Source organism: Miniopterus natalensis, chromosome 1 (assembly GCF_054644295.1).
Source record: "Miniopterus natalensis isolate mMinNat1 chromosome 1, mMinNat1.hap1, whole genome shotgun sequence".
NCBI lineage: Eukaryota > Metazoa > Chordata > Mammalia > Chiroptera > Miniopteridae > Miniopterus > Miniopterus natalensis.
Window position 1 is genome coordinate 3,624,508 of NC_142081.1, and position 136,403 is coordinate 3,760,910.

The 136,403-nt window shown below is 48.1% G+C and overlaps 1 protein-coding gene, 4 long non-coding RNA genes, 8 other non-coding genes and 9 pseudogenes across 18 annotated transcripts in view; 1 reads left to right on the forward strand and 21 right to left on the reverse strand.

The window, feature by feature from the left end:
- LOC107536501 (uncharacterized) overlaps positions 1–1,790 on the reverse strand; it is a 12,170-nt gene extending 10,380 nt beyond the window's left edge. For all 3 annotated transcript variants that reach the window (XR_001603151.2, XR_001603149.2, XR_001603145.2), the window contains exon 1: positions 1–1,790. This exon is cut by the window's left edge and continues 525 nt beyond it. This is a non-coding gene — a long non-coding RNA (uncharacterized LOC107536501).
- A 9,177-nt stretch (positions 1,791–10,967) lies between these two features.
- On the reverse strand, positions 10,968–39,299 carry LOC148093983 (uncharacterized). Of its 3 annotated transcripts, XR_015714670.1 has the most exons (7): positions 38,891–39,299; positions 37,080–38,121; positions 33,903–33,989; positions 32,655–32,759; positions 28,636–28,725; positions 11,839–12,595; positions 10,968–11,762 (listed from the first exon to the last, which is right to left on the reverse strand). It is a non-coding gene; the product is annotated as an uncharacterized LOC148093983 (long non-coding RNA). The 3 variants fall into 3 exon arrangements; XR_015714669.1 differs by having other exon boundaries at positions 10,968–12,595; XR_015714671.1 differs by lacking the exon at positions 32,655–32,759 and having other exon boundaries at positions 10,968–12,595.
- LOC148093984 (small nucleolar RNA SNORD113/SNORD114 family) lies at positions 35,395–35,471 on the reverse strand (annotated as a pseudogene).
- On the reverse strand, positions 39,052–39,126 carry LOC148093985 (small nucleolar RNA SNORD113/SNORD114 family; annotated as a pseudogene).
- A 673-nt stretch (positions 39,300–39,972) lies between the features above and the next one.
- On the reverse strand, positions 39,973–40,038 carry LOC148093986 (small nucleolar RNA SNORD113/SNORD114 family). Its single transcript, XR_015716470.1, has one exon. It is a non-coding gene; the product is annotated as a small nucleolar RNA SNORD113/SNORD114 family (small nucleolar RNA).
- Positions 40,039–44,604: 4,566 nt separating this feature from the next.
- Positions 44,605–51,390, reverse strand: LOC148093987 (uncharacterized). Of its 2 annotated transcripts, XR_015714673.1 has the most exons (6): positions 50,430–51,390; positions 49,490–49,564; positions 48,746–48,816; positions 47,865–47,947; positions 46,473–47,208; positions 44,605–45,922 (listed from the first exon to the last, which is right to left on the reverse strand). It is a non-coding gene; the product is annotated as an uncharacterized LOC148093987 (long non-coding RNA). The 2 variants fall into 2 exon arrangements; XR_015714672.1 differs by having other exon boundaries at positions 49,490–51,390.
- On the reverse strand, positions 44,962–45,031 carry LOC148093988 (small nucleolar RNA SNORD113/SNORD114 family). Its single transcript, XR_015716472.1, has one exon. It is a non-coding gene; the product is annotated as a small nucleolar RNA SNORD113/SNORD114 family (small nucleolar RNA).
- Positions 46,353–46,422, reverse strand: LOC148093989 (small nucleolar RNA SNORD113/SNORD114 family). The gene has a single exon (XR_015716465.1). It is a non-coding gene; the product is annotated as a small nucleolar RNA SNORD113/SNORD114 family (small nucleolar RNA).
- Positions 48,410–48,479, reverse strand: LOC148093990 (small nucleolar RNA SNORD113/SNORD114 family). Its single transcript, XR_015716463.1, has one exon. It is a non-coding gene; the product is annotated as a small nucleolar RNA SNORD113/SNORD114 family (small nucleolar RNA).
- On the reverse strand, positions 49,097–49,171 carry LOC148093991 (small nucleolar RNA SNORD113/SNORD114 family; annotated as a pseudogene).
- A 369-nt stretch (positions 51,391–51,759) lies between the features above and the next one.
- Positions 51,760–85,480, reverse strand: LOC107536496 (uncharacterized). The gene is made up of 11 exons (XR_015714674.1): positions 84,371–85,480; positions 73,854–82,831; positions 66,500–66,542; positions 65,346–65,430; positions 63,956–64,034; positions 63,276–63,339; positions 60,702–62,231; positions 56,294–58,097; positions 56,032–56,144; positions 53,253–55,908; positions 51,760–52,657 (listed from the first exon to the last, which is right to left on the reverse strand). It is a non-coding gene; the product is annotated as an uncharacterized LOC107536496 (long non-coding RNA).
- On the reverse strand, positions 53,100–53,175 carry LOC148093992 (small nucleolar RNA SNORD113/SNORD114 family; annotated as a pseudogene).
- Positions 59,362–59,433, reverse strand: LOC148093993 (small nucleolar RNA SNORD113/SNORD114 family). Its single transcript, XR_015716466.1, has one exon. It is a non-coding gene; the product is annotated as a small nucleolar RNA SNORD113/SNORD114 family (small nucleolar RNA).
- On the reverse strand, positions 62,499–62,573 carry LOC148093994 (small nucleolar RNA SNORD113/SNORD114 family; annotated as a pseudogene).
- LOC148093995 (small nucleolar RNA SNORD113/SNORD114 family) lies at positions 63,547–63,621 on the reverse strand (annotated as a pseudogene).
- Positions 64,234–64,302, reverse strand: LOC148093996 (small nucleolar RNA SNORD113/SNORD114 family). Its single transcript, XR_015716459.1, has one exon. It is a non-coding gene; the product is annotated as a small nucleolar RNA SNORD113/SNORD114 family (small nucleolar RNA).
- Positions 64,919–64,991, reverse strand: LOC148093997 (small nucleolar RNA SNORD113/SNORD114 family; annotated as a pseudogene).
- Positions 67,818–67,890, reverse strand: LOC148093998 (small nucleolar RNA SNORD113/SNORD114 family; annotated as a pseudogene).
- LOC148093999 (small nucleolar RNA SNORD113/SNORD114 family) lies at positions 69,907–69,983 on the reverse strand (annotated as a pseudogene).
- Positions 75,084–75,155, reverse strand: LOC148094000 (small nucleolar RNA SNORD113/SNORD114 family). The gene has a single exon (XR_015716471.1). It is a non-coding gene; the product is annotated as a small nucleolar RNA SNORD113/SNORD114 family (small nucleolar RNA).
- Positions 85,481–97,281: 11,801 nt separating the features above from the next.
- On the forward strand, positions 97,282–118,485 carry RTL1 (retrotransposon Gag like 1). Its single transcript, XM_087821619.1, has 3 exons — positions 97,282–97,324; positions 105,176–105,243; positions 113,141–118,485. Exon 3 carries the CDS (start codon positions 113,227–113,229, stop codon positions 118,483–118,485), a length of 5,259 nt encoding a protein of 1,752 aa, XP_087677745.1. The 5' UTR covers positions 97,282–97,324; positions 105,176–105,243; positions 113,141–113,226.
- LOC148094001 (small nucleolar RNA SNORD112) lies at positions 102,623–102,699 on the reverse strand. Its single transcript, XR_015713665.1, has one exon. It is a non-coding gene; the product is annotated as a small nucleolar RNA SNORD112 (small nucleolar RNA).
- Positions 118,486–136,403: the final 17,918 nt, after the last annotated feature.

Sequence of the window (136,403 nt, forward strand, 5' to 3'; positions counted from 1 at the left end):
GGCTTGAAACCATCATAAATAGAGCCGGTGCTCTGTGGTCCACTGTCATTCACACGTCTGACATCGAGGCCTCTCTCCTGAGCTGGATGTGAGGAAGCCTCCTGGATGTGACTGGGCACTGACAAAAGGTAGGTCCAAACATGGTTCATCTTTTAAAAAGCAAACCACCCTTCAACTCAGTGCAGACAATAGAAAGCCTGCACAGAGGGCGTGGCCTCCGGGAGGAGTCCCTGAGGGGGACCTGGGGACCAGGCTCACAGAGGACACCGCGTGCAGGCCGGGAAGCGGGACATACCTGATGGGGCTGATTACGGCGACTGTGTCCTGAAGATGCTTCTGGGTCCGGGCGCCTTCCCGGGCAGTTTGATACGCAAATAAGAGTCTCCCCTGTACATTCACCATTAATAAAGTGAACATACAAAGGGTATTCTCTTTTCAAGTACCAAAGAGCAGCTCCGGTGAGGACCACATGTGCCGTCCACAGAGGGCGTTCCTGGGGGGCCTGAGACCAAAGGGGTGGGGCCGGCGACAACCCTCCACCCTACGTGCTGTGACCCAGCCCTGGAATGGGCTGTACTCGCCAGTGTCTCTCTAAGATAGGCTTATCTCCCCACAGACAGAGTGGAGGGGAAGGAATCCTGTACGACATCCCATCAGAGCCTGCAAAACCACCCTGGGGAAAGAACGAAAGCCCCTGCCCGAAGCCACTGCCTCTAGGAAGCGCACCTGATGACACAAGGCTGCTGGGGGTTAGAAGCCACAAGAGCATGCATCATTAAAGAGAAAAAGAAAAGAGGAAACCCAACACGTCACGACCGCCCATGCATCCACAAATCGTGCAGCGGCTCGAAGACAAGAGTCCCTTCTCCCGGACTCGGCACCGTGAGCAGAAGCCGCCTGAGCGGTTAAGGGCGGTCATCTAGTGCGAGACTCACCAAGGGGAGAGGAAATGCCCACGGGCCGCTCTAATGAAACAGACGGTGGCCTCAGTCATGCCACAGTCTTTCCATCACGATTGCCAATGATGGAAAATGCCTATGGACTAGAGGGAACGGGATTCCAGGTCCCGGTGCCAAGTCCTATAAAAACATGGCGCTTTGGGCACCTGTACCCATCCCTTGACTTCGAATGGACATTAAGGCCCAGAAGTTGGCCCAGGGATGGGCTGGGTGTGGAGGGTGGTAAACCAGACGACCCAAATTTAAATTAGATGCTAACTTTGCGGTTGACCATTCGGTGGCATGCCTGGGAGGCATTGACCCTGAGGTCGCCTCCCAGGGCCTGGCATCATGTCTGGTAAGACATGGGTGCCACTAAGAAGGCCCACAAAGGAAGGTACCACCTTCTAAACAAACAGCAGGTACAAAAAGAAACCCCCTGCACCATCTCCATCATTTCTTCCGGAGAGTTCTGTGTAGGATGCATGGGATGAGATGGGAGAGAGGACCGAGCCACAGACGGCCCATGAGAGAGGCGCATGCCCGTGGTCAGCCATGCACTGGCACTGGCACACGCAAGAGCAGCACGAGCCTTGCCTCCAAGAAGCCCCCCAGGCAGGTGTCACTCTCCAGAGAGAGCTTGCCTTGTACATTCATTACAAACAATGCAAACACAGGGAGGACAGCCTCCCTTTAAGGAGCCAGTGACAGCCTTGTTGGTAAGTCACTATCATGGGACAAAGTTCACATCAGGGGGAGAAGAGTGGGTAGAGATGGAAGAAGGCATAGAAGAGATAAATGGTGATGGAAAAAATAAAATTAAAATAATAATAAATCCTTTTGACATCCCCCCCCCCCCCCCCCCAAAATTATCATCAGCTCCAGCGGTGAGCCTAAGATAAACAGGCTGGGTCACAGCTCCATTCCTTCCATGTCCCCGGGAGTGGCACCCCCACCACCCCACCCCTTCCTAAACTTGACAGGCTACCTAGGCATTCTCTAGGGTTACAGCAGAAGAGGTTGATTCCAAAAATCACATTATAAACTTGGTAGCACACAGAGAACAAAGCTCATTTCAGGTCAATGAAGCAATACAGAGTGTAGCCTCTGAACAACACGGCCCGCTGAGGGCGGACGGCCACGTGGACCATCTCGTACAGAGCTGGGCCACGGTCCCGGGAGGGCCCTGGGGACCACATTTCTTTGATGGTGACTTCACGTCCTCGGAGGTCTCCCAGCAGCATTTGATACTGAAAACGTGGATTTTCCTCTATGATTAATCGTAAGTAATGTACTCATAGAAGGAGAATCTACCTTTTAAATACCAAGGAAGGACTCTGTCCCGGAGAACGCGAACCTGTGCTTGCATGAGACATGACAGGGACACGGGGGAGACAGGCTTCCAGGTAACCGGGACCACAGACCCACGGCGCAACCTTGCCCCAGCTGGCTCCTTGGCAAGAAATGGCTCAGAAGGCCGGCGATGCTCAGGCGCAGTCCCGAAGGACCCGGCGTGCACCGTGGCCTTTCCCACCCGCCCGGGCCGAGGGGGCTGAGAGCAGGGCGTGCCCCACAGTCCCTTCCGGAAATATTTCCAAAGCAGCATTTGATACTGAAAACATGGATTTTCCTCTATGATTATCTATGAATGACGTAAACATAGAAGGAATATCCACCTTTTAAATACCAAAGAGAGAACGAGTTCCGGAAAGGACAAATCCGTACCCAGCTCCTCAAAAGTGGGAGCCAAGTCATGTTGGGTGCCATGGCCAGGCCATGACCCAGTGGGCTCCCTCAGTGACAGGGGACTTCTAAAGGTGATGGTCGGCAGACATATGGCTTGAAGGAAGCACATGTTCCGCCGTCCAACATCTTTCACTGACCCCAGAGGGGCCGGCCCTGCTCACCTCGCCCCCGGCCCTGCCTTCCGTCCAGGAAACATTCCCAGAGCAGCATTTGATACTGAAAACGTGGATTTTCCTCTATGACTAACCATCAACCACGTAATCATAAAAGGAAAATCTACCTTTTAAATACCAAGAAAGGTGAGTCCCGGGAAGCGTGAACCTAGGCACCATCCGTCCGAAATGAAAGCAACGTCACGTGGGATAGACTGTTCAGTGGCCATGGAGAGGCCGTGACCACAGACCCCAGCCTCTCCTCTAGGTGGGCAGGTGGTCTTCAGATGCGGCAGGATGGGGCACACAAGTTTTGGGGACCCGCTGTCTGTCTGCTCGCCCTTCGGGGCTGCCCCACCCAGCCCCCCTGACGTGGGTTCGCGCACGGACGTCTCTGAGAAGAGTTTGATACTGAAAAGGTGGAATTTCCTCTACGTTTAACCGTAACCAACACAAACATAGAAGGAATATCCGCCTTTTAAATACCAAAGAGGATTTGGTCCCGGCAAACACGAACCCAAGCGTAAGTCGTCGAAAATGAAGGGCCCGCGGGACAGGCACGTGGGTGTGGGCCTCCTGGGGAGATGAGGGGATGGCGCGCTAAGGAGGACCTGTCCCCTCTCCTCCGAAACAGACCTGGGATCCGCCCTCCATAACCTTCTTCTCTCTTCCCCGAGGGGGGCTTTGTGTTCAGGACTGTTTTTAGAGCAACTTTAGATACTGAAAACGTGGGTTTTCCTCCATGGTTAACCACAAACCCCGTAAACATAGAAGGAAAACCCACCTTTTCAATACCAAGCACGGCTCAGCCCTGGAAAACAGCGACCCGAACACAGTTCATAAAGAGTAAACGCAACCCGGGGGGCTGAGCCCATTTTACGCCCCAGGACATCAGAGCCCAGCCTCCTCCTGTCCAGGGGCCGGCCTGATGAAAAGGCACAGGACCTGGGGTCTGCCCTGCGGTCACCCGCCCTGCCCGGGGGAGCCCTAGGGTCTCTGCCACAGCAGGGATTTTGCCAGGAGCAATATTTCCAAAGCAGTGTATTATCTTAGAAAAGTGGATGAACTTCTAAAATTCACCATAAATACAGCAAGGACAGCGGGCATGGCCATCCAGTAATTTCCAGAAACAGCACAGAAAGACAAACACTCTACAAAAACCCTAAAGTCCGATCAATTCCACGAAGCCCTTCTCCGGCACCTGAAGACAAAGGTCACATCAAGTGTGCGCTGGACAGGTGGACGTCCTTTCACAGACCTGGGAGGGATGAAGACATCATGGAACCTTCCAAAAAGGGAGACTTAGATCCAGAGGTCCCACAGGCAGGATTTGATAAGCTGGTGTGGTAGACTGTTAGGAGTATGTTAGACAGACTGATCACCAACTGTAGCTCTTCAGACACAGCTCAATGGTAGCAAAGCACCGGTTCCCCCAGCTACCCCCACCCTCAAAACTGCAAGGCTTCCAGAAAAGTCATTTCTCAGGTGGGTTGGATGCAGAGACTTACCAACATAGGTGCTGTGAACCCTTGGTAAAGCATGCTTCCAAAAGGAAAAAGTACAGCACCAACAATCGCAGGCTCAGTCCCTGTTCTGCAAGGTTGCAACCGCCTCCAGGAAGTCCTCCTAAACATAAATTCGATAAAGATGACAAATAGGCCATCAATGAAGCATGTGTTCTATGGTTGACCCTCCATTCACAGCCCACAAAGGGACACCAACACCGATACTGCTTTTCTAAAGTTGAAATTGGTTCCTCAAAGTCTCAGACTTAAAAAGCACTGCTGGTCACAAGGGTGGGATTAGGCATTTCTCCTAAGGAGAAATGGACCCTGAGGGTAAGTGGACCATGTAACGCCCATCACCTAAAAGAGCCAGAGTCACTTCCAGCACTCTCAGCATGTTTAGGAAGCAATGCTCATTCCCCAAGTCCCCCAAACACAATTCATCATAAATAAAACAAACGCACATGGCCAGGTATCCCTCACATACCACCGGGGGCAATGCCACGCATCCCAGGCTGGCGCCTCCTCCATGAAGCCCTGTCAAGGAGAAATGAGACAGGCTGGTTAGGGGATCAGATGGTCGAAGGCATAAATAACATAAGTACCCTCTGGGGCCAGCATCATTCCTGCCCCCAGGAGGGGTTTTTATTAGCAGGGCCATGCACCAGGATGGTGAGCCATCCAGGAATAATTCCTGGTGGGGTTTTTATTTTTTTTAATCTGAAATGCAGGTGGCCAGGCAAGATCTGGGCTAGATGTAGTGACTAGTCACAAGACTCCTCTTCTGGTGTCCTAAGAGAACAGAGTCAACCCAGCTATTGTCTCTGCCAAGAAATCGGCAGAGCCACAAAGCTGATGACCTGCCGGTTCACCTCGCTGTCACCAGCCCCTCCCCTGCCTGCTTCCCCCTCCCCTGGAACGGCCTTTCCTGAGACCACATCTTGAATAAATCACTTGTCCACAAATCCTCTCCAAGTTTAAGACAAAAGCACAAATTAGTAACCACAGCATGGGTTCTGGGGGGACCACAGGAAGAGATGTTCCAGACTGGGTCCCAGGAGCTGGGTACTGCTCACGGTTAGGTTACGTGGGATGGAGGGGCACCTGAAGAGCCTGAGCATGCAAAGGCCTTTAGTCTCTCTGTTAGGCATCTGGAAATTGTAGTAACTTTCCCAAGCAAACCGGTATTGTGCCTTTAAAAGAGCTAATAAAATAAAGTTACACTGAAATCAGTTATGTATGAAAACAAAGGTGCACCCGCCACATACTCATAAAAATTCCCAGTATCATCTCTTATTTGTCATTTTGATTTTCTCAATGTTTATCTGTGTCTTAATTATTCTTTTAGCGGTTAAGCTTCGAAAACCAAGGGCCTGCATCGTGTACATTTCCGGAATGTTCTAGAAATCTGAAAACCGTGTTAAACGTGGGTTTACCATTCTTCGACGACTTTTAAAAAGAAATGGGTGTCGCAGAACCAAGTTTTTCACATTTATAGATTTGCCTTAAGAGAAACAACATTATGTGATTATTAAATAAATTCTCAACTATCAGACTAAATACTACAAGAAAACACCTGCCATCTGGTCACTCATCCGCTCCCAGGCCCTCGGAGGGGCCACGCTCACACCCCGCTTCCGACCGGCGCGTGCGGCGCGTCCTTCAGAAGGCATTTGATGAAGAAAAGAGATCAACCGTGCAATATCTGCCGTAAGCAAAGCAAATACATCACGGACAACCTCCTCTCGAACATCTCAGACCAGCGTCTGGGACCCGCTCCTCCTCCGGCGGCCGGGCGAGAGCCTGCAAAGGATTGGGGGGGGTCAGTGCGCGGAGACGAGACGCCATCGAAACGCGCTACACCTTGGGGGGCGGCGGGAGTGGGAAGTCTTGGCACCCCGCGGAAGCAGCAGGGGTCAGGAGCCATCCACCTGGGCTGTGAGCAACTGTACCTTTCATGTGTCCGGCAGAGAACCAAGGGACAACTGGTCTTCACAGGGCGCAGGTGACTCAGCCAGACCTCTGGGACAGCCGCTGCTCCCCCGAGGATGTCCTCACCTCCAGGAAGGCCTCTGATGGGGGACAGAAGCCAACCACATGCTGAGGCCAGCGTGGCCCAAGTGCGGGGGAGAGGCGCCCTCAGCATCTCTGCCCAGAAGTCGCGCTGGGCCTCACTGGTGGCAAATCACCCTCAAAGAAAATTGCACCCGTATGTCCCGCCATAAAGGAAGCCAAGAAACACAGGCACCCGGAGCCACCCCACGGTCCCTTGCCCTGCCTGTGGAGCTCCAGGAACTCCTCCTAGGAAGGCGGATGCTGAGGTCAGGGGACCACCCTCCAGGCAACCACAACTGCTACCCACACCCTCGAGACAGCGACCTACCACTTACCGCAGTGCCGAAGCCACCAAGTCCCGGCTCCAACAGCCTCTCCTTGGAGTTGGATTTGATACTGAAGAGAGGTTGGCCAAGAATGATTCGTCACAAATAAAACGAATCCACCTGGGAAAACCTCTCTCCAAGTACCACAGCACAGAAGCGTCCGCGGAGGCCTGTGGCACCTCCTCCAGGAAGGTGGCCAGAGGATGGAGCAGCGTGGAGGCCAGGAGACACGGTGCTGGCGTCCTTCCTGAGGGACACGTTCTGCAGTCATGTCCACTCGCTGTCCTGACTCGGGGCCGACACCGATGCCGAGGGCACTGAGGAGCACATCCCCTGGGGCAGGACCAGAACCTGGAAGAGTCGGCTGGGGGATTAGCCCCAGGAGCATGACCCCTGGGGGAAAACCCCTCTCCCAGGACCACAGGGACTCGGCCTTCCACCAGCGTCATTGTCCCCAGTCACTTCTACTGGGAATGCGCGGGTGACAGTCCGCCGGGTGAGCCGTCATCTTTAAAATGCACCGCTGGCACCCGTCACGCCGCACCTGGAGAGACGGGTGGGCGCTTTCCTTGCCTCCTGCATGTCTGTTGTTACTGCAGCTGCCCAGTTATATCGGGTTTTTGGCTGCTCTCATCTGAACTCCGTCACCATAGGACGTGGAAACAGGTCGACCAGCCTCCCTTGCAGCGGGGGAGCCGGCGTGTGACCGGGGTCTCGCCAACTGTGCCTGTTCTTAGAGGTGGCACAGCCTGCGGCTGGACAGAGGACGGCTGGACATCGAGTGTCCCCGAATCTGCCAACGGGCAGTGTACGAGGCCGAATCCTCCACGTACATACCAAGAGGGGCAGCAACACCAAGGCCCCTCCCCGACGGTCCATCAGGGCGGAGGCTCTTCAAGGTGAGAGTTGGCACCGGAAAAGAAGTGCACCATGTTTGTTTCGTCACGTATTAAAGCGAAAAGAACATGGGCAACTTCTTTTCAGGTACCAGCGATGAGCACGCTGGGCACCGTCTGCACTGGCTCACCTCCAGCAGCCACCTGGGGGTGAAGGGACACTGCGGTTAGGGCGTGGTGGCGAGGCCTGGACAGCCAGGGGCACCAGCCGCCCGGAGGAGGCAGACGACAAGGCGAGTCTGGGAAGCCCTTGCTGACGGGGCAGGTCCCTGAGCCAGGGGGAAGCGGGGTCCTCACCATGGATAAAACCAACCAATCCCAGCCTGCCTGAGCTTCGGGGTCCCCAGAAGTCTTCTTGGGCAGAATTCAACAATCAGGGCCAGCAGGTTCCAGAATGTGTAGTATCAGCTCCACAAAGGCGTCATTTCACAGTAAAACGCATGGTCCCGGACCCTGAAAGAAAACTGAGTCAGTGAGGTTCCTGGTGGGATACAGGAAACTGAGGCTGTGGAATTAAGGGAAAAGAGCACCGAGGCGGCACAGCTCCCTGGGGACCATCCATCGTGTGCCTCGCGTGGTCCTGACACCCGTGTCCCTCTTTCGCGGCACTCCTGGTTCCTCCCAGGCACACTTTTGTTCTCAACACCAGCAAGTTCAGTTGACCTGTAACAAATACAGCAAACCCATGACCAAGCGCCAAAGAACACCAGGAAGGAGGCGATGCCGTCTTCACCCAGGTCCCCATTACTCCCAGGAGGTCCTCCCAGGGAGACAGGCTCTCTGGGGTCAGATGGGTCAGGGGACAAGCTCTGGAGCCACCGTCCTTCAGGTCTCCCGGAGTGGGGCCCGAGGGCCCGTCCCTGGACTCAAAACACATTAGTCGTGTCTTACTTGTAATGAATGAACTAAAGCAGCAGGTCAATGCAAAGTAAACCCGCAAGAAAAAGCCTCCTTTCACCACGCACCCGCCTTAGTTAGGATACCGAGGACAGATGGACCAACAGACACACATCCCTGAAAGAACGCAGGTTCTCCAGGCGCACAGGGTTTGGTGGCATCTGTTTATATCCCAAGAAACAGAAAACCCGACTCGAAGGGGCTTAAACACTGAAGGGATGTTTGGGCTTATCCAATGGAAAATGTGGAGGCCGGGCGAGCTTCAGGCAGGGTTTGGGCCAGGGGTTCAAATGACATCCCCCAGGTCCTGATTCCTCTCTAACGCCCCAATACCCCTTCTGTGGCGCAGGCCTCCCCCCTCGGTCTGCACAGTCTGCCCACGCAAAGCCCCAGGCTCCTTCCTCGTGGCCTCTACGTGGCTGTGGGAGCCTCAGGGCTCACGGCATCAGGCCGCACGGCTGAGGGGGCAGAGGCCCTGCGGGCAGCTCCCTCTGCGGGGCGAGAGGCACGTCCCCTCCCGGCCGCCTCAGGGACCATCGCCCTGGGCGCCCCAGGCTCATGGAGTTGGGGGCCCTGCTTTGAACCAATAACAGCAGCAGATGGGGAGGGATAAAGCGGCTCCCTTAACCCTGGGCACATGTGTGTGCTTGAGTATGTGTGTGCGTGTTTTGTGTGTTTGTGTGTTTGATGTGCGTGTGCTAATGTGGTTTGTGTGTATCTAACTGTTTTGTGTGTGTGTTTCTGTGTGTTGAAGTGTTTTTGTGTGTGATTTATGTGTTTGTGTGTTTATGTGGTGTGTATGTGTGTTTCTATGTATATGTGTGTTTATGTGACGTGTGTGTGTGGGGCGGTGTCCTTCCAACCCAAGCCACGCGAGCGGAGAGGGCAGCTTTCAGGAGAGGAGCCGGGGAGCAGGGGGGCAGGGCAAGGGGTGCGGGGGGACCTGGGCCGCAGCCCGCAGGCACAGGGCGCCCCCGGGGCGGGGCGGGGCGGCGTCTTCAGGGCGGCAGTGGGCGCTGAAAGAGAAGTGCACCGCGAATGTTTCGTCACAAGTACAGCGAAAAAGACGCGCGCAACTTCTCACTAAGCACCGCAGGTCGAGCGCAGGGACGCCGCTTCTCCAGGCTGGTCACTTCGGGCGACTTCCTGAGGACAAACGGGGACACGCCCTCGGGGGGAGGGGAGACAGAAACTGCCCCGCGGGGGCCTGGCTCCAGAAGCCATCCTAGGGATGGAGCGCTACCTGGGTTACCGGGCAGGAGACGCGCGTGCCAGACGGAGCCGGTGCCCTCGGAGAACATCACACGGAGACCTTCACCGACGGCGGCGCCCACGTCCCTCCTGAGGTCCGTGCCACGGCCGGACTGCACCTGAGGCAGGAGCTGGCCCTGAAAAGCATCGGTCTGTCAGGGTCCTCACAGTCAAGTAAAGCCGGGAAACAGTCACAGCGAGATGACAGAGCACCTCTCCCCGAGAAATGACCATGGACTTGACATCGGCCCAGGGAGAGGCTGGGTTCTAAGTGGTAATGACTCCGAAGAGGCACATCGCAGCCACACGGGGAGGTCCCAGTCCCGGTCCATTCACTCACCAGCCATGCTGCAGTCCCCAACGGCCCGTCTCCCATCCCGGACCCCCGGGGCGGCGTTAACTCCTGAAAGAGAAGGCCACGGACCATTCGCCACACACATGGCGAGCTCATCCCCCAGCCTCGGTTCAGGTCCCACAGACTAGCGCTGACATCGCAACCACGGACGCTCCCTGCATCAGCACGACTGCACACGCCCGCACACGCACACGCACACCCCCCCGAGGACACACTGAGCCAGGTGAAACACTCGACTCGCACTCAGCACGTGCTTTGGGGCAGGCCTTTCCGGGGGGAGGAGGGGGACTCTGACTCCAAGGCCCCCCCTGACATTTCCTGTGGCCAGGCTGACAGTCCTTCTGGGCATGATTTGACACTGGAAGAGAAATTATTCACTGGCAATCGCTCATATGTGTTATAAAAAGGTAGGAACAGGGGGAGCTCAGCAATGGCAACCCCTCATTAAATGCTGGAGGTTTCCACTGGTCCCCACCCCCACATCTTCTCCAAAGCCGCCATGTGCACCCAACTGTCACCCCACAGATGGACCGGGTGCTGATGGATAGCCAAACGGGTGACCTACATCGTAAATGAAGTGCATGTCACCAGTCTACCATCCCCTCAGCTACCCTGGAGTGCGGGTGGCACTACTGTCCCCTCAGTGACGCTGCTGGTGTGTCTGGAAAGCCACCTGGGCAGGAGCTCACCCTGAAGACCCTCCGCCCGCCAGGCGTCGTCACTCGGCGGCAAACACAACGAGACTCCCTCGCCTCGGCGACCCGCATCCCTCCCGAACAAGGCTTCCCTTCCGAGGAGCTGCCCCAGGGAGGGCTGATCCTGAGGACCACCCACCCCCGCCTGCCCCACCCCCCAGCCCCAGGTGCACCTTCCTCGCACCCCTCAGAGCTGGCAGAGTCCCCTCCCTGAAGGCCGCATCGGCAACAGGAAGTGCCTCCAGGGTGGGATCTGATACTAAAAAAGAGGTTTCCCGTGTATGTTTCATCATAAATAAAGAGAAGACAACACGGACCACCTCTCCTTCGAGTATCAAGGATTAGCACTGGTCAAAAACGAAAGAAAACGAAACAAAAACCGAACTGCAGAATCTTCACGGGTGTTCGGTCACCCCCAAGGCGTCCCGAGGCTACACTGCACCGGGAAGACCAGATGGCATGAGTCTTTCTGGAGGTCCATCAACAACCCCTTGAAGATTAGATGCTAAAAAGAGGTTGCCCACGAAATATTTTCCAGCAATAAGAGAACATCTCATGTACAACCTCTCTCCGGGAGCTTTCCCGGTCTCCTTCAGGGAGTGCCCACAGCAACGGTTTACGTAACAAGGTGGGAGCATCGGGTGAGAGTTTGCAAATGAGTCCCCGCATTCGACGGTCCGGAGGCAGGCGATGTGGTCTGCGTGGGCTGCACCCAGCCCTGCGTGGAACTGGAGGGCTCTCATCCGACAAAGGGGTTGAAGTGGAAAGATGGCCCCTCCTCGAGAGCCTGATGCCCCCTCCCCAAATACCACGCAAGAGGCCAGGACCCAGAGTCGTGCCACCAAAAGAAATGTAGAGCCAACCACTTACCCCTGTGCGTTGCTGCTGAAGCCAGCCAGGAAGCTCTTCCTTCCCCGAAGGTTGGCACCGCCTCCTGGAAGTCCTCCTGAGAAGGATGGCAGGAGCATTAGTGTGAGACATGATGTGCAGAGCGAGGTAGGACCACATCTTGGCTCACTCACCTTGGACCTGGGCTGACAACTCCTATTGTGTCCAGGAAGTCTTCCCCGCTGGCTTTTGACTGAAGAGGGGTCGGCAGGACAGCTTTGCCACAAAAGAAATGAATACCTCAAAGGAAAGCTTGCCTCGAAGAACACAGAGAAATGCCACCCACAGGAAACAGCCTCCTCCCTGGCGTCAGCATCACCTACTAAGGGTGGGCTGGACGCAGTGGTCAGCAGACCACCGTCCTGGTAAAGCCCATGACCAGCCCATCGTCAGCTATCTGCTTAGTTCTCCTGGACCAGGGTGAAGGACCAGCCTTTCACCCCACATTGGCAAGACACCATCAAGCAGGCCTCCAGGCTTAGGAAAATAAACCAACTCCAGAATTCCTGTTAGAAACAAGCAGGTCCCACCCCAAACCAACTGTAAGGACCCCCGAGGTCTCATCGTGATCTCAGAATCATCAGTGCCTCCCAGAGCGGTCCTTATGTCCAGAACACTCTCAGGACAGGCCAGAGGAGGGGGGGGTGGCACAGGCCACCTACACTGTCTGTCCATTGCTCCAACACGGGCTGGGTGAAACGCCTCGCCCACCACTGAAGGTGGCAAAGACCAGCCATCACTCCAGAGTGGGGCCAGATACGGGACGAGGCAGGCTACGCATTAATCGATAAGGTAGACGTACCCCCAGGGAACCTACCTGCGTGTTCTGGGTACGGAGCTACCATGCGACCACCATCGTCCTCCAGGCAGGCGCCGTCTTGGGGGGTCGCCCTAAGAACGAATCAGATACCGAGTTAGTGGAATAGGTGACAAAAGTCAGAAACATGGGACAGGTTTGGTGGCGAAACATTTAACCACGTCCATAGCGCCCGCTCCCTGACACTGGGATCTGGACCAGAGGGCCTCCTGATATTGCACCAGAGGTCGCCCAGCTGTGGGCCACCCTCACGAAAGACACACAAACCCACAACGCCTGTCTCTAGATGCCACCAACGAACACTGACGCGCATCCCACGCATGCGTCCCCAGACTACATGTTCGGTCCCATCAACATGGACCGGACACTGCTATTAGCAGAACAGGTGACATTTGTCATAAATACAAGGCATAGGCTTTGCTCAGCCACTTATTTCGGTCGACTAGATGGGAGCCGACAGTGACGCGCTCGCTGAAGTCGGGATCTGGACCGAGGGCCTTCAAGGTGGGAACTGATACTGGAAAAGAGGTTAACCAGGTGGTGTTTCAGCCGCATTAAAGAAACAGAAACCCGGAAACCTCTCTCCAGGTACCACTGACAAGCACACCACCGATGCTTCCCCAGACGCGGCGTTCAGTCCCGGACGTCCCGCTCACGTGGACAGGACGCTGCGCATTTGTCGCTTGCTGCTAAGCTATCCGTTGAATGCATGCTGTCCGTCAACCACCCATCCAAGCACCCCGGTGGGGCAGACCCCAGTGGCATCCTGAACTTCCTGACGGCGCCAGGGCCAGAGGGTGGCGACACTACAGAGGTGCTGGTCACGAGAGCGATCGCATTCCTGGTTAAACCCCCAGGGGCAACCTTCCTCAGTTTCCCCAGGCTGAGGTTGGCTCCCCCAAAGGTCCTCCTCCCAAGGACTCCCCCGGATACAGAGGCGCGGGGGGGCCCAGGGACCTGTGTCGTCAATCAAGCGCTCGGACCCTGGTCTGCTGACCACACGAGTACTCCGGGGTGGTGCAGACAGCATGCCCTTCCCCTGAGGCTGGACGGCCTCCCGTCGAGGAAGCCCTCCAAGGAAAGGGGTCCTACTGCGCACAAGTCCGGGTTCGCCGTGGCTGGCACGGGTGCAGCAGACGCCTGGCCGATGCTCGTCCTTCTGAGTCCGGCGGAGCCCGTCCGGCCCTGGGTCACTGTCGCGTTGCCCAGAGGTGTCCCTTCGTCTGGAGGTCCTCCCAGGGGGAATTAGATACTGAGGGTTAGTGGACCAGGTCACAAACGGCACAAATAAAAGCGTGTGCTCTCTGGTCAACCATCTCATGTATCCAGGCACGCGCGTCACCGCCCTTTCCGTCCGCAAGCGACCCCGCCCTCGGAGCCACCAAGCCAGAGCGGTGTGCTGAGAAGAATGCCGCGACACGTGAGTTACCGCGCACAGGACAGACACCCCGCCGTGCCACACGGAGAGCAGACCTGGGGCCCCCACCCCGCCGCTGGTGTTAGCTCCGGGAAAGCTTGCGAGGCGGGATTAGATACTGCAAAGAGGTCGACCGTGTAATGTGCGCCATCATTAAAGCGAACGCGCCACGGACCACCTCTCCCCAGGTACCAAGCAGCGGCAGTCCTGACCCCAGGACAGTGGCTCTTCCTCAAAGCTGGCAGCCCCTCCTGGCAGTCCTCCGAGGCGACAGGTGATATTGAGAAGAAGCAGACCATGTGTCCTACGTCATCATTACAGCGTGTACGCCATGGTCAACCGCATCTTCGAATACCATTAGGTGACGCAGACCCTGACCCTCTCCCCTTAATTTGGTGTCACCTCCGGGAAGCCCTTGCGACGTGCGCCATATAGATCAGCCATCGGAAAGCGTGACAATGACTGTGGGCCCACGTCTGGTGCCACGACCACCTCCGCGATGCCCTGTAAGGCCGGGGCTGGGCGCCGAGTATCGGTCGGGGGACCAAAATGGCAACGTCATGACTAAAGCACATGGTCTCCTGCCGGTCGCCTGTGACGTGTGCTGGACGGTGCCTACCGCACGGGGCCTGCCCTCAGGTTGGCATGGCCTCTGGGAAGTCCCTGAAGGCTGACCGATGCTGAGAATGAGTGGACCATGGCACATACGTCACAAATGGCACGTATGCTCTACGGTCCACCGTCTCTCCACACGCCAGGGAAGGGTGCTGGAGCCAGGCCCACGTGTCTCCCACGAAGCTGGCCTTGCCTCTGGGAAGCCCTCCGAGACCGAATTTGATATTGAGAAGACGTGGACCATATTACATACGACCTAGAGACAGCGCATGTCCTATGGTCAACCATCTTTTCAGGTACCGTGGACGGGGCTGCTGTCAGAACGGCGTCTCCTTCCTCTCCCGAGCGTCCCCTTCGGGAGGCCCTCAGAGGTAGGCCCAGTATTGAGAAGAGGCCACCATGCAAAGTCTGCGACAGATGCAGCGGACGCAGCAGAGAAAAACCCCTCGGGGACCCAGAGTGGAAATGACGCCAAAACGCGCTCTGCCGGAGACTCAGTACTGCCTCCAGGAAGCCCCCCGAGGTGCACTTGCTGTTATGAAAAGAAGGCCCAAGTAACATGCGTTGTGAGTAGGACGTATGAAGCATGGTCACCTTCTCCCGAGTATCCTGGAGCGGCGCCGGTGGCTCGTCTCCAGAGGCCTCCCTGGAGACCTCCCAGGAATTCGATACTGGAGAGAAGCAGACCATGCTCCCTACGCGGTTAATAAAACACATGCAGTGCGGTCCAACCCTTTCCAGGTACCGTGAGCTGGGCGCCGACGCCGAGCCGGTGCGCGGACGCGACTCGACTCGGGCTGGCGGCATCTTCAGCCAGTTCTCCGGGGCCCGGCTGGAGGTGGGGAAGGAGGGGCCCGGGGGACGTGCGTCCTCGGCAAGCGCACCGAGCGGGGCCGGCACATCCTCAGGGAGGATCCGTGTTGAGTCCAGAGCCAGGGCGTCTTCTCCGACACGACTAGACGCGACGTGGGAAAAAGAGACGGCACGCCATCGGCAGGGCAGAGCGCGGGGCCGTGCGTCTTCGGGTACCTGGCGCGGCATCGCCTCTCGCACGCCCAGGGAGGCCTCTCCAGGGGCGCTTGGTCCTGAGGCCATCCGAGGGGGCCTGGCGGGTGACGAGGGCAGGGCGTGTAACGTCGCTCCTTTCGTGAACGTTCGCGGCCCTGAGTGGCATGTCTTCGAGCACTGCGGGCGGACGTGCCAGCGTGGGAGCGGGAGCCCTTCCTAGAGGCTGTCATTGTCCCAAGGGAGGCCTTGGAGGCTGCGTTTGACACTGAGGAGAAGACCGTGCTGCAAGCATGAACAGGTTAGGCACACATGTAACAGTCTACCATTCCGCCGAGCACCGGAGCAGGAGCCGCCGAGGCCGCGCCGCGTCTCCGACTTCGGGCTCTCTCTGCCGGGTGGTTTGGACGGCTGGGCTGGATACCAAGAAGCGGTTTACCGTCCCACATACATATTCAAAATGTATGTGGGACGGTAAACCATTTCTTCAAGTACCGCACGGTGGACGGTGGCGATGATGGCTGGAGGCTGGCTCGGGTCCAAAGCTGGCTCCGGGGACGTCTTCGAGGCTGCGCTTGACGCTGAGAAGAAGCGGGTCATGGTGGATACGAGACAAGAGTTGTGGAGTCAACCATGTCATCGAATGCCATAGAGCAGCACCGATCCCAGAAAGAAGCAAGATCTCCTCCCCAGAGGTGGCGAGACTTCCCGAGGCAGAGCTTGGTATAGGAAGAGCGAGAGAACGTCATTTCGCATCATGCAGGAAAGAAGAGCATGCCCTACAGAAACCAGCTCTTCGAGCGTCACGCAGAGGCCTCGCCGTGGGTCCGGGGCGCCTCCCTGCAGATGGCGTCGCTTCCGGGAGCCTCGAGGATGGATTTGATACTGAGGGTTAGTGGACCGTGTTACATACGTCACAGATAAAGCGTACGCTATACGGTCTACTATCTCTCCAAGTACCACACAGGGACGCCGAGGACAGAGGTGGAGGACACGTCCAGAAAGCCTTCCAGAGCTGGGGGGAATCAGAGGCAGGTCGAGCACAATACATGCATCATGCGACAAGCACACACAGGTTAGGAGTCTTGTCTCCACCGTCAGGAGTTGATGCTGACGCTGGAACTGGTGGCTTATCCCCAAAGCTGGCAACTCCTCCAGGAAGCCCTCCAAGGCTGCACGTCCCACTGAGCAGAAGTGGACTTATGGATTTCATCACTCCAGAAAGTACTGATTAAATGCCTACTATGTGCCAGGTGCCCTGGTGGATCTGAGGGAATGAGCTAGGTGGGCACCGTGGGTGGGTGGGCACGCCATGTGGCGGCTAACAGAACCGGGTGGGGAGTGGGGAGCCAAATGAGAATGATAAGACGGCCTGGGAGCCACCAAACAGAAAACCTGTCTAGTCCTACCGAGCAGTCTCAGGGCATATGAAGCCCAGGTTGGGAGCCCTGGTTTGGGGCATTAAAATTAAAAAAAAGTATACTACACACAAGGAATGACTGAGAGCCACCTCTGCCTCAAGTCAGGGGCATTTACAGGATGTTCCCTTAGGCAGGACTGGATCTGAGCAGTAGCCACCATGCGATCTTCGTACACCAAGCAGATGTCATTTTTGGTCACCTGACTCCCTAAGGTGGGGACCTGTGTCTCATCCCAATCTTGGCACTGCCTCCAGGAAACCCTCTGAGACTGAACGTGCTATCGATCAGAGGTGGGCGTGGGGACAAACACGGGACTTCAACATAAGGAGTTAGCTCTTCACTGGCACAGAGCATGATGGAGGCTGGACCGGTGGGTCCCCCCGGAGGTAGTGTCGGTTCCATGAAGCCCTCCAAAGCTGGCCAAGCTACTGGGGAGAGTGGTGGAACACGTCACAGAAATCTCGCCTCAGGCATATGCCACACGGCCAAGCCTGTCTTCAAGTGCCATGGCTGAGGCTGGAACCGGCGTCCTTGCCCCCAAGTTGTCACTGCTAGAACTCCCCCCACCCCCTCCCGCCAAAGGATGCCTTGAAGGGGCCTCGCTGCGCAATTCAGACATGGAACAAAGGCCACGGGAGTTACCATGGAGCGGTGTTGGCGCTAAACCCCGTGCTCTCTTCCCTCGCGTTGCCAACGCCTCCGGGGTGCCCTCCGAGGACGGATTGGATACTGAGAGTTAGTGGACCATGTTACATAGGTCAAAAATCATACAGCCTACGTTCCATAGTCTACCATCTCTTCAGGAACCATGGAGTGGTGCTGACCCCAGGACCAGGGCTTGTCCCTGAAGTTGCTGTCACTTCCAGAAAGCTTTCTGAGGCCTGACCTGGCATTGGGAGGCAGGCCCGTGTCAACACGAACGCCCCCCTCCCCCGCTTAACTGCGGGGAGCGGTGATGGTGGGGAAGAGGCACCTCCCCCGTGAAGCAGCGCCTCCCTAGGAAGGCCAAGCCAACCCAGAAAGATCGAGAAGAGGCAAACCATGCCGCGTGGGCCCCCTTCTGGCCGTTACATGGGCAACTACCTCTCAATCCAAGGGAGGGGCAGTGTCTGCTCTGTGGGGTGGTTTGGGAAGCTCTAAGGGCAGAGCTCTTATATGAAAGGGCCCCTCAAGTTCGGGGGAACAACTTGCCCACGCCCACCAGAGCGATCAGTCCTTGCCAGACAACCACCAGCACGGTGGACTCGAACCACAGAGCTGAGCGGGCGGTGCGCTCTTCCAGCTCCACCTCAACATCTGCGCCCCCTCCAAGAGGCCTTCTCTTGGGTCTGCCCACCCCCTGGCATAGCCCAGTTGTCCATACCACCACCCCTTATCAACGGCATGCACAGCCAAGAGATGGGTTGGTCTCCAAGGAAAGGGCAAGGGTCGGCTCCTGGGCAGCGTGGTGAGAGGGCACAGGAATCCTCCAAAGTCTCGAAGCCCAGGGCATGGCGTGTCATCCTCCAGCTACAATACAGCTGTTAAAGACCAAATTCCTTAGAACGACATTCAAGGCTTCAGCTTTCACCCCCATTCTCTCCCCTGCTCCCTGAGCCATGACACCACCTCAGCTAATTCAGGCCTTTGCACCCCCGGACCCTCCGTAGCACCCTTCACTGTCCACGTGGTCAGTCACAGAAATAAGCTCGTGTTCATTAGATACCCACAGGGTGCGGGAGCTAGAAGTCCCTGCCCTCCTGCAGCTTCTAGCTCAGCAGGAGGGCACAGAGCCCACAGTGAAGTAACTCTTGCAGAGCACTGATTTCAAAATTAAAAGAGGCCGAAGTGTTGTGAAGGAGCAGGGAGCAATTCAATAAGATCTGACCAATCAGGGGGGAGGTAATCGTTCATAAAAGATGAAGAATGAAAAGACTAAAAAATTAAAAAAAAGAATGAGGATCTTAAGCCAGGAAGAGAGGGGACAAGAGTGGACAATAGAGAATGGAAGTGGAGGACTGGGTAGAGCATGAACCAGATAGATGGCTCATGGACCAGATAGATGGAGCATGGACCAGATAGATGGAGCATGGACCAAAGCAATGGCTCATGGACCAGAGAGATGACTCAAGGTCCAGATGGATGGCTCATGGACCAGATAGATGGAGCATGGACCAGAGTAACAGCTCATGGACCTGATAGATGGATCACGAACCAGATAGACAGCTCAAGGTCCAGATAGCTGGCTCATGGACCAGATAATTGGAATAGAGTCTGAATGGAGCATGGTAACCAAAAGAGCATCCCTGTGAATGGAGAGCTCGAAACATGCCAATAATGAGGCTGTGGAGCTGGGTGGGGGGGCAGATCAATCAGACTCTTATAACGAAGGTTAAATAAAGATCACAGATTTTAGCCTCAATCCTTATTATCTGATAAAGGGCGTGAGTTCCGTGTTTTTATAAGATATTTCTTACTGATATGAAAGAGAGGGTGCTGCTGGGGGAAAAAGTAGAGGTGGGGAGTAGAGTACAGGAGTCCAGAAAATGGGCAATGGCACCCAGGACAGCGGAATGGGACAGGTGGGCATGTCTGAGAATAGTTAAGGAGAAGAGCATGAAGACTTGGGCATGTCCCAGGTGAGCGAGGAGCTGAGATCAAAAACAGTGTCCAGAACCCCGCAGGTGTCCGGCATGGAAGCCAGGAGACAGTGGCACTGGTCTCTGAGCTGAGCAGCACTGAGTGAGCAAGGAACAAGTATTGAGGAGAGGGGGCAGGAGTTGAGTTTGAAGTGCTGGTGAAAAGTCCTGTGGAGATGTGAGTCACCCAGTGACTCTAATGAAAGCTCTTTCAGCACAGAGGTGGGGTCAAAAGCCAACTACAAGTGAGATACAAAGAAGCCACCTAGAGGGTGGTAGCTTGAAAGAGGAAGTAGATTCCTGCGAATTTTCAGATTAAAGGGACTAGAGCGTGGTGGGAGCCTCGGAAGGCTCAAAGCTTGAAAGAGGAGGTGGATTCCTGCGAATTTTCAGAATAAAGGGACTAGAGCATGGTGAGAGCCTCGGAAGGCTCGAGGGCAGTCAAAGTGGCAATGAAGAACCCTGGGAGCTGTAGGATGGAGCCCAGGTTCAGGTGGCGGTGGGGAAAGAGACACAATGGGACAAAGCTAATGGTGGGAGGTTGGGGGAGTTCATTTTGATGGCTTTTATTTTCTCTGTGTCCACGACTGAAGGGGAAGTCACTCATGTCTCCCGTTGGTATCGGAATTCTTCTGGGGAGGAAGGGGTCACACCGACCTCACCAGGGTATCCCCAGTCACCAGGGCCAGGCATTCTACAGCGTAGTGAGGAGTGAAAGAAAAGCCAACTCTGAAATTGTCCTTGTCCTCCTGGATAAAGTGACATGTGTCTTCAATAGCTTGCTGGGTGTCTAGAGAGGGGGGCAGACCCAACTTCCCCATCAAGGCTCCCAGGATATGGACACCCCGCCAGGGCCGACCATCTCCTAACCTCAGATGGCTGCTGGCTGGTGGACCTGCTCGCTTCCTCAGGGCCCGGTCATGGCCCACTCCCTACCTGTCCATCTGCTCAGCCATTCTCTCAACACCGCACCAATTCACCCCTGGGCCATGCTGTCTTCTCTGGCCCAAGTTCAGGCCTTTGTGCTCTCGGTCACCCTCAGCAGCTCATCCCTGCACTGACTCCCCCACGTGTTCTCTCAGACACACAGCCGTGTGGACACATCTGCTGGTCTCCGCCCTGACTCGTGGTCCCTGCTTCCCTGCCCCCTACATGGGAGAAAGGCAGACACTCAACCCACATGTTGACAGGAGATTGCGGAACTGTACAAAGTGGTAGGGTTTCAGGCTTGCGACCTATAGTCTAGAAACAGTGAGGAGTCCAAGCTCCTGCAGAGGGGCTAGACCAGAGAAAACAAAGAGGGGCAATCTCACCTTCTGAAGGCAGGGGGCAGTGTGGGGAGGTAAGTAAAGGAGACAGTGATAAAACCCACTAAACCCACTCACGCCTTATCATTTGGAGGGTGCAAGCAGGGGGAATGAGCATAATTACACATAGGGCAAAGTCAAGAGAATACTAGTTCTTTTTTTTTTTTACCATAAAGAGATACAGACTTCGGCATAGTTTTTTGAAAAACACAACTAAAATGTCAGCCCTACCTGACTGAGAAGCTGAATCCCCAGGGTAAAATTTTATAAAAGAAAAATTCAGTCTATATAACAAAACATAGCAGTAAAGAAAGAATTAAAAAACAAGCATTAAGCACATTTTAAAGTCCAAACAAGAGAATCAAGGAAAAAATGTAAATGGGTTATACACCCCTAAAAAGGGGATTTTTCAATTCAAGTCAACACCCTCAAATACAAACTATAGGTTGTCTATTTGAGACACACTTTAAATAAATTAACTCCAAAAATGCAAACCTAAAGGATGGGCACAAAGAGGAAAGCCTCAATTTTCATGCATTTGACAGTCAGGGAACCACACGCTCATGCACTGACATCACAAAACCACGGAATTCAGACAGCAGCTGACTGCCAGCAATCAGCTCCCTACCGACGGCACCCCTGTTCTGCATACAGCAGCGGGTTGAATTTTCTGTGCTCAGTTGCTTAAATACCTCATTGCAGGGGCTTCCATAGGGCATTCTGAGGGGCACTTAAGGACCCTCATGTCCCTGGTAGAATGATGGCCACAGGTTGAGGTCACTGCCCAGCTCTAAATAGGGCAGCCATGATTCGATCTCATTCATTGGGCTTTTGGGTAATATTTGGTCTGAATAATGGACATGGCTGCATTGAAATCCCAGTATTTAATTACATTTTGCTCATATTGTTTTATAAAAATAAGTGGAAAGTGGAAAAACAAAATTGCTGATACCTGTGGTAAGAGCACAGATCTCATATATACTTAAGAAATTAAGACAAAGATGGAAATCATTAGTTGGACCCAATGTGACCAATCGTTAGCTTCAATAATTGAATTTAAGGTAGTTGGGCCCAATGTGGACAGTCGTTAGCTTCAATAATTGAATTTAAGGCAGTCAACGATGTGTTTGGAAAGAAAAAAATTAAAGAGCATACATGGAATGCTAGAGGTTGCCTGCAAATGTGCAGAGCATTGAGCTCTCGAGGAGCAGAATCCCTTGGAACATGCAAGTGTCCATTTCAACTTTCAAACAACACTCTGCCTTGAAAACCGGCTTCCAGAAACAATGACGTGAGAAAGTCAAGTTACCCAACTCAGGGACACAAATGAGAATAAAGCAGAGGTGAGTCAGCAATTTCAAGTACCCAAAAGCAAAACCATTAAGCAGGCCAGTGTAAAGCACCTCTCAGAGACAGAAAGTACAGCCGCAAGGATGTAAAAGTCACAAACATTTATATCAGGAATAAAACAGCATCCAAAAACGGGAGAAGCAGATCAAAACATTTCCAAAGCCCTCTTGGTACTAAAGACATCAAATAGGCAAAAAGTAAATGACAATTTAGAGGCAAGTCACATCTTACTTCACAGGAAATGAAAAATAAAGAAAAGATGCTTACAGTATCAATATTAGGTTACACTGTCCACAAAGCTCTAACTGATATGATAAAACAAAAAGTAGATAAATATCATAAATTACAAGAATAAGATTAAAATGATGATTATAGAATTCTTAAATCTTTAATAAGAAAATCCAAAAGAATCAACAGAAAACCTAGTAAAACTAAATGTCTTCACATCACTATCTACGCAACAAACAAGATGTATACCTTATTTTAAAGGCTCTCGGAACATTTACAAAGTTGGTTATATAAGGCACAAAGGCATCAATAAATTTCCCAGAGTAGAATTTTTATGTCCACATTCTCAATCCACAATCAAATATAACCACAATTCAATAGTAAAGTATAAGCAACAAGACACAACTCAAAGAAATTAGAAAATAATTTAAAAATAAGCTCTACTTTTGAACATTTGATTCAGATAATCATTTCTTGTAAGAAAAAGAAATGAAAAGCATAATTACAAATATTTTAAATTATTGAAAAGACTACATATTAAAACTTTTGACATGCAGCCAAAATTGCACCCGGAGGCAAATTCATACCATGAATTGTTTTCATTATTAAAGAGGAATAACATAGGAAATATATGGACAAATCCATAAAACAAGCTAAAGGACAGCAGAAGGAAGTAATCAAAAGGCAGATATTGTTGAATTTGAACACACACACACAGAAACAGTTAAATTAATAAATTATTCCAAGAACTGATTCTTTGAAAAACTTCTAAAATAGACACTTCTATTTCTAACTCATCCAATTAAAAAAGAGATAAAGTACACATACACAAAATTAAGAATAAAAAATTATATAATCACAGAAATAGATTAAAAACTTATTGTAAAAGTAATATTGATAACTCTATGCTAAGAATTTTTATATCTCAGAAAAGTAAATTATTTTCTAGGATTAATAATAAGTTATAAAAAGTTACTGAGCACATACTGTGCCAGACACAGTGCAAGTTACTTTATCTCTTTAATCCTCACAGTGGCCTTATTAGCCAAAGACTATCATTTTACCATTTAACAAACAAGGAAACGAAAAATTAGGGAGAAGACATAGTTTTCCCGAGGTCACATGGAAAATGACAGAGAAAGAATTTAAATTGAAATTGTCTGATTCCCATGTCTGCACATTTAAACACTGAGCCATATTAGAAAAAGAAATAAAAATTCTAAAGATGCAGAAAATATATAGAATCCAACAAATACAGAAGAAATAGGCTACTTCTCAAAGAATTGTCTCAGGAAAGTCATATGGGTGAATTCTTTCAAGCTTTCATGAAACAGATCATTTAAATGATGTATATATGGTACAGAATATAGAAAAAGATGGAATATTTCCTAATTCATTTCACAAAGCCAGCATAACTTTGACAGCAAAATCAACAAAAGATAAATTTGAAAAGTCCAACATGAAACAACAGCAAAGAAAATCCAGTAATCTATTAAGAGAACAATATACCACAAACAGGTAGAATTTAATCCAAAAATGTTTCAAAGTTCTGAAACAATATTAGAACTGATTGCATCAACAAGTCAACAGAGGAAAAGCAACATAAATATCTCCGTAGATATCAAGTGACCATTTCATAAAATTCTAAATTCAGTTCGGATTTTAGTCATATATGAAGTAGAAATAAATACTTTATTAGCATTATGAAAACTATATATTCATTATCATATTTAACAGTGAAAGAGAAACAAGACAAAAATTTCTATTTTCAACAATTTAATGTTTTGGAAGATCTAGCCAATGCTATAAAACAAGAAAGAGAAATGAAAGAGATAAAATACTGAAAAAGGCAAAATTTGTATTATATAGATATGAATGGTTCTTTACCTAGAAATTCCAAAACGTTCAACCAAAAACTTATAGAACAAATGAGAGAATTCAATGAGACAGCCAATAACAATAAATATATAATCTCTTCCCTACATACCAGTAACAACCAGTTAGAAAATGTAAGAAAAGGGAATAAATTCACAATAGAAGCAATACTTAATTCTTTGAAATAAGTTAATGACAAATAATCAATTTGTCAAATTTGACAAAATGTGAAAATATACATTAAACTGCAAAATACCATGCAAAGCCCAAGTATCAAAAATATCAATTCTCTTTAATTTACAATTTTATAAAATTTCACAGAAAACCTGTAACAAATTTTTTTAACTTCACAATCTCACTAAAATTCATCTGGAAGTATCAACGAGTGAGACTAATCAAGATAATCTTGAAAAAAAAGAATGAAGGAAGACTATTGCTACCAATAATAGCACACTTTTAACAATACCATATAGGAAAACAAAGCAATGCTGATATAAGAATAGGCAGATTAATAAAATAATAGAAAGCCACAATAAGAAACGAAAACTATAAAAATATCTAGCATGTGGTAAATGTGAAAATGGGACATATATTTATTTCTCACAATAATCAAATTAATGGATTGAAGATTCATATATAAAAGATGAAATAATGAAAAATACTAAAGAAAAATGAAAGTGACTATATATATAAGTTTAGGGTGAGAAAGACCTTTCTAAGTGAGAAGAAACTGTAAGAAAAATTAATGATAGATTTTTAGAACAAAATTTTTTACATTAAAATTTTCATCAACAAAATGGAATGGCCAAGTGAAAAATGGGGAGGGGAAACATTGGTAATATATAATAGAAAAAGTTACTATTCGAATTTTGAAAGGTCTTACAAAATAAAAATTAAAAAATGAGTACCCCAAAGGAGAAAAATGAGTAAATAGCTTTCAGTTCAATAGGGTGAATTGAATACAGATGTTCACCTGCCCTCGCACCCTTTGAAACGGTTAAATGATCATGGAGAGATTTTCATTTTGGGAGTAACTACAAAGGGACAAAGACAAGAAGATAATAAGAGTTTTGACTTTTCCAGAGCTGGGAATCCTAAGCTGGCTTTGAGGGAAAACAGAAATAAAGCCCAGTGTATTCCAGGAACCCACAGAAGTCTCAGGAATTGACAGCATCAGGTAACCCAATGTGGCAGGAAAATCTGGGCCTAAATGGAATAAATTGGCAAAAAGTCTGTCTAAGAAGGCACCTTCCCAAACCCTCACCCATTGCGCAGCCTTCCTAAACTCTGAGAGAAGACTAAAAATGTGTTAAATGGAGAAAGTAAAGTGTAGGTGACTAAAACAGACACATATCTAAATCATCTGTTTCCATTTATCTATAACCCCAGAGATTTGAGAAAAGCATCTAACATGAAAGTTAGAACCATACACACTTAGAAGAAGAAGAAAAAGCTTAGAGACCCTGTAAGGAGAAGAAAATTTCAAAAAACCTATTAACAATATCAGGAATATCAAAGAAGCAATTGCATCCATGAAACAAAATGTTATAAAATAATATTTAGAGTATAATAAAAAGTCTTGAACAGTAGAGATTACAGAAATGAAAATAGGTCAAAAGATGAAGACAAAAAAAATTCTCAGGATGGGAACAAAGAAATTAAGAGTTGACAATCAGAGGGAGATTATGGGCATATTAGAGAACTGGTCAAAGAGATCCAACATTCAAACAATGGAAGTTCTAGAAAAAGGAAAGAGATGGAATCGTTCAAGAAAAATTTCCATAACTAAAGGGCACACATTTTCAGATCAAATGATCTGGCAAAATGGATGAACGTAGATTCACATTAAGACACATACAAATGAAATTTAAAACACTAAAAGATAATGGGAAAATCCAACAAGTATCAGGAAGGGAGGGGGAGGATCACATCCAAGGGGTAAGGAATCACAAAGGCTTCAGACTTCTCCTCAACAACACTAGAAGTCAGAAGACAATTACGTGTGCTCTCTAAAATCTGAGGGGAGAAAAGATGACCAACTTGAATTCAATACCCAGCCAAACTATCAGTGTCAGTGGGAACTAGACATTTTCTTTTTTACATGTGGAAGGTCTCCAAAAGTTTACCTCCCATGAACACTTTCTCACTTTGCTAGAGGATGCACTCTAGCAAAACACGGGAGTAAACCAAATGAGAGGATAACAAGGGGTTAATGACATCAAGGATCCAACCAAGGAGAAAAGATAAAGGGAATCCCTGGAAGACAATAAGGAGAAAGCCCAAGGTAAGGGCAGGAAGACCAAGCTAGAACAGAACAAGCAAGAAGACTCCAGGAAAAGATTTCTTCAGACGATAAAGCATGAAAAAACAACAAAACACCAATGTGTTTGAATGTATTGAGAAGCTTAGGATAAATTTTGGAATGTTATTTAAAAACCAATCAAAGGGGAAAAAAACTAAAGAAATGAAAGAAAAAAAACAAAGAAAAAAATAAAGGCAATTATCAACTCCAGAGAATATGAAAGTTACAAAGAGGTATATAATCATATATTACATTGTTCCTTGTCAAGAGTGTTTATAGTGTTATGATAATGTAAATACTGAATATTGATAAAACCAAAACTAAACTAAACATCTTTAGAGAGAGAGGGAGAGGTGTGAATGTGTGACGCCAAGGGCATTTGTGAGAGATAAATTCACATCTTCTATGGGTAAAGAGTCAATATAATGCGTAAGCCAAAAACAAAAAGACAAAACAAAACAAAAAATCAAGAAGAAAAATAAGAATATTACTTAGCAAAACAGTTGTATCTGTCAAGAATATTCGTTAAAAGAGTTCAAAACTGTTGCAGAGTGAAAGGAACTGGGAGATTGGAGGGCTGATACTTCTGAAACAACCCTGTAGAACTATTTAACTCTTAAAATGATGCACATGCATGACTTCAACTAAAATAAACTCAATGGAAAATGAAAAAATTGAAGGACCTGAACTTGCACTTCAGGTGCAAAGAACCAATAAAGATATGGGGGAAATGCTCTCTTCAAAGGCAATAAAAGACCTGAACACGGAGAGAATGAAATATCATGTTTTGACAAACAAGCAAATGGTAAAAACCTCAATAATTCCCAGAGAAGCAGGCACTTCTTAAACTAATTCTGAGGTCAAACTGGCGATAAAAGGCTCATCCCTCCTCCACATGGTCATTTCACTTTTAAAAGGAAATGCAGGAAACAAGTCAGGCATGTGTGGAGATGAATGAACCAGGATGCTCACCCCAGCGTGCACCAGCCAACCTTTACAACTATCTAAATATCTGATGAGAGTGAACCAATTAAACCAATTATGATATAGTCATCTGCTAGGATACTAAGGAACCATATTTTAAAAAATCACAAAATAGGAAATGACTTAATGGCATGGAAAAGCATTCAGGAGATAGAATTAGATGAAAACGTTAAGATGACAGTGATGAGCCCAATTAAAAATATATATATGTGTACACGTACGCGCGTACACGTGTACACACACACACACACACACACACTTGATGGGCAAACAAAAGACTAGAGGCTGGTCTCCATGATATTGGCAGTGGTCATTTTTGAATGGTGACACCAGGTTGTTCCTTTTAGCATTTTACAAGCTTTTAAAATAGAGAGGTATTTTTTTGTATTTCCTTTTTAATGAGAAAAAAAATATTTTTAAAAATTATGTTCAAAATACTTCAGTTATTGGCTTGCGGTACTTTATGGGAAATCTCCCATGGCTCCCACTGCCTGCGCTCTCCGTTACAGCCATGAGTTCACAAAACCCAATGACCGGCAGAGTTTTGAAGGACTGGCTTGGAGCAGGAGCGTGAAGGTAACCCCAAGCCTCAACTCCAGCATCAGAAAAGACTCTGGTGCCAGGTCAGCTGCTAAGTGAACACGGCAGCACAACCTGGGTGGGACCAGAGACCAGGAGGGACAGCAGTGTGCGGTCCAGCCCCTGCTGACCTCACCTCTGGGATTGCCCTCTCCCTAGTGGGACTTCGGGCAACTTTTAGCAGCTTCTCTGCCGGCCCCATCATCCACTCAGAGAAGCACCTGCCAGGACTGGCCCAGCCTCTGCCTGCCCTGCACCAGGCGGGCGTTGCACACGCTTAGGCCCTTGGAGGCCCTTGTACAAGCTCCAACACACCTGGGATCACCTACAGTCTTCACATGACCTAGACCAGCCAGCTCTTTCTCACAGGCACATATGCTTTGTAGAGTGTCACCAGGAGACGCAGAACTCACCCAGGAAGGGAGCGCTCCACCGTCAGAGGGGTCCTCTCGGGAGGGCTTGTGCTCAGGCTACACCACCTTCCAGGACTTCATGCAGAGCACCTTTCAAGACAAGAAGGCTGTGTCATAAAACCAACTGAAAAAGTGTCTGACCCACAGGGTACAGGGACCATGTAACCATTCCTGACAGGGGCCTCTGGAAACAGCGAGGTGCAGCACCTGGGGTGGGATACTCAGAATTCCATGGGAAATGGACAGCTATGGAATCAAACATGTGAGTTCTGCATGGTGAAGACCTTGAGCGGTTTTGGTGAGATTCGTGGAGATAAAGAACATGGTGGTGGGGGTGGAGGTGGCTATGAGAATGGCAAGCAGATCAGGGCCCTCAGATTTCAACTCGTTGAGTTCCAGCTATTGTTACTATTACTATTATTGTCTTTGACCCCAGGTCTACATAGAATTCAACTGACAACAGTCCTTAGTCCATGATACCAGCCATCAATGGTCCATGAGTCTCTTGGATTTTCTGATTTTTATTCAACATGTCAAGGATTGAATGCCCATCCATAAACCCACCATAGCTCCAACCCGGAGCTGCAACACTAACTGTAACTTACCCTCCTGCACTGAGTGGTCCTGCAGCTCCCTGCCAGCCCTGGCAACCACAGCTAAGACCCACCTTGGCCACACCCCTGATCCTGAATTCACCATTTCCTCAAAACAGTCCCAACCATGCCTGGGAGCTCAGTTCAGCCAGGTATGAGAAATGGGCTAGTCTGAAGGACGGACAGACAGCCGAGGCCCCACTTCAGGCTCTCCCCGAGATCATGAAAGCAGGAGTCTGGTGGCCCAGCCAGAAGCAAGGCCTTGAGTTCTGCAGCCCACGTGCCCTGTGTGTGTATTTTGAAACCTGCCGTTTGGGGTGACTGTCAAATGCAGGAAGGGAGTTTTCCAGATGCTTTCCTACAGGGCTGTTAGGAAAGGGCATCAAATGGGTAAACTGTGCCAGGAAGGTTTGGTCCATCCATTCATGCTGATGAGCAAACCATAGGCATGTGCTTCAAGGTTCTCAAGACCAAGGTCACAGAGGCTCTAACACTGAGAACTGGCCCCCAGGGCTCTCTAACGTGTGTCGTACCCCATGGGTTGCCACAGCTATGCTCCTGCAGCTCCAGCTTCAGCCACTGCCGTGTGTGACAGGTTCCCTTGGCCAGAAGAGCCTGGGGAAGACACTGGTCAAGGAGGCAGGGATGCCCGGGCCAGGCTGTGGCCCTTAAAGGACCAGGGGCACAGTGCTGCCTTCCCAAGACCTCAGTTTCCTTGTCTCCACACTAAAGCCTTGATGTCACCCACCTCCAGATGAAACAGGGAAACATGGTGGCAATGGGCATAATGCAATGTGACCATCTTCCTCCTCAGTGTCAGGACTCTCAATATCTGGGACAAGCCCTGGTTCCACCTAGTGCTCAGACACTTGTCCCATCAATTTCAGGACCAACTCACACTCCTCTGGCTCCAGGAGGGTCAAGGCCTGAGCCAAAGGCTCAGAGCTCATGAGGGCGACAGACCAAGCTCATTCAAGTTTCACTGGAGAAGCGACCCAAACCGTGGAATTCTCCCCGTGAACGGTCCGCGGCTCAGTGACAGCACAGCGGAGGTTTGTTTTCAATCTTCCCTCCCTTCCCTGCACTGAGAGGAGGCCCAGCGACCCTGCAAACCAGGCTCAGGCCAGGCTCTGGGCAGTGGCCATGGGTTTCAAATTCTGAAACTGGCCTTTTGCAAAACGTTCTGTTTCAAGCCCTGGTCCCGCTGCCCACATCCTGTCCAACCTTCCCGGGGGAGCGAGGTCTATTTAAGGGAGGAATGAAGTCCTCGGTTCAGTGCCGTGTGCTGCAAACACGCTCCAACCCAGGCAATTTCAGGGCTTAAGGTTACATGTTTCTTAATGAGTCGCAGGCAGAGGCAAAGCAGAGCTGGTGGATTGGGAGGACACGTCTCGGTAGAGAAGGGCTGTTCCCAGCATCAGGGACCCTGCTCTGGACCAGGGGTGCCCGCGGGCGGCTCACCCTCAGTCCTCTGTGCGTTCATTCCCTGCCGTCCAACCAGCATTCTGAGGGATCCATCAGCCACTACACATAGGTTATGGACGCGGGGGATCCAAGGCCCCCAAGACTGAGTACCCACAATCAGGGAGCTCCAAGTCTGATGGGGAAGGTAAATACCATATAGGTCATGACCAAGCAACAGGAGAGGTTTCTGAATGGAGGTCAAGCTCATGACTGTGTATGGGTTCTGAGACTGGGGGGGACTCCTAGGCTCAGGGCTGCTAGGGGATGAGCCTGTGCAAAGGCCCAGAGGCACAGGCTCACTCAAACTTGGGGAAGCAGCGGCTGGTGGCGCACGAGGCCGGGGAACATGGTGGGAGGTGTGGCTCGAGGCCAAACCATGAAGATACTTCAGAGGGAAACCAAGGAGTTTGGACTTCATCTTAGAGCTTCTGGAACTCACAAGAGGGTTTAAAGGATAATGGGCTTCATCCTCACGCATTCTAGAAATATCACAACACCTACCCGGAGAGCAGGCTGGAGGAGGGGCAGGGGGAGCAAATGGAAGGCAGGTGGCAACCCAACAAGAGACTCAAGGGGGAGAGAGGGAGGGAGGGGGAGACAGGGAAACAGGGAGAGTGGGAGGGAAGAGAGGGGGAGACGGAGAGGGAGGGTCTGCTGTCTTCAAGGTCTGGGGGAGGCTGTCCTATTGACAGTGGCATTCTGGTATAACTTAGCTAAACTCACTGTTCTTCTGGGGCAGGTGAATTTGGGTAACACATCCATTTGGGGGCTTTTTAAAAAATGCAACTGAATTCATCAATGATAGCTCGCGGGGAAATTTCTGAGGCATTTATGTCCTCCAGGTTCCGTGCTATGTACAGGACATGCACCATGTGAGGGCCCCGTAACGAGCTCTTGTCAGACAAGCTTAACTCTCAACCACCCCGCAGGTGGGCGTCAGCTCCCCCATCTAACGGATTAAGCTTAAGCTGGGCCAGGGGGGCTTCTCATCAAACCCAAAGCCCCACAGCTGGAACCAGGCGTCATGAAAACAAGGCTGAGTTATTTTCGATCTCCTATTTTGGCAGAGGCAAGGGCGGCTTTCGGGAAGACCCAGGGCTCCCATCCCACCATGCCAAGCCAACGTTGCCCAAGGATGGGCCACTGTCCAGGGCAGTGAGGACTGCCAGTATCCTGTCTCACTGCCTGGCACTGGGTGCAGAAAGCCGGACTCCAGGGGGATTCTGGACTCGTGTGGGAGATGCCACCGACCATCTGACACGCAGCACGCTTCCTCATGGAACAGTTCCCAGGCTTTCTGAGAAGGGCCATCCTGTTTCCACAAGAACACAGGCATTTTTATCTCCCTCTTTCATTTAATAATTTACTGGCACCTCCTAGGTTCAGGGCTGGGCAGGCACTGGGGATACAGTGAAAAATCTGACCCAGTTCCTGGCTCTCTGGGCACATCAGTTTAGTGATGACATGAAAACAAATGGCCACGACACAGCAGGACTGGAGATCTAGACGGGGTAGTGACAATGTGCTGCGAGGCTGGGGTGGGGCTAGGGAGTAGTCAGGGCAGGAGGCCCAGGGCCAGGTCACAGACTCACCCCGCCCTTTGCTGTGTAACGCGAGTGCTCACACCCATTCCAGGGCAGTTAATTCACTCTCAGTTACACGCTCATTGGCTCTTTAACAAACTCAGGGCTTCGTTCATTCTTTATGTCGATCATCATTGATTCAACTACTCCATCAACGACTGTTTACTGCACCGGCTCTGCGTGCAAAGGGGGGGGGAGGGGGGGGCTCCTGACTTCACGGAGCTCAGACCCTCATGAGCTCTTCACTGGCTCTGGGGTCATCTCTTCCATAAAGTGTCGGGGACTTAAGGTTAAGCCGAGGGCCCACCTCCTGTGCTTCTGGGAAATCCATCTACTTGCCCTATTATAATGGGTTGTACATATATAAATAGGTCCCCACCTGGTCCCCAAAGAGGTCCTTGACAGCTGGAATTACGTGGGGTTCAGATAGGAATGCCTTCACCAACACAGAGCCTTCCAGGGATTCCAGTCAATACTTGCTGAACTGAAATGAATACCTTAGTGTCAGTTATTTTAGCTCTCTCAGCTAAAAATTTTAAATAAGGGGTATAAGGGCCTTCTGCCATCATTTCCAAATAAACCATGTCACTAAGATTTATGCCCGAGAGGGGCGTTAGGGTGACCTGCCTGAGATGGGAGCGCGGGGGGGAGGGGGGGGAATCCATGTAAGATGCAAAACTAGCCAAATTATTTCACTACAACACGCAGAGTAGTGCCACGTGCTGTACACTACTACACAAAGATATACAAAGATAAGTGTTTTGTGTCATAAATGTCAGGGGTGCAGATCTATAACTATCATAATCCTTGTTTCAAAACACGTTTTTATCACTGGGCCATGATCTAAGTATAATTTAGTTATTCATAGATTGATTTACCAAATAACAGCTCAACGACCATGAACCCACCGAAACACCAGAACAAAACAATGAAGGGTTTTAACAACAATGAGGTGTCTCTATCTTCATTATACGCAGAGGGAACAGTACATTTTTTGATTAGGTGGATCTCAGGGAAGCAAAATTGGGTCGATCACGTCTTTCTTGGTCAAATTTTATCATTGGAATACTCTTGGCCATTTGCATTTTCTTTATAGGAGATTTTTTTCCACCTTGTTTATTATGTTGGTCAATTACTTGTTTTCAAAAGTTAAGTCAACAGCAAGGAATCTACCTCCAAACGCGTGGAAACAATTTGATTAGTATTTAAATCTCTCTATGGACTCCTTACACAGAATGGTACAACAGTCGACCCAAGTTAAACAGACCATTGTTTGGTAAACTGCATCACTGACCATGAGAGGGCCTTGTAATTTAACTAGTATATTCACTTCTTATTTATTTAATAAAAGGAAAACACACCAACCCAAGAACAAGCACTTTGACTAAGACCAGAGTGTGTCTCTAGTCTTCTTAATCTAAGAGGTAATAGTTATCTTTCTAAGGGGCCTTGGCTTTACAAAGCGAATTAAAGATGACCCTTGTCAAGACAAATTGTTATCATTGGTCCATGCGTGGCCTTCTCCCATTTGATTTTTAGATTGCACGAAACCATTGTTCTTTTAAAATAATATAGTCATACTCCCTAAACAAAATGACCGAACCAAAAATAAAACTTTATTACTTACACTGATCTATGATCTCCTTGGCCACATAGGTAAGAGTCAAGATCTTCATCATTAAATAATGACTGAAGCAGCCAAGGCGAGGCCATTCTGGGATACAAAACAGATATAAAAAATGAAATACACTCACTATTGATTCGTCCTTTGCACTGAGTAACAGTAACGCATAAATGGTCGCTACTCATTACCAGGGCGATAACAGACTATGAAACTTCAAGGTGGAATTTAGTGGCCACAACTGCTCTTGTCATATAACAAAATTTATCACTGACCCTCTTTAATTTAAATATCACTTAACCTTCAATCTTATAAAAATTTTATATATAGTAATAAAATAAACCACCAGTAGATCAAAGAGATCCCGGAATATGAACATGGACAATTGAAGTATCTGTCTCTATGTGACACATTCTGAGATGAGATTTAGCTGACATTCGTTCATGACACAGGCTGTATTTGGTCCAGGGGTAGCTGGGCTTTTATTCAATTACTCCTGTTTGTTGAAAAACCCTCCATGTACAGTTCCCTTATAATATAATTATCCATGAAACATAAAAGCCCAAGATTGGGTAAACTGAATATTCCTACCACTGTCTATAGGATCACAACCAAAGGAGCAATAGACTAGGTTTCAGACCTTGGGCATCAGGACACAGGCTATGCCTCATCCTCAACAGACACCAACGGTCGTTACCAATGGTCACATGCATGAATCTTGATCCTCACTTATTCTTTGCCTATTGATTTACTCATTAATTTACTGCTGAATAAGATGTATACATGGATCAGAAAACCCAGAATAAGAGCCCTGATACCCCAATGTTCACAAAATCATTTCAAACAGACACTGGATGTTTCCTGGGTTGGCCTCAGTGTTTCAAACAAGGCGGCCTCAACATAATCATTCATATTAACCCCGCATTCGTTATGGGCTAGGGTTAATCTTCTTTGATTATACCGTCTACTTCTTTAATAACACACGGACCAATCTTAAAGCCCCCAAACCAAGACAAGAACTGCAAGTACCGTCCACAGTGGACATCATGCTCCTAAGACGACCCGTGAGTGGGAGGCCACGGCAGAATGTTAAACTCTCACAGGAGTGCCCTTTCAGTTACTCAGTCATTTAACATTTATTGATTTATGGTAATGTTTGCTTACTTTTCTCTTAAAACAAATGTTGAATTTGCAGTTGATCCAGAACAAGACACTGATCAATAGCTCTGTGACCCTTGGCCAATGAGGTAACAGCCTCGGTCCCCTTAGTATCAATTCTAAATTATATTAATAGTATTTCTTTCTTACCACATATTTTGATAACTGTAATATGCCTCATTCTCTTCATCTTTAATCATCTGATATTTGTATTGATTCTTTTATAATAACATAATGATAATCCATGAACCACCAAATTGGAAAGACAAGATTTTTAAATATCTCTAACACCTATCTTAGGATTTTCCCCAACACGGGGACAGACTGGATTTCTACTGTGCTGGACCTCAGGGTTCCAGACACAGAGCAACCACCAACCATGACTCACAGGCCACCAGTGGTCACCTCCCTGATCCAGAGGTGGCCTTCATTTTTTAAATTCATGTCTACATGAATTTTATTCATGAATCAGGTCACCAATAATAATAAAATATACACCTAAACGCACAAACCGTGAGAATAAGATATATGCACTAAACTTGTTGTAGAATCATTATTCGTGGCCACAACTCTCTTTCATTTCTTGACTTCCATGCTGCATTTATGGATTAATCAAAGCCATGCTCCCTAGGATCCCTGTATTTATGACCGAGCCAGAGCTGACTTTCAGGAATTAATTTCACACTTTTAAAATGATGTAGTGAATACTTTTAAAAAACACTGACACCAAGACAAGAACTGTGACTAATACATGTCTCCATGCTCATAACGCACAGATGGAGTAACTAGAGAAATCGTGACACTTAAATCAGCTCGAGTGTGCCCGCTGTGGAGCACAGGGCAGAACAAAGGTTTTCAAAAGTGAGAGGCACCGTGTGCAAAGGTCTGTGCACCCAACCTGTTGCCATTTACTCAGTCATTTGGGTAACGAGTTACTAGAGATAACGTTTATTTCATCTTCTCCGGAGTAAACATCAGTCTTGGAGCACCGAGTGCTATTTACCGGTGTCTATAGTATCGTCAGGCAAGGGGAACACATCCTTTTACTATCACTTCCTAAATATTATCAGGGTATGCGACATACTTAATAGCATTTCCTGCCTGATCCCATAATTCTATAATTAGACATTGCTTTACTCCATTTAAATTAATTTATTTACATACTTAGTTATGAATTCTTTTACTTATCCGATAATAATTATAAAACAAAAGTGCAAAGACACAAAGATCAAAGTTTTTTTTAAAAAAAGGCCTTTGTGTATTCCTCACATCTGTCAACAAGATCCCTTTGAACAAAACAGCGAGGGATTTTTTAAAAACTGAGATCCTATCTTCTATGGGCCTTGCTTCCTGCATTTCATTTATTCAGTCATTTAGACACTTATGAAATTTTCATCGTGTAAATATTTTTCTCTTTACAAAAGGACAACAGACGACACTGGGGTGGTTCCCGGAGGGAAGAGGGGAGGGGAGGAGAGGGTGGGGGGTCAGCTGTACGGTGACACACATGCCATCGCTGGTCATCGCCAATCCAATACTGTTCCTCTGTTCCCTCGCTGATTTCTACAGTTTAATGATTAGTAATTATTTTACTACTAATAACTTTTAAATGCTGTCATTCTCAAAATGCAAGAGGAGTTTTGATGTCTCTAATCTATTCGTAGGACTCCCCTCCTCTCATCCCTTGTCCTAAGCGTTTCTTGTGCACGTGACTAAACAGGGTGTCAACTATAACCCACAGTTGCCGCTGAGTTAGAACTGCATTCCGAAATATATTTTGCACTTTTGAATGAGTAATCTTAAAACAACACTGAAACCAAGACAACAGCGGGAACCGTTCCGCACCTTGCCCGCTGGCCGCCGCAAATGAGGCCAAGGGCATGGGGACAGTGCAGGGGACAGTGTGGCCAGTGCCCCGGGCCCTGCCGCCCCACTCTGCTCACTATTCAGGTCCTCGCTACTTTTTATCTCAAAAAAAGTAAAAACAAATGACCACCCCAGACAGCGGCTGGGACCATTGCTCACCTTGGGCTCTGCGCAGACATGAGGGGCATGGCCACCTCCGGGACGCAGACGGCAGGACCCGAACCCGGCCCAGTGTCCATTCGGAAGGGAGAAGACCAGACAAAAACAGGACAAAAACAGTGAGACTTTCTCTCCATTGATGCATGTTCCCACCATTCATTCGCATACTTATTGAGGCATTTATTATTTTAAGGCAATAGTTATTTATTTTCCCCTCAAGAAATCAAATGTCAAAGTTGTAACTAATTCAGTTCGTAACTGACTATTATTTACCACTGTCTGTCATTGTTACTCAAAGACATATACGCTGGGTCGTGATATTCTCCATTCCATTTTCTATTATCACATTTCTTTATTATGTATTTTTTAATTGAATAGTGGTTCACCTTATTGTTATAGTGGTTCCCACTATAGATTTATGTATCTTGCTGTTTCCAATAATATTTTTAAATATTCACATACACAGAGACCAAGAACATGATTTTTTATACACCTAACCTCTCGTTATAGGATCATTTCAAACGGGGGAAAGGACTGGGTTTCTTTGGAGTTGGACATTGGAACTCCAGGGAGAATTCATGATGCAAGACCCACGCGCCCCACCCGCCACCGTCATCTCCCAGGCCGGAGCCTCACGATCTTCAGCCACGTCTACCTGCTTTTATTGATTAATGCATCAACTCACTAAGGATAATAAAATTAATGCCCAGGGGGTCACAAAACCCTGAAGCAAGATTCCTAAGCACCTCTAACAGGTGACTATAAAATGACTGTCCACAAACAACACGTATCTTTCATTAACGACCTCAAGATTTCCTACAAGGGTTAATTAACATAATACTTCGTATTAGCACCGATATTCTTTTTAGCATGTTTGGCAATCACGGATCATATTTCAGACTCTTTAAAAATGCAGCAAAAACCTTTTAAAAAACTTCAAAACCAAGACAAGGACTTTGTGACTCACATTGGTCTCCGTGCTCTTAACGCATCGCCGCAGCCACAGAGCCGCCGCCGTAATCGCATCAGCCGCGCCGCGAGGCTAAGGGGCACAGGGGAGAGCAGAGAATGCAGAAAGGTGAGATACTATGTCAGGGATCCTGGAATTTCACCCCCCTTTTAGTCAGCCCTTTAGTCATTCAGCAATGAATGGAGGTAATTTAATATTTTATTTTCTCTTAAGTAATCGAGTATGGATCTTGCCCCTGAATATTGACTGTTAAGTATCGATAACTACATCATTCTTAGTCAAAGCATAACACTTTCATACATAATCTCCTAAGAGATATTTGTTTTATATACGTTGTGTGTTTTTTACCTAACCACATATTTTATTATTGGACAAAATTTCATCACAAGAGAATTATTTTCACATCAATATATCGCTTTCTTTAAATATCCAATATTTTTGTGTTTTATATCACTTCAGTTGCATGCTTCCATGTCTCTGGATCGATTTGTAGTGTCAGTTTATTTAGTTCCTTAGATTCTACATATGAGTGAGATCATGTGAGACTTGTCTTTCTCTGTCTGGCTTATTTCATTCAGCATAATAACCTCCAGGTCTCTCCATACTGTCCCAAAGGGTAAGGGAATCTTATTTTTCACTGCTGTATAGTATTCCATTGTGTAGATATACCAAGGCTTTTTTATCCACTCTACTACTTGGGCTGTTTCCAGATCTTAACTATTATAAATAACACTGCTATGAACATAGGGATGCACATATATTTAATTACATTGAATATTTTTAATAATACAATGAGTAAGCTAAAACAAGGCACTCAAGCTAAAATATCATTATTACTCACATGGGTCTCATGCTCCTACAACACAGACGCAACGGGAGCGCTCAGGACACTGAAGGGGCTGGAATCCGCTCAGGAGCGTCCGTTCTGAGGAGTAGAGAGCACAGCACAGGACGTACAGTCAGACGCGCTTTGTGAGAAGGGCCAGGCCCGCGTCTCCTGCGCTGGACCTCAGCGTTTCAGGCACGTAGTATTCACCATCCGTGACTCATACGCCGGCAGGAATCATCATTGATCCAGTACAACCCCTGGTCTTCCTTCACTTCTACCTTGTCTATTGATTAATTCATTAATGCACTAATTATAATTTAAAGGCCGTACTCTTCAAAAAACCCCAACAAGGCCTCGATAATCTTAGAATGCAACTGAAATCATTCTCACAACAAAATATCTCCGTCACTAATTATTCTCAGTTTTTATATGCATTGACCAAAATAACACTTTATATTAACACTGTAATTATTCACGGAAAATTCCAGAAAAGACAAGAACTTCATTGTCACTCACGCTGGTCTCCAGGCTCCTGAAACAAGGTGCAATCGTAGGGCGCACGGTCAAGGGAGAACTCGGAGAACGGGCCGAATCTGTCCACCCTGAGGGGTAACAGGCAGAGCAGGTGACAAAGAAGTGAGACCTTCTCCCCACGGACTGTGGCTTCTCACCTCTGATTTCGCCAGGCAGGGGGCAAGTCGCTACGTGGGTATCAATACCTCTTCCTCCTAAGACAACGAACAGCGTTGATCTAGCCACTGACCCGGGATCTGAATACTGTCTGTGACACACACTGTCCATGTCACCCTTCGCCATACAGGCTACAGTCACATGCCATTTCCTTCTCGTTACACTTCAGGGTTTTCATCCCACATCAGCAGGGTGTCTCCCATAATCTCATACTCTTAAAATTGGACAAGACTTCACAACATTCATTTTTACTCATATATTTGCTTATAGAGTCTCTCATCCAATTATAATAAATAAAATGGAAATGTAGGAACATGGAGGTCAAAAAGAACATCTGCATATATTCCTGACATGTGTCTTTAGGGTCCCTTCAAACAACTGGAGTGGACAGGATTCCTTTTGCGATGGACCTCAGGGTTACAGACACGTAGCTATGTGACTAAAGGCCACCAGCAGTCATCACTGATCCCGTTTTCCCGCTTTTTAATTGTTTATTGATTAGATCATTAATCCACTAATAACATCTAAACACTACGACTCATTGAAAGCCAAGGTGAGTTTTTATGCCCCTAACCTGCACACATGTGAACGCTCACCCTGGTGGAGCTCCTGGGTGAATTACCCGCCTTTCCGTACGTGCATTGGTCAAAATCAGGGTTCACAGAGCCCGAACTGATCACCGACATGCATTCCTTCTTTAATTATATTTTATATTTTTAATACTGTAGTGAACTGCCTTTAAAAAAGCCCACAATTAACCAAGAAAAATAAAACTTTGGCAATTACTCACATTAATCTCCTCCTCTTGTTACCTAGAGGCGACCAGAGAGCTGGTGACCAGGGACGAGGCAGGAGCAGCCCGGCTGCGCCAGGGTAGAAGGACAGGGCGGGGCACGCGATGACACTGAGAGGCCAGGGGACGCTGAGCCTTGCTGACCTCATTTCATAGACTCAGGAGGTGGACCTTTCTTCTGTTATATTAAAGTATCTCTATTCATTCTAACATGAGACTGACCCAGAACAATACAATAAAGTCATACTAATTCATGTCTCGGATTCTTAACCAAAGAGGAAATACCCCACTACATTTGTTACTTAATAAATGTCTTTTCAATTTTATTAATAATTTTGAAACTTAATGATTCAGAAACCCAAGGTCCTTATTATGTATCTAGAATAATCTTCACATAATATATCTCCTTCATTAATAACCCCAAATTTCATTTGCACATTAATCAATATACTATTTCATATTAATTCAATATTGACCAATGGACTACCGGTGGACTTCATTGATTCTATATGGCACTTTTTAAGACATATACTCAAAACACTGAAAAACAATCACTGAAACCCAGACAGGACCTTTGACTATGACTCACGTCGGTCTCCGTGCCGCCGGTAGGGGGATGGTGTCCATCCTGTGGGGCAGAGAGCAGAGCAGCCGACAAAGCAGAGACTTCCCCCGTCACCCCTCGCTTACCTCGAGGCAGTTTTACTGGAAAATATTCATCTCAATGTATTTTATGGAAAAAAACCACTGTGAGCTTTCCACTGCCCCAGAATATAAACATTACCATCTGCCCCGCCTATGTCACCTGTAGCCAAACAAGGGGCACAGTCAGGCACCATTGATTTCTCCTAGGACGGCATTATTTTCAAGTTATATGAATAGAATTTATTGCCTCCCCGCATGTGTTTTCAATTGGACACCACAACTACCATTTATTTCTATATATTTCTTAATTAATAAATCAAATTCAATTATAATAACAAATGAAAATGCACACAGAGGAAGACCCCAGAGTTCACACATTATTTAGCATCCGAGACTCAGACTCTGGCCGGAAGGACACTTTGTCTTTGTTTCTACATGGCTTATGGATTAATTCATTAATTCTCGAATTTAAAATGTAAAACTCTATGAGTCCCAAAAGCTCAGTGAGACCTTAACATCCCGAACATGCACCAAGCACCATTCCTACGCCACTATCTGTCATGATCCGCAGTTTTCTCTGCGTTTGAATCGATAGAGTGCTTCCGATCAATCCCGTAATTGTTACTAGGATGCGGCTCCCCCGCTTTGATTGTATTAAAAACTTTTTATTAATACAGTGACTCCCTTACAAACACCAGCAGAACCGGGATGCGAACGATCATGGTTCCTCACGCGGGCCAGCTCCCGGCTCAGGCCGAGGGGGGTCAGTCCCGCAGCGAGGCCAGTGCGTCGGTCCTGGGACGCCCGAAGCAGAGCGCGGGGAGGAGCGGAGCCCCCGCGCCGTGGGCCTCGCTGCGCCGCGCTCGGGGGCAGGCCCGCGGTTCCCGCGGGGCACGACTCGCCCCCTATTTCAAATTGAACTTGAGGGTTTTCATAACATATCAATAGCATTTCTTGCCTAATCACATATTTTTATAATTGGGCGAGGCTTGGCTACACCGACCTTTACTTATTTGTAAATTTATAGATTCTCGCGATTATCCAACTAGAATAATAGAATGAAAATGTATGAAGACTCGGGTCAAAACCAAGATCCTCGTACACTCCTGACATCTGTCTATATTCCCTCAAATCAACAGGAAGGGCCTAAATGTCCTTCTGCTGGACCTCAGAGATCAACACAGTCATCGCACCGGGTCGGACGCCACCCGCGCTCCTCATCGATCTCGTATCGCTTTTTCCTCGGTCACTTCTATAGGTTCATTGATTAAATCATTAATTTACTACTAATAATTTCTAAACACTGATACATAAAAACCCTAGAGGAACCTTTAAATCCCTATTCGATCCAGATTATTCTAACATCAATGTATCACTTTCGTTAATTATCCTCAGTTTTTCACTGGACTAATCAATGTAATGTTTCATAAATCCCATGCTAATCACGTAGATGCAGTTGCCTTAATTAATCCTCTTTCAGGACTATCTAATAATTATTTTTTTAAAAAACATGGAAACCAAGAGAAGAATTTTTCCTGTTACTCACATGAACCTTCGTCATCTTCTACAGAGGCAACTGTCCAGCTCAGGGCCATGGAAGGGGCTTGAATCAGCTCGAGGGTGGCCGTTCTCAGGAGGAAAGAGTGGAAAGTGATAAAAGAGAGAGAGGCAATCATCACTGAGGCTTGCTTTCCATAGTTCATAAATTTAGTATTGATATTTCTGTAAATATATATCTATCTTACAAAAGGAAAACATCAATCTTCAAGACCAAGAATAAAATGGGCTCTCCTTATCAGAGGATTTATGGACTCAGTTAAAGAGGTGAGGCTTGTACCCATTTATCTCTTACGAGGCATCGCCCCACACTCTGAAGATCAAGTAACGCTTCACCCTCTTATTTTAAATTATTATATATATTTGTTGAATGGTCCCATCATTATGTGATAACAAATCTACTTCTATGAAATTCACGCAAGAATGTGACCATAGTCTATTGTAGACATCTCTTGGTGGAAGCGATTAATAGATTTATGGCCGCGTTGGGCCTCAGTTTCAGTCCGACAGTATTCCTCACCCAAGACTTGTACTTGACCAGTCACCCTCACTGGTGCAGGTTAGGTCCTCCTTATAGTCATTAATGTTTACATGATTTATTAACTTATCAAAAAACTAAGAATAACCAAATAAATGCATAAAGGTCACAAAAAGTGAAAGAAAATCCTAAAATATCACTAACATTTGTCTATAGAATTACTTCCTACTGCCTATAAATCTTCCCTTCATTAACTTCAAAGTTTTCTAAAAAGATTAATTAACATACTGCTTCACAGGGCACGGTTATAATTTGTTTATTTTATATCACATCTTTAATAATTCAGTGAAAATCTTTTTAAACAAAAACACAATGCCAAGAAAAGAAGTTTGACTCTTACTCACGTTGGGGCCCATGGTCCTGGTACACAGGGGCGGCCGTGGGGCTCCTGACCACAGAATGCGCAGAAATCGCCCCGCTGTGACCACTCGGAAAGCACGGGGCGGAGCACATAACAGAGAAAAGGCTGAGACATCATGACATCGGTCATCGCGTTTCCCTTTCACTGAGGCAGCCACTTATGTCTCCAACGTATTAGAACAACGTGTATTGTAATTTCTCATGAGTAAATGAACAATATTGATCTGACCCCCGAAAAACATGGACATTTACTACTATGTATGAACATCTGAATCATCCTTGCTCAAAGAATAACGACCTTGAACCACTGAGCCCCTTAATCAAAAACAAGATGCTCATATACTCGGGACACCTGTGTATGGGAGCCCTCAGACGATGGGAATGGGCTACATTTCTCTCGTGTGGGGCCCACAGTTCAACATACAGGCATCGCGCAGGTCTCACTGGCCGCCCGCGGTCACCACACAACCAATACTGCCCCAGCTTTTTTCATTCAGGTCTACATTGTTTATTGACTAATTCATAACTCATTCATAATAATTTTAAAACCCTAATTATTCCCCCCCAAAAAAAACCAAAAAGAGTCATGGTATCCCTAACCTGTAAATAGGATCTAACATATCTTTTAAAAAGTACGCTGTTTTGCATTTATACATTGATCACTATGTTTCATAAAATCCAATATTTCTCACTGAGCTACAATTGGCCTTTATAATCCTATATAAAACATCTGAATGCTGCACTGAATATTCTGGAAAAAATAATCACAACAATCAAGACAGGAACCATGGCCATTACTCACATGGCTCCGTGTGCTCCTCACACAGGCACGTGGTCGTACAGCTCAGCGGCGCAGATCAACCACCGCCAGCTCACCTGCACCACAGCGAGAGGCACAGAGCACAGTCAATGACTGATAAATAAGTAAGCAAACCCTGTAGACCCCACCCCACTGATTCTTCCTCTCCACATTTCATATACTCAGTCATTCAAGGAGATTTGACTGTGGGTGGTGGGCAAATAATGCAACATACAGATGATTTACCATAGAACTGAACACTTGAAATCGATATAATTTTAAAAACCAATGGCAACCCAAAACATTTAACAAAAATTTCTTAAGTAAAAAATTATACATATAAGGTAGATATTTCTTTTAACAAAACAAAAACCTCAAACTTAAGACTGATGCAGAAAAATGAAATTAAAATTTAATTATTCATATCTAAATGATTGCTGGCCAAGTAGGTAACACCCTTGACCCATTTATTTCTTAATGGGCCTCAGTGTTTGTAATTTTTATTATGATTTCTTGCCTCTCTACATGTGCTCATAGTTGACAACACTTCAAATTTTCTACTAATCTGTTATTTATATATTGCCAATGGTCCTATCATTGACCCAGCTATAATAATAAATCTAAGTAAAAACCTGGTCTTGGTGCACTCCTAATACTTGTTCAGAAGACCAAATGCACAAAGCGAATAGATCATGCATTGAGTGGCACCTCAGAATTCCAGGTACTATTCAATGTCCATAACTCATCTGCCACATCATTATAGTTGGTCCATAGAAGTGAACATTTACTTAATTAATTTCTATATCTGGGTTGACTAAATTGTTAATTCACTGATAATAATAAAATAAATACATGATAAAAACTGAAGAACCAACCACTCTGAATATCCCCAACTATTGTCTGCAGAGTAACTGCCAACAGAGATTCAATCTTTCTAACTAATCAAACAGTTACATTTTATTAATTAATCAACATAAAGTTTTATAGCATATTTATCATGGGGCAATAAATAACTTCTTGATTATATTTATTAACTTTTTGCTATTGAACATATTACAGATGTCCCCCATTTTCTCTCCTTTGACCCCTCCACCCAGCTCCTGACCCACCCTGGGACTTCACTATTGTCCGTGTCCATAGGCCTATACATATATGCATGTAAGTTCTCTGGTTAACCTCTTCCCACACTCTCATCACCCTTCCCTCTGAGATCTGTAAGTCTGTTCCATGCTTCCATGTCTCTGGACCTATTTTCTTTTTCAGTTTATTTTGTTCATTAGATTCCACATATAAGTAAGATCATGTGATATTTGTCTTTCTCTTACTGGTTTATTTTGCTTAGCGTAATAATCTCTAGCTCCACCCATGCTGTCTCAAAGGGTTATCGATCCTTCTTTTTTACAGCTGCATAGTATTCCATTGTGTAGATATACCACAGTTTTTTATCCACTCATCTAGTAATGAGCGCTTGGGCTGTTTCCAAATCATAGCTGTTGTAAAGGATGCTGCTATTACTAAATTTTAATAATTCTATGAATGATACCCTTAAATTACCCCAAAACAGAGACAAAGTATCAGATTAATACTCACCTTGGTCTCTCGCCTAACGTGGAGGCAACAGAGCAAACGTGGCCAGGACAGGGCTGCAAACAGCTGGAGCACCTGTTCTCAAGAGTGCCAGGCAGAGAGGGTGACAAAGAGGTTCAGACTTCCTTCCACAGACCCTGACATTAAATCTATCATGGATTCAGTCGTTTAGGATTCATTATTTGGAGTATATTTATGTAATTGTCTTTGAGGAAAACTACTCAGAACTTCGCACGGACCGAGAACATTAACATTGTCTATAATTAACCGAGTCTACTGCACCCTTAGCCAAAGAGCGGCCAGTCATGTGCCATTTGTTTCGCTTTGGATTTCACTGTTTTCAATTATATTAATAGAATTTATTGCGTCCCCACATATGTTTTAAATTGGACAATACAACTACTACTCATTGCTATTTTTTATATATTTCCTTGTTGATAAATCATTAGTCCAATTATAATTAAGAATAAAAATGTATACAGAGAAAGACCCCATTTCTTCTGGGTTGGACCTCAGAGTTCATATATTATTCATCATCCAAGACTCATACTCTGGCAGTTACCATCATTGATCCAGAAAAGAGCACCCCACTGAAAGCAAGAAAACAGCTTCAACTAGAACTCACATTAGTCCTTGAGCTCCGACCCCCGACGGCGCCGCAGGGCTGCGACCGGGAAAGGCTACGAGGCGCCTGGAGTGTGGCCGCTCTGCAGAGGAGAGAGAAGGGCCGGTGGGAGGAAACCTGCCGACAATGCTTGCTTTCTGCGTTTCCTTTAGTCAGTATTTAGGCACCTATCAATTTTATTGTATAATTTTTATCTGAACAAAGGAAAGTTGGTAAGAGAGTAAATCCTAAAAGCTCTCTTCACCAAAAAAAATGTTCTGTAACTATATCTGGTAACTGATCTTAACCAGACTTACTTGTGGTGATTACTACGCAAACTGTACATGTATTGAATGGTGTACACCTGAAACTAATAAAATGTTAGATGTCAACTGTATCTCAATGAAAAATAAACTTAAAAGTATTACCTAATAAAAACAAGAACAAGATCCTTGAATATTTCTAACATCAGTTTACGAAATCATTTTCCAAATACATGATAGCTCTGTATTTAATAGTCCTCAATCCTACACATTATCAATGAATCAACATAACGGCTTCATATCATATCTATTGTTGGGCAGGCTTGATATTTTGATTATTTAATATTTTTAATAATAGAGTCAATGCCTTTAAACAAATGACCCTTGCATTCCAAGATGACCGCTTCGACACTTACCCACCTGGTCTCTCCAGGCACAGGGGCGGCAGGGCAATCCCGGCAAGGTGGCAGCTGAGCTCGGCCGGAGCGCACCTTCTCGAGAGTGCCAAGCAGACAGGTGACAAATGCATGGAGGTAATCTCCGCATTGGTCCATATATTAAACCATTCATTTGCAAAATCATTTAAGCATTTATCATTTTGATGAATATTTCATTATTTTTCTCCTAATAAACGAAACATCTAAGTTGTGACTGGCTCAGTCAGTCACTGACCGTTCCATCTCGTGGCCTAATTCTGACCCAAAGACATATACACATAACTGGGTTATTGTCTCTTTCACTGTATAGTATCCTACTCTTTATAATATATTTTAACAAAGAATAGCACTTCACTCTATTCATATGTATTCACTATGTTTATTTATCTTGCTACTTCCCATAGGGTTTATAAATATTCATGTACACAAAGACCCAGAACATGATCCTTTATACACCTAACCTCTCTCTATAGGATCCTGAATATCTTTAAAGTTAGTCTATAGAATTACTTCTCACTAACAAATATATATGTTTGTTTAACTGACCTCAATACTTCCTATACAGATAAACTAACATAATGCTTCATATGAACCAAATTTTACTATTTTAAAAATTTCGTGACCATTGATTGTATTTCCCACTATTTAAAAATGCAGTGAAAGCCACTTTAAAAAAACAGAAAACCAAGAAAAGGAATTTGACTGTCACTCACGTTGGCCGCCTTGCTTTTATCACATAGATGCCACCAAAGGGCTTATGGACAGGGAAGGTGGTTCCATCAGCTCAAAAGCCGTCCTTCTATGGAGTGCAAGACAGAGCAAGGGATAGAAAAGATTGAGATGATGCACACGGTCCTTGCATTGCGCCTCTCGTTTAGTCAATTAGGATAATGTATATTTTATTTTCTACAAGTAAACAAAATAAAATCTAGCCACTGAGAGAGAACACTATTACGTATCAATATCTATATCACCCTTCATCAATTAAACGCTTTGAATCCCATATTCCCTTACACATGTCAGTGTTTCAAATGCACATAAATACTATTCCTTGCCTCACCACATATTTTTATAATTGGACAATATTTAAGCACCTTCAACTTTATTTATTTATAGGTTTATTGATCTTATTGATCCAATTATAAAAATAGAAGGAAAATGCATGAACATGAACGAAAAAAAATAAAAACCTCATATGTTCCTGACGTCTGTCTACAGAATCGCCTCAGACAGGACAATGGGCCAAAATGCATTTCCGTTGGACCTCAGAGTTGGACACGTATTCACCGTGCAGGACTCATACGCCACCAGTAGTCATCATTGATCCAAAAGTGCCCCTGTGTTTTCATTCATTTCTAGACTGCCTAGACTAATTAATTCACTAATAATAAATTTAAAACCTTGCCATCCCTAATCCATTAATAGAATCATTCTCAAATCAGTGTCTTTTTTTAAAATTATGTGTGATTCATCTATGCATTAATCAATATAATGTTTCATAAAAGTCAGCATTTATCATTGAGCTGCAGTTGGCCTTCTATGGTTCTGTACGAAACTTTTGAAAATCAGAATGACAGGTTTGACCAGTACTCACATTGGTCTGTGCGCCTCTCACAAGTAAGCAGTCAGAGCTCCCACCACCAGGAAATGCTTCATGTGTTCATTCTGAGAAGCATAAAGCACATTTGATGGTAAAAAACAAATAAGCACAATTTTTATTCCCACTGAATCTTTATTTCCACATTTTATTTCTCAGATAATTAAGGAATTTAACTAAATGAAAGATCTCACTGAGCACAATACTGTCTAGATCCACCCATGAGGCTGCAAAAGGAAAGATTTCGCTTTTTCATGGCTGAGTAATATTCCTCTGTATATATGTATCACATTTTAATCTTCACATCTAATGATGGGTTCTTGGGTTGTTTCCCATGTTTTGTCCATTGTAAATAATGCCTCAGGGAACATAGGGCATTCATCAGCTGTGACTCAGATGCCACCAGGAGTCATCATTGATCTAATATTGTACCTCTTTTCTTCATTGTTATCTAATTTATTGATCAATTCATCAGTAATTATAATTTTAAAAAATGGTTATCCACAGAAATGCACACAGAATCTAGATATCCCTAATGTAGACTTAGAATCATTTTCATGTCAATATCTCTCATTATTCTCAATTTTTACTATGTACATTAACCAATGTAATGCTTCATATTAATCCCATATTTCTCAGTGGGCTATAAGTTTGAATTTCATTGATTATATTGCACAGTTTTCAAAATTATAGTGAAAACAGTTGAAATATGAAGCTAAGACAAGAACTCTTATTACTCACATGGCCTACATGCTTCTAACATGAATGCAACTGGAGAGCTTGCGACCATGGGAGAATCTTTAGGGTGCATCCACTCTATGGAGTACAAAGCGGAGCAGAAGATAAAAAATTGCAAACTTTATCTTTACTGATGCTTCTTTTCTGCATTTTATTTATTCTTTTAGACATTAATGCTTCATAATGTAATATATTTTCTCTTAACTAAAGAAATTCTTAAACTTGAGACTGACCCAGAGCAATAGTACTGAGTCTTACTCATCAATGTCTACATGGTTCTTTGAAAAAAAGGCCAATGCTTCATCCATTGATTACACAATAATTTTTAATGTAACTCAACATATATTTCTTGCCTCAGGACATACGTTCCTAGATGGACAATGTTTCACTCTCTTCTCTTTAGCTGTTAATTACATTCTTAATGCTTTGATTACTGATTTGTTAATAACAATAAATCTAAATCCGAGTACTCAAAATAAGAACATGATCTTTGTATACTCCCAGCATCAACCTAGGGGGTCGTTTACAACAGAAGAGAAACCGAAATTCTGTTTCTTCTGTATTCAAGACACAGGCACTAGTACTCAACGTAGTAACTCATAGGTGACAAGTCATCACTAGTGGCCCATTTTTGGGTCTCCTTTTCTTTACTTATTCCTGTAGTTGTAATGATTAAATCACGAATTCATTGACAATAAAATAAATACATGACCCATAAAATCACAAGAAAAAGACCCCTGACTCACTTTGGAGCCACACAGATTATATGTTTCACTAATTGACGTCAGTGTTGCACATTGACAATTAATCAACATAATATTTCATATTATATTCCTCACTGATCCACATTAACTTTTTAATTATATACATTACTTTATAATAATACCGTGAATGCTTTTTCTTTTATAAAAGAAAATCACCCAAACCCAAGTAAGATCCTTGCCTATTACTGAGCTCAGTCTCTGCTGCCCGACAGGTAACATGACCTCCGTCCCAGCAGATGCAGGGATCAGCCGGATGCATTCATTCTGAAAAGTACAAGCGCACAGCACAATACGAGGCATTAACTTTATAATGTAATGCAAATATATTCATTAAAATTTAAAGATTATCCCTACAGGCATATGACGAGAATGAATATATATCACATTAGGGAACAAAACAGTTCAATTAGGAGACAAACGAAACTCATCCAAAGTAAATCAAAAAGGAAGGGTAACAAACAGAAAAAGCCAATGAAGAGAAAGCAGGAAAGTTAAGTTAGAAAAACAGAAATACTGCATCAAATATGCCGGTCATCACGAAAATGGAAAACAACAGATTATCCAGATAGGACATAAATAATCAGAATATATATTTAAAATTCAACTACAGGATATTAAAAACAAAAAAAGATTGAGACATTTGCTCCATTGTGCCATATGGTCCAGGGTTCAGTTACAGACTCATCTGAGCCTTTATTAATTTGGGGGTTATTTATTTATTTCGATCTTGGTACAATAAACGTCCAGCTAGCGCCGGACTGAGCCACAGTGACTGCCTGTGGGTGTGGCCCCGGCACCAGCGCACCGCGCCCTCATGTCCATATTCATTTTCATTATTACATGCTTCATTCATGAACGAAGACTCGCCCTGCTCGTCTTTATTCACTTAGACATTCGTCTATTTGTTCTGCCATTAAATCTTTAATAATTATATTTTTGAAATGCATGAACTCACAGCCCGAGAACAAGACCCTTCTGTGTTGCTGACGTGTGTCCACGGCCCGTCACCAAGGGGGACGCAGAGCGCCGGGGCCCGTTCGGCTCCCACGCCCCGCGGCCCGCGGTCGCCGTGGGTCCGGGGCGACCTCCCTTCTCTGTTACCATCTACAGTTGTTCATTGCTTAATTCGTTAAAAAGAAATACACATAAATCCCCCCAAAAAAGATTGTTGACTCTTTCTAAGACCCCCCGTGCGATCACTTCCACGGACACCAGCTCCCTCTCCTACCCGAGCGCGGGGTTCCCTGTGCCGGTCCCTCTGATGTTTAACAGGGACATGCCTCATTCTCTTTGATCATATGCGCACTTTTTACCACAGTGAAAATCTTTAAAAAACAAACAAACCAGTTAAACCAAAAAGAACGCGGGGTGTTGCTCACAGTGGCCCCAGTGCCCTGGCACAGGTGCTGTCCCGGGGCTCTGCCCAGGGGAGAGGCGGGCGAACCCACCCTGGGGGGTTCAAGGCACAAGGGACCCCAAGAAAGGGTCACAATATCCTCTCCACGACTTCCGCCGTGGGCCAGTCAGGCGCTGAGATCTTTAGTAATTTGTGATCGTGTTTGTTTTACTGTCTCTTGAGAGACTGAACAGTATCAATAGGGCCACTGGGGAAATATGAACACTGCTTGTCGCTCATGGCTGTCTGTCATTTTTAGCATAAACAAGCGGCATCCTTGTACCGTTTATTTTCACCCGTCTCCAGAGTTCGGAATATATATGAATAGCATTTCCCCCCAGACCACATGTTTTTGTAATTGGAAAACGCTTTACACCATCATCTCTGTTTCTTTGCTATCTGTTTATTGGTACAGTCACTGACTCAATTATCTTTGTAGAATACAAATGAATGTAAACAAAGTGCAAGCACAGGGCCCTGGACGTCCCGGGGTCGGCACAGGACCATTTTGGCCACAGGAAATGAACCCGTTTCTGTGCGGCCTCAGAGGTGCAGACACTGGTGCTCACTGCACAGGGCTTACATGCCATCGGCTGGCACCAGCACAGGAAAGGCTCTTTTTCCATATCATCATCTATAGTTTTAATTGGTTAAATTCACTGATACAAAAATATACATACGGGAAGAAAAATATCCCAAGTAAAATCCTTAAAAATCCTTAATACCCATCTGTTCAATCACTTCTGCTGAGGCCAGACTCTCTCATTAACTGAACTGTTCCATGTGAATTCGTCACACATTGTTTCATATAAGTAATACTTAACATTGACATATTTGGGCTTCTTTGCTTATATTTAATACTTTTTAATAGTACAAAAAATTATTTTCAACACTCAATCCAAGGCAAGAACACTGAGCATTCCTCACCTTCTTTCCATGTTCCTGACACACGGGTACAACCGGGAGCGCGTGGCCACGGAAGGTGCTGAAATCAGCTCAGATGCGTCCATTCTGAGGGTACAGAGCAGAACCGATGATAAAAGATTGAATGACCCATGAATGATCGTGGATCTGGAGTATATTTCTTTCCATTTCTCTTAAGGAATTGCCTTGGAACTCGTCTCCAGCCCAGAAAATGAACACGGCCTGGCACTTATTGACGACTATTCCATCGCGAGCCCAAGAGAGGTCGCGCTCGCGGACCACTTATTTCTCTTTGGACTTCACTGATTTCAAATGTATTAAGAATACTCCTTGCCTCACAATGTATTTTTATAATTGGACAATACTCCAATCATCTTGATATATTTGTTTATTGATTATTCCATTTCTCCAATTATAATAATACAATAAAATGCATAAATAAACAGAGACCAAAACCACAATCCTCGCTTGGTGCTGATTTCTGTCTACGGCATCTCCCCAAACGAGGCGAAGGCCCGGCTGCTCTGCGCTGGACCTCAGAGTTTCAGACACATGATAATCTATCATCCTCGACTCAAACGCCACCAGTTCTCATCACCGGTCCAGGGCTGGCACTCATCATAGAGCGACGACTCTGAAGGACATCACCCCAACCAACACCGGAACTCTGGTGACCACTCACCTTGGTGCCCACGCTCCTGACGCACAGAGGCCACCGGGCAGGCATGGCGACCCGGGAAGGCGCAGCCATCGGCTCGAGTGCGTCCATTCTGAGTGCAGAGCAGAGCAGTGGAGAAAAAAATTAAGTCATCTAAACCGGTCCTTCCTATCCACTTTTCGTTTACTCAGGTGTGTAGATATTTATTAATTTTTAATTATATATATATATTTAAGTATTTTTGCTTAAGAAATGTAAGACTGATCCAGAACTCAAATTTAAAACTGATCCAGAAAAATAAAATTCACTTAATGATCCACATCTATGTGGTCCTTAGCCAAAGAAATAACACCCTTTATCAATTTATTTCTAAATGGGCATCAGCATTTTCAATATTTATTAATAATATATAATATGCATCATTTCTTCCTGTATTTATATATTATCTTTCCTTAATGATTCTATCATTGATTCATTGATAATAAAAAATCTAAGTCTACAAATTCAAAATAAGAACATGACCTTTGCATATTTCTGATGTCTGTCTATAGCATCACTTCCAAGAGGGATCGGACTAATTACCTGCTGTGCTGTGTCGCAGGGTTTCAGACCCTTACTCCCATCATCCTTGACGCATCTGCCACCAGGCATCCTCACTGGCCCACCACTGGGACCTTTGTGGTTCATTCAAGTCTATATTTGTATCGACTGAACCTTCACATATTTGATAAGTACCCGATTCACACAGAAAAGAGCCCAAGAGCGAGATCCTTGGCTATGCCTACGATCTGTGTCAGCTATCACTTCCCCCATAGACTGGATCTCAATGCTTCAGTATCGATTAACCAACATGTTTAATATTGTATTTATTAATGGACAATAATTAACTTTTTGATTAATTTAATAATTTTAAAAATTTTGTTTTATTGTTGAATGGATTACAGATGTCCCCCATTTCCGCCCCCCTCCCCTCCTCAAACCCCACCTTCTCAGTTCTTCCCCTGCCTGTTGTCTGTGGCCATACCCAAGACGCGACAAGATCTCTGAACATTCCTTACTCACGTTAGTCTCTTTCTTGACACAGAGATAATGACAACCTTGATCACAGCATCTGTTCTGAAAAGTACGAAGCAGAGAAGGTGATAAAAAGATTGAGACATTGTCTCCATTGATCCACTGTTTCCACCATTCACATGCACAGTCATTTGGGTACTTATTTAAATTAATAATATAATATATACTTATAATTCTCTTTATCAACCAAATGTCAAAATTGTAACTATTGCTTATCACGATCTAGATAGAGTCTATATCATACTTAGTAAAGATATGATATACTGGGTTCATTCAATATACATTCCAACTTATATTAATATATATTTTATTTATTATATAGTTTAATAATAAACATTCCTTCACACTCTAAATCTTGACCCACTGGTTTATTTATTTATTCTGCTATTGATATTTTTATAATAATATTTTTAAAAATCCATGGTCACAAGTCAAAGAAAAAGATCCTTGTCTTAGCCACTGTCCATGACTCACGCCCCACCAGCTGTCCATCATTGGCCCAGGACTTTCCCTCTCTTCCCTCATTCATGTCTACATTTCTTGATCTATTAACTTTTCAATTGACAAATAATAACAAAATTAATTGACATGATCACAATAACCCAAGAACAAGGCTCCTAAGCCTCCGTAACAACTGTCTACAGAATAATTTCCCCGCAACTCTGCCTCTAATTACTCCAGGTCAGTGCTGCACTAATCCCTTCAGGAACACGTTCCCCATGAACCCCACGGGCGGGCCACGGTGAACTTCGTTCACTGCGCTTTTCTGAAGAATAGTTAATGTTCTTAAACTAGTCACACGCCACACGCACCCAGACAAGAGCGTGGCGACTACTCACGTTGGTCCCTGCGCACCGCACAGTTCTTGGCCACGGCAGACATAGGAGGGCAGGTCAGTGCACTCGCTCTGGGAAGAAGCAACACAGATAATAAAGAGTTGAGACATTCTTGCCATAAAGACACACATTTTTGTTCCATTTTCTCAGTCACTTAGGTACTTTGGAGTGTGATTATTTCCTTTTCTCTAAACTAGATTAACCACTCGAACTTAGGACTGACCCAGAGCAAGAACACGGGCCACTATATATCACCAACTTTCTCATTCTTTCCCCAGAATGTAAGCCCTTGGTCCATTCATTGCCAAATGAACTCCAGTGGTTTCAAGTTAATAATAATTCTTGCCTCCCCACATATTTCTATCGTTTGATATGCCTCAATGTTTTCATCTTTCTACACTGATTTTTAATAGTCTTTCCTTTATTCACTTATGATAATAAAATTAATATCCATGAAGCACCAAAGGCTAAGATCTGAGCCTTAAACATGCCTAAAATCTTCCCAGAGTCTCATTCCCACAAATAAACACTTAAGTCCCATGTTGTACTTGGACCTCAGAAGTCGTCAATGCTTTGATCATAAAATACATTTCAGCATGCATTCCACTCGCATCATTGGTCCACGGCCGGCCTTTTTCATTAACTTGAATATCCTTTTATGTACGGAATGAACTAAAACACTGACCAGCACACTTTCATCTCCTAGGTGCTCCTTCCTCCTCAAGAAAATAGGGTCCATGTCCATCAATTAAGGAATTCGAGGGAAAAACCTGAAATGGAAATTTAAAGAGCTATAAAAATGAGTGCCACGGTCTCGAGCTGTTTTAAAAACCATCCGAAACATACGAAATGAAATCCATCCTATACTTGGCTTCCCCGTGATTAGTACCAGCCTGTCCTGGTTTCACTGCATGGGCCATGCAGCCGCTGGCTCACTGGAAACCGATTCCTAAGCTGGAGGCGGCCGGGGGATTCGGGTGCTTCAGTCATGAGTGGTGCACCCATTCTTGGGGTATAAAGACAATGTTGAAGGAATGAGGCATTTCCTCCCCTGAACTAGCTTTTCTGCTTTCATTTACTTAGACTTTTAGATATTTATTAATTAACATATGCCACTTTATTATTTCTTATTAAAACAAGCAAGCCAGAACTCACCTGCGAACCAGAGGAAGGGCATGAGCTCTCATTACCGACATCGGACTATATCCAAACGCTGTTTCCCACCAGGCAGCACCCACAGAACCTGGGAACATATTAGAAACGCACATTCATGGGCCCCACGCAGTCCTACCGACTCAGACATGCGGGGGCCCACGGTCTGGACTTTATCCGGCCCCCAGGGGATGCTCATGCCCCAGCCTGAGGACCACTGCCCGGGATTTCTCAAGCCAAAGAGGCAACCCCCTGGCACGGCTGCTTCCCAACGCCCTGCGGGGTTTCAGAGCCGCGGCGAGGGAACCTGTCTCGCGGCGTCGATTCTGAATGAAGCCCGCTTTCCGCTCTGTGTCCCCGCCCGTCGATCGGCCACCTCTCCAGCCTCCTGATTCTCCCGTTCGTCCCCTAAGTCACGCCATAAACCCCGCAGTCCACTGAAACCCCATCCTGAGAGTCTTGAAAATCACTAAACTCTAGCTCAGGGCTTATCCCCAGACGCGCAATAGGCCGAGTCCTGTTTGGAAATGAACTTCAGCGACACAGAGACAAACCCGGCGGCAGACAGGCCGGGAGCGCGCCCGGGCGCACTGGGCTCGGCTGCTCTTTCAGGCCGCGAGGGGACGAGCGTGCCACCGCCACCCACCCCGCTCCCAAAGCCTGGCGGCATCCTGGGACTGACTCACTCACGGAGCTTAGATCTGTCCCTCCGAGGAACGGATCGAGGCGGTGACACAGGGCGAAGGCAAAAGCCTGAAGCTTTAAAGGAACTGCACTGAAGCGGACGCCCTCGCAAGCCCCCCACGTGGCGCATCCGCATCGAAGGTCCGTATGTTAGGGAGGCGCACAGCCACTTATTAATAGCTTAGTTAACTTCCTTTCATTCATTATTTAATTGGTGAAAAACTGGGCAAACTATTAATTTCTCTTAAACAAAATAAAAACTGTTGAACTTCCCGGAACCCCAGCAGAGAAAGCGTATTAGGTGGTTCTAATTCCTCTTACTCGAACTGGTAAGAGCCAACTTTTTTTCTTAAGACGGACATAAGAGGAACAGAACCGACGAGTGATGTTTCAGCACATACCCGTCGCTGGTCGGGTGCTCTGCTGCCTTGATCTTATTAAAATACTAACCATTTATTAATTAATGACAATAAAATCAGCCTGTGCACAAACGCAAGACAGTAACACTGACCGGCAGGAGCCGTCAGTTGCTCACCCGCACGGGAGTCGGGGGACTGTCTACGTTCTTCCAACACTATCGAGGGAAACCGACAAATATAGTTATAAATCTGTAAGGTGCACAAGGTGGTGATTTGATTGACAAAGTGGAAGGACTAGCCACAGACCACACTGCGGCCAACGGGGTCAATAATAACTGTCATATGACACATGCTTGTCACTGCTGTCTGCTCGGTCCTCTTGAATGTAGTTAGTTGATAAAATTATACAATTATATTACCATTTAACTTTTTAACAACCTCCTATAAAGACACAGCACTGAACATGAAATGGACAATTACGTACGTCTCTCCCTGGGTCCCTCAAGCTAAGGTTTAAGAGCCTGTCTTATTTTGAAAGGATTTCAGTTCACTGGAAATGGACTGGTGACAACGTCTGTCTCACGGCATTGGCCCTCGCCCTTCCACATTTGGCCCTGCTTTTCCTTCATTGACTCAGACGTTTGTGTGGTTACCGTCGTGTGAACTTTTGAGAAGCAAGCAAATGTCTCACGTGGACCCGGGAGCGGTAGGTAAGCGCCACGGCGCTGGTGGGGTCTCCGTCTCTCGGTCTTCTTTCAAGGTCACTTTGTGAAGAGATAAAACATTTGTTCACTCAGAATAAATATTTATAGAATAAATGAACTTTTTCCAAGTAGATTTAACATCCCTAGACATACAATATAAAATCATTTTCTAAAGCGCAAACAGTCTAGACCTGTCTTGCTAACCAAGCCAGAGTTGAATATGTGGATGAACCTTCACTTAACCTTTTTATCATTAATCCGTGATTGGCACGGGCTAATCTCTACCATCTGTCCCCAGAATTATTTCCCCCAGCAACCCAACCCTTCACTAAACCCCCTCGATGTTTTGTGTGCGAGGGAACAATCAAAATGCTGCATATTCACGACACGCTGGGGCCACGGCTGACATGCACTGATTGTATTTCACACGTTTTAGTAATACGGTTAATGCCGTTAAGCCGCCCAAGCTAAGACGGGAACAGGGCTGTTAGTCCCCTGGCACCAAGGCTCTAAGACAGAAGTCGCCGTGGAGCCCGTGGCCAAGGGAGGGTCCTAAAACCAGCTCTAGTGAGACCTTCTGAGGAGTGTGGGCCACAGCAGGTGATTAAAAAAGTTGAGACCCTAACCGGCCGGCATGGGTCAGGGGTTCAGCATCGACCTAGGATCCAGGAGATAGGGGTGCGATTCCCGGTCAGGGCACTTCCCAGGGTTTCAGGCTAAATCCCCAGTTGGGGGCGCGCAGGAGGCAGCCGATCGATCAATGACTCTCTCATCATTGAAGTTTCTATCTCTCCCTCTCCCTCTCCATTCCTCTATCTGAAATCAATAAAGACATATTAAAAAAGAAAAGAAAAAAAAAGAAAGGCTGAGACCTAATACCAACTGATCCTTGCATTTACCTTTAATTAGTCATTCAGAAAACTAGAGATGTGGGAAAGTATTTAAATTCTCCAAAGTGAACAAGTAACGGCAACCTTGCCGCTGACACGGACACAGACTATGAACACGGCCTGTCACACGAAACGCAGCCCACAACATCTTGAGCTGGGGAGCTAACACCCGTGGGCCATTTATCTCCTGGTGGTGGGAGTGTGTTCCCTACACAGGAATAGTATTTCTTGCCTCCCGACTTATTTTTACATTTGGACAACGCCTCGTGACCTTCATCTCTACTTATTTATATGTTTTTTATAAATCATTTCTCTGATCCAATTGAAAACAGAGAGATGCATGAGCATAAATCAAAGGCAAGACCCTTGTCTAGTCCTGACGTCTGTCTAGAGGGTCCCTTCGAGCGGGGCAACGGCCCAGACCTCGAGTGTGTTGGGACCTCAGAGCCCAGGACACGCGTTCGGCGTATGTAACTCACACACCACCAGGAGTCATCGTTGATCCACGATGTCGCTGTCCCTCCTTTTACTCAGTCCATTCTACACTGTCTACGGAGTGAGTCACTAATTAATTAATATAATTTTAAGTCCTATTATTCATGAAAACACAAGAAAAGCCTCGCTATCCCTAATCTGTATAGAATCATGCCCACATAAATGGCTTTCCTCATCTTATTCTTCATATATATATATATAATATTCATTATAATCAATGTTATATCAATCAGTAAAATGAATCCCACATTTGCCACTGGGCTAGAGTTGGCCTTATTTGATAATATTGCACACTTTTGAACGACACAATGAATTCCCTTTAAAAATAAACAAACAATGGAACTGAGAAAAGAACTTTGTTACTTACACGGGTCTCATGCTCCTAAAAGATAGAGGCCACCAGGGAACTCACGGCCAGGGAAGGTGCAGACATCACTGGAGCGCAGAGCGCAGAGCTCGGCAGGTGACACGGAAACGGAGACCGAATCTCCACTCACTTACTTACACGTTTAGGGATTTATTGATTAATGACTGTATTTATTTGTTCTTCTCTTAATAAACTGAACATTGGAGTGGTAACTATTATTTATCATTATATATATATATATCATTCTTAGCCAAAGGTGTAATACGCTTGATCCCTTCAATACTGACTTCAATGTACATTACAATTACTTTTCTTCACTGTACATTTGAACACTGAACAATACCTCACCCTCTTCACACCTATTTAGGCATTTATTCCTTTATAAGAATATTTTGTAAAATTGATGAACACAAAACCGAGAGCAAGAGCCGTGCGTGTCCTGACACCCGTCTGTACGATCACTTCCGACAGGGACGAGGGACTGGCTTTCTCTGCGTCGGGCCTCAGTGTCCGGACACTTTTGTTAGTATTCAGCGTACACGAGTGACTCCTACGCCACCAGCCGTCACCCATACAGGCTGGGACTGGGGTTCTTCATTCTCGGCTATCTGTTTACCGATCAAGTGATCAATTCACTAATAATAATAATAGTGATTCATAAATACTCAAGGACAAGGTCCTTAATCTCTAGCCTCTATCTAGAGAACCCTTGGCCTCAGTGAATATGCCTCTTTCATTAACGAGCTTCACGGATGCAAATACCTATTAATGGACATAAATTCCCATGTCAGTTCCTTGTTTACGCTGGGGGTTTGACTAGCTTTCGATGGACAGATTTAAAGCGACTTCTTAAGGTTACAGTGACATGTCTATAAACAACCCAAACCAAGAAAGGATGTGACTGCCACTCACGTGAACCTGTCCCGAGGGACGGCCAGCCGAGCTCCTGATGCCCACCAAGGCCTGGTCAGTTGTGTCCGAGCTGAGGAACACAAAGCAGAGGTGACAACGGGGCTGAGGGACGGTCTACGGGCCCTCGGTCCCCAGTCACTCGGGCGCACAGCGCGCGCTCCTCCCTGACCCGCACCACGTGGACCTGGACCCAGCCCAAGCGCAGGAACCTGGGCCTCTGCTCACCGAGGCATCGTCCTGGCCAAAGACGGGGGACACCTGAGCCATTCCCGCTCCTTAACGAAACGCGCAGTCCTCAGCAAGTGTTACTAACTCTCATTGTGTTCCCCTTTATCGTCATTTATTTATACTTGTATTAATTCTTTTTCGAGCCATTTATTAGAATGGATTCGAAATTCACGAAAACGAACCGAGAAAACGGTCCTTTTTCCTCCCCCATATCTGCCCATAGGGTCACTTCGGACGAGGCCGCGGGCTCCTGCGCCTCCCTGGGCGCCGGCGATGGGGACGCATCGTACCCACCAGGGCGACCGGCCTCCACCGCTGCCATCGGCGGTCCCTGGGGGCCTCTCCCTCCTATTTCTCACCTACGTTAGTCCTCGGTCTGCTACTAATAACTGAACACACATCTGGGAGTCACAGAAATGCAAGGATCGCTGTCACACTTCCTTAGGACCAAGGCCTCACTGATTACCCCTCTTCTCAGTCATCAGCCCCATGGCTGCAAAGACAGACCACGGACGGTCCGTTTTCCTCTACTTCATACCTGCTAGGGTGATACAGTGACACCCTAAACAAAGCGCCCCAACCGAGACAAGGCCGCGGCCTGTGACTCACACTCGCGCTCCCCAGAGGCGCTGGAACCCCCTCGGGCGATTTCCTTCTGAGAAGGGCAAAGGAAAGGAGCGGTAAGGGGACTGAGACGGGACCGCTCCTCCCGGGTAGGCGACCGTCTGGCATGTAGTCATGTGGGCTGTGCCTCCCCCCGCACACTGTCTCATTAGGTAATTCCTTAAGTCACTTCTGCTAATTTTAAAAAACCCATGGTCCACACAAAAATAAAGAATAGTAATCTTGCATATTCTCCATCTATCCATAGAATCGTTTATCACATTGAAATATTACCCCTAATCTATCATAAACAGATTAATAAATACACTGCATGACAGTAACCCCCTATTTATCATTGGCCATGGCTGGGCTTTTGAATTACGGTCACTCTTCTAACGGGACAGTAAATATCCTTTAATTAAAGCCTGTCCGATAAAGATGAGAACTTTATGACTCACGTAGGTCTTCATGCACCTGAGACACAGGGATGGTGACCAGAAAAGACTCCCCGATGACAAGAGCGTGTCATCCTGAGGAGGAAAAGGCAGAGCTGGGGACTGAGAAAGACAAGGGAGCCCGATCGGGACGGATCGTCCTTTCCACGTTTCACTTGTTAAGTCATTTACGTTTCCAGTAATTTTCATAAGGTAGATCGTTTTGTCTCTTAACAAAAGGAACCACCTCAAATTTGAAGCTGACCTGGAAAATAAAATGGATTCTTACTTATCAGAGTCTATATGATTCTTGGCCAAACTGGATCCATTTGGCTCTTGGATCCATTTATTTCTCTCTTTTTTATTAAATTTAAGGGGTTACTCTACTATATTTCTTTAAAAGTTCTATCACTGATCCAATAATAATACATATAAATTGATGAGTCCACGGTAAGAAAGTGATCTTTGTATATTTCTAATATCTGTCCACAAGACTACTTCTAAAAAGAGGGATCTGACTAATTATGTTTTGTTGGACCTTATAGTTCCAGACACGTATTCTCCTGCATCGGTGACTCCTATGCCATCAGCTGTTGCCAATGGTTCAGGTTTGGGTCTCCTTTCCTTCATTATTCTCTACATTTGTATACACTAAATCATTAATTCATTAAGAATAATTAAATGAACACATTATTCATAAAATCCAAGGACAAAAACCACTGAGTAACTCTCACATTTGTCTATAGAATTATTTCCCACATGGACTGATTCTTTCCCATTAATCAACTTCAATGTTGCCCATTATAGATTAATAACATAATGTTTCATATCACATTGATCATTGGGCCATCGTTACATTTTAATTACACTTTAATGCGTTTTAATAATTCAATGATTACGTTTAAACAAATGACGCAATCCAAGAGGACAACTTAATGAACTTCATTATTTTCAATAAATGTTCATCTTTCATATCATTCTTATCTGCACACGTTCGTTAATTAATGTATTGATTCACTAGTATTAAATTTTAAAACGGTATGATTCATAAAAATAAACAAGACTAAGAGGAACAAACATCCTGCATCTCCATATAGGATTATTTGCCACACTGACGATCGATCTCTTCTATTAGTTATCACCAGTGTTTCACAGATGGATTAATAAAGATAATGCTTCAGGCCAATCTCATATTTATCATTCACGATAGCCGGCGGGCGTCCTGGATTATATTTCACATTCTTAATGATACAATGAATATTCGAGAAAAAAATTCTCAAACATAAACTTTTTTCAATCGATTACTCACATTGGCCTCTCCTCGATACGCCAGGCGGCAACCGCAGAGCCCGTGGACGCGGAGGAAGCCCGCTCTGAGGGGTGCAGAACAGAGCGGATGAAAACATTGAGACCTTCTCTACATTGGTCCTTCGCCCCCTTATTTCATTTACTATCTCTGTTTGCTGGTTCTATCATTGATCCATTGATATTGATAGTAATATACTAGAAATCCACGAATCCAAAATTAGAAGAACCATAGGATCATTTGCAAGGTGAACCAGACTAGATGCCATTTGGGTTTGGACCTCAGACTTCCAGACACATAGCAATCATCGTGGGTGATTCATACGCCATCGGTCATCATCATCGGTCCAGCTTCGGGCCCCTCCCTCTTCGTGCCCACCTACAGTTGTTTGTATGTTAATTCATCAATCTACTAATAATTAAACTCAAAACTACAAGTTACAAAAGCTCGAGAACAAGAGCCTTAGAAAAATTCTCATTTTTCTTTAGAATCCTTGGCAAGTTAAACTTTACAAATCATCTTCATTATTTCAAAGATAGATGATTCAACATAATATTCATTTATTTCCAACGTAATCATTGAACACAGTTGGATTGTGTTATATTGAATACTTTTAAAAGTACATACAGAAGATATCCTAAATAAAACACACAAGTCAGACGAGAACACTGACTATTACTCACGTTGGCTTCCAGGCGCCTACAGAGACATCGCTGGCCAGGGCGTAACGCTGAACTCAGCGAGGGGGTGTCCACCTAATGCCTAGAAAGCAGAGGAGAGAACATGCTTGAGGTACTGTCTCTGTTGGTCCTTGCACCTACATGTCATTATTCGGTGATTAAGTTATGGATTAATTTGGGGGAATATATATTTATTTTTAAGAAAAAGAAACAACCTTAAATTTTCCACTAACCCCAATATTAGGCATTAATTATATTGTCTATAATTTGGTAGAGGTTCGCTGGACCTCAGAGTTCCAGAGCATTCATCATCAAAGACTCATACGCCACCAGTAGTCATCATTGGTCCGGCTTGGCCTTTTTTTAACCCAGATTCATTTACATTTGTTTATTATATGATCTTAATAGAATAAATAACTATGAAGTACAACAAAACCTAGAGCATGAACCTTGACTAGTCCTACATCTGTCTATAGAATTATTTACTCCATCAATATATCTCTTTCATTAATCACCCTCAAAGTTTTATATAGGGTATTAATCAATACAATGTCACGTATCAATCCATATTTATCCATGGACCACGGTTGGCATTCTTTGGTTACAGTTCACAGCTTAAGAGTATATACACCCATGAAACACATTTGTTTCTACGCACCAAACACACAGGCAGCCAGACATCTTACAGCCGAACCACAGAGGGAGATGAAAAGGTGACACTTTATCTGCACTAACTTTGGCTTCTGCATTTAATTTCCTCAGCCACTTAAATATTTACCCCTTTCCAAAACTTAGAATACTTCACGCATTCCTATTTGTTGGCTTACATGCGTTTATTAGTTCCTTTGCTAATCGGTCTATGCTCAGAGTCAGCATCGATGAACACAGAACATGATCTCTGTACATTACTGACATCTGCACTGTGCTCATTCCCAGCACAGGGAACGGACCGGATCTCTCATCGCGTTGGACCTCAGAGTTCCCGATGCACAGTATTCATCATCCAGGACGCACGCCACCAGTGGTCATCACTGGTCCAGAATTGGCCCCCTACATCTCCATTGGTCTCTAACTTTCTTTATTGATTGATTCATCATTTCACTAATAATTGAATAAGTAACTGAATCACAGAAACTTAAGAGCAAGACCTTTAAGTATCCTTAACAGCCAGGTGATCATCTGTCAGCTTGATTATATCTTTTATTACTCATTCTTAATTTTGCAAATATTGATTAATCAACACAACGCTCATACGTCCTATGTTAATATGACATAATGACAATGTCATATGTATCGTTGGACCATGCTTGGCCTTCTTGGAGTCTTTTAACAATAGAGTGAATATCCTTAAAAAAACGACCCAGAACAGGACAAGGATTCTGACTATACTCACATGGGTCTCCATGCCCCGAACACACACGGGCAACCAGAGAGCTCCTGACCATGAACGATGCTTAAGTCAGCAGGGAGCAATCATTCTGCGAGTATAAAGCAGAACAAATGACAAAAAGATTAAAATATTCTCTGCATGTATCCTGAATTCCAACTATCATTTTATTAGCCATTTAAGTCTGTATTAAATTGTGATATTTTTTTCTTTAGAGACCAACAACATTGAGAAAGACACAGACCAAAACAAGAACACAGGCTGTTATTCGTAGTGTATATTTAACATTCCTTGCATTTTTAATATGTATTCATAGCATTTCTGACCTCACCATACATTTGCATAACTGGACGTTTCCAGCTCTTTATTTATTCCTAGAATTGTATTAATTATTTCCATTTGTAACAAAACAAATTCCATGAAGACAAAAACTAGTAAATAAATCCTTGAATATTCCTAACATCTGTTCATAAGATTATTTCCAACAGAATCTATAGACTGCAGTTCTTATTGTGTGAAACCTCAGAGCAACAGGCACATAGTATTCAGTCTCCATGACGCATCCGCCACCCGGCACCGCCACTGGTCCAGACTGACTCTCATTGTCTTCAATCACGTCTACCTGTTTTTACTGATTAATTCACCCACTCACTAGTAATAATAAAATAAATGCCTAGGTCATAAAAACCTGCAACGGGATCCTTGAACATCTCTAATATTTCTCTACAGAATTCCTTCCCACTGGCGATATAGATACATCTATATCAAACCTATATCGTCAGTGGGAAGTTATTCTGTAGAGAGCATATAGCTCTTTCATTAGTTGACCGCAATGCTTGCTATAAAAATTAATCTAATACACTAACCCCATTTTGCTATTTAAATGTGACTAAACTGTGTCTTTGTCAAGGGAGGTTTAAATCAACTTTGACTCAGAATTAAAATTGAATAACACATTTCACTTTACTTAATTCAATAATTATCTATTAAAATGAATAAATGGTCTGGCTTTTGCCTCCTTCATTAACCACAGATGTGCTCGACTGGCCCACAAATAGCCTTCACTCATTTTATTTGTATATGTAGAGATTTACTCCCTAAGAGTTAAATGCCCGTGACAAACCACCAAGTCAGAAGCAATTCCTTCGACTGTTACTTACTTAAGTTTCTACAGTCCTTTAACTGAATCATTGTGTGTCCGTTCTGTAGAGTGCAAAGCAAACATAGAAATAGGTAGTATTAGATGATTGATAGATAGATGATACATAGATACATGATTCATAGATCAGCCTAGATTTGGATCTTTTAAATTGATCCAAGTCAGTAATATTTGATTAAGAATAAACTTTAGAGCTTGTTACATATTAAAATTCTGAATGGCTTATTGATTGATTCAAGTATTAAATTTAATTGATATAATGAACACCTTTGAAACCAACACCAGACCAAAAATGAGAAGTCTAGCTATTAAACGTATTAGTTTATATGCCCTCGCCAGGTAAGAGCTATTTTTTTTTTCTAAATGAATCTTGCCTGGAATGAATTAGGTTCATTTAAATTGCAGATTCTTAGCAATTGTTTATGGTTGTCCCATGATTGTGTGTGTATGTATGTATGCATGTATGTATGTATATAGTCATACATGGAGTCATTTGCCTTCCATCTTTTAAAGAAATCACCCCAATGAGTCAGAAAGAGCAACTGGATCTGAATAAATATATTCTCAATCGCAAAAGTGTAAGAACCAGGTCTGTTTTCTTTACCTGGAGAGAAATTGTATAGAAATGTATTAATGACTCTCCCAGGTTTCCTAACATAAACTCCTCATTGGTCCTTTCAAAAAATTGATTAAAATTTTAACGTAATCTTTTATACATTAATAATATCATTAACATTTGTGACTCCACACAACAAGAAAACATTAATGTTTGTCCATATGTTCATTAGGCACCAAGGAAAAAATGAGGTAACCTTTTCTGATCTCTTTAAATTAAAAAATAGCAAAGATCATTGAATTCATCATAACTGGTCATGTGACACATTCAGGATTGGTCTGTGTGTAAATCTGCTCTCAATTATGCAGTGATTTAACCAATAATTAATTTAACTTGATGTTTGCCTTTCCCTATAAAACAAGAAATCAACCACCCAACCCAGAAAAACAACATGGGCCCTTACATCCATTTATCTAAATGCTCTTTACCCAAAGGGGTCAGCTTTAATCACTTTATTCATTTTACTGGAACTCGTGGCTTCGGAAATTTATTAACAATGATTTTTATATTATATATATTACATTACTGACGCTCATATTTGAGCCGGGAATAACCCATTTTCCCTATACTCATATGTTTCTAAATTTATTCATCCATTGATTTAGTGAAAACACAAAGCTCAGAGACAACAAACACCTGCAAATCCAAAACCCCCAGCATAAGCGCCTGGGCCGCTCAGATCTCAGAGAGGACTGTCGTGGGAAAGGACCTCAGAGTCACAGGGTTTAATCAAAATCCTCGACTTCAGACACCCCAGGGCACTCATCATTGATCCAGCGAAGCAACCTTTATCTCCATTTCTGCCTTTGCTTATTGACCCGTTCACCGATCCCCTAACAGTCCTGAAATCAATATTCATCACTTTTATAAAAGCCAACACTGAGATCCTTGACTGGGACCAGCGTCTGTCTATCGGCTCCGTCCCCATAAACTTGAGCTTTTCTCAACAGGCCAGGTCTCCCTTCGGCCGCCAGTGGGGTGCAGGGAGCAGCCAATGCGCTCGCTTCTCCCGGAACCCTTCCCACCGCTGCCCCCACCTGCCCCGCCTCGGCGCGGGCCGCCCGGGGGCTCGGGGGCCAGTGAATGTGCTGTCACTCGGCCCTCCAGGCGGCCCCCACAGCCACGGTAGCTACGGACTTCAAACGCGGCTGGTGCAACTGAGGGACGGCATTGAACGTCCATTAGAATTTCATGATCTTCAGTGCAAACGCCACGCGCGGCTGAGGGCGACCGCGTGGGGAAGCGCAGCCCTCGAGCACGAGCGACCGACCGCAGCGGCCAGGAGCGGTGTTTGCTGACCCGCATCACCCTTTCCCACGGACAGGACTGAATGCCGCGTGCAGGTTCCGTCACGAGGAGGCAGATTGTCAAAAGAACGAAATGCGTGAATTTAGACTTTTCAATAATAGCCAGCTGTCCACCACTAGATTAATCATAAACATTGGTTTGTGTAACAGTTTCCTCATCAATCCTACAACCACACAACTTTCATCGATGGATTTAACTTTTTTTCGTGTGAAATAAAGACCTTTGATCAACCACCCAACGTAAGAACTGCAGCTAGGTTTAGTATCTGTCTATAGCCCCTACCAAACAGCGGAAAGGACATCTCTTTTCAACGGGGACAGGTTTTACAACATGAGATCATTTCACGAAACAATCTGACCCGTCACGCTATGCTCTCTTTCACGTATGTGTTGGTTCATTTATTCAGTGTTTTAATAACCGAAAGGATAATTTAACTATCTGCGCTGTTTTCCTAAAGAAAACGCAGAATGCTTTTGCCAGCCAGTGTCCCCTCCATCCCTGCGTCTGAGCGCGGGGGCCCTGAGGAGCTTTCCGCGGGGATGCGACGCTCCCGAGCGGGCCCAGCGCGCGGCCACGGCCACGGAGGCCCAGAATGGGGCTGTTGTCGAAATTGAATTTTTTAGTGACTTTGAATTGAAATGTTACTAGATGCATTGAGAGAGTGGGGCTTGGGTTTTTTTAACTTAAGCGACTCCATGAGGTTGGCTCAGGAGGAATCGCGCCCCTGCCTACACCACATGTCTTCTCAGTGCCCCGCTTTATAAATAAGGGGCGGAGATATGAAATTGTTCTTTCAGACGCTTATATTAATAACACCAATATTATGGTAGCACCAAAAGAGAGTGGACAAGAGCAATGAGTGAAGCTAAATATATCCACTGGCTTATTATGAACAAAATGCATTTACATTTTTCTTTTTAAATAAAAATCAACAAACACAAGGAGATTAGTAATCCCAATAATAATGTTTTGCAGTGTTCACAATCAGACCTTTTCCACGTTTCAGTAACTATCTAATCATTTGCATTTTATTGTTATTGATTATATGAAATGATTATATATTAAAATAATTTTATACTAATTCATTTATCAAAATTTGTTATTGATATTGAATTTGTTATATTAAGGATTAATTATTATGCAATTATGTAAGTTTTGTCCCATTTTAAAATAAGACATAGAATCACAAACTCGTCTCCAACCCGGAAAACAACACTGATGTTCTCGTTTGTCTTTCTGCACCCAAAGTGGGAGCAGCCGCAAGTCTGCTTAATTTGAACTCAAAATTTCAGAAATGTTTTAACAATGACCCTTGGCTCACTGCTCCTTTCATAATTAAACAAGGTGTCATCCTCCTGTTTATTTATACTTTATTCATGTGTTGATTTACTTTAAATAATCTAATCCATATTCATGGGCAAGCGATCAGGAACACACGCTTGAACTTCGCTACCGTCCTCTGGAAGCACATTTCCCAGGATGCGGTGGACCTCAGAGTGACAGGCTGGGTAGAATCAAAATATTTAATTCAGATGCCCCACGCACACTCATCATCGATCCAGGCTCGGTATTCTGTGCGTTCAGTTAATACATAGCTCTTGACCTGTTCAGCGGGTTATTAATAACAAAACAATCGGTGAATTAAGAAATTAAGACCCAGCTCCTTCGGGAGCACGCCTGTGAACCTGCGCCTCCCACGGCGCTCGGGGGCACCCGGCTCGGGCCACGCACCCAGCGCCCACTTCCCTGCACCGTATCAATGCCGTGCTTGGGCCTCTTTCGTTCAACTGCCATATTTTCAATACAGTGCAGTGAAGTAGCATTTCATAGAAAACTAAGACGAATGTTCCATTTTCTTATGTTTTCCCCTCAAGAGGTTCAGGGTCTATAACAACATCAGCGGAGCAGCATTTTACTCCACTGAGGCACAAACATCAAGTGGAACATTAAGATGTTCTGAGAAGGCCTGGAGTGCCCTTCACACCTGTGTCCTAATGGATTCATCCTAATTCTGAATCCATAACACACCCTCACCATCGACCAAGGCCCGGCCGGCCCTGCACCGTTCGAGTAAGTGGCCATTTAGTCTGCAGAGCATCGCAGAGCATGGCCACGCCCCGGGTAGGAACATGGGCTTGATTGCTACTTACATTGATCTCTCTTTACCCAAAGAGGGAAAAAGCAAGATCGTCAGCACGGGTAATAATTAAATCTGGTAGAGTGTGTTCATTCTGAGGAGTAAAAGACAAATTTTAAAAAGAATCAGTCCACGTTGAGCTATTTGAAAGGATCGATCATCAAAAGCCTCCCAACCTATTCTCAACATCTGGAAAGAGAGAGCACTACCTCATATTTATGAACACGTGTAATTTTGTATTTTAAGTAACATAATGAACACCAGTGAATCTAGCTACAAACAGAAAATAACAGCAATTATTAGGACTATCTGTCTGGACTTGCTGCCCACATAGGTAAGAGCCAAAATCATCTTTTGTGTTGACCTTTCAGCAGAATCGAACACATGGGGGATTCCATTCATCGCACAATCTCACCAAAGGCCCAAGGTTAACCCTACTTAATATATTTATTCAGCCACTTGCTTGATTTCACTACTCTGGGGTAGGAAGACCATCTCTTCGTTTTTCTAAAAGAATTCTAGAAAGTATAAGCGACCGTCAAAACAGAACCAAAACGCTATTATTTGCCATTGTCTACATGCACCATTGGAAAGGCTTAGGAACTCTGTCTTCCTATAAGGATCAGTGTGTAGAACAGGGTGAATCGCTATGTTTACACCCAACTGCATGCTTCCCATGGATGTATTGTTGGCTGATTGAAATATAAACATATGCATTTGTTCATCTATAATTATACTTCAATGTATGAGAGCCCACCCACACTGCATAAGTACCTTGAATAATATTTACATATGTCCTTATGTCATTAGCCAAAAGAACGGCACACTGGTTCCTTTCACGTAGGTTTGCTTACACAAAATTGCATTAAAAGATAGCATTCATCATTACTGTGTTTGTATAAAACCGCCTCACCATTGCTCCATGCTCCCCCCATCAATTACAGAGTTTATTCAATCAACTATTTATGTAAATGTATTTCCCTTTCCTTAATAAAATGACCGACTGGCAATCTGCCTCAATACAGAACCAAAACATTGACTCTTAGCAGATGACCATATGCTCCTTACTCAGGTGGTAAGGGCCTTGGCTATTAATTTATTGGGAATGAGAATCTCAAAATTGTCTTAATAATTTCCCGTGTTTCATTAAATGCCTTAAAAGTAGTGTACACGTGTCTCGTTTACTTTTCATTCGTTGATATATCTCTTTATTTGCGGATTAATTTTATTATAATGATGCAGTTCACACCTCAAACCACAAAGCCCAAGAAAAAGGTTCTGTGGGCTCGTTAGGGGCGAAGGGGGGTCTTGCTGCGGGGCCTCGGCGGTTCAGAGGGTTAATCGAAACACCTGCCTCAGGGGCCCCGTGACAGTCATCGCTGCTCCAGGCAGGGAACTTTTAAAAACTCACTACTTTTCTGAATCACAAATAATGGTACAATTAGGAAATTCTACAAACCAGACCCTTGGCTTTTAGGCTCTGTCGCACGCAGCTAATAAAGTCCGTGTCTGGGTCATGGCGCGGGGGGCCAGCAACGCCGCGTGCCACTCAGCGTCTTCCTGTGTGGCCCTCTGTCCCTGAACCTGCCCACGTGGCAAAGACGGTTCAATGCAAGTCACGTGCCCCCAAAGAGTTACCCGCCCGCTTCACGCATGTGAGAACGCGGGAGACAACCCCGGTTGCATTAAACTGCTCCTCGAGGGGATCCAGTAACTTCCACCGTCTTGACAATGACCTCAGCTGCACTGATTTCGATTAAACATCACTTTTGGTTTATAACCCATTCCCTTCACTGGCCTGCGCTGGGAGTGTTGTATTTATTTCATGTAGGCAGCTTAGAATGATTACTTTAAATTTCTGAAGTTAACGCCCATGAGCAAACATTCCAAATGCAATGTAAACCAAGGGACTCATATATATTCGTCTTTACGCTCCCTGCTCACGACGACAATCTGGCTGTCCTCCAGCCACCCTGGAGAGGAAACAGCAGAATTAGACTCGATTTCGATTTTTTTAAGGGTTTAACAACACACTTTGGGTAACAAACATACTTTGGCTCAAAAATGCAATTTTTAAAAATTAATCTGTTATTAAATTCTTACTTTAAATAATATAATAAACACTATCATGTCCGCCGCATACACAAATATGAAGATCTATAATGAATCCGAATCTCCGCCCATATGAACATCCATCAATTGGGTGGCTACTTAATGGGCTACTGACTGACGCAAGCCCCGCCCCTTCCCTAATATGAGACGAAATTACAGCAAAGAGCAGAAAGGCCGAGCGCTGCCTGTCGGCCACAGGCGCCGACTGCTCGCGCGAGGGGCCCCACGCCGACCCCAACCCGAGCGCTGCGGGGCTCTCCCCGCCTCGGCCGCTCACAGACATGTCTGCGCCGCCTCACGCATCGACTCTCCCGAAACAACAAATCCATGGCCATGAATCACAAAAGCCCGGAACAAGTTTATTGAATTTCCCTAACTTCTCCCATTAGGTCATTCCTGCAGGGACTATTGACTGGCTCTGCTTCCCTAATGGCCCCGAGTCGCACGGGCCTCAATCAAAGGGGTGTGTTGCCCCCGATCCTGCACCAATGCCCATCATTGATCCCGCACGGCTCTCGGTGGCCTCGCGCATTTATGCCTTTTGGAACACATGCATCCATTCACAGATGCATGAATAATAATTATATAATCAATGAACTCTAATGACACAGAACCGCGAACGAAAACCTTAAACGCAACCAAGATCTGTTCCTTGGCCTTGTCACAGAGCAAACAGACCGAGCAGTGCCCAGCGCGAGCCTGCCTTGCACGCGGGGTCAGTCGGCCCCGTCATCAGCGCAGCCCCTTACTTAGGCCTGTGCCCACCGCGCTGGACCGGGCCGTTTATTAAAGGTGGTGTGAGCAGGAGCCACAGACCTGGCATCTCAGCCCACACAGGACAAACCCGACATCTGTCATCTTCAAGGATGCTCTACCCTGGGAGACTTAACAACTGAGATGGTGATCAATGAAGGAGCACATTAGGCAAATGTGGCAAGAATTGCAGTGAGAAGCTAAACTGCTCTGAAAATATGCGCGATGCCCTCTCCATGACTCTCCTGACGGTCCTCAGTGGGGCTGAGTCGAATGAATCATGTTTCAGTTCACGTGACATTGGAATCATGGGCTCATGACTGACATCCCTTAATTCCATATTATTATTTAGCTATCCACTTTACTGAAATAATTTTGTGGGCGCCCATGAATAACCCCTATCTATGCTTAGAATTGATGTTTACTTACTCCAGTCTTTACGCTCTTTAGTCCCAGAAGTGACAGCCAGGGTCCTCACCAGGAGAGAACGTTCATTCCATAAAGGAAAAAATTAGCCTATATTTAAAAATGAAGACAGAGTTAGCCTTTTTCAATTAAAATTTGTCAGAAAGGCTAGATTAATCATAAACCCTACCTCACATGACAAAGTCATCATTTTCCCAGCAATAGCAATCTTTTGTTTACTTACTTAAATTATACTAATAAATAATATGAACACCATTGTTCAATACAAAATAAAAACTGTAACAATTAAAGACCTCTGACTTTACTTGCTACCTACATAGGGAGAGCCAAAATATCTTTCTATCTGTACAGAATGAGACATGTTGAATTTGATCATGGTAAAATTTCATCAATCCTAACTATGTGTATTTATCGGTTCATTCACTGGTTTATTTTATGATTCAGGAAATAATACCATGTTCTCATTTTTCTAAAGACCCAAAGTGGTTCAACACCATTTTACTGTAACTTGTAAAGTTCTAGGTCCACCTTTCAAGAAATCGCAGAGCCTAGAACTTTTCCTAGAATGTGTGTTGTTGGAAACCAGGATGAATCCATCGCTATCCTCACGTCAACACATGTTCATAATTGGTCTGTGGTTTGCTGACTGTTTAAAAGTAGATTAAGATATAAAATTATACCTCCTCTCTCTTATACGAAGACATTGGTATCTGTGATCTTATTTACTAGATAAAAACATGGAACACTGTTGTCAAGAATAATGGACTTCCTTCTGTTTTCATGTCTTAATAATCAGTAAAAAGGTTAATTGTGAGTTTTGTCATATAAAACATTCTTATCATTGGTCTCTGCACTTGGCTTTCAACTACATGGCTATTGAACCAATTATTTATATGAGTAAATGTGTTTCCATTTCTTTAAATAAAACAATCAGTCAGCAACCCACCACCAATACAGAACAAAAACTCTGACTGTTCATGTACAAATAATGATGAATATTCTCCTTTTGGAGGAAAAGGACCCTTTGCCATTCAATCTTTGGAAGTCGAGTCTCTGCCAACTATTAATAATAATCCACGTTTCATTAAACTTCTTAATAGGTGACTGTCCTGTCTTATTCTATTCATTCATTAATACATTTTATTTAGTTTGGGGTCAATTTTATATGAAAAATGACAATCCATCCCCAGGAATCACAAAAGCCCAAGCACAAGGTAGCACGGAGTCATTCCGGTGGACCTCAGAGTTGCTTACGGGTTTAATCAAAACTCCTTCAGATACCCCATGGCAATCATCATCGGTCCGGCACGCCGGTTCCTTCAGGCTCTCGGTCAGTGAGATTCACTGGCCCGTGAACAATACGTTCGTGAAATGCCGCGGTTAGTGGTTCCTCTGCCATAAAGCAGATAGACGAGCCTCTGCTTACAGTGGACCTCAGAGAACACGTGTCGTCAATTTACATAATTTACATCCAAGCTTCACACAAAGCCACATGTCCCCCCCCGCCCTCCTGTGGCTTCCCTTCATTTAGTGAGGCCACGTCTGAAAGATGGGCCCGTGGGAAGTGGTGAAACCACCCTCTTAAATCCTGTCTCAAACGCCGAACCTGCCGTCGGCTACGGGCCGCCACACGCGTGGCTCTCAGCCAGGACGACACAATATGCAAACATCAAATGTAATATTCAATTGGTCTGAAAAATGAATGAAATGATGGTGGTTTTTAATTTCCTCAGTTGTCCCAAATTAGATTAAATGTAATTTTTATTTCACGACATATTCCCATCACTGGTCCACAGTTAGGTTTTTGATTTCTATTATAGTGATTGATTCTTTTGCGGAACCACTAAGCGCTTGTGAACAAAACATTCCAACCAAGGGGGCATCTTTGAGTCTTACTTACTAGGGCTTTAATCCACAGAGCTAACTGCCAACATTTTATTTCTCAGAAAACGAAAAAGCTGCTGTCCTGTAGCAGTTCTGTGGATGACAAAGTAGAATTAACCTACATTTTAGTTTATGTGAATAAAGGGGAACTGGATAGTAATAAACTTTGGTACTTTTTCATTAATCCAGTGTTTCCCCTTTGTTTTTAAATAATGTAATTGCCACTGCTGAATCTACATTAGAATAAGAACAATATCTACCAAAAAATCTTTACAGTTTAAGTTTTAACAGAATAAAGGATAATAGCAATGGATGTTACTTTTGCAAAATTGGTCACATTTAAATCCTTATTTTACATTCTCAATGCCTCATGCTTGATTTTATTTTATACATTCATTTATTCATTCACTTATTCACTTATTTAACTACTTACGGGAGATTTAGCCATGTGCTCATTACATTTAAGAAGTCAAATGGCTACACAGGCAGTAATCCAGGACAGAAATACTGTTCCATGCAATGAGCCACATGTCTCTTACCAAAAATGGGAGCACGCCAGGAATTTTTCTTTATATAAACATCAGCAGTGAAAACCCAAATTAATCATTATCATTGTTTCCTTAATCATGGTACTCACTGATCTGTGCTTTGTCTTATTTTAAATAATTGTGATAGGACTTCATTCATTCATTCATTATAACACAACTTCAACATCTACGAATGCAAAGAGACTAGATATAAATCCTGAATGATACTAACATGTGTCTATCTACTTGTTAGTCACAGAAGTAACTGAGTCAGTTTGGGGATTGTTATTAAAACTTGGTGAACACAATCTGATCAATTACAACACTTCCCATACGACACATTGTCAACATTTTTCCATAACTGCTTCTCATTCAATGACAAATATACTCAGACAAATATCCATTTATATAAATGTTTCACTGTTTCTTTTAAAAAATGGATGCAGCACAAGCAGTGAATGGAGGAAAATTTATAGCACTGAATGCATATATTAGAAAAAAAACAGCTAAGTGTCAATTGGCAGATGAGTGCATAAATTGCAGTCAGTGTACATGCAGTGGAATATCTATCATTCAGCCTTAAAAAAACCACACTGTCATTTGCAACAACATGGGTGAACCTGGAGGACATTTCACTAAGTGAAATAAGCCAGACACAGAAAGATAAATGCTGCATGATCTCTCTTATATGTGGAATCTAAAAAAAGTTGACTTCATTGAAGCAGACAGTACAATAGTGATTATCATGAATGGGAGTTGGAGAAAATAGGAAGATGTTTGTCAGGGATACAAAGTTGCTGTTATATAGAATGAATAAGTTCAGAGATCTAATGTACAGCATGATGACTATAGTTAATAATATACTGTGTACTGGAAATTGGCTAAGGGAGAAGATTGCTGGTGCTCCTATCACAAAAACAAACAAGAAAAAATGTAACTATCCTAGGAGCGTGCCAGTGGCAAAGAAACAAAAACGTAGATCAATGGAACTGAATAGAGAGCCCAGAAATAAACCCACACCTTTATGGTCAATTAATATTTGACAAGGGAGGCAAGAATATACAAAGGGGTGAAGATAGCCTGTTCAATAAATAGTGTTGGGAAAATTGTACAGATATATGCAAAAAATAAAGCTAATCACCTTGCAATAAGGCAAAAAAAAGATAAGAGATGTGCTATTAGTGAAGAAATAAATAAAACTGTCTCTTAACAGATGACATGGTCACCTGTGTAGAAAATATATATATAAAATCAATCACTTTCCTACATACCATCCATGAACAAGCGGAACTGGAAATTAAAAACACAATACTATTTACATTAGCAAAACAATCATGAAATCCTTACATATAAATTAAACAAAATATATACAAGATTTATATGAGGAAAACGAGAAAATTCTGATGAAAGGAATCAAAAAAGAATTAAATAAATGGAAAAATGTTCCATGTTCATGGACAGGAGGACTCAATATTGTCAAGATGTCTGTTTTTTCTAACTAGATCTGTAGATTCAATGCAATACTAATGAAATTTCCAGCAACTTATCTTGTGGATGTAGACAAACTGATCTTATTTTAAAGTTTACGTGAATAGGCAATAGAAGAGAATAGCCAAGACAATGTGGAAGAAGAAGGTTAACAGACTGGCGGAGCCTGACTTCAATACTCACTATAAGCTACAGTAATCAAGACAGTGTGGTACTGGCAAAAGGACAGACATACAGATCTATGCAACAGAACAGAGAGCCAAGAAAATAGAGAGCCAACTGATCTTTGATAAAAGAGCAAAAGTGATACAATGAAGCAGCGAAAGCAATCTTTTCAACAAGTGGTGCTAGAACAGCTGGGTATATAAATGGGGGGGGATCTAAATACAGACCTTGTACTCTTCACAAAAATGAACTCGTAATGGATCATCAGTATTTGGATTGATATATTTAAAGAGTCCGTATCTTCAAAGGCATGTTTAAGAACTACTACAAATCAATGTGTTTAGGGAACTCGGTGAAAAAGGTGAAGGGATTAAGGAAAGAAAAAACCCTCATAGACACAGTATGGTGACTACCAGAGGGAAAGGGGAAGGGAGGTAAAAGAAAGTAAAGGGGAGATAAATGGTGATGGAAGGAGACTTCACTTGGTGGTGAACATACAATACAATATACAGATAATGCACTGCACAATTGTACGCCTGAAACCTATATAATCTTATTAACCAATGTCACCCTAAGAAATTCAATAAATATCAATTTTTAAAACCTTTTAAAAAATGGATCATAGACCAAAATGCAAAATTTAGAACAATAAAAGTCCTATAACAGAATAAAATCTAGATGACCTTGAGTTTCGGAATGACGTTTTTAAAAAAAAACATCAAAGGCACAATACATTAAAAAAAATAATTGATAAACTGGACTTAATTTTCTTGTCTACAAAACAAAGTGTCAAGAGAACAAAATACAAGTCACAGAATGGGGGCAAAAATATTTGCAAAAGATACATCTGATAAATGGCTATTATTCAAATCAGATAAAATCCACAATAAAAAAACAAACAACCCGATTAAAAAATGAGCCGAAGACCTTAACAGACACATCGCCCTCCTTAATGTAGATATTTTATGCTTTCATTCATGCATTAGTTTACTTGGAAAAGTATAATCTATGCTCAAGAACTTTAATAGACCCAAAACAGGATCTGACGCTTCCTAACGTCTGCTATAAGCTCATTTCCCACAGAGATAATAGGGTAATTTTCCTTCCCTAATGGATCTCACAGCTACCGGGCGTAATCAACATTCTTAATTCAGACACTCAAGGACGCTCGTCTGTGGTTTAGGCTTGGCACTGTTTGTCTTCATTCATTTCCCCGTTTATTTATTGACTCATTCATTGATTCACTAAAAATAACAAAATGGACGCATAAAAATCCCCCAAATCCCAGTAAGAACCTTGAAATTGCTGAGATCAATGAAGAATCTCTATGGCAGACAATGCATACTTAAATTCCTGTTCCTTAGAAACCCTGTGGTCGCTGCTGATCCACGCTCAGTCCTTGTTTAATTTGTCCACATTTTAAATACGGTACAACAATGACCATGGACACACCATCTTACTCCAGAACAAGACCCCCGACACTAACTGTCACCTTCTTACATGCTCCCTTTAAAGAGTCAATAGCCTGGATCACATGTGAAGATTTAAATTTGCTGAGGTCAAAACCAAAATGAAATAGTAATCGCCCCTGAGAGTGATGGACGGGCCCTCCATCTAATTTTCCTAACAGGCTCCCTTCTGCTGAGTTGCTATAATCTAACTTCCTTTTAGTTCATAATATGTAACTACCCTCTGCTAATCAATGGTGCTTTCTATTTTCTTTAAATATGTACCCATTAAGTTTTTTGAAATACTGAAACTCATAAACGAACCCCCAAAATCAAGACCATGAACTTCGAACTTTGACTATTCCTCAAATCTGATTCAACACTTTGTACCAACAGACATGACAGCCAAGATGTTCATCAATGGGGAATAATTAAGTCAGGAATGATGTATCCCTTGTGCGGCATAAAAGCGAATTTTAAAGAACTTAACAATATAAAGTTACATTTTTCAAGGGATATTAGTAAGGCTGCACGAGATTAATAGTAAACCTTGATGCAAGCTACGTTTTAACCAATGGCCCAAGAATGGCCTGACATATTATTTATTGACTTTCTCTAATGCCCAGCACGAGAATAGGAAATGACTGCAACAAGTATCCTTCCCTGCACTCTAATAACGGCATCACTTGTGCAGTGCTGGATAAAGTTAAATACTTTTTAGATGGCATAATTTCACCAATAGGCCAGGCTAGACCCTACTTGATGTATTTATTTATTGATTTATATAGTTTTATTTATTCATTTCTTGTTGTTCTCATGATTAATTTAAACATCAATTTATTTTCTCCAGAGAAAGCACACGATCAACCCATCAACAGCCGTAACTGCAAGTCACAGCGATCCTGAGAAAGACGAATGAAGGCAGAGGTAACACGCTACCCGATAGCAAACTACACTACAAGGCTACGGTACTCAAAGCAGCAGGGCACGGGCATGGAAACAGACTCACAGGTCAACGGAACAGGCGAGAAAGCCTAGGTGGTCAATATGTGAGAGAGGGGCAAGAGCATACAGTGGGGGAAGGACAGCCGACTCAGAAAGTGGTGCGGGGAAAATGGATGGAAACAGGCCGAAAAATGCAACTAGATGGCGTTCGCACACCGCACACGGAAGCACTGTTCAACGCACCGCCCCGCGCAGCAGGCACAGACGGAACGAGCATCGCCATCCATCTACACTCGCTCCCGAGCCGGGGTTCCCAGACTCCTAAATCTTCTCTGAGGATGGGGTTCACAGATGGCGTAGGGTGCGCCAAAAAGCATTCGCCCAAGATGTACACCAATTAATACGTTTACTGGCTCCCTAATGTTTCTCTCATTTAATTACTCCAAGGATAATTTCATCATTTATTCCTTTTTTTAAACAAAAAAGAGTAAAACCCACCAGGAATCCAGAATTGAAATACCATTTCATGCAACTGCTGACGAGCATTTTGCCCAAAGGGAGGTAAGTCTCCTTTCTTTTCATTCATCTAAAATGAATCAATCCCTATGTTCATTTCATGGCACCTACTACTCACTGACTCACGCTCTACCTTCTTTAGTTTTATCTATTTTTAAAATTAAATTCATTGGGGTGACATTGGTTCAAAAGATAATATCAGTTCCAAGTGTACATTTCTACGACACATCATCTGTACGTTGCATTGTGTGCCTGCCACGCAAAGTGAAATCTTCTTCCATCACCATGTATTTGACCCATTACCCTTCCTATCCCCCACCCCCTTTCCCTCTCAAAACCACCATAGTGGTGTCTGTGTTCATGAGATTTGTTTGTTTCCATTCTTGTTTGTTCATTTGTTTGTTTCACTTTTATACCCCACATATGAATGAAATCAATATGGCCCTTAAAGTTTGCTTAGCATGATATTCTCAAGATCCATCCGTGTTGTCACAACTGGCAATATTTCGTCTTTTTTTATGGCTGAGTAGTATTCCACTGTATATATGTACCATGTCTTCTTTATCCATTCATTTATTGAAGGATATTTCTTTTAAATAACTGACCCAAATATGAACTCATTCATTCATTCATTCCCTTTTAACAATACATTCAAAATAAATGCAAGCTAAGACACTGGACAACAATATTGACTAATTCTAATATCTGTACATATGTTCATTGTCCACAGAGGCAACCTGGTGAATCCATTTTTCTTTCATTACAGTCAGTAAACAGAAATGGTATGATCATACCTACTACTATATTAACATTAGTCTACGCTTAGTCTTCCTTCAACGAGGCATGTATTTAAACAATTATTTTTCATGGAAATGATCTGTTCCTTTTTTAAATAAAACAAATGACCAGCAACCCACCACCAATCCAAAACAACACAGACTCTTATGGAATAGGGCAGATCCTTTAGGGAAAACAGTAAGAGAGACTTGGTCTACTAAGGATAGAAACTCCTTTGGGAAACAACAGAATTAATAATAATAACCTGTTTCATGGCAGGCCTGTGTCATTGGCCATCACGGTCCATCTCACGCACGCCGAGAACCAAAGCTCAAGGACCGGAGACTCCTAACTTTCACGGTGAGCCCCTCTCCCTCAGAGAAAATAACTAGATGTCTTTTCTCTAATGGACCTCAAAGTTACAGAGGTCCATCAAAACTCTGAGTTCATGTCTCAGAAACCTCACCCTTGGTCTACACTGGGCATCTTGTTCCATTCTTTAGGCAATATCTACTCCTTTATTTACTGATTCAGAAGTAGTGATACAATCAAACCTCATGAATCAGAAAGCCCAAGTACAACATCCTTAACTCATTAAAAACTGTCCAAATGCCCACACCCCACAGTGCGGATAGATGAGGGCTCTCTGCCGTGCGTGTGTGCATGTGTGCGCGCGCGCTTTTTGCACACATAAATCAATCAACAACCTTGCTGCGCATCGGTTCCATTGGTCCCTTTCTTGGCTCTCTGTCTTTAAAGATGATGTAATGAAGACCCAGGTTGCATCGTAAGCCTACTTCTAACTGGACCACTGCCGAGTCTGCCCACCTTCCTCGTGTCCCCCGCAGGGACTTGGCCTAAATTTTCATCAACAGAGAAGCGCTTCAATGGCCTGCGAGGCGAAAACAAAGCACCGCGGGGGCGGCCCTGACCGGAGGAAACACCTCTGGGCTTTCTCACTGGGTGTTAGTTGTACTGAATCAGATTAACCAGGGATCCCAATGGGGGTCTAGGCTGCTGTTCTTTGGTTTTACTCATTAACATTTTCATTTATTACTTTGAGAAATTCAAGCGACGCGCAGAAACCAACCGGCCAACCCAGGAGCATGAGCTCTTGTTACTGTACTTACTTGGGTGTCTTCTCTCCTTACCCAGTTTGCAGAAGCCAAGAGCGTGAGCCTGGGAGGGTGATGAAATCATCTGTGGTGTGTTCACGTGGGAACACTATGAACTTGCAAAAGAAAGAAACAGCCTAGAGTTAGATATTTTTAATGGAAGTTAGTCTTGCAGTATCAGATTAATTATAAATTTGGTTCATTTCCTAAACTCACCATTACCCAAGATTTATACACCTTATTTTATTGACTTCTTTCATTCTTATTTTTAACTAATTTGATGAACCCGAGGATGAGCCTCATTTCACATGACATGCCCCACACTGCCCACCACTTGCCCTCCCTTAGGTAACCGTTGGAGACATAATCATATTACTCATTAACTTATAATAGTGTATAATTGCTTTCACTTGAAAACCAAAAATACTAACAACTGCCTGCAGGCTCACTACCCACAGAAATCACTGACTATCTCGCTTTTCATGTGCTTTGGTTTTTAAATAAGTTAGTGAACACAATGGGCTTAATCCTGACTGGTGTCATATGTCACATTCTCAACCCTGGCCCCTGCTTGCTTCTTTCCAGCAAGCTTTATAATCATCTGTCTTTGTAAACATTTCTTTCTTATTAATAACACCAACCACCGGCCACCCCCGCGGGCCTGGATGGCAACAGGGACACTAACGTCCAAAGGGGACAACAGGTCTTACTATTGGATGGGAACTCGCTGTAAACAAACATATCACTAATAATTCTTGTTTCATGGCACTCCCTCATAAATGGCCCATGTGAACCTCTTAGGCTTCTTGCATTAACTCACTTATATCAACACAACCCCCACCCAGGGACTACAAAGGCCCAAGAGCCAGATCCCTCAATGGCTGGGACTTCTGCTCTGAGCTCTGTCCCCTCAGAGGCCTCTTTCTCAAGGACCTCAGAGTTTAGGGTTTCAGCGACACTCTTGGTCTCACGGTTCACACATCCTTGATCCAAGCTCAACGGTTTCCTTCATCTATTTATTTTTACTTTTTTTACTTAGACTATTTATATATTATTTATTATTTCATTCACGGATTCACTGATAAAATGTTGATTCCAGAGTCACAAAAACCCAAAAATAAAAAATATCTGAATACTGCAGAGAGCTATTTACAGGTTTATTTCCCACAGAGGTAATAAATGAGCCTCTTTTTAACTGGACCTCCGTGTTGCAAACAGGCATAGTCAGTAATCTTGCTTCATGCCCATCCCAAGGGTTTTACCAACTCTCTACGTGCTCAACATTCATTTAATTTCTTCATATTTTAAAAGTATGAACCTGGCATCTTACCCCACAATTAGAACACTGATAATATTTCTAGCTTCCTAGGTGGTCCTTTCTCAATGATTTAACAACCTAGAACTTTATCAACAAGGTAATATTTTTCAATGTAGCACAAAATGAAGTGGAATATTATGCAACCCTGAAAATGAATGTAAAACCCTCTAACTCTGCTTTTAATGTGCCTCAGCTGTCCTAAAATGGATTAACCTTGGTCGGTGGTTCATTTCCACCCCCACGCATCCCATGCATGACATCCTGACTCCATTCCTCTGAAATAACCCATGGACCACATGAAAAACACCTGCAGACCAAGAACATGAACATTACTTACATGAGTCCCTTGGCCCCTTTTCCACAGAAGTGACAACCAAGGTGCCAACTGAGTAAATCGGTGAGCATAATGAATCTGTGGAGTAAAAGGCAGTTTTTAGAAAACCCAAGTAGAGGAGATGTTTTTAAAGAAAACTTAGCCCACCTCTCCGTACCAGATTTGTCACAGACCTTGGTTTTCATCACATCCCATGAGCCCAAGAATGGTCCTCTTTTCATTTAACTCAATTAGTAATATATATACAACATGACAATGGCTGAATCTACATCCCAGCTGAAGAACTGTGCCTATCCCAAATTCTGTCTTAAACCTGCACATGCAGGTTCCACAGGTAAGAGCCTGGTTTATCTTGGATATGGGCACTCCCTCATAAGAATTAGGTAAATATACATCTTTGTTTCTTGACATATTTCCATCAGTGATCCATGCCTGACCCTACTTTAGGAAGTTATTCATTTCTTTGTTTATTTTTTTTTATTTACTCATGAAATGACTTGCTCCTATTTTCACTTTTTAAAAAACAAATGCAAAATGATCTAAAACAGTTTCACAGGCAAGTGTCTCTATGCTCTTTACCCAAAGTGGGCAGAGCCCAATACCCTTTAGGTACATGGACATCAGACAGAAGAATGAGATTAATGAACTTTTTTAATGACATAGTATCCTCATTGTTTGCCCTCTTTTGAAACAATCTCTTGTTTCATTCACTTAGAATAATATGATCAATCTTCATAAGCCTACGTATCCTGGGAGAGAGTCCTAAATAACACGAACACCGGTCCACAGAAAAACAACTACAGGTGTTTTCAAAAACCACACCGATTGCGAACTGATTTAATCATAAAGCTCCCTTCACATTGGGCCATCCCTTGGTCATCTTTAATTGGGTAGCTCTCTAATTGACTGTAGATTTTGTTTCCCTTTTCTTAATAAAATTCACCACCACCAACCCAGAAACAGCTCCCGCTCTTACGTACATCTCCCAGGTTTCTGATCAACCTGGTAAAAGCCCCGACTCTTCGCTGATGGAAAACCAGCTCCTGGGGAAGCATCTGAGGACCGTGTGCATCTCAGACACTCTCCCCGCTGGCCACTGCCTAGCCCGCGTTTCTCTTTCTTCCCTGTGTCCCCTTATCTGCCCATGGACTGACCCACTACGCAAAGTACCCGTCCCAGGCTCCCCACGGCCAAGGGCAGGCGGCCTGAGCTCCTGACCTCAGCTCCAGGCTCCTGCCCCATCAGGCGGGAAATGACGTTTTGAATAATGAACCTCAGAGTCACGGGGTCTCCCCAGGGCTCCACACTGGCCTAGGCTTCGGGCGATTTTCTCTTACTCGTTTATACATTTGTTTATTGATTCACTCATTGATTGAGTAAAAATTGCTTAATATCAGTGAATCACCCTAAATCAAGAACTAACATCTGCCATCTGCTTAATTTCTCCCCGAACCAATCAACAGGATCTCTTCCTGCTGTGGGCCTCACTGATGCCCACATGGGGTCAATCAATAGTCTTCTTTTTTTTTTTTCTTTCCAGGTCCAGGGTCAGGGTCAGGGTTGAGGTAGGGGTGAGGGTTAGGGTCAGGGGTCAATCAATATTCTTTAGGCAAACCCACACTCATCGCGGCCGTGCTGGGCCCGCCTTCTTTAGTCTTTCTTTAATGTATTAAAACTTTAAACATGTAACCAAAAATTCCCAGAATGCCTCATCTGACACCATTAACAATGTTCCATCTTTCTTTGTGTTCCCTCAGTAGGTTAGGAACCTAAATCTTGAGCAGCGGCGGGATGTATAAATCAGCGGTGGGGAAAAACCAAAGGAAACGTTAAGCAGCTGTAAAGGAGCCAGCGAGGAGGCCCTGCCCTGGTCTAATGGCCCTCGCTCGGTCACAGTTGGGCTAATCGCACGTTCACACATTTCACCAGTGCTCTTTCGTGACTCCTTCATGTATTTAGCTATTTGCTTATTTACTATTTAATTAGATTAGACATGGGTTAATTAAATCCTATAGTTTTTAGAAGACAATTAACAAGAGTAAATCCACCAACGGCCCAAACTAAAACAATATAACATGAATTTACCTGCGAACCTTCAACTATAGATTGGAGCCTAGACTTTATATCCTTTATATGGACACCAAATAAACCGGTCAAAAACTCTGATTAAAACTAACCTCTCTCAACTTGTTCACTCCTTACAGAGATAACCAACTAGATCTTTGTTGTTATTGAACTCAATGAATAAACAGGGTTAATAATTCTTACCACCTGACAGACTCAACATGGGTCCCCCGCAATTTTCTTACTCATGTAAATGCCTTCCCGTTTTAGAAATTAATGCCTGCACTTTTTTTTAATGGACTCGATGCTTCAAAAACATATTAGTAATAATTTTGCTTGATGACACACACTCATCAATGGTCCGCCCTCGCAGAAAGTTCTACTGGACTGCGCCCCTTTTTACCCTGTGCTCTGTGGTAATAGCCTAGCACTTACTCTAATGAAGCCGAATGGGGTTAATCACCATTTTTGATCACTAGACCAAGCTGCTACTTTTCGGTTTTATTTGATCATTTCTAAAAGATAAGTCCAGTCTCTCACTCCACAAGTCCAACATTACCTGGCATCTCCCTCTGCGCTCCTCGCTCAGAAAGTGAACAGCCTGGGTCTTTATCCCTGGACAAACGTCTACATAAACGATGCACGTCAAGGGAATGAAAGGGGCGAGGTTCCTGCTTGGAAGTCAAGAGCACAGAACTAAATTAACGATAATCCTTTAATCCCGGGGTCATTCTCCTCGCCAGTCTATGTTTTGGCCTTTCTTGTATTGTAGACATTCATGTAATTATTTATTTTTGGTATCAAAATCAATGTCCAAAACATAATCATGCAAAAACAAGAACAGTGACCTTCTCCTTACCCAACACAATTTTTAAATAGACCTTGGACAAACAGGACTAGAATAATCTTAAATCTGGGATAACAAGACATTGCCACCATTGCCCTCTCTCGTTTGGTTCATTGATTTGCTCACTCATTCATTCATTTACTTACTTATGGAAATTTCCAGCCAAAGATTTAACAACATCGACTATTACTTATATTTTCCTTACATACTTTATTCACCCAGTAAGAGTCAAAACCCTCATAAATATTGTCTGGTTAAATAAACTACCGTGTGTCCATTTTGAGCGGCAGGAAGCAACGCCTTAGGAAACGAACACCCTGGATCATTTTTAATGCTTCTTTTTTGGTCAGAACCATTGTCCTCATTGGTCTACACTCAGCGCTTTTAAATTTATGTATCCCTTGTAAAAAAAATCATAAAAATACCAATGAATCTCATCCAACAAAAAGAAAATTACCAATATCTGTCAACTGTAATTGAAAAAAATGATAATATAATAAAAAATTATCAGTACCTTATGTCTCTCTATGTGCCCCTTTCGCACTGATTTGACAGCCTAAAGGTCATCAATAGGAAAGTGTTTATTTAAAACTTAGTGTATAAATTAATGGTATGATGCTATTAAAATCAATCAAATAGGGTAGATATTTTTGTATCAATGTCCTTCCAATTTACAGAATTGTGCAATCATAAATCTTAGGCCATGATACATTGTCCATGCTTAACTTTCTTTGATTTATGTATGTATTTATTTTTTTAATTTATTTTTGATTATAGTTGACATACAATATTATGTTGCAGGTGTACAACATATATTAATTTTTAATAAGTCAATAAACATACATGAATCCACCATTCAACCCAGGAAAACATAACATTTATGTTTACATTAACATATGTTACATATATGTATAATATAGTTATCCATATACACATAAAGTTAATATAATTATGTATACAAGGTGCCCCAAAAAATGTATACACACTTTAACAGCTGATAGCTCCATTCTGAAAATGAAGTATATTTTAAAAAACACTGCCTTTATAATTATTCAAAGTGCATGTAAATTTGGGGGAAACCCTGTATATATATAATTATTTCTTTCATTTGCTCTTTTCTCACACAGAGAACAGCACAGTTTTATTATGATTATTTTGAGTGACAGTTACGCCCAATGGGATCCATCACCCTTGGTTCGTGACAGTCTCACCAGCGGAGACAAGTCTCGCGCTTGGCCATCTTTGGTTTCACTCTGCCCGATCAGGTTCACCAACGCACACACGCCCATCACCCGGCCCCCCACCCTGAAACACTCACCATCTCTCCTGTTGGTTGGCTCCTGGCTCGTTTCTCAGAGGTCACAGCCAAGATTCGCACTGCTAGACCCACTCCGGGGCCTCCGTTCTGTGGAATGCAAGGCAGATAATTTAGGATCAAACCACCTCGGTGTTTGTAATGGCCATCAGGGGAGAAGCACAGGATTAATTAGTCTTGGTCTCGCCACTGGACCGAGCATAGCCCTCATCGTACATATTTTCTCATCTATTAATTTCATTGTTACAATAAACATGCACAAATTCACCACCCAAATCAAAAACAAAAATGGCAAGGATTACAAGCATCTGTCTTGATGTTTCTTACAATGGACCCGCCCAGGTCTTCTCCCATGGACTCAGCCTTGCAGAGTTGGGGTAATAATCTCTGAGTCCACATGCAGTCTCATTACTGTTTCCTACTTGTTTTTTGAATTGATTTTGCTTATTTCTTAAATACAACACACACATGAGCTCAGGACGAGCCCAGAACAAAAATATTGATTAATATAAATTATATACAAGGTGCCCCAAAAAAGTATTGGTTCTCTACTAATGCTTCCTGTCCACGGAGGCAAGAGTTTTCTTTTGCTCTGTTTGAAATAGCCCTCAACTGTACCTAAGCGGAATATTCTTAATCCATAATTCATAATACATAGTCTTTGGGGGTCCCCTTTCGTTTGGTCATCTGTTTTCTTCCTGATCTAATTCATTTTTAACTACACAGTAAATACGCTTGAAGCCACCATTCAGCCCAACACCCATGACCGTTCTACATACCTGTGGATATGCTTCCTCCCCAGTCCCAACAGCCTGGAACGTGTTGAGTTTGGGGGCTTGAGGTGACCCAGATCATTCGTAATCCTTGTTCAAAGGCCATTCTCCCCGCTGGCCCATGCCCGGCCTCTTTGCTTCGATTCATGCATGGATTCATTATTAACTATTCAGGGGCACCCCCAAGCCCTCCCATACCTCTCCACAGAGTCCCTCCCCACCGCCAAGATTTCCCTGGCACAGAAACCTCAGTGTGCCTAGACCTTGTTGTTTGCAAATGTCAGCTTACCAGACCTGGATTAATCACTGTCTTTTGTCCAGAATGAACTCTCACAATCGCTCTATTCGAGGCCTTGATTACATGGTTTGTTTGTAATAATAAAATTAACAACCACAAACCGCTCCAGTCTTGCTCTATGCCCCGCGGTTGTGGAGAATTGATCACAACCCTTGGTCCCTGACCTGGTCCCCTCATCGTTCACGGCTCGCTCCCACATTTCATTACTTGTGAAAGAAGGCACAGTACCCAGCCTCACGCCCACCTCCGTTCCTGGCCGCACCAAGACCCTTCCTGCCCCTACCTCAACTAATGACTCCCAGTCTCCTGTGTCCCCGCCCCGTCTCCTACAGATATAAAACTTTATCGCTTGTATGTATATTCTTTAAGAAGTTTCTATGGGCCAGTGGTTTGCTGGGCCTCTGTCAAGGTGGATAATTAAATATATGCTTGACTTGAGAGGTATCCACCGGGCGCTGGTACAAGGACTCGAACCTACACCCTTGGGTGCTGTCCCTATGCTCACAGGCACATGGTCAGAACACGTGTGCACACTACACCACCTGCCCCCAAACCCAGTCTCAAACCCTGACCGGGTGGGTGGCATCGGGATCTGTACTACAGTCGAAGCCCTGGGCCACCACCCCCAGGAAAACTAGCCAAGTCAGCCAGCTAAAGCCCCTCCCAGTCCCGCCTCTGAGCCCCTCGCCCAAATCTTTGTTCCCTCTGCAGCGGCGCCCGAGCCGTGGTGCTAGACAGACAGACAGACCAGGTTCCACCCCAGCAGGCACTCATGAGCTGTGTAACTGCAGAGACGTGACCTGGCCTCTCTGTCTTGTGCCCCGACTTGTGCTGAGGACGGCGACACCCCCGTGGCTCCAAGGTGAGGGTGAATCGCACTATGGACAGTCGCTCAAGCGGCTCCCACCCAGCCCGGACCCTGCCCTGCCCCTGCCCTGGCGCCCACCCAACCCGATTCCACACGGAATGACGGCCGTGCTCCTGCTCAGCCCAGCCGAGGGTTTCAGGGACAGACGGGCCTCAAGGAGGACACGGCTGGGATCTGTTCTACTTTGGACGTGGCATCAAAGCTCAACAAGTGTCCTGGGAAGTAGCAGTCCAAGTATAGTCCAGGTAAAGGATTCACTTTCCAAAATGGGGCGTCTATACTGTGGGATTCTTTTGTTTGTCTTTATTGGTATTTACAGGGAGGGAGGGAGGGAGAGGGAGAGAGAGAGAGAGGGAAACATCGATGTGAGAGAGAAACATCGATTGGTTTGCCTCCCGCACACGCCCCGACCAGGGATCGCCACTCCAGCCGAGCCACGCGGCCGCGGCTCGCGCCAGGAGGTCCTTGGTGTCCAGCAGCGTCCCAGAGCCAGAGGCCTCTACTCTGACCCTCCTGACACTACTCTGCCGGCTCCCGAGACAGGAAAGGTAAAGTCGATCCATAAACCTTAGCCCAGGCACATGAGGCACGTGTGTCCAGCGTGACACAGTCACGACCCCGTCCACTGCGGGACGCTCCTGGGGAGTCATGGAAAGACCCCCGCCGGGACCCAGGCCCCGCACCTGCCTCCCGCTCGGCCGTCATCCCCCTGCGGGCCCACCCCGGCCGCGCCTCAGGTGGCGTCCCCCCAGCGCCCCCTCCCGCCCAGGTGCTGTGCGGATGGAGAGCACGGAGCTGGGGCGCGGGCCCCCCGGCAGCGGAGGGTCCTAATGCGGCGGCTGGCGGCCCCGGCACGGCGCGCCCCGCGTGCCTCGGCATACATTACCCGGCTTGATCTGGGCGCAGCGGGCCTGCAGATTAGACAGAATAATCGTAATTAGCTGATATTTATTGGATGCACACTCTCCACCAGGCACCATGCTGCCTGCTTCGCAAACTTGACAGTCCTCTGGGGTGGGTCCAATTTAACAGCATCTCCCGCCGCCCCCCCGCCCCCCGCCCCCCGCCCACCGCCAGAAAGAATGTTGTGAGCATGCGTTTGGTGCCAGACCCCGGTCTAGATGCCCAGGATTCAGCAGAGAACGCAACAGACAAAATCCTAAAAAGTAAGTACAACAGGTGGGATGGGAGACAGTGAGGACGCCAGTTGACTCTTGACTCACAGGTTGAACTGGGCTAGTCCCCCCGTATGCAGAGTTTCTTCAGTGCATACTGTAAAGGCATTATCGCCTCCTTACGATTTTCTCAATAACAGTTCCTTTTCTCCAGCTTACTTTATTGTAATAATACAATATAATAGATATGTAATATAAAAATATGCGTTAATCGGCTGTTTATCTTATCTGTACGGCCCCTGGCCAGCAATAGGCTCTTAGTAGTTAAGTTTTGGGGCAACCCAAAGTTACGTACAGATTTGTGACTGTGCGAGGGGGTCAGCACCCCTAACCCCTGTGTTGTCCAAGGGTCAACTGTACGCAGAAAAACAGAACATGAAAGGGGTGATAGAAACAAGGGGAACGTTTCACTAAACACAGACATAATTGGCCCCATTTTACACATGAGAAAACTGAGCTTCAGAGAAGTTAAGTGACTTGCAAGTGGTCACCCAGCCGGGAAGATGCTGAAACACATGGCAAAGCGGGGAGGTCTGCCTGCAGAGCGCGTCCCACCCACTCAGCCTAGCGCCTCCTGTTTGTAGCCCTCGCTGAGATACCCCGCGCGTGGGGACACGTGGGTGGGCGAGTGGGGGGCCCGCCCGCCCGCCTCCCTCTCCGAAGGCAGAGCGAACACCCGAGTACCTGTGCAGCCATCTGTAAAACGCGGGTAACGCTTCCTACCGTCAGAGACATTAAATGCCACCTCCTCGGGAATAATTATAACAATTAGAATGTCAACTGTAATGAAATATTTGAGTGCTCGCCATATGGAAGACATCGTCTTAAACACTTTAAATGCCTGACTCATTTCATCGTCAAGCGCCCATTAATAAGGTACAGCGGGTATCCCCTTATTACGACTGAGGAAACTGAGGCACAGCTGTGAACCACTCCGCCTGAACACACAAACCTGGGGGGGGGGGTGACAGCACTCAGACAATCAGCCGATTGTTAGAGATGTACGTGCTGGGCTGACGGCAGGTCTGCGGGGCGCCCGGTTTCCCCGAGCCCTCTGTCTCACCCCTTCTCCCCCGCCTCGCGCCCCGGGAGGCTCCAGAATCATCTGCACACCTGGCTCCCTCAGCATCCAGTCGTAACATGAGCTGTGAGAACTTTAGTGGACTTGATTAACTGTTCTGCAGGGTGTCAGGGGCATGTGTGACCCTTGTGTGTGTGCTTGTTACAAACAGGACAGACTAGAAAAAGTGTTACTTGAGAAATAAATTTAGAGCCCAGGGGATAAGATGTCCGGCTCCCTGATGGACTAGGAGGGCGAGTCCCGCTTAGGGGGACCCCCAGGAGTATAGACCTTTTCAGGCACATTCATAAAAGCTAAGAAATAGGGAGAGGATATGTGTTGGACAGAAAAACAAGCGAGGGTTCAAAAACTAATTCCCTATTGGCTCCCTCTATGATTTGGGGCAAGTCACTTATCCTTCCTAATCCTCAGTTTTCTTTCATCTTAATGCAGGACGCTCATTGCTATCAGGGAGGGTGGCTGTGATGATTTAGATGAGATACAATTACGTCAAGTGACTAGAAAAGGCCCGAGCGTGTGGAGAGGGTCAGGGCGTCCTCATCCATCCAGGAGAGCCGGCGGAGGGGGGGCTCCCTGCTGTCTCCAGGCGCACTGTGACAGCAGCTAGGACGAGCGCTGACGCTGAGCAGCTTCAGCAGCACAGCTGGGACTTGGTCCCTGCGGACCGGCAGCCCACCTGTTGTCCCTGCGCCACCTGAGCAGACAGTGCACTCGGAGGCAGACGGAGGCAGGAGCTGCACCAGCAAGCTCAACTCAGAGACGACCTGTTTCACCGAACCAGTAAGTCTTTGATCTTGGTGAGAACCTGACTCTCCCTCTCCTCCATCCATCCATCCATCCATCCATCCATCCATCCATCCATCCATCCATCCATCCATCTGCCTCGCACCCCTCCTTCCTCCTCTCCGTTACGGCGGGAATTCAGGCAGCCCCGGGATGGAATCCTGCGTCCCGCTCCCTCGCTGGCCTTGGGCAAGTCACTAACATCTCCAAGTCCCCCTCTGTAAATGAAGGGAAGTGAGGGGTGGCCGGCTGAGGGTTAAAAGGGACAGTGGACATACCAATGCCCGGCCTGAGCAAATGACCATTAAGTGCTCCTTCCCTCGGCTCCTGCCATCGGGCCACGACGGAGGCAGGGAAACAGCTAAGGCATCCTGCGTGGCAGAGGGAAAAGCACTTTTTAGAAATTATCCGCGCCGTTTAAGCCATGTGCGGCCCCTGAAGCACCCGAGGCTGGCTGGTGGCCACGGCACTTTGGGGCAGTGGTCCCTCTTGGACTCCCAACGAAGAGTGCCATCTAGTGGATTGGCAACAGGTGGGGTCCCTGGTGGGTCCCGGTGGCAGCAGGGCTGTCGGCGGTGGGGCGGCCGAGCTGTGAGCCAGCCCGGAGGTCCCAGCCCCGGGACGGGTTGGGATGAATTAACCGCTTAGGGGTGGACGGCCCCGTGGCCGACAGCCAGCTCTGTTTTGCCTACACCACCAACCTCCCCTTCGGAGGTTTCCAGGGGGGAAAAATAATTCTAGCAGCCCCTGCCTGCTGAGGGTCTGGTATGTATTAGACACAGGGCTGGGGGGCTCGAGCGCGTTATCGCTAATGCGCTCGATGACCCCAGGACAGACCCCGAACCTGTGCCAATTTCCATGCGAAATGAAACTTGCTGAGGCTGGGTACTCACTAGGGTGAGGGTAGATGCTCAGACACCTGGATCTGCAGCTGCACTTGCTCCTGTGAGCCCAGTGCCCCCCGAGAGTGCAGGACAGACTCTGAACACTGGTTTGGACAAACCGGCTGTAAAAGAAATTTATGAGTCGATCGAGGATATTTGAAAGCTGAATAAATGTTGGACTGACATTAAGGAAATGCTGTTAATTTTTTAACTGTGAGAATGGCATGTGGTTATGTTTTTAGAGCAGAGAAGATATCATTTTCAGAGATACACACTGAAAAGTGCTCAGAGACAGCGACGGGAACTGGCTTCGAAACAGTCGGGGTGGGGTGGGCGGCAAGACTGTGGGAGGGTCAGATGGAACAGGGCGGTGACCCCGACCGCAGCTGGGGGACTGCGATGGGAAACTGCAACTTGGGATGAAAATGCAAACTGTTTCTCTACTGTTTAAAATGTCTCCGAAGTAAAGGGTTTGAAAATCAACAAGTAAAAGTAGGTGCAGGGCATGAAGGCAGTCAGAGAGGGGCCAGGGGTCTCGGCTGAATCTCAAGGTGGGAAAGAGGAGCTGATGCACAGGGGACAAATGTCCCAGGGTGCAGAGGGGACAAGAGGGGGTCCAGGACCTGGGGAGCAAACCATTCCAAGCCGGGTGGGCTCCTTCAGGCCGTCCTCCTTACTCAGACCCTCCCAGCCCCTGTGAACCCTCAGGCCCTCCCTGTCCACCTCCCCAGACAACCTTTCTCCATCCCAGGGCCTCGTGCACCCCCAGGTCTCTCTACCTCTCTCAGACCCTCCCCAGGTACCCCACAAAACTTCCAGCGACGCTCCCCCAGGGCCTCTTGCCCCCTCCCTGGCACGTGAACCTTCTCACCGGCTCTAAAAGGGCCTGAGAGGCCCTCCCTCCCCAGGACAGAGCGGGCCACCGGGCGAGTCCTTCCCTGAAACCAGCACAGCTGGGCTGGGGAGGATTCGGCGGCGGCATAACTTTCAAAAGCTTTTTCTTTTTTTTTTTTCTTTTTTTGCTTTTTTGTGGGGAAAAGAGTTGGGGTTTTTGCCCTAAAATGATGGGCCAAGCTGCCCTGGTGTCCTCAGGCCCTCTCTCCCCAGGCCCTCCCTGGCCCGTCGGTGCACCTCCCCAGGACAACTTTCTCCATCCCAGGGCCTCCTGCACCCCCAGGTCTCTCCACCTCTGAGCCTCCCTCTCTCCTACCAGTCAAATCACAGCAAAATGTCTCACACTGGACCCCGGGGCCACGGCAGTCTCCCCCGATCCCCGGGACCACCACGCTCTCCACCTCCCCCTCTCTCTGGCCCTTCCGCAGCTGCTGAACCCTCTGCACCCTCGGTTTCCTGGACTCCTCCCTCCACCACCCCTCATTTCCCACTTTGGAGAACCGGCCCGGACAGCTCCTCGGACCCTCCCGCAGCCTGCTGCATTGCAGCGCAGCCCTGCAGGGAGGGGCGCAGCCCGAGGCCACCCCTCCAGCGGCCCCAGCCCAGGGCAGGTTGGCCCCCCTCAAGCTTCTGACGCAGTTAAAAGCGTCAGCATAAAAGTAAAAACAAAACGCCAGTCCCTACTGACTGTCTCCCCCCTCCTCAATTTCCGGGCTTAAAATGTGTCCCAGGCAGCCCCCTTGTGGCACTTGGGGGCGCCACAGACTCTCGGCTGGCGTCGGGAGAGTTCAGACCGTCTGCTTCTACTGCATCGTGAGTTGGCACAAATCTTAAACGACCCAGGACTGCCTGAGGCAGCAGCCCCTCCCCTCCCTCCTCTGCCCGCAGCCCCCCTTCTTCCCCGCTCCTGCTCCCCTCCCTCCCGCAGCACCGAAGCCCTCCTGTTGAACACTGCTGTTCTGACAGGCAGACAGGTGTCTGCAGACCGTAGCAGTGGTGGGGGGCTGGAGAGAACGTTGGGAGCACAGGGGCTCTGCTTGCAATGATGTAGTTTCCATCTCTCTCCCTCTCAGGTAGGGAAACTGAGGTGCAGAGGCTCAGGGTGGCTGTCTGCGTCAGAGAAGGGGCTGGGGCACCTCTCTCCATGACTGGATTCTAGTGGGGGGCACTTCCCTGCGGTGAGGGGCTGCCCTGCAGATGGTCCCCCCTTGCCTGAGTCAGCCAGCCAGCCCTCCGCCCCTCCCCTTCACCAGGCAGCTCTAGGGGGGCCTCCCCGGATGTGCTCTGTCCTCTCTCACTCACTGTCCACACAAACAAGCTGCAACTCCCCCCGCCCCCGCCCATCTCCATCTGCAGTCTGCTTAGAGGTGGGCAGGGCCCTCCCCACGTCAGGTTAATAATGCCATTTTCATAAGCCTCTGCCCATAGGTGCTACCACCTAATTCTGAATCTGCCCTTCAAACGGATTGGGCCACAGAGGAGCTGGGATCTCAAGCACCGCTGGGAGGTGCTTATAACTAATCAATCCATCCCTGCCCACCCACGTCCCCCCAGCACTCAGCACAGCCTTGCTGAGCTGTCTTCAGCTGCAGGGTGTGGTGGGAGCCTCAGACCGAGTAGGGTTCCATCCCAGCTTGGCCTCACACCGGCTGAGAGACAGTGAGTACGGGACCTCACCTTTCCCTGCCTCAGTTTCCTCATCAACCCGGTGGGGATTCTGAGGCCAGTGCTCAAGAGTTTCTGCCGGGGAGAGTCCTACGCAGCCAGCCCAGCTCAGAGCTTGGCCCCTACATCGGCTCCATAAATCTCAACTGCCATCACCCCCCCCCCCCCTTGATCACTTGATTTACAGTGACTCACTCCCTGCCTCTTTCCCCCACCAGACTGTGCTTCGAGGACAGGAAGCCAGCCGGCATCCAGCCAGCCTTCGTGTCCAGCTTCCCACTCTCTCCCACTCGGGTCTGGGCCCGGGAAGGTAGGTGCACCGTGGTGGCTTGGGGGAAAGTGCATGGATGGGTGACTGTATCCCAAAGCCAGGCTTCTCTTTCCCAGACACCTCCTGTCTACCCTGCTCCTTCTAGGAAGCTAGGAAACTGCAAGAAAGCTGTTTCTTTCTGCCTTGCCCCCCGGTGCCTCGGGCTGCTACATACAATGCAAGTTCTTGCTTTATTAAGGACAGATGTGGGATTGCGTGTCATTTTTACCGTTTATTGCATCTACTGTGAGCTCACAGGCCAAGGGCTGCCTCAGGCTGCCTGGGGTTGACTTTGTGAGCTTGGTTAAGCCGGCAGAGGGGTCTCTACCCGGCCAGGGACCCCTCTGCACTGGGAGCGAGGTCTGGGGAAGGCCAGAGAGGTTTCTCTCGGGCTACAGTGCTCAGAGCGTGCGTGAGTGCGTGTGCCTCCCTCCCTGGGTCCCGCGTCTGTTCCACTAGCTGTCAGGAAGTGTAAAATGTGAGCCAGGCGACCCTTTATCTCCTTTAGTCTCACTACAAGCCGGCGGGGAGCCCCTCTCATCTCCTTTCCCGAGGAAAAACCAAGGCTCAATAAGGTGAAGGGAATTGTCGCGGTCCCAGCTAGAGATCGGGAGTCAAGCGGGGGTCCGCCTGGCTCAGGAGGCCCTCAGCCCCGCAGCGGCCGCCTGCTGGTGCCGCGGCTGCGGCCGCCACAGCCGCGCACTGACCAGGGCCGCCCCGCGGCTCCTGCGGAAAAGGCAGGGTTTGCAGAGAGCGCCTTCTCCCTGGCAACTAGCAGAGGGGCCATAAAAAACTGAGAGGGCTCCGAAGCCGCTTAACAGAGCTCGAGAGCCGCTGGCCCCGGAGGGGAGAGCCGCGCCCTCCCCTGGGCTCCCTGCAGAACAGCAGGGCAAAGGGCTCCGTCCCGGCTCCCAAGCTGCAGGCGCGGAGGCGCGCGGGACAGGTGTAGACGGCCCGTGATCGGGACCGGGACAGGGACAGGGACAGGGACCGGGACCCCAAAGCTGACCCTTGATGGGGGGCTCGCTCCACCGCGCGGGAAGAAGAGGACGGGCAGGGAGCTGGCTGCCTGCAAAGCGCTGAGGGCAGAGGGGGCGAGGGGGCTGCGGGAGCCACGGAGGCAGAGGTGGGAAGCGGGACTGCTCGGCAGAGCGGCTCGGTGTGCGAGCCCCGCGCGGGCTGCTCCGGGAGCAAGGGAGCTCCCTGTTACGGGAGGCATCCGAGCAGGGAGAGGCAGGCCGGTACTTGGCCGGGAGGCTGCAGCGCGGCTCCCTGCCCGGGCTGGCAGCCCGCACGTCTAGGCCTCTGCGCGGCTCCTCCGGAGCTAAGTCCCCGCGCGCGCGGGGCGGCTGCCGAGGAGGCGGCTGGGGTCAGAGCAAGGATGCGCACTTTCCCCTGCACCTTGCCCTGAGCTGAAGGGCAAAGGCGCTGCCGCTGGCTGGTGGAGCGAGAGGGAGAGGAGCGGAGAATGGGGGTGAGTGCTCGGGGCCAGCGGGGGGCGCGGGGGGCTGTCCTGCAGCCAACTCCCCATCTCAAGGGCCAGGCTACCTAGAGAGGCCAAGCGCCCGCCCTGGCTCCCAGGCTCAGAAAGGCTGGCCTGGGTCCTCTCAGGGGCAACAGGCTGGTGCAGAGGGTGGGGGGCAGCCTTCCCGGGGGAGCAGGTAGTAGGAGGGGGGATCCACTGAGCTGAGGGGCTGGCCGGTCATGGGAAAAGCAGGGCCCCTTCCTCAAGCATGGGCCACAGCCACCAATTCGGCCGGCTGCTGGACCGTGACTTGGATGCTCTGGGGACTCCTGAAAGCCCCTCACCCAGGACACGGCCGAGGGGCCTGCATGGTGATGAATGAGTCCAACCCTGGAGTCTGGGGCTGGCTCTCCAGGTCCATTCATGGGGACTCAGTTCCCAGGAACTCCGGGTGGATGGGGCCTTTATCAGGGGACCCCCGCTAGACGCGGCTCTGTTCTGAGGTTTCTAAAGGAGTTTTCTTGTCTTTGTTCCCAGTGCAGGCACTCGGCGTGCGTGCGTGCGTGTGTGTGTGTGTGTGTGTGTGTAACAGGCTGGCAGAGGGGCCAATCCCAGTTCCTTGTCCCTGAAATGACCAGGCTGCCTGCCCCAGCTCACCCTCGGGGGCAGAGATGCACCTCTGAGGGGTAGAGAGATGTGGGGAGGTTGGGGACACCAGGGACGCAGGGACATAGCACCTTGACACTGCTGTCTAATGGTCCCAATCCTGACAAGCCGACCTGCCAGGGCCCCTTCAGTCCGTCAGCTCCGGGGCCCCACAGCTGCTCGGAGCCGCCGAGGGGAGGCAGCATGGTGTTGCAGGTGGAGAGCGCAGAGCCAGAGCGCAGGCTGGCCCCCCGCAGGCAGGCCGACCGGCGCCGAGGCCGGCGTGGGTGCTCCCCAGGCCGTTTCTTTCTGAGTCCTGTTTGTTGTTTCTCGTCTCATTGCTGTTGTTTTTTAATCTAGTAAATAACTGACATTTTGAAAATGTTGGTAACGTGGTATTTACACGTGTGTTACAGCCACTGCGGCATTACATGGGGGGGGGGCGGGTGGAAAAAGTCACTCACGTAAGAAATTATGCAAAGAAAGGTTTCTGGTTGGGGTAGCTGGTGGCTCAGAAGAGCACTGAGAATATCCTGGGTGTGGATGTGAAGTCGCCTACCTGGGTCCCTCGCCAGCCAGAGAGGCCCCAGGGCAGTAAAACCTTTAGCCCCCTGATGGGCAGGCTGGCTGGGGGGGCAGCTGCTCCAGACACAGGCTCCCTCACCCCAGCGGCTCCCTCACCCCAGCTGGAGAAGCGAGGATAGCGTAGGGGCGGGGGGCTGGGGCTCCCGAGGCAGGGGCAGCTCCACAAATAGCCGCCGAGAAACAACCCCGGAGTGAGACGTGCCCTCGCTCGGAGTAAACAAACTTGGGAGAGAGGGGCCTTTGTACCCGGCTGCGGCCAAGGAAGTTCACTTTTGTGTAAAAGGCAACACAACAGGGGAGTCACGCTCCCACCAGGGCGGGCTGTGCCGGGCACAAAAGCCTCCTTTAGGCTGGGCCCGGCCCAGGAGCACTTTCTGTGAAATTCTGGAGAAGCCAGGTTTAAGCCAGAGGTTCTTCCAGGAATTATGAACCTCTGGAGACTGGAACCACTGTTCCTCCCGAGCCACCCCTGCCAAAGTCTATAAACTACAAGCCTGAAAAACCTGCCTGAAGAGCAGCCTGACATTTTATATATATTTATAAAAAGTAAAAAATAAACGATCGGCACACTTTTCAGGAGAACCCAATTAGAGCTGAGGGGGGCGGCCCCCTCCCGTGCCCCCGGGGTGCTGGGGAGAGGCCACATTTCCCTGGGGCGGGGGTCTGTGCTGGGGCTGGGGGCTCAGGGGCTTTTATCCCACTTGCTCACATTGTCTCTGGGCCTTTTTGTCTCCTCGGAGGGGCTCTGAAAGGAGCTGCCTGTCTCGGGGGGAGGTTAAGCTCTTGTCTCAGGAGGGGATGGGACGGACAAGGCTGCTGTTGATTTTTGCTGAGGATGGCGAGCTGGTTACTGTGCGGGGTGATTTATTTGTGCCGTTTCCTCTTGGAGCCCCTGGGAGGTTAGGGCTGCTGTTTTTAATATCAGGAAACTGAGGCACAGAACATCTCGAGGACTTAAAAAGACGCGCAGTTCTACGTCTAGTCCGTAGCTGCGTCTGCGTACGAGATGGCCGGTCTCTCGGGGTGCCTCATATTAACCCCCAACCCCGGGGGTAGAAAAGGAACCAAAACCTTGAACCTTGAACGTCGGGTGCCTTTTGTTCCGCCCGAGGGCAGGTGAATCCTGTACCCCAAGGGTGATGTTGACTTGGCATCCTAGCCTTGTACCCCAAAGCCTGTGTTCCTTCTGGGACATTCCAGTGCAGCTAAGGTCCAAGCGCCTCTCCCCAGAGCTGCTACATCACCCCAGCTGGTAGCCCTGTTGTCACAAGCTAGGACTTTCCTCTTTCTCATATTCTGGGACCAGCCCCATTTCCCCCCGGCGAGCAGCAGACCCCAAAAGACGCGACCACCATTTTCAGGCTGTAATTATGCCCCCAAAACATGTCACTGGCTCTCACAACCGTGAAATGCTGCTCCCCCCGACCTGTGGACCCCAGACTCTGGGTTCTGGGGTACAGCACACAGGGCGGGCGGCGGGCATGGGAGGAACGCGGCGTGTGCACCGGAACGGCAGGACAGGGCAGTGCGGGGCAGGGGGGGTGCCAGCCTGGCCCCCAGGCGTGTGTTTGCAGGTCGACGGTATTGTGAGCACTCACCCGTGCCGCGGAGCACACGGCTCCGACCTCTGACACTGCCATCGGCCGGGGAAGAATAGGAGGCGGTTTTCATTTCGGGGACGTCAGATCCAGGCAAGACAGGAGCTGGGGGCCTTGGACACGGACAAAGGAGAGGGGCTCATTAGCATGTGGCCAGTTTGCTGAATTCTAGAAAAATGCAAAACACTGTCTGGGACTAGGAAGACGTGTCCATGAGGAGTCACAACCCTGGGGACCCAGCTTTGCTGGACTTCTGAACGTGGCGTTGGGGGCGCGTGTGTATTTGGTCTGGAAGGCCGAGGGGAAAGGCACACGGGGCAGGTAGCAGGTCTTGGCTGCAGTGCGCCCAGCAGCGGGGCGGGGAGGGGCCGAGGCCGGGGGCCTCCAGCCAGCCTCTGAGGGTCTTACGTGCCCGGATAAGGCTCCTGGACCACGTCCCAGAAGCTCCAGGAAGTCAGATGGAGGATTTAAAGCAAGATCGTGACAAGGTCAAAACGGCATTTTAGAAAAAGCTCGCTCAGTGAAAATAAACTTTGCAGAATGTTGAAGGCGGCTCCCTACCTCCGAGAACTCGGGGTGAAGGACCCGTGTTTACAGATGGAGCCACCGCAGCGCGCACTGCGGGGTCATTAGCAGCAGCGCAAACACGGCGGCTGAGCAGAGCGCGCTAATTAAAGGCCGGCGCGGGACCGCCCGCCCGTCCCGCTGTGTCTGCAGCACTGCACCGTAGGCACCCACGCTGTTTACTTTCTCGTGCGATGTAAACAAGCACCCAGGAACCTGTCGGCCACCCCGACAGGACCTTGAGCAAAGCTTCTAATGAGCGAGCGCACACACACACGAACACACGAACACACAAATGCACACATGTACACACACATGCACACCCCGGCACGCACACGGCTGGGGTTTTTGACAGCAGAGGTTCTGATCGGCAGTGGTGCCTACATCCCACGGAATATTAAACGGCTCTTAAAAAGAAACAGCCGAGACCTATTGTCTTCTAATGGACCTGAGTGTGTTGTGCAGAACTGGATTGATCATGATCTTTTGTTCACAAACACTTTCTCACCGTGGGTCCAGGCATGTCCCTGTTTTATGCTAATGTGAGCATTCATACGCTCATCTGTGATAACGCCATGAACACTCGGGAGCCCACTCCCCAAATCCAGACGTCAGCAATTACTCACACCTGCCTCTAACCCCCATCCCGCGGGGCGAGGGCAGGGGGCTTTCGTGGCAGCGGGGGCCGCTAAATACACTGCGGTGTGCGTAGCCGACAGGTGCCACCGTGCTGTTATAAGGAGTGGCATCGATCTTTATGATCTCAAGCCGATTCCCTAGTGAAGAAAAACTCGCTTTGCAGAAAGGAATCGTACACTATGATATAGTTAATGGAAAATAAAGAAAAGCGTGCACTTCAGAGGTCTATTTGTATCCATAGGCAAATGCAGAGAGAAATATCTGCAACATTAACCCTGAAGACCGCATCTGCAGTTAGCACACGTAGGGGTGGGGGGAGCTGCGAGGGAGGGAGGGGCTGAAGCTGGCTTGGGCTTTTAATAGCCGTGTTTGATTTTTAGTGATGAGTGTATTAATTATCAATGCATTTCTCACATAATTAAAATACACATTTTTTGTGAGTGGGAGTATTTTTTTAGCAAATACAAAAGGAAGGACATTTTGACTGATGGAATAGGAGTGGACACATCCCCAACAAGATGTGCAGACACAGGGGGGTTATTTTATCTCAAAGACCATTCTTTTTTTTAAATTTTATATGTTTGAAAGCTGGAGCCGGGGGGCCTCCAAGTGGCGTTTCAGTGAGGAGGCCAGCAGGTGTGTACCTGCCGGCCCCCAACCCCTCAGGCCGCCCAGCAGGTGTCTGCAGCATGTTCATTGAGGAATACCTTTTCCTTTTCCTTATTCTGGGCAAGGCTGCTCCAGGTGACTACTCTGAAGTCTCTGTGATAGTTTTTCAGGTACAGAGCATATTTATGATAAATTTAAATAAAATACAGTACCCAGATTGAAGTTAGCTGCACCGTGAGGACGATCACTCCTCCTATGTAAACCCAGGCAATGTCAATCAAGTTAGGGAGCTGACGCAGGGGAAGGCCCCAGGGACCCAGGGCTGACCCTCCTTGGCCCTTTTAAGGGACAGTTACGGGAAAGAGCCACCTGAAATAGCCATTTTTTACATGTTGAGCACCTACTGAGTGCTAAGCATTTTACGTTATTTCATTTAAAGCATCAAGGCAATGCTTGAAGAAGGCTGTCTCCTCCTACAGGGGAAGGAGGGTCACTTAGAGCTACCGGTCCCAAGTCACCCACCTCCTCCCAGGGGGTCATGCCCCCTGCCCCTGAGCCCCCAATCATAGACGTCCCAGTGGTCAGCACCCTTTTGTATCACAGTGAGAGATTTTAACACCTCCCTTGATTACATATGATAGACAGACTAGTGGAACTGCCTGATTCTGGATTTTTAATTATATTGCTGAATTAAGGCTGTAGAACTCCCACCCCTCAAGGACCCTCCCTCCCCAGAAAGGCTGTCATTGTACAGAGCAGGCGCACCTACTTGGTCTGCTGCGAGGTCAGCTTGGGAGGGCCACACACCTCTGCGGGCAGGTGTGCCATCCTAGGAGCTCAGGCATGGCCGGACCCTGGCCTCAGGAACCCAACGACTCACTGCCCTCCAGGGGGCAGCGAGCCCCAGCTGTGGAACCAAGGGCTCGAGTTAGTTCCATTCTGAGGGTTGACACATTTACAAATTATTCAAATATATAAATCAAGGGGAAAAAGATCATTTTCAGACCTTAGATTCCATCTTGGGCCAGGCATCTGCTCCCTTCCTGGGAGAAAGCAGCCACCTCTCCTCTGGCCACCTGGGAGGGAAGAGAAACTGCTCGTGGTCCCGCCAGCGTGCAGCCCACCTGTCCCAGCTGCCACCACCTCAGGCCCCACTGCTACCAGCAGCCCTACTGTGTGCTGAGGGAGTGTGGACAAAACACTATTGGGACCTCCTGGATGTGGGTGGGGCTCCCAGGTGAGGGCAGGGCCACCAGCCTGGAAGATGCTACTTACAAGGCAGTTTCACTCAGGGTGGCACAAGAGGCTGGGCCCGACTCACATCAACTCTAAACAAAGTACATTTGCTGAAAGCAAAATGGGGGTCCAGCAAGAATGGGGGCTGGACATGAATGCCAGTGTGGCCCTCGGTGGGGTGGGCATGCGGCCTGGGTAGGTGCCAGTTAGACACTGAGTGGCTTGAGGTGTGTCCTGGGCTTCAGATTTCTCTCTAGAAAATGGGGAAAACAAAACTAACACCTTCACATTGGTTATAAAAATCAAGAGAATTAAACCGTGCCTGGCATGTGCTAAGTATTCAAGCGATACCAGAGAAGGACCCAGATGCAGCCATGTGGCGAAAGGGGGTTTGTGATGTAGTCACATGAGGAAAGCTCGGGTACTGGGATGCTCTTGTGGAAAATGTGTGCTTGTCCCAGAGCTTGGGCATGTGTATTAAAGAGATTGATTTATCCAATAACTTTTCAGAAAGAAGCGCGGTTCCAGTCCACGGGACGGGAGCCAATCCACTGACTGACTGACTACTTGCATCAAAGGTAAGGTTTGGGCGGGGTCCATGCTGACCTCACCGTGGGGCTTGGGGGCTGGGGGGACCTGGGCACATGATGAGGTGGGCCAGTGATCGGGAAGAAAGGTGAAAAGGTGCTTCTGGTACTTAATACCTCTGTTCAAATACCTGAGCAGCTATAATTAGCAGGTCCTGGGCCAGCTGTCCCATCCCTCACCGACAACCAGATCAGCCCAACTGAGTTGGGAGTGACCATGGGCTTTTTGGGGAGACACTGAGGCCCCCACTCCTTTGGTCTGGCCTCCCATTGGGCCACAAGGCTGACTGTGTGGACCATGGAAAGAAATGAGCCTCTCTGGCCCTGAGGGTCCCTCGAGGTCCCCCTGTGGCCACTGCCTACCCCACACGGTGGGTCTGATCCTCTCCTCTCCATCCACACCTGGCTTTGCACACTGCCCCTGCCTCTTCACTCCTGAACTGGGCCTCAAAGCCCCTCAATTTAATTCTGGGAAACGGGGAACCCACCACCTCATAAGGAGAACAGTCAGGGACAGAGGCTGAGCAGCCAGGGTCCTGCCTGACCCTGAGCAGATGCCCAAGAAACATCAGTTGTAACGAAAAGAATCTAATTACCTGTCTTGATGACACATGCCTCCTGCAACTACAGACCCCGAGCCTCCCCAGCCTCATCAACAGCCATTCATCTCCTGGGGTGTTCAATACCCTGAGTGCCAGCGCCGCCTCCAAGGCGCAGCTCCTGGGCAAGTTGCTTCGCCCCGGACTCTGGTTCACTCATTGTGAAGACAGGGCATGTTCCCCTCATGGGGCGAGTGACATAATTAAGTCGACACCAGGTGTGAAAATGCTGACTGCACCCCGAACACCACAGTTACAGCGATGTGCGGACAGTGTAACATAGGAGCCCTAAGGAAGAAACAGGCCCTTACTGTTCCCATCTCCCCTGGGAAGACGTGCTCCTTCCATTTGTAAAAGGGGACCCTGAGGCTGCCTTCTGCTCCCGCTCAGGTCCTCCTGCCACGGGTGCCACGCTCCTGGCCCATCCACACAGCAACTGACCATTTGAGACACAACCAGATCCCACTGAGACTCCAGCCTGGCTGTCAAATGTGAACAAACACTAGAAACCACTAGCCTGGGCTCCCAACAGTGCCTTAGATGTAGGGACCTCAAATTAAGTGCAATAGAAGGACCCCCAATTTGTAAGAGCAGCTGATAGGGTAGAAGCAAGGTGGGGAATCCCAGAGTTCTACCTACTCTTCCAAAACCCTCCCTTCACCAAAACTCCCCAGGGTTACCCCTCGAACACCTCTCAGGACCCCAGAGTGACAGGAACAAAGTGAAGAGACCACTACCCAACCCTCCTTGCAGGTCTGGGGAAACTGAGGGCCCAGGAGGGGAGGGGGTCCCAGTGGGCAGCTGGATAGCTCCTTCCCCTGCTCTCTTGCCTTGAAAGGAAAGAGCAGCGTCCAGAGCAGCTGATTGGCCCGGCCGATTTGGGCAGCTCAGGACACTCTGGTCTGTGACCCCCTCTCCCAGCCCCTCCCTCGGACGGCACTCTCCCCCACCCAGGGTTATTCTGGGCAGAGTGATCCAGCTGCCCCCTGGAACTGCCAGTCAAGGGGTGGGGGAGGGGCAGGGACTTGGTTGCAGGAACATTGCCAGGTTAGGGCCCTACTGGCCTTCACCTCGATGGCCGGGGGGAGGGGAGGAGCTTCAGGGGCCCTCTCCAAGAGGACCCCCACCCAGCCCGGTTTGGGATTTAAAGAGAAGGCCTGGGGCAACCCCAGCTCTGCCATAACTCCCTGCCTGTCCTGAGTCACGGTGACCCCCTTCCAAAGACTCAGTTTCCCCAGGGCCCGACTTTCACACCCCAGGGAGGAGAGGGGAGACGGGCTGCTTTGGGTCAAGGGGAGGAGGCTCTGTCACCTACCACACCCAGTGGTCTCTAGCCCCAAGCCAGGCAGTTAAGTGGACAAGGCAGGGGCCTGGGAGGGAGGGACCCCTCAGGGAGCTTTGCCAGGTCAGCAGCCCCTGTAGGGCCCACAGTCTACTCCTCATGGGCCCCCAGGGAGCCACCACTCTCCCTGTCCACTCCGGACTAGGGAGCTGAATGAGGAGTGACCACAGCCCTGGTCCTCCCCAGGGAAACCAGCAAGGACCCCCAGGCCTTAGCCTGCCAAGGACATAGCTTGACCTTTAGGTCAACAAATCAATTAACAATTGGTGGCCCTTCCAGTGCCCCTATGTGGAGAGCAACTAAATGGAGGTGATTCATTTTGGGGTCACTTAGCCCTTAAGCCCTAGTGACTGTGCCCCCCCCAAACCCAGATGGCTCTGAGTATGTCCTAGAAGCTGGCAGGGTCTTCATGTGATGTTGACCCTGACACCCATCCGGGCAGCCTAGAGGCTGGGGTCCCAGGTGATAGGTGGAGTCAAAGAGGCCAGGAAAGAGGAGCATGGAAGAGAGAGCCCCAAAGCCCCCATCTCCTTCCACTCACATGCTCACCACCCCTACCTTCCTGCTCAGCAACTGGGCCTCCCACCCCCTCCGGTTCTCACCTCTCCCCTAACTCTCCGCCCTCTGCCCCTAGCCCAGGCTCCACGCTGCTCCTAATATCCTCCCATCTCCTCTTCCAGGCTCTATTTTTAAAATCAGATTTCCTTTACTGTACAAGGGAGCTGACAGGGAGAGGTATTCGCTGAGGGATGGGCCCCCCGCCCCCCCCACACCCGAGCCTTCATAGACACACGTAGGCAGCCCCGACCCAATGGGCCACTTGCTCGGAGGCAAGCGGGGAGCTGACCTGACCGAGAAGGCTCTGAGCACGGCAGGTGGTGAGGCCGGGGTGTCTGTTTGTGGGTGTCGTGGGGAGAGGGTCTCACTCAAAGACCCCACACTGAGTGCTCTCAATCCTGATTGGGAGGAGGGTGTGAAGTGAGAATTTCCAAATCAGTGGGTATTTCTTAAGGAAATTGTCCTGAGAATTGAGACCTCAACTTGGATCAAGCTACATTCGTAGGACTGAGCCCAGAAAAGAGGCAGGGGCAGCCATGGGCATGGAGTGACAGGGGAGGGGCGGAGGCGCCTCCACATTCTGAAATGATGGCCCAACAAACCCCAAAGTCCTCACAAAGGGGCTGGGCAGCTAAGCCCAGGGAACCTTCAGAGAAAGGGGCGGAGGGACCTCCCAGCCTTGCCCCCAGGACCCCGCGCTCACCTCCGCCAGGGCATGTAACTGTGAGGGCGTGGTCCCCACCTCCTTGCTGGTGGCAGATGTCTGGCAGGGTGAGGTCACCTCTACTTCTTTACCCCAGGATCCAGTACCTGTCCGGGAGGGGGAGGGAAAGAATTAGGACGTGCGGCTGTATGAATTAATGAATTACAATGCAGAGTATCCGTTTAAAAACATCAAAAGGCCTGGGGACAGTAAAATCGAGATGTGTTTGGGGATAAAAAGTCAGGCTTTCGGGGGGGCGGGGGAAGTAGGAGGAGGAATGGGGCGGGGCGTTGAAGCTAGAAACTGGACATGATGAAAAATTTTGGTTTTGTGCAAAGGAATTTGGGTTTTATATCCTAAGTAATGAAGAGCAACGTAAAGGTTTTTCAGTTTAGCAAATACTTGGTGCCATTTCCATTCCACACTCAGGCCTCTGGGTCTTGTGTTGTGGACGTGAAATATGGGCGGTTTTAAACCGAGACCACCGCCAGTAAATCTGGGTGCCACACTGAGGTGTCGGGGTATCTTGTCAGTGATGGAAAAGCGTGACAAGATTTCAAGACGGGCTTCTACGAATAGATTTGAGGGTTTCGGGGAAGAAATCTGGACTTTATTTTGAGGAGTGACAGGATCAAACTTTTAAATCATACTAAAGAGTTTGGGTTCCTGCCAAAGGGTTTTAAGAAATGTGATGGTGAGGATTTGTGCCTGTGGGAGATAAGTCTGCAGATAAACATGATAAAATGTACTTTAAGGCTAATGGCTCTGGGCTCTATATCACAGGCAATCAGGAAAGGAACATTTGGACTTTATGGGTGGAGGGGATGCTGATGTCTGACTTTGGGGAGCACGCCAAGGAGGTTTGATTGATGTTGGCACCAAAGTTGAGAGACTACAACCAGGGGACTCCCATGATCAGCATCGGGAATATGCAAAAATATTTGGAATTTATTTCGAGGCGCTGACAGGATTCAATTTTTGCACACGCCTAGGAATTTGATTTTAGCCAATAAAGTTCCAAGGGAGGGACATCATGAGATTTTTTTTGTATCTGATAAACAGTATGCAGGGAAATTACAAAATAAAATTCACAATTTATGCTAAGAACTTAGACTCTTGATTCCATAATTCCACCACTGAGAGAGTGTTAAGAGTTTAAGGCAGAGCTACAGGATCAAATTTTATACACTGTGCTAGGAAGTGTGAATTTTATTTTAAGGGGATGACAAGATCGCATTTTTATATCATGCTAATAAGTTTGGACTTAAGCCAATAAAGGCTTTAAAAGAATGCCGGGGTGAGATTTAGGGTTTTTTTATAGACCAGTCTGAAGATAAATTACATGGTAAAAACACTGCATTTTATGTTAAGTAGTTGGGACTTTATGTTACAAGGCAATGAGGAAACCTTGAAAAGTTTCAAATTGAGTTACATGATCCAACTTATGCATTTCGGCAGAGCTACAAAAGTGGATTTTTATGGTAAAGATAATGCGATCAGATTTTTATAACAGGCCAAGGAGATGAGATTTTATGTGAGAGCTGAAGGCATCTGAGCATTTCATTTTAGGGAGGGATATGATCTCATTTTTGAACCCTCAATGCAGAAGCGCTGGGGTTTTCGCCAAAAGAGTTGTAAGGAGTGACTGATGAGAGTTTTGTCTCCAGGGGAATTAGCTGGCAAAACACATTTTATGCTAAGGTATCTGGATTTGATGAGCCAGATAATCAAGAGCATGGACAGCCCAGAGGAGGCACCCTTTGGCCCAAGTGCATTGCGCCTGCGAGGGAGTCTGGATTTCAGCCACTGAGAGGTCTTAAAGAGGGAGGGCGTGCAGAGTAATTAGAAAATAAAGTCTGTTTTATGCCGAGGAGTTTAGATCTTGTGTCTAAGGTGACTGAGATATCAGAGGGTTTTATGCAGAAAGTTACAGAACCAAATTCAGGTGTCTTGCAAGGGCCTGAGACCTTTTATTTGGAGGAATTACATGGGCAAATTTTTGTATCATGCTTGGAAGTTTGGAATTAGGTCAATAAAGGGTAGCCAGGTAAGGTTTTGGGTTCCATGTCCATCAATTTGGAAATAAATGACAAGGTAAAGAAAAAATTTATTTTATGGCAATTGGAACTTCATATTATAAGCAATGAAAAGAAACTTTTGTTAAGTTTTAAAAAGAGAAGTTAGGAGGAAACTTTTATGCATCCTGCTAAAAGTTTGAACTTTGACATTAAAAGGAGTTATTAAGATCGCATTTTTATAATATGCCAAGGATACTAGATTTTAAGTTGAAGACAGGAACATTGAAGGACTTAATCAGTTACATCATCAAATTTGTAAATAATTAATAATTGTAGACTTTATAGTAAAGAAGGGGTATGTGATCTAGTTTTTAAATCATCTTGTTAAGGAGTTTAAATTTTAGTCAATAGAGTTTTAAGGTCTTTAAGAGGCATTTTAAATTTTAATCAATTAAAATTTTTAAATTTCTAATATTAGCCAATGAAGGATTTTACAAGGCACACTGAGATTTTAAATTTTAACCAATTTAAATTTGTAATATTAGCCAATGAAGGGTTTTAAAAGACATACTAAAATTTTAAATTTTACCGTTTTTTTTATTTTAAATATATCAGTCAGTGAACAGTTTTTAAGAGTTTTTAGTGAGATACTGATATTTATATTGTAAATTTGAGATTTTAACTAATTTAAATTTTTAAATTTAAAATTTTAGCCAATAAAGGGTTTTATGGGTTTTAAGGGACATAATGAGATTTTTATTCCTAACAGAAAATTAAGTGAATTAGTCAATAAATTTTGTATTTCAATTAGAACTTTATACCAGAGACTTAGAATTTTACAATAAAAACACATAGCTTATAGGACTTTTTATGAAGAGAAAATAAGTTAATTTATGCAAGGTGTTCTATGCATGTTGCTATGGTAGAGATGCTGAGGGGGATGGGGATGCTGAGGTCATAGAGATGCTGAGGAGGATGGAGATGCTAAGAGGGATGGAGATGCTGATGGGGATGCTGAGGGGGATGGGGATGATGAAAAGGATTTTATCACATTTGTTCTTTATGCTAAAAAATATACATAATCTCTACCTTGAGAAATGGCATGATCAGAATTTTCTATTATTCTAAGGCCTTGAAATTGTAGCCAGAAAATTATTTTGGTGAGTTATGTGTCAGGAATTTTTATGCTAAAAGACTTGGACTTAATATAGTAGACAGTAAATAAACAGCAAAAGGTTTTAATCAGAGGACCTGCGGGATCAAGCTTAACTGTCATGCTAACAGCAACATACTTAATTTTGAGAAACAGCAGATCAGAATTTTATATCTTGTTGGACAGTTCGGACTTTAGCCAATGAGGAGTTTACAGAAGGGAATGAATATTTGTTTGTAATGGATCGGCCCAGTGGTTAAGGAGAAAACCGAGAAATAACAAAAGGTGTTACACATACAAAAAGCATAACCGTAGAGCTAATCTATGGAATGACCAGAACTCAGCTTGCTGCACCCCAGCAGAGAAGAAATGCGCAAAACCCCACCCCAACATCCCTTTAAATTCAGTCTTGGCCCACTCAAAACCACCCATGACTAGATTTTCAAATACCCACTCCAAGACAATCAGACGTCAAAGATACCTCCCACCTCTACCCCTCAACTCAATGTCCCAACTCGGCTGGATACGCCCTGCTTTGGGGGAGAACCAACCAGCAACAGAGAGTAACAGGGTGAGCCCCGCCTGATAGGATCGGAGGAGGGGAGTCAGTATGTTTGCACGTGTGGAACTGAGGCCAAATTTTTAAAGTTCCCAGACCCCACAGACCAAGAGGGCGATCCTGGGGAGGTAGAGACTTTAGGAGGGGTGGGGAGATGACTGGCAGGTTTCCTCAACGGCTCAGAGCTGGGGAGAACACGGCAGCAAGTGGATGAAAGGGAGGAAGGGAAAGTAGCAAAAAAATCCCAGCTGGGATCGCGTGGCCACGCGCAAGTCTCTGGCACATCCCCGGTGTTTTACAAACATTTACGGGGAAAGTAAAACCCGGAGTCCAGAGCTCTACATCCAGCCCCCGCAATTTCTACTTTGCATCTAAGGGAGGAAATAAAGCTATTTCGGGCAGTTGACCCAGCTGACGGAACAGTGGCCAAGTGCCCATTTTTCTCCACTCCCCCGAACTTGTGAAACAGCAGGCATCCCCGCTAGACATTCCCGCCTCGCACCGAGGCCAAGCTTGCTCGCGGCGCCTCGCCTGCCAACTCTGAGATGTGAGCTCAGTGACTTTCGAGTGACCACAGAAGGGAAGGAGCACTGACCAGGCACCTGTGCCAGGGTGAAATGAGGCGGCCAGTGCATCCTGCCAGGTGCCTGCCTGCCACGGCGCTCTGGGCCCATCGCCCCACCAAATTTATGGGCTGTGAATTTCTCAAGGCCTTGGGGAAGTAGGTGGGCCCGCCAGGCGGAGGAAGCCGGGGAGAGTGTAGGCAGGAAGGTGAGAGTAGGCAAGAAGGACCTACTCTCTCCCTGTGGGCACCACGAGTGGGACGCAGAGGCTCCCCCCGTTTCTCTCTGTTCGGATGTGTAGGGCATCTGATTTGTCCTGAGGATCCTGACCCTGACCTCCTGAGACCCTAAACCACTCCCTTTCCTGTCCACCCTCTCCCCCCGCCCCAGCAGGTTCTGGTCGCTGTGGTCCCCAGTCGCTGACTGGACACATCGCCACCTTACCAGTCTTCAGAGACCACTCCTTTCCATCCGACGAAATGATAGAACCCTCTGAAGACTCATTTGAGACGATGATGGAGCGTAAGAATCCATCATCAAAACAAATGGAGTCCTCCGAGGGCTCATCCAACACCACCGCGGAGAGAGAAGACGGAGCGCAGGCGGGGGCCGGGCCCGCCCCGGGCCCAGCCCAGCCAACGGAGGAGATGCCCACTGTCCTCCTCCAAGACATGGAGGAGCCATCCAGTGTTCCAGATAGAAAAATAAAGGATTCACCCAATGACCTACTCCAAGACCTGGAGGAGGCATGCGTCGCTGCAGAGGGGGATCCGACCGGCGAGGAACCTGGTGAGATGGGAGAAGCATCCGTCAACGCGTGGGGGGACCCAGACGAGGACGACGACACTGACCTGAGCGACTGGGGAGACGACGATCTTGAAGAGCCGCCCGCGGCCTCCAGCTCGGAGTTCGGGGCCACGTTCGAGTCCCTGGTCTCTGCGTACTTCCAGATGCAGGACCTCAGAGAGCAACAGAGAGTGGCAGAGGAGATCCTGGTGAGGGGGCTGAACGAGGGCCGCCTGCCTCGCCCGGAGCCCTTCTCCGGCGACCGCAGGCAGTTCCACGAGTTCATCGTGCTCTGCCAGCTGATCCTACAGAGCTACCCCAGGAAGTTCTTCAGCGACCGCCGGCGGGTGAGGTACGTCACCAAGTACCTCTCGGGCACCGCCCTCGAGTGGGCCCGAGGCCTAGCGCAGGAAGGCAGCCCCCTGCTCAGCGACTTCCCGGCCTTCCTAGAGGCCATGTCGCAGGTGTTCGAGTACAAGCAGTCACTGCGGGCGGCGGAAGACGCCATGTTCGACATCAGGCAGGGCGACCGCCCCGCCATCGACTACATCAATGAGTTCCGGGCCCTGGTACCCACCTTGGGCTGGCCAGACGGAGTCCTGCAGGCCCACCTGTGCCTGGGGCTCAAGGAAGAGATCAGGCACTATCTGTTCCGTGTCCCGCAGCCGGACTCGCTGGACAGTCTGATCGTCCTCGTCCTGCAGATAGAAGAGAAGCTGGCGGAGAGAAGGGCCGTGCTCAGGCTGCCCCCAGAGTCCCGCCCGCGGAACATGACCTGGATCGACTCACCGGCCCCGGAGAAGTGGGCGGTCGACAGCTGGCTGAGCTATGAAGTGCAGCCTATCGATCGCAGGCACCTCTTCCTGCTGCTCCTGGTGAGGGTGAACCCTTACCACAGCGTCGCCGTCCAGGCGCTGGTGGACTCGGGCGCAAGCTCCAACTTCATGGATGAGAGGTTTGCCCAAGAGCACTACGTCGAGTTGTACGAGAAGCCCTACCCGCAGCGCATCCACATCATGGACGGCTCCCTGATCGGCAACGAGCCCGTGTGGCTGCACACCGAGCCCCTGGTGTGCATGCACCAGAACCACCAGGAGACCATCCAATTCGACATCGTCCCGTCACCCAACGTCGCCGTGGTCCTGGGCATCGACTGGCTCCGTATCCACGCCCCCCAGGTCGACTGGGTCAAAGGCCGCTGCACTTTCCACTCTCCCTACTGCCTGAAGAACTGCTTCCGCCCACCCCCGCCATGCATCGCGCTCGAGAAACACGCCGTAAGCCTGCTGCCCGGTCTGTCGCCCCAGTATTCCGACCTTGCCGACGTGTTCAACCCGAAGGAAGCAGATGAGGAGACTTCCGACCAGCCAAGCTCAGACGGATCCGATGATCTTTCTGAATCAGAGCCCTCTGAGCTTCAGCAGGCTGGAGACAGTGATCAGAGCAGCGAGACCGACGACGAGAGTCCCTCTTCGGATCCTCAGGAACCTGTGGATGCTGAGGCGCAAAAAACAGCCAGGCGGGGGAATGAAGACCAGGCCCTGGAGGACATGCTGACCAAAACGGTGGACTGCATACAGAGCATTCCCGTCCTGTTCAACCCGTTACACGGAGCTAAGTGGTTCACACGGCTGGAGCTGCGTGGGACCACCATGGACGAAGACATGAAAATACTGGAAACGGAAGAGGTATGGAAAGCGGCGTTTGGGATGGAGCTTCAAGCGATGGAGAGCTACCAGCCCTTTCAGATCTGCGCAGACCCTCTCATCCCCCAGAAGGTGCTGCTCTACATCCTGAGGGACATGCTGGGCAAATTCGTGCTCTCCTACGGGCACGACGTGGTCATCTACTCAATGAGCCAGGAGGAGCACCTCCTACACGTCCGCCAAGTCCTGGTCCGCTTCCGACACCACTACGTCTACTGCTCGCTGGACAGGAGCGAGTTCCACCGGCACAACGCCGAGGTCCTGGCGTTCATCCTGACGCCCAAAGGGGTGAGGCTGAGCAAGAACATCTCCAATACCATCCGGGGGTACCCGATCCCCGGCTCTAAGAAGTCCCTGCGCCACCTGATCCAGTTCATGTTCCCCTACCGCCACTTCGTGGAGCGCTTCGCCGTCACGGCGGAGCCCCTGGTGCGGCAGCTGCTGAGCAGCGCCCCCTTCCACTGGGGGGACGAAGAGCAGGAGGCCTTCGAGAGCCTGAAGCGGGCGTTCCGCAAGGCGCCCCTGCTCCACCACCCGAAGCCCCAGAACCCCTTCTACTTGGACACCGGCATCACCAGGACCGCTCTGTACGCCTCCCTCATCCAGATCGACGAGCACAACGGCAAGAGGGTCTACTGCGCTTTCTACTCCCGATACCTCGCCCCCGACGAAGTGGACCTGCCCCCGCTGGAGAGGAGGGGTCTTGTGATACGGGCCGCCCTGAAGGTGTGGAGGTGCTACCTGGAGAACACCGAGGAGCCCATCATGATCCTTCTTAATACCGAGGATCTAGCCTCTCTGAATAATGACAGGCTCACCGTAATCCTCCCGGGGCAGTGGGTCGGCTTCTTCTCCCGCTTCCACTGGGACATCATGGAGCGGCCCGAGCAGGACAGCGGCTGGGTCCTGCCGCCGCGCCACTCCCACCGCAGGCCTTTCCAGGCCCGCAGTGCCGCCTGGCCCTGGAGGCCCATCGCCACCGGAGGAGGGGAGGGCGGAGAGGCGCCTCCCCAGACCCAATCTCAAGAGTTCCTGACTCAGATGCCACTGGACCAAGTCCTCCTCGTGCACTTCAGCGTGGCCCAGATCAAGGCCGTCGTCCTGAACTTCTTCAGCGGCCTGCTCTTCTGGAAGGACAACCTGGCCCTGGCGGCCCTGCTGGTGATTCTGAAGGAGAAGCAGCGCCCCCCGCAGCTGCCCGCGCCTACCCTGGACGTGGCACGCCTGCCGGTCCAGCGCTCCCCGCGCCTCATCCTGGACCAGTCCCTGCTCACAAACCCTGGCATTGCCGCGACCATCAGCCGGCTGCTGACCCAGATGCCCCCTGACGTGGACACTGACGCTGTACGGGCCGATCAGAGGGCCCTGCTGCCTCGGGGCCCCCGGGTCCTACACCTGCCACCTGAGTTCTGGATGATGCTGGATGAGCGCTTTGGCATCAGAGTCGCCCCCGGACAACCCCAACCCATCCGGCTCGGGAGACACTCCCTGGAGCTGCACGTCGTCGGTGGTGATGTCGTCTTGCGAGAAGCCCTGCAAGACGACCTGCAACGTTACCGTCAGTGGGGCCTGCATGACGGCCTGCAAGACACCTCGCAGGACGCGCAGGCGGACGACGACGCTCAGGGGGATGACCAGGTGCAAGGGGACCAGGTGCAGGAGGAGGATGGGCAGGAGGAGGATGCTCAAGGGGACCAGGTGCAGGAGGAGGATGCTCAAGGGGACCAGGTGCAGGAGGATGATGCTCAAGGGGACCAGGTGCAGGAGGATGATGCTCAAGGGGATGAGGTGCAGGAGGATGATGCTCAAGGGGACCAGGTGCAGGAGGATGATGGGCAAGAAGATGATGGGCAAGGGGACCAGGTGCAGGAGGATGATGGGCAAGAAGATGATGGGCAAGAGGACCAGGTGCAGGAGGATGATGGGCAAGAAGATGATGCTCAAGGGGACCAGGTGGAGGAGGATGATGGGCAAGAGGATGATGGGCAAGGGGACCAGGTGCAGGAGGATGATGGGCAAGAAGGTGATGGGCAAGGGGACCAGGTGCAGGAGGATGATGGGCAAGAAGATGATTCTCAAGGGGACCAGGTGCAGGAGGATGATGGGCAAGAGGCTGATGCTCAAGGAGACCAGGTGCAGGAGGATGATGGGCAAGAAGATGATGCTCAAGGAGACCAGGTGCAGGAGGATGATGGGCAAGAAGATGATGCTCAAGGAGACCAGGTGCAGGAGGATGATGGGCAAGAAGATGATGCTCAAGGAGACCAGGTGCAGGAGGATGATGGGCAAGAAGATGATGGGCAAGGAGACCAGGTGCAGGAGGATGATGGGCAAGAAGATGATGCTCAAGGAGACCAGGTGCAGGAGGATGATGGGCAAGAAGATGATGCTCAAGGAGACCAGGTGCAGGAGGATGATGGGCAAGAAGATGATGCTCAAGGAGACCAGGTGCACGAGGATGATGGGCAAGAAGATAATGCTCAAGGGGACCAGGTGCAGGAGGATGATGGGCAAGAGGATGATGGTCAAGGGGACCAGGTGCAGGAGGATGATGGGCAAGAAGATGATGCTCAAGGAGATCAGGTGCAGGAGGATGATGGACAAGAAGATGATGCTCAAGGAGACCAGGTGCAGGAGGATGATGGGCAAGAAGATGATGGGCAAGGAGACCAGGTGCAGGATGATAATGGGCAAGAAGATGATGGGCAAGGGGACCAGGTGCAGGAGGATGATGGGCAAGAAGATGATGCTCAAGGGGACCAGGTGGAGGAGGATGATGGGCAAGAGGATGATGGGCAAGGGGACCAGGTGCAGGAGGATGATGGGCAAGAAGATGATGGGCAAGGGGACCAGGTGCAGGAGGATGATGGGCAAGAAGATGATGGGCAAGGGGACCAGGTACAGGAGGATGATGGGCAAGGGGACCAGGTGCAGGAGGACGATGGGCAAGGGGACCAGGTGCAAGGGGCCGGGGCCCTCGACCCCTACCCTGCCCTCCCAGAGCCCCCGCAGGCCTCTGGAGGAATCCTCGGCTTCCTGCACAGCCACGTGTATGGTCCCCAAGATCAGCCCAGCCTGGCTCAACCAGACCCAGCAGCCAGGAGCCTGGCCCACTTCCTGGCCATGATCTGTGCAGAGGACCCAGTCCCACTGCGGGGCAGACAGCCCAGGGGACGAGCAAGGCTGGAGGAGCTCCCCGAGGATGACGAAGACCCCGAGGATGACGAGGACCCCGACGAGCAATGAAAACACCTCTGCACCAGCAGCGAGACCCCCGCTCCTCTGCCCGACACCCCACAGGACCTCCGCTCAGCCTCCCCGTGCCTCAGACTGCTTTGCTTGCCCCCAGCGCTCTTCTTGCCACTGCCAACCCAAGGGAAACCCACTCAAGAAGGGCAATGACCTCTTCAACTCATCCACCAGCAACATCATCAGTGCCAACCAATGGACTAACCAGTCACCAGACCCAGAGCCACCTCAGGGCTACACACATTCCGTCTTAATTCTCCAGGTCCCAGGCCCACCACTGGGAGTGAGATCGTGACAGGAGAAAGCAGTGATGAGCGGAAATGACCCCATGACCCCAGGCCAGGCAAGGAATTGGGCATAGCAGACAGACAAAGCCAAGCAAGCAGATGCCAGAGACCCACCCCGCTGCCGTGGCACGTGGCCATCTTGTGCCATCCTGGGACACTGACCTCGGGTGCTCCACTGACTTCTTCTACCTCCAGCACCGGTGCTCCTGCTCCCTTGGACCCGACCGCCACCCCCACTTCTCCACGTCATGCCGTGGTGCCTCCCCCTTCCGCCCCCACCACCCCCTGCCAAGCCAGCCACCCCCACAGTCTGGTCCGGCCCCCTCGACACTGGCTGCCTGACCCTGACTCTGCCTTCTTACCTGGGTGGTATGCTCCACGGAACGTCCCATCGACCCAGTACTTACCAGGCTCGCACCCTCGAGAGTTCCCATGACTCCACGGGACTCTGAGAGCTCCCCACCCCCCTCCCAGCACTGACAGCACAGGGGGGCTCCAAAACGGACTGAGGACTTGCGAGACCCCCAGTGGACTATGCTGATTCGCTTAGAGTGTTCTTGCCAGAACCCTGCTTTCTGCCACAGGGAGGAGACCCTTCCCCACACCCTCCCCCCTATCCTTTCGCTATGCCCCCCAAAATAAAGCAGAATAAAAGATTATCTGACTTTGTGGTTTGTTCTGAAGGTGGGGGGGATGGACAGGATGGAGGAGGGAGAGAAGGGGGGATATGGTAGGCTCTCCCCTGAAACAGGCCCCACCTGACACCTGGCACACAATCCAGGGAGGGGGGGACATTGGGAGCTGCCTCTTCTTGAGGGTCCAGAGTAGGGACTCCAGAAATCCAAGAACTACCTCTGGCCTGGGCCTTCTTCCACATGAGAAATGAGGCAGGGAAGGTTGTGCTCTGCCCCCTAACTCAGGGTCTGAGAACCAAGGAGCTGCAGCTTCAAGCTCCTCCCCCACCACCCCACCACCCCCACCACCCCCACCACCCCCACCACCCCCACCCAGTGGAGGGGGCCAAGCACCTCCAAGGCTCCACAAGTGGCAGAATGGCTCTTCTGACGCTGCTGGGCCCTGAGAAGGGGGAGGGGTCCCAAGGGAGTGAGACTGGGGAGTGGCACTGGCTCCCTCAGGACTCACTCCTGCCATCATCCTGCACATGCTCAACCAGGGCCCCCTGCCTGGCGGTGGGGTCCACCCACCCAGCAGCACCATAGGACCTCAAAGGGCAGCCCTGCCCCACCCCCCACAGGGACCACTCTTGGTGTGACTCAGCACTGGGCCAAGGCTTTATCTGATGGCAAAGGAATCTGCCCCTGATGGCAGCCCCATGAGGTCACCAAGCAGACCTCAGGTTCAAAGGTTAGAGGCTCTGCAGGGGCCTGATTTCCCATCCCCCAGGGAGCCTGCCCCTCCCCACTCATCCTAAGGAAACCTGCATATTCCACTGATCTCAGACTCCTGAGCCCTCCCTGGCCCCTGGGGGAGACTGGCCTCCACCTACCCACCCACTCATCTACCCCTGATGGCAGCACCTAGAGATCATGGTCAGGATCTCCAGGTTCAGAGCCAGGGGCTCAGCTCTACCTCTGGGCCTGGCCCCACCCCATCCAGTCCCAGGCTGACTGGCTACAAACCCCTCTCCCAGCCTCAGTTTCCTCAACCATAGCTGGGACCTGTCAGGGCTGCTGTGACGATGGAAAGGGTCACAAAGGAAGTGCTGGGCACAGCTGACACTGGGGTTCCTGTCCCCCACCACCACCCCTGTGGGGACCCTCTAGTGCTCCTTCATTCAGGATAAACTTGGGGAAACCAAGGCCCAACAAGGGCAGAGACCTGATGGTGGCCACGGAGGAGTTGGGAACACACCCAGGATTGGGGACCTTGCTGGTGGCCTCTGCCCTCTCACCCTGGGCCATTCCACCCTACCACACCCACCCTGCACAACCTATGGGCATAGAGCCCAGGATCCACCCACACAAACATCTGACTTCAGTGTGGCTCAAGGAGTCAAAGGGCACAGCATCTGTTTATCTTCCCACTGACAGCAGCCCCAAGAGGCCATGGGCAGGTCCCAAGGATCAAGGTTAGGGGCTGAGCTGCAACAACCCCAGCGTTATCCTTAGTGGACAAACACTGACTTCCTGGGGGACCCTGGCTAATGGTTGTCCAGCCTTCAGGCCTGTTTTCCCATCGTCAAATGGGGGATGTGGCAGGAGGGAAGGGGAGTTTCAGGGACAACAAGACACCCTCTACAAGGGCCCTTGGTTCCTAAAACCCCATCTGTTCCCAGGGGACACTCTTCTGGGGCTCCCAAATCCCTAAGATTGAACTCTCTTGACTCAGAGCTTGTGGTCATGGTGGGGAAGCCACTAGCAGCACTGGTCCCCTGTTCAGGAGACTCTTGTGGGTACCAGAGACTAGACCCCCAAGGCAAATCTACATGCCTACTTGGTAGGGGCTTCCCTGGGCAACCAGGGGATGGATGGATGACCCCTTGTGCCCCTGCAACCCAGGCCAGTGCTGGTGGAGGGTCAACAGATGACTTCTTAGTTAATGCCAAAAGGGGAATTTGTCACCAAAGAATCAGCCCTGTCCCTCAGTGGGGAATCCAAACACCCACCATGGTGCACACATTTTCCACAGTGACCAACACACACGTGCACACACACAGGTAGATCGGTGGCACTGCCAGCACAATCGTGGCCACTGCTCCTATACCACCTGACAGTGATGTCCTGGCCTCACTGGGTCTCCACGCCAAACCTACCAGGGGGGCTGCATCCCCACTTAGAGAGGAGAGCGGCAGCCCTCGGCTGAGGACGGCTAGAGAGGCAAGAACTTTGGGGATGAGGTCCCCACCTCATAGAAACAGTTAAGAACACACAGAGTACAAACCTTTTTTTTCTCCTGAAACAAAAAAGAAAGAATTAGTATTAAATGACATGCTGGATTTTGACATGGCCCCCACAAAAGAAGTAAAAACTCAAGACAGCATCTGGCTACTCTGGACCCCGGGCACGCAGCACACACACATGGCCGCGCCAAGCCACACCAGGCCATGCCTGAATGTACCGTGTCCTACCTCCCCCATCCCCCAGATTTATGGCATCCACCATGCCCTGACACTATACAAGGGACAAGAGGGACTCTAAGTCCCACCTCTTTCCCACCTTCAGCCCACCCCCTCAAGGGTGTCCTGAGCACTCCCCCCCCCCCCCCCCCCCCCGGGCCTAGGCCTAAGTCTGGAACACGCACCAGCCACACCCCCAGGGAGCTGATGCTACTCACCACTCAGATCCGCACTTGCCCATCCCTCCTTCAGGTAGATGGAGGTGCAATTAGGGGCTCCAGACATAGGTCCCCGTGTGAGTGGTATGGCCAGAGCTCTGGGAGCTTGAAGCCCCTCCCCAGCCCACAGTGGCAGCCCTGGCCATCTCCCACCCCCACCGCCGCCACTAGGACCCTGCTGCTGGCTGATGGGCACCACCAAGAGAGGATTGTGCACCCCAACAGCAGCCCTCATCCTGGCCCTATAGGGTCTTCAGAACAAACAAAGGATGTTTCTGAAATGCCCTCAGTCTATGACATGGCACAGCCACCCAGGCATAACCCAGCCCTCCAAAGGTCAGTTTAGTTCCACAGCCTTAGAAAAGAGAGGACTGTGGGGCGGGGCCACCTTGGGGCCAGAACTACTTGCCCAGTAGAGGTAGGAAGAGAGGAGGCAAGGTCTTCAGACTATTTTCCATCAAGTAGGTCCCCAAGTGAGGCCCTGGGCACCAAGGAAGCTGGTGGAACGTGCAGACTCGCCAGCCCCACCCTTCAGACCGGGACACCTGGCGCTAAGGGTCTGGAGAACCACCATACCATGGGTCACACACTGTCCACTCCTCGAGCTCTTATTTATATCAAAGGACATCCCTGAGTGGGATAAAGTCCTGTCCTGGGCCGACAGCATTCCATGAGGGGACTTCCATTCCCCTTGACACACACATCTTGTTCCAACCCACTCACCCAACAAATGCACACATCACACACTCCCATGGGCCATGAGGAGGCCCTGCCTTTGCACAAGCTGTTCCCTCCTCAGGAAGGACTTCCTGATGCAACCACCACCTCCTGATGCCGTGAAGAACCAAAGGTGCAAAGATGAGAAGGCCACGGGACATGGGGGGAGGGGGGGAGGCTGGGAGGGAGGGGGGAGGCAGGAAAGGGGGAGGGATCTGTAGCCCCCTGTCCTACTCTAAGGGCCCCTCCCCACCCGCCTCCCCCACATGTGCCTGGGCTGGCTGCATGGCTGGTTAGCAGGTTAAGGTTGCCACTAGCACAGGGGCCGAGCACAGGTCACCTCCCACCATGTACTGGAGTTAGTAAGAGACACAAAAGACAGAGACCATGGCCCAGGGAGACACTGGCCTAACACCCTTGGGCACCCAGCCTGGACAGGGTTGAAAAAGAGCAAAATCAGGGCGCCTGTTAACAGTTTCCAGCTGAGGGAGGGGAACCCAGAGCTAGGAGTCCTGGGGAAGCTGGGAATGTCTCCGGATTGGGGTCCAGGAGAGAGGAAGCAGCCGCCTGTGAGGGCCCTCAGCCTCCTGGTCATGAAAGAGTCCTGGGTAGAGGCTAAGGCCCCTCAAGGAGACCCTCCTCCTGTGGCAGCGAACGGTCAGCCTGCTGCGCCTGAGCCCTGCCCCCTGGTCCTGGGAGGAATGGACACGGTCCCTCAACACTTGCCCCAATGTCCTGGGAGCTGGGTCCCCTCAGAGGGCTCCCTATGGAAGGACAGCACAGCCCGGTCAGTGGGAGAAGCCCCCAGACAGGCCCCGATCCGTGCGTGGCCTGTCTGCTCTTGGCCGCCAAGTCAGAGGGCGGCCCTGGGCACGGCCCTGGGGAGTGTCCCACTGGGGGCTAGCTCTGCCCTGCACTGGGGGGTCTCAGAGGTGGCCCAGCCCCAGGCGCCCCTCGGGGACCGCGGGAGCTGCAGGAGGGGAGAGCATGCGGGAAGCGGCTACCGCAGCGCAGGCGGGAGGACGTGTCCCGTGCAGCCAGGGGCGCAGAGGAGGGTCCGGGGCTGCGCTGGCGGAAGGGGATGCAGAAAGGCATCATCTAGGCGCTGGGTACCTGGGCATCAACTCCTGGATGAAGCCGTTCTCACCCCCCACTTACTGACTGGGGCCGCGACCCTCCTCCAGGAAGCACAGTGCGAGCGCCAGGGCAGGCGGGACACCTGCGCCAGCTGTTAGAGCAGCCACAGCGAGGGACAGCCAGCCCAGGCAGCGCTGCCGCCACTGGGACGGTGGCGTGGTGGCGAGGCCCGCCCCACCCTCCTTGCCCTGCCACTGTGTCCTCCGAGGCCTGGACCGCCTTTAGCTGGGCTCCCAGAGACGCCAGGGGACTGCGGAGAGGGGGGCGCGGCGGGGGAGCGGGTGCCCGGTGCGGGCGCGGGGGCTGTGGGGACCGCGGGGTCTGGCCCACCGCGTCTGTGTGAAATGGGGCTCCGCCCGCACTGCTGGGAGCCTACGGGAGTGAGCGCCCAACAGGAGCTTTAGCTTCCCCCAGACACAAAGCGGGTGACGGGATGACTAGGGCTGGGGGAGGGGCGGGGAGCACGGGGCCACAGCTAAAGGCTGTGAGGCTTCTTCTAGGGGTGACGGAAACGTCCTAAACTCAGAGGTGTGCATGGTCACACGTACCTGTGAACACACTAGGAACCACTGAATTGTGCACTTTAGGGGTGGATTATATGTATGTACAGATCCCAATGAAATGTTGTCTAAAGAAAAACTAAAAACCCAAGAAAAAGAGCTTCCCTTGCTCCTGTACATCCTCTCGCCCGCACGTCCACCTTGCACGCTGCAGGCCTCGCAGCGAACTCAGCCACCAACGCCACATCCACACAGCCCGGCGCGTGGTCGGAGGTCAGTAACTGTCAAAGGCCTGAGGAGAGATGATGGGGGGGGTGCAGATGACGGGGGGCTCCATGTGACAGATGGGTGGGGAGGGGCTCCGTGTGAACATGAAAGGGGAAGGGACTCTGTGACACAAAGGTTGGGGGAGAGACTCAGCCTGACACATGAATAGAGGAAAGAGTATGTGACACATGATTAAGGGAAGGGTTCCAGTGTGACACATTAGTGTGACAGGGGCTCAATGTGACACACAAGTAGGAAAGGGCTCAGTGTGACACATGGGTTTTACAGGAGTCAGTGTGACACATGAGTAGTGGAGGGCTCAGTGTGACACATGAGAGAAAGAGGGGCTCAGAGTGACACATTGGATGTTACAGGAAATGGGTGTAACAGTGTGACAGGGTCTCGATGTGACACAGGAGTAGGAGAGGAGCTTAGTGTGCCACAGAGGAGCTCAGTGTGACACATTAGTGTGACAGGGGCTCCATGTGACATATGAGCAAGAAAGAGGCTCAGTGTGACAAATGGGCGTTATAGGAGCTCTGTGTGACACATACGTAGGGGAGATCCTCAGTGTGACATATATAAAAAAATAGTGGCTCAGTGTGACCCATTAATGTGACAGGGGCTCAGTGTGACACATGAGTAAAAGAGGGACTCAGTGTGACACATGGGTGTTACAGGAAAGCAGTGTGACACATTAGTGTGACGGGCTCAGTTTGATACAAGAGTTGGGGAGGGGCTTAGGGTGAAACAAAAGCAGGATACCGGCTCAGTGTAATGCCTTAGTGTGATGGGCTCAGTGTATAACAGATGTGCGACATCGGCATTCTGTGACACATGGGTGTGATGGAGCTCAGTGTGACACGTGACAGGAGGAGGGGCTAGTGTGACACAGTAATGTATCAGGGCTCAGTGTGACACATGAGTAACAGGTTCTCGGACTGACAGCTAAGAGAGGGGCTCAATGTGACACAAAAGTGGGAGAGAAGCATTGTGTAACACGTGGGTGTGATGGAGCTCAGTGTGACACACAAGGAGGCTCAGTGTATTATGAGTGGAGGAGGGGCTCAGTGTGACACATGAGTAGAATAGAAGCTACATGTGACATGAGTATAGGGGGGACTCAGTGTGACATTGGAGTGGAGGAGGGGTGCTCAGTGTGACACATAAGAAGAATAGAAGATACATGTGACATATGAGTATAGGGGGCGCTCAGTGTGACATGAGTAGAGGAGGATCTCACTGTGACACTGGAGTGGAGGAGGGGCTCAGGGTGCCCCATGAAGATAGGAGGGGCTACAGTTGACATAAGTGGAGGAGGAACTCAGTGTGACATAGGAGGGAGAGGAGCTCAGTGTGACATATGATTGCAAGAGGCACTCAGTGTGACACATGAGTAGAGGAGGAGCTCAGTGTGACACATGACTAGAGGAGGAGCTTAGTGTGAACTATGAGTGGAGGAGGGACTCATGTTGACATATGAATGGAGAAGCTCAGTGTGACACATGACTAGAGGAGGAGCTCAGGATTAACTAAGTGGAGGAGAGACTCATGTTGCCATGAGTGGAGATCAGTGTGACACATGAGTACAGAAGTAGCTCAGTGTGACACATGAGTGGAGGAGGGACTCAGTGTAATACATGAGTAGAGGAGCTCAGTGTGACATATGAGTAGAGGAGGAGCTCAGTATAACACATGAATAGGGGAGAAGCTCAGTGCGACATATGACTAGAGGAGCTAGGTATGAACTATGAGTGGAGGAAGCACTCATGTGACTTACAAATGGACATATGAGTACAGGGGGAGTTAAGTGTGACATCTGAGTGGGGGTGAGGGACAGTATTACATATGAGGAGGGGAGGGGCTCAATGTGACACATGAGTAGAGAAGTAGCTCATTATGACATATGAGTAGAGGAGGGACTCAGTTTAACACATTGGTAGAGGAGGAGCTCAGTGTGACATATGATTAGACGAGGAGCTCAATGTGAAATGAGTGGAGGAGGGACTCATGTGACATCAGAGAGGAGGAGGAGCTCAGTTTAACACATAACTACAAAGGGGCTAAGTGTGACACAAGAGTGGGGGTAAGTATTACATATGAGTAGAGGAGGGGCTCAATGTAGTGCATGAAGAGAGGAGGGCTCAGCGTGACATCAGAGTAGAAGATAGGCTCAGTGTGACACATGAGTAGAGAAGTAGGTCAGTATCACATGAGTAGAGGAGGGAATCAGTGTGACACAGGAGTGGAAGAGGGGCTCAGTATGACATATGCATAGAGGAGGAATTCAATGTGACATATGAGTGGAGAAGGAGCTCAATGTGACGTAAAAGTGGAGGAGAGGCTTAGGGCGACACACGATGATAGGAGGGGCTCAGTGTGACATAAGAGTAGAGGAGGAGCTCAGTGTGACACATGACTAGAGAAGAGGAGCTCAGTATGAAACATGATTTGAGGAGAGACTCATGTGACATCAGAGAAGATGTAGCAGTTCAGTGTGACATGAGTACAGGAGGGGCTAAGTGTGACAGGAGTGGGACTGGGGCTTAAGTATTATATATGACTAGGGGATGGTCTCAATGTGATACAATAATAGAGGAGGGGCTTAGTGTGACACATGAGTAGAGAAGTAGCTCAATGTGACATGAGTAGAGGAGGGACACAGTGTAACAAATGACTAGAGGAGGAACCCAATGTAACATGAGTGACATATGAGTGGAGGAGGGGCTCAATGTGAAATAAAAGTGGAGTAGGAGCTCAGTGTGACACTTGATTAGAGGAGGGGCTCAATGTGACATGAGTGGAGGAGTATCTCAATGTGACACATGACTAGAAGAGTAGCTAAGTGTGACACATGAGTGAGGGTGGGAGTAGGTATTACATATGACCTCTGGAGCAGCTCAATGTGATATGTGAGTAGGGAGAGACTCAGTGTAACACATGGAGGAGCTCAGTGTGACATATGAGTGGAAAAGAGGCTGATTGTCACCTAAAAGTGGAGGAGGAACTCAATGTGACATATGAATAGGAGGGACTCAGTGCAACACATGAGTAGAGGAATTCAGTGTGGCATATGAGTGGAGGAAGGACTTAGTGTAACACATGAGAGAGGAGGAGCTCAGTGGGACATATGAGTAGAGGAGGGACATAGTGTAACACATGAGTAGAGGAGGAGCTCAGTGTGACATATGAGTAGAAGAGGGACTTGGTGTAACACATGAGAGAGGAGGAGCTCAGTGTGACATATGAGTAGAGGAGCGACTTGGTGTAACACATGAGTAGAGAGGAGGAGCACAGTGACATATGAATGGAGGAGAAACTTAGTGTAACACATGAGTAGAGAGGAGGAGCTCAGTGTGACATATGAGTGAAGGAGGGACTTAGTGTAACACATGAGAGAGGAGGAGCTCAGTGTGACATATGAGTGGAGGAGGGACTTAGTGTAACACATGAGTAGAGAAGGGGCTCAGTGTGACATGTGAGTGGAGGAGGGACTTAGTGTAACACATGAGTAGAGGAGGACCTCAGTGTGACATATGAGTGGAGGAGGGACTTAGTGTAACACATGAGTAGAGCAGGAGCTCAGTGTGTCATGATACAGAAGGAACTTAGTGTAACACATGAGTAGAGGAGCTCAGTGTGACATATGAGAGGAGGAGGGACTTAGTGTAACACATGAGAGAGGAGGAGCTCAGTGTGCCATATGAGTGGAGGAGGGACTTAGTGTAACACATGAGAGAGGAGGAACTCAGTGTGACAGATGAGTAGAGGAGGGACTTGGTGTAACACATGAGTAGAGAGGAGGAGCTCAGTGTGACATGAGTGGAGGAGGGACTTAGTATAACACATGAGTAGAGGAGGAGCTCAGTGTGACATGAGTGGAGGAAGGACTTAGTGTAACACATGAGTAGAGGAGGAGCTCAGTGTGACATATGAATGGAGGAGGGACTTGGTGTAACACATGAGAGGAGGAGCTCAGTGTGACATATGAGTAGAGGAGGGACTTGGTGTAACACATGAGTAGAGAGGAGGAGCACAGTGTGACATATGAGTGGAGGAGAGACTTAGTGTAACACATGAGTAGAGAGGAGGAGCTCAGTGTGACATGAGTGGAGGAGCGACTTGGTGTAACACATGAGTAGAGGAGGAGCTCAGTTTGACATGAGTGGAGGAGGGACTTAGTGTAACACATGAGTAGAGGAGGAGCTCAGTGTGACATATGAGTAGAGGAGCGACTTAGTGTTACACATGAGTAGAGGAGCTCAGTGTGACATGAATGGAGGAGGGAATTAGTGTTACACGTGAGTAGAGGAGGAGCTCAGTGTGCTACAGGAGTGGAGGAGGGGCTTAGTGACTCGTGAAGACAGGAAGAGCTCTGTGTCATAGGAGAGGTGGAGCTCAGTGTGATATATGAGTGGGGGAGGAGTTCAGTGGGACACATGAATACAGGAGGAGAAGTTCAGTGACTCCTTGTTAATTTTGAGTGGAGGAGGGGTCAGTGTGACATATGAGTTAGGCGGGGCCTGAAACATCCCAGAGCTGCAGTCTCTACCACAGTAAGTGATGCCCATGCTGGGGTGAAGGTGGACACCAAGGGTGCCACCACAACCCTACAGATCTCTAGGCATTCTGCACACACCAAAGGAATTCTGATTCATAAAGTAAATGGAAATGGGCAGGTGAACAATCCTAAAAGTTACAGAAGTTCATCTAAAAAAGGTAGAATTCCAAATTAGCAATCCTGAAACATCTGAAAACCACCAATTTCCCTAAAACTGAGTCTACACCAATTATAAAACGGGACCTTTAAGACATCTGAGCCACCATCATACCCCACAAGCTCATGACCCCTAGCCCGAGAACATCCGCAGGGTCTTCCTGGACAGGGTCTCAGATTCTGGACTCTCCAGGACCTAGAAACTTACAAAACAGATATTTGACAGCCAACTCTTGGGGAAGCAAAGACATTAAAATCAATAGATAAAACACCATCATGACCGCCATCACTTTAGAGAACAATAGTACATTGTAACAGCGCAAAGTAGCAAGGACATCACTCAGATTTTTACAATGGAATAAATTTTGCTTTACAAAGAATTCCCAGCCTAGCCCGCCATTTTCTGATTTTACCCAAGAAGCATGACCAGTCCCATCACGGACTAGCCCGCCCATCACCACTCCCAGTAAGTGCCCCTCCTCCAGCCACAGTCCTGTTCTTGAACTCTGCCTTGAACAACTCCAGGGCTGTGCAATGAGACGTAATCGTCCACCTCCCCCCACAGCACCCCCTAGCATTCATTTATTCATTCATTTCAACTTTGGTGGAAAGAATACAATATTTAGTCTTGAACCCTCCATCTGAGTCTCTACACGTGACATTCAGGAAACCCATCTGAGCATCAGTTTTACCATCTAAACAAGGGAAAGCTGTGGCCAACAAAGGATCTGAATGATTACCAACAAAGTGGACAGCCAGGAGGCTGGCCCTGACCGTGGGACCCAGAATGAGAGCTCCTGGAGGGGCAGGGACTGTGCCAGGGACCTGGGAGGGGAGCCTGGGCTCCTGGCACCATTTCTGAGATGTCAGCCACCAGCAGGGAAGAAAGGAGGCGTACATAACTTCTCCTTTCAGTCCCCACTCAGCAGGACCTTCTCAGAGTCCCGCCCCCTGACCCCGCCCCCCACCCCCTGCCCCTACAAAGAGTCAGATTCACCCTTCTCTGCACCACTTCCCCAGCCACCCCGGCCCAGGTTCTCTGCCATCCGCCGACTCTTGTCCGTCTCCCCGAGGCGTGCACTTTCAAGGGCAATGTCCGATTACTCGATGCCTGGCACAGGGCCTGGCACACAGTAGACCTTCACCGAATGTGCAAACGAATGAATGAAAGCCTACCATGTACAAGGCCCTGGAGGCCAGATGAGCCCGAAGCGAGGATGATGGAGGTGAAGCAGGTGATGGATGGGTGATGGCCAGGTCCACAGTGATGGAGATGAGATGCTGCGCCCATGATGACAGAGGCCAGGTGGAGGGGAGGGGAGCCCGAGATGACCCACCCACGCACGGGGAAGCATGAACCAGGCCCTGGGACCTGGTAGTTGCAGATGACAGTAAGCAGAGCTGGGTGATGGGAGCCATGAGGATGGAGCTCATGGTGACAGACATGCGTGAGATGGACCCCCCAAAAGACTAGAGTGGGAGGAGGAGGAACCCAGGACCCACAGGCTGGGCCTGGCAACCTCAGAAGGTCAAGGTGGAACATATAAAGGCTCTTGAAGGTGACAGAGCCCAATCCGGCGTCCCACTCAACCCCCGGCGCCACCCTCTTGCATTATGAGAATAACCATTACATGCAAAGTTTGGAGAACATTGAACAAGCCGAGAACCTTGCCAGTGAGAACAGTGCACACCCTAAGATCAGGGGTCAGCAAACATTTTTGTTTGCATACCCCATAAAAGAATTTTGAAAAGCCACCTATCTCCCTCTCCCCCAGCCCATTTTTTAATTAGCAACAAAATTTTCATGCAAAGCTTAAAGAGTTGGTTACCGATGGTAACCTCCTACATATCACATAACATATATGTGACATGAATGGGTTATTTGTCCACCTCAGAGCTGCAAATGAGGCTCATTCAATTTGTCCACTCCCAACGCACTGGCAAGCCAATCGGACAGACAGACTTTCACCAATGTCTGATGTCATTTCGGGCACTTTTCGATCGAAGTCAACGTGTGCCTGCGCATCGGCGAGGACAAACACTGCCCTCCGGATTCTGAATCTCATGTAGAAGAGTCGCCTGGGTGATAAAGGGGAGGGCACCGTGGGACACGGTGGAACTGACCTGGGTGAAGCACCGGTCCGCGTGCACAGGTGTCCTCCAGCTCCGAGGCTCCGTGAGGGGCGTGGCGCAGCGGCCAGCGTCTGGTCCTGAGGTGCCCAGCCAGCACCGCCGGGTGGCACACACCACGAGCAGCAGCTGGGGCGGCCGGGGAGTCTACGGAGGCTGGGCATAAGGCCCAGCCAAACCGTGCTCAACCCATCCTTGTCCCCCCATCCATGAGGAGTCTCAATGTCTACTGTGAGGTGCCCAGAAGCTGGGGTCTAAAGGCTGGTGAGAGGGGGGCTGGTCAGACTCCAAGCAAGGGAGCAGGAGTTGGGGGCTTGGGCGGGGAGAGGCTCCACTCCAGGACACAGGAGGGAGAAGTTGACTGCTGAAGGAGTGTTGGCAGATCATGCCCCCAACCTGTGGCAGCATCGCCAAGGAGTGGCAAAGGGGGCAGTGAAGGGGAGGGGACTGGGGGCTGAAGCTGCCACTCTTCTGCTCACTGTGGCAGAACTAGACACATAGATGGGCTACTGGACAATGTTCTGAGGGGCAGTGGCAGGGTGACTGAGGGCAGGGGGTCTCGGGGAGAGGTGGATGTGAAATCCACGCTAGGGTGTCTGGGGTTAGGGAGAGACCCACACTGTCTCTCACTTCCATTCACTCAAACACCTGTCTCCTTCACACAAGCACGCACACACAAGAACAGACCCACACATGCATGTACGCTCACACATGCACATATGCACGCACACATACACACAGGAACACACACACACAAGCAGACCCACACATGCATGCACACTCATACATGCACTCACACACGCACTCACACACCCAAGCACACCCAGACAAGCACAAGCACACATCCACCCCCAGGCCAGGGTCCCCTGCACACTGAGCCCTCCCTGGGCCGGGACAACACCCAAGCTTAACCTGGGGAAGTCACCCAGCACCACCACTGGGTGCCTCCCTGGTGGAAGAGGGCAGACTAATCTAATCCCTGGACCAGGGGTCCCAGGCTGCAGCATGCTGCCAGGTGATGGGCACAGGCTGCATGGGGGTTAGGCTAAGGCTTGGCCCTTGGGGTCATAGTCAGTTCTAAATAGTGGGAGGTGAGTTCCAGCCTGGGCAATAATCCTAAAGGCCAGGTCTGGGGTGTGCCAGGGGGCTTTCCACCTAGCCTCGTGGTCTTCTGATTCATGGGCACCAATGCCAGGCCATGGCGTCACAGGAAATGCCCCTCTTGGCCCCAGAAGGGTGAACCCCAGACCTCAGGGACATGTGAGGACACCCAGAACAGCCTCTGCCCCTCTCCACCCCAGGGTCCCACCTCTGACCTGGGGGGACAGGCACATTTCCACTCACTCCTTCCAACTCCAGCCAACACCAAGCAAACAGATAAAGTGCTTTGTAAAGTGCAGGTATATAGGTAATATCCACATCACCCCACCAACCCCCACCCTTCTTCTTCCCCACCCCCGCCCCACCCCCACCCAGGCCCCACCCTACCCCCCACCCCAGGGTGCCCTGCCCTTAGAAGCCCCTCAGTTGCTGCTGAATACTGCTACGGGCCTTGCACTGAGGCCACAGCAGCAGTGGAATTTGGTCTTCCCCACTATGGAATGAGCCTAACCAATGTCTCCCTGGGGTGAGAAGGTGCCCCCCCCATGCAGACTAACCCAGTAACATCTGGCTAGAATTTGGTCTCACCCTCTGTCCTGATCCCCACTGTGGGACCCATTCATCCCCTCAACCCACCTCCACCCATGGGTGGGCCCAGCCTCCACAGAGGGACTGGCTTCCCAGGAGGCCCTGCTTGACAGCTGGGTGTTAGGGTCTGGGGGAGAGTCCAGTGTCCCCTGAGAAGCACAGGGAGGGCAGTATTGAGAGCACTGCCTCCCGAGCGGCTTCTGTGAGGGGAGCTTGAGAGAAAGCTTTGCACAGGCGCCTGCCCCCGCCCTGGCCCAGCCCCAGCTCCGTGATGGCAGCCACAGGCGAGCAGGAGGGGGAATTACAATCACCCGGGGAAAACGCAGCCAGGGATCTCCATCCCCGCTTCCCCTAAAGGCTGAGCGGGGAGTCTCAGTGAAATCTGGGGCCAGCTCGGTCCCTCCAGGAAGGGGGACGTCTAGGATCTACTCTCCCTCAGTAACCACCGGATTCCCTGCCACTGATCCATTTGGCCAAGTGGCCGCTACTCACAAAGGCTGAGTGGTGACTCCCATCAGAGAACATCCTTCCAACGAGCAGGAGGAAAACGAGTGGTGGGGAAACTGAGGCCCTGAGGGGGCAAGTCGAAGACAAATTGTGGCTGGGCCTGGTTCCCGGGACTCCCAGACAACGTTCCTCGCAGCATCCTCGGGCCTTCTGGTCTGGTCTTCTGGCATGGAACTGGGTACCAGCACAGTCACTCTGCCGAAGGGGCACATCTGGACCCACGCCTTCCTATTTCTTCATTCTCGATGGGTGACTGAAGGTGATGCACTCAGGCTTCCAGGCTCTTTCTGAGTCTCAGTAAAATTGAGGGCAGCCTGGGATAGGTATAGTCCCATGGCCTCCAGAGAGAGGTGCGATCTTAATGAACATCAGGAACCAATCTTTCTCTCAGCCTCAATGTCTTCATCTGTAAAATGGGGGAGCTGGCTGGGAGACCACCATGGGCCCTACGCTGAGACCACAACAGCACCATTTGGAATGTGGTCTTTTCCACTTGGAGGGCAGGGGCTGAATCGCCCTCATCTCTGCCCCCAGAGTCCCCGCATGAGGCCTAGCACACTCCCACAACATCTTGCAGCTTGAGGGCCTTTCTCAACTAACCTCTGACCTATCTGATTCAAGTCAGGGGGCGCTGCCTGGTGATCTAGAGGCTCCACCCATCCTTCCTGCCACTGCTGCAATTCTACTTTGAGGCTATCTCCCTAAAGCTGATGACTTTAGGGAGCAAATTTCACATGTTCTTCACAGACATTACAAGCCTGGCTCATCCGTTTTGCATCTGGCTTCAGAATTTGTTGTCCAGATTTCTAGGAAATCAGTAATGAGTGATTCTAATAATTGTTTGTTCTTGGAACGCTCCTAAAAATAACTTGGTCAAATGAGGGTGGCGGTGGGTGGGGCACTCCTCTAAAACATTCCTCCTTCATTCCATCCAAGGTCTCTAGTTCCAATTACTCATAAAAGTTTTGTGTGCATAGTTCCAAATTCTAATGAATTTCCAGGAAATATCACCAAAATGATGTTGGCATCGTTAAGATGAGTGTTTTTTCAAAAACTCTTGCTAGCTGCTCCCTTTTCCTGCAGACTCCAACTGCAAAAAATATGTCAGTTTCTGGGACATAGTATTGGAGCTGTGTCTTAGTGGCGTAACTGATGATACTGGATTCTCAGAACCGCCAAGTCTTAAGATTTCAGAGTCAGCATGTCCAGAATAACGCCCAGCAGTCTCTCCTCCCCAAAGTCAACACTTTTCAAGCTTTGCCTCTATCTACCCATGATGTTCTTTTGGATTCTGAGCAGGTGGATATTTGGGGCCTTATTTCTTTGTCGTCTCTCTCCATCTTAGTCAAGAGACTGGTGTCAACCAAGTTCCTAAAGGACGACAGCTATGGTCAAGGTGCTCAGGGCAAGGTCCCAGCCTAAAGTATAGCTGCATCTGGAAAGCTGCCATCTTGTCCCCGTGTATGTGGGGAGCCTCCTTTGCCATCCATGCCATCGCCATGCCCATGATGATGGTCCAGCTCTGTCCCAGTCTCAACCTCAATAAACTTCCGTTGCTGGAAAGAAGCAACCAGATCTGACCAGCCCCGAGGCTGTGGCTTCACGCCGGGCTGGCGAGTAGGCGTTTAGCACCTTCCCCTGGCAGAGGAGCTAAGCCGCAGAAATGAGCTTGAGTTACACTGCAGGGTCCAGCCAACTTGGCAGCCCCATGGGTCAAGGCTGGTGTGCAGCCAGCCGTGAGTCCAGCACAGTTAAAGGCATAAAACAGTACTTTGCTACAGAGATATACTCTTGGGCAGGTTTGTCCATAGTGCCCCACCCACAATCCATGATTTCTGCCACCACTGTCTTTCGAACAGCCTTCCTCCTGCCAGGAATCCCCACTCCACAACTCTCCTTACGCATCTAGAACCCAGCCTCCCACAGGTTGAAATGCTACCTCCAATGATGCTAATGAGGAGGGCTATAAGGCATGGGTAAAGATCAGAGTCTCTTCTCCCATCTCTAGGTTCAAGTCAAACCTCAGCCATATCTACTCCTGCCCAGCAAGTCCATAGCTCTGAGGTTTTCTCACCAGTTCTACATGTCAGAGCTTCTTCAGAGGCTGGAGCTAGAATCTTGGCTCTAGAACATCGAGAGGACCCCTCATCACAAACATCTGTGTTTCATCAAAGGTTGTGCCTGGGGTCTTGGCTCTGGAACATCAAGAGGACGCTTCATCATGGAAATCTGAGCCTCATCAGACGCTGGGGCTGAGGTTTTGGCTCTGGAACATCAAGTGGAGCCCTCATCTTGGACATCAGATCTTCATCAGAGACTGAAGCTGAGGAGTTGGCTCTGGAAAATCAATATGGCCATTCATCATGGACATCTGAGCTTAACTGGAGACTGAAGCTGGGGTCTCAGATCTGGAACATCAAGAGGGCCACTCATAGCTGACATCTGAGCAGCACCAGAGGTTGGAGCTGAGGTCTCAGTTCTGGACATCAAGAGGGCCACTCATTATGACTATCAGAGCTTCATCAGAGACTTGAGCTGAGGTCTCAGTTCTGGAACATCATGAGGGCCACTCATCGTGGACATCAGGGCTTCATTGGAGGCTGGGGCTGTGGTCTCTAAGCTTTGAAACATCAAGTGGACCTCTCATCATGGACATCTGAGTTTTATTAG

Bases quoted from the DNA above. Each gene is read 5' to 3' on its own strand.
- RTL1 (XM_087821619.1), top strand. From the start codon at position 113,227: ATGATAGAACCCTCTGAAGACTCATTTGAGACGATGATGGAGCGTAAG.